Genomic DNA, 144,179 nt, shown 5'->3' on the forward strand with positions numbered 1-144,179 from the left:
TATAATGCCCTTCTCCATGTCAAGGGAAGGATAACTCAAGAATTTCAGCACAAAATCTTCTTCACAAGCATTGTCTGTACTCTACATTTTGTAGAGAGTAATTATAGATATGATGATACTGGAAGGGATAGAGGATAATGAATATAAGATGCAGATTGATGCTACATAATCAACTACCAATCCCTGGAAGTACAAGCGTTACATGACAAAATTTACTGACAAGAGCAATGGGCTACACTTCTACAATGACATTGTCTGTGTATTCAACTTTTTGGTAAGATTAAATATAGATCTGATATTTTTTAGTAAATGGTGGGCGAGGGAGATAAGATGTAGAATGCTACACAATGAACCAATCTCTCTTCCCATAATACAAGAGTGTTTTTAATACTGGTGTACTCTACAAAACATTCTTATATTATGGGACGGAGGGAGTAGCTGTTAATGTAAGTATTACAGTGATCGACGACGTTCAGTCCTTACAAGAGGACTGCAGAGCTAAACCTCTTCAAAAGCATTGGGTTGATTCTAAATTTATGTAAGAGTCCATACGGATCTTATAGTGTCCACCAAATGGATGATAACGAGGCTAACATGCGCAGTGATGGTACATAATCAAACAGCTATTAAAGTAAGTATTGTCATACAGGGAAAGAGGTACTCATAAGAGCAATGCAGTGTGCAGTTAGTTGCGAGATTCTGTGGTCCCTTGAGAATGAATGTTTTTCTACTAACAGTTTTCGTACAAGTGAGACGTTAAGGAAAATGCAGAAATGTAGTTCAAATTGTGATGTGATATCATAGACAGTACCTTACGCTATAGATGAGACCAATGTGTAACAAGATTATTCCAGTCACTTTCTGATAAATGTAGCACCAGAGACTTTACAGAAATTTCGTTTAGAGGCTTGCCATCGAAGTGCGCTTGCCTCGGGTAGGAACGATACTTCATCAACGAGTGCTTGAAAAGTGCAACCAACCCTTGCTTGTATTGACAATACAGTTTGGTCCTCGCCTATTTTAAAGAATGAAATCTTGTATCTTCTGTCAGCAGAAACATATACAGTAATTACCATGAATAACATTAGTGCATTACTTATGCGTAAGTTGTGGACGAAGACTGGAAATTGTTCTATGTCTGCATAATCTTTCCATGAAGGAAAGATGCGCACAAAGTTCCGGACAACAATATAAGCTTCATCTTCTAAAGTGGGAAGAAATGGAATAGGGGTCCTATTTGCTGCAATTGGGGCTCTCTTTGGTTCGAAAAGGGATTTGGCAACTGGATTTGGTGTAACCTTTGCTGGAATGGAGGTTTTGCATCGTAGAGCTGGTGGTATGTCAACTGGCGTCATCATACTATTTGCTGCAGTTGTGGTCTGCTGAGTTGGGGCATCAGAAATGACCAGTGTAGTAGGCTTAGAGTCTGCTAGAGTTGGGGAGTTTTGTGGGTCAGGTGATATTGCAACTACACCTAATGGGCTATTTCATTTATCAGGTGTCACTACCTTTTCCAAATACTTTACTCGTGCTCCTCCGCGATCCAATCACCCTCTTCCTTTTGAACGTCTGATACACAAGAACAACATTTGAATGGATAAATATGGTATGATGACAGATGGAATATGTACTGGAAATGGATAGGCAGGGCGTATTCACATACACGATCTGTAAACTAAGCTAATGGCAGTGCACCAAAGTAGAAACAATGCAAAGCATCAGTTGCAAGATATGTGCAACCAATATAACCTTGGAAAGTTAGAGCAAGCACCTTGATGGGTGAATAAGATAGGGCATCTGCCTCTGACTCCTCCACTAGGGAGCTACATTGACTTAGGTCTCCCTCTAGCTCAGAATCACTGTTAGGATCATATTCTGAGCATGAATCTATAGGTGGAGAGCGTTTGGATTGCATTGCATCCAGACTTGATTTTAGTCCCTTAATGCCAAGTTTGACAGGCATGGCATTGTTCTGCTTTATTGTTTTCATGCACGCAAGCTCATAATCATTATGAAGCTGTTCAGAATCTGATATTCATGAAAACATAAAAGTAGTCAGATTATCTATGGAATGCATTGTGGATTCAACTCGAAGAGTGTCTCCCTATAAACCCCTGCATATGCAAAGTTCACCCCAACCGTGCTGACCAGACCACACACAGAAATACAAACCTCTTATGTCTCTATAACAGGCAGAAACACATTTCAAAACTGAATTAGGAACATTAGAATCATACCAAATTCGTATTTGAACAAATAAACTAAGGAACTATCAGTGGCATAATGTTTAGCTTCAAGGGTGGAGTGCTGGTAGTGCGACATAAAGCAAATAGGCAGATTCTATTCCATGTAAAAGATCATAGTCTATGTAAAAGATGGAAATGACACTTTCTTTCTATACAATGCAGTGCTCGTTGCCCACACATGATGGAAGAGATCACACAGAGAAATACTATTCACTCATGTCTACGGTTCCAGTATTTTGAAACAGGGTGGTCCACCCTAAAAGAATATTGACAACAAATATGACAAGGCAAGCATATATGTAGTGAATCAATCATTTACTTGTGAGCTTACTAGGACAGGTATGCAGAATTGTAACTGCAGTAAGAGACCGTCCAAAATCTGAATGAAGAAGTTTGTCTAGAACTTATTGTTTGCAACTAATCGATGTGAATAATTGGATATCATATCGAATGAGTAAAAAAGACAAGTAAAATTGTCAGCAAACCTGGCCTGAAGTAGTAATCTGGGTCAATGTCACTACGACCAACAATCCAAAATGACTAGTGTCTGTTCCTAGGGCCGAAATTTTGAAACCCGCTGAACTTTACAGGTACTAAAGATTACTGAAATACATCTGAACCATTAAGTGTAGGTAGCACTCAGCACACAACAAACCCTAATGACAGTCCTGCCTAATGAGTAATGAATCAATTAGAAAATGGGTGATGAGGAGTGGCTGCTGAGTGTTGAGGACGTATCTTAGGATAAATCGGGTTGTGTTGGGGATATGACTACCAGGTATGACCCACCCAGGAGGGGCCGGGTTAACCACAATGGCGGGCTACGTAAATGAACCCCAAAGAGTAAACAAGGTGACGGTTTACAATAAGGCTTATAATAGACCCAAGCCCAGAGGCGGCTTATGGCCCGTAATTATAAACCGCCATGTATGAATAGACTTCTAATGCAAGGCATGTAAGAGATGTCACCGAGCCAGACACGTTGTATGAGCCGGCCGGGACTTTGTAGGCCGCACGGCGTCAACCCGTGTATATAAGGGGACGACCCGGTGGCGGCTTAGGGCAAGAAACAACAGATCGAGAGCCAAGCTACTATTCGCTCCTTGGTCATCAAACCCTAGAAATACCACATCAACTGGACTAGGCTTTACCTTCACCGCAAGGGGACAAACTAGTATAAACCTCTCGTGTCCTTTGTCCCGATTAACCCCTTTAAGCTTCCTAGTTGCGATGGCTCCACGACTAAGTCCTTTTACTAGGACATCTGCCGTGACAATTCCACGATAGTTGGCGCCCACCGTGGGGCCAGCACATGGTGGATTTGAGTTCTTGAAGGGCAACTTCGAAGGGCTCAAAGGATACGCTGTAGGTCGGTTGACCAAGAGTCATCGCGGCAAGCTCTACATCGATGACGCAGGCTGGGGCCCCGACGCCGGCTCAATTGAGTACAGGTACCGGGTCCCCTTCGGTGGAATCCACGTCTTGATCGGCCGGATCGGCGAGCCGGGCCCTGAGCCGGACATCTGCACCGACCTCATTGAGACGGCTTAGCGTGCGAGACCCGCCCGGATTCAGCTCGCCGTGAGGCGTGCCTTCGTGGGTTGCATCCATGGAGGGGAGCTTTCTGAAGGATTTGTGGATGGTGGTGAGACGGCCATCTACTCTGACGGTGAGTCGTCCACAGGTAAGACGGATTCATTGTATCAACTACAAGATGGAGGGCTTGGGGGCTGTTCCGATGGCAGCAGTATTCCAGACCCCTTTGAGCCGCCGAACAGAGCAGGGATCATCATGACTGGCACGCAGCCTGCTCAAAAGTCTACGGCTGCGGCAGTAATAACCATCAAGTCAGCAGCGGCCGGGTCAGGATGCCCCGTGCGCCCACCGGCTCAGGTGCTGATGGAGCTCATGGATAGGATGACGGCCCTGTTGACTACTATAGTTGAACCGATGGATCAGGCTCAGCATGATGCAGAGGTGGCACGGTTACGTGAGGAGGTAGCACAAGCTAAGGAAAACTTGGCGGCGGAGGACGTCAGGTTGGCTGCAGAGCGGGCGGCTTTGGATGCTCGGGCTCAACAACTTCAATCAGAGGCTTTTCGGCTCACGATGGATCTGAACGCATCAAACGAGGTCATGAGGAGAAGGCACCGGAAGACTCAATCACGTCTGCCTCTGACTTACGATCCTAGGAACCTCTTCCACACACCCGGTGCCCGTCCTAGTAACCCGCTGGAGGCGAACTGGATTGCAACACCCGGGGCTGGGGCGCCGGTTCAGCCGCGGGCTATGGAACCCCCTCGTGTGAATATTGCTCCGCCTCATTATACACCAACACCACCGGGTCTTTTTCTAACCCTTTGGAGAATTTGATTGCTACATTAGCAGGTTTGGTAGCTCTCCCGATGGAGGGCGACTCTCTGATGACGATCGAAACATGGAGGGTCAGAGAACTTCTTCAGACGGCTCTCGCACAGCAGGAGGCATACTCTTATAGTCGAGACAGGGTTCTTTCAACCCCTCGCCCAAGCCGGAGCCCGAGCTATAGGAGGCATATGGATTAAGCAACCGTGTCAAGCAACGCCCAACGCCATAACCAGCCACGCAGGCATGACCCGACACATGATGGAGCTCTTAACTTGGTTGACGAGGATAGGATCTGCCAAGAGGCTGAGCGGGCGGTTCAACAGGTAGCTGAGCAGGCGGCTCACCAAGCTTTTCCGGTTTATCCGACGACCTGTGTTGAATCAGATGTGGCCACAAGGACAGGAGGTATCCCTTGCTTGGTGCCAGCTCTACGTAATGAGCGTTTGTCAAAGGATTTCAAGGGGCCTCGGAAGGTGCCTAATTACACAGCCGACTTACAGCCCGGGGCATGGATTGAAAGTTATGAGATGGCCATGGAATTGCTGGAGGTCAGTGATGCAGCAATGGCTAAGTACTTCACTATGATGCTGGATGGAACGACCTGCACTTGGTTAAAGGGGCCGCCCCCTAATTCCATCGGTTCCTGGGCCGAGTTAAAGGCCTGGTATGCAAAATTCATGGCACGGGCGTGTTATGTTTATCTACAGCTCAAGCTGCCGGGTTATAAAGGTACTATCACAGTACATGGAAGTCGGAAGATAGCCTTAGAGTGTGAGGAAGGCGATGTTGCTTATGCATAATCTGTTTGCGCAACGGAGGAGTTAAAGTTCTACAAAGACAACGTTGACCCGACAGACATGACATCTTTGAAGAAGCCAACTACGGAACATGAGTTGGCGCTGAAGTTTAAGTCAACTTACGATACCAAGATGATTGATTTTGTGCCTAGCGACTCATCCAAACAATTTATTATCAGTGCTAATTTGGATCCCAAATAGGAAGGCGCGCTCATCGAGTTCATTCGTGAGAATCGGGACATCTTTGCATGGAAGCCGGGTGTACCGAGAGAACTCGCTGAGCACACTCTCAATATTGATCCAAAGTTTAAGCCGGTCAAGAAGATTCTTTGGCAGTTCAACGAGGAAAGGCGCAAGGCTATTGGAGAAGAGGTGGCTCGGCTTATGGCAGCCGGGTTCATTATTGAAGTCTTCCATCCAGAGTGGTTGGCTAACCTGGTGCTCGTGCTTAAAAAGAACGGCACCTGGCATATGTGTGTGGATTACACGGACTTAAACAAAGCTTGCCCGTCGATCCTTTTGCTCTCCCTCGTATTGATCAAATCATTGATGCTACGGCAGGTTGTGAGCGTTTGAGATTTTTGGATGCTTATTCTAGTTACCATCACATCAAGATGGCGGTTAAGGACCAGGAGAAGACAACTTTCATTACTCCATTTGGAGCCTTTTGCTATGTGTCCATGCCTTTTGGGCTTAAGAGTGCCCAGGCGACTTATCAGTGATGTGTGAAGAACTGTCTTCACAATCAGATTGGGCGTAATGTTCATTCTTATGTGGACGATATAATGGTGAGATCCAGAGAGAAGGAAACCTTGATAGATGATCTGAAGGAAACCTTTGATAACCTTTGGGTCTACAAGATGATGCTTAACCCGGCCAAGTGCGTTTTTGGAGTACCGACAGACAAGCTTTTGGGTTTTTTGGTGTCTAACAGAGGCATTGAGGCTAACCCAGAGAAAATCAAGGCGATTACGTCTTTGGCTAAGCCGGCGTGCATCAATGACGTTCAGTGGCTGGCGGGTCGTGTTGCAGCTTTAAGCCGGTCCATAAGCCGGTTAGGTGAGAAGGCTATGCCTTTATATCAAATGATGAAGAAGATGGATGATTTTGTCTGGAGTGATGCTGCTAACTCTGCCTTTGAAGATCTGAAAAGACAGCTCGCTGAGCGCTGGTTCTTGCTGCTCCTGTTGATAAGGAGCCACTATTGTTATATGTGGCTGCTAACACACGTGCTTTCAATGTGGCCATTGTTGTAGAGCGCAAAGAGGCTGGCAAGGAATATCCGGTTCAATGGCCGGTTTACTATGTCAGTGAGGTGCTCATTGAGTCCAAACAGAGATATCCACATTGGCAGGAACTTCTTTATGGGGTGTTCATGGCGAGCCGGAAGCTTAAGCGTTACTTTCAGGGTCATCCTATCACTGTGGTTAGCACTGCTCCTTTAGGAGACATTGTTCAAAATAGAGAAGCCACAGGATGAGTCGCCAAGTGGGCCATTGAACTTGGGTCTCATGGTTTAAAGTATGTGCCATCTACTGCCATCAAATCTCAAGCACTGGTGGACTTCATTAACGATTGGACGGAGTTGCAGATACCTGAAGAGAAGCCAGACAGCACATATTGGACGATTCATTTTGATGGGTCCAGACAGTTGGAAGGCTCGGGGGATGGAGTTGTTTTAACTTCCCCTCGAGGTGACAAATTTTGTTATGTGTTGCAGTTGATGTTTCCTTTTACTAACAACACAGCTAAGTATGAGGCCTTACTCCATGGTCTTCGAATGGCTAAAGAAATGAGTTTAAGCCGGGTAAGGTGCCTTGGTGACTCAGATTTGGTGGCTCAGCAAGTATCAGGCAAGTGGGACTCCAAGGATCCTCTCATGGCGGCCTATCGCCGTGAGGTTGACGTTGTTGCAAGACACTTCAAGGGTTATCATGTGGAGCACATTGACCGCAGAAAGAACGAAGCAGCCGATGCTTTAAGCCGGTTGGGATCTCAGCGTAAGCCGGTGCCTCCTAACACCTTTTTAGATGTTTTGCATAAACCTTCTGTCAAGTTGCCTACAGAGGAAGACTTGGCTGTTCCAGACCCGGAAGCACAATTGGTGGCGGCTCTTCATGTCATTCCAGATAGGACAGTGTCATATTTGGCTTATATGACCCGGGGGGAGTTGCCGGAGGATGAGACCTTCGCTAGACAGATAACCTGGCAGTCTAAGTCAATGACAATTTCCAATGGTGAGTTGTATCATCGCAGTGTCACCGGAGCGTTTCAACGTTGTGTCTCTCCTAAAGAAGGTCAAGAAATTCTCTGTGAGATCCATGAAGGAGATTGTGGACATCATGCCAGTTCAAAGTCTCTTGTGGCCAAAGCTTTCCGTCATGGTTTTTACTGGCTAACGGCTCATGCTGATGCGGAGGATCTGGTCAGTAGGTGCGATGGGTGTCAAAAATACGCACGACTGGCGCACGTGCCGGCTCAGGAAATACGGATGATTCCAATTACTTGGCCGTTTGTAGTCTGGGGGCTTGATATGGTTGGACCTTTCAAAAGATCCAAAGATAAAAAGACGCATCTTTTGGTGGCAGTGGACAAATTCACAAAGTGGGTTGAGGCAGAGCCGGTTAGTAAGTGTGATGCGGCCATGACGGTTCAATTCATGAAGAAAGTGATCTTTCGTTTTGGCTTTCCACACAGCATTATCACCGACAAAGGTACTAACTTGTCTCAAGGAGCTATTGAAGAATTCTGTCAATGGGAACATATCCGGCTTGATGTTTCATCAGTAGCTCACCCCCAATCCAATGGTCAAGCTGAAAGAGCCAATCAGGAAATCTTGAAAGGTCAAAAACCCCGGCTTATGGTCCCTTTACAACGGACGCCGGGTTGTTGGGTGGAAGAGTTACCCTCTGTGATATGGAGCATCAATACTACCCCTAACAGGTCTACGGGTTATACGCCTTTCTTCATGGTCTATGGAGCAAAGGCAGTCCTGCCAAGTGACATCCATCATGACTCGCCCCGAGTGGCGGCTTACGTTGAAGCTGATAATGAACAAGCCCATCAGGATGCGCTTGACTTATTGGATGAAGAGCGTGACTTAGCGGTAGCCCGCTTAGCGATTTACCAACAAGACTTACGTTGTTACCACAGTCGCCGGGTTAGGTCAAGAACCTTTCAAGAAGGTGACCTGGTGCTCCGGCTCATCCAGGATCAGTCTGATGCGCACAAGCTATCCCCACCTTGGGAAGGACCCTTTGTGGTCAGCAAGAACTTGAATAACGGGTCATACTACCTTATCGATGTTCGAGAGCACAAACACTCACGTAAGTCGGAGAAGGAGACCCGCCGACCATAGCATATTTCTCATCTTCGGCCTTACTACACTTGAGCCACCGGCTCTCATAATGTACATACTTTGACGTTGTATATATTATGATAAGTAATAAAGCAGGACCTCTGTCCTTTTCATCCTTAATGATCACATGTGTTTGTTATTTTAAGTATAAAACGACCAATTGGGGCCTGATCGTATTCGAATCTAGCTTAACCCTCTTGGTCCGGCTCATGATCGTATTCGAATCTAGCCGTTAAATCTCATGATCACTAGGGGGCTTCCTATTCAAACATAGGTCGTATTCGAACTAAAGAGAACATAGCTGTCGTTACCCTCTTGATCGGCGCAAAGCCAAACTCACTAGGGGGCTTCTTGATCGTATCCGAATCATAGCTTAACCCCTTTTGGGTCCGACTCGGATCGTATTCGAATCAAGGTCGTTAAAAACCTCTCAAGGTCCTTTGGGGGCTTCCTGTTCAAACATAGGCCATATTCGAACCAAAGAGAACATAGCTGTCGGTACCCTCTTGATCGGTGCAACACCACAACCACTGGGGGTTACATGATCGTATTCGAATCCTAGCTTAACCCCTTTGGTCCAGTTTACTGATTGTATTCGAACTAGAAGCCTCCAAATTTTTCTTGGTATTTAACTTACATTGTTTGAAAGACAATCTTTTGTTCTTTCGGTTTTTTGTTGTCTAAAGCTAACTGTAAGTATGGTTTCAATTTAAACCGGCTTGGTTTTTGACAATGAATTGCCAATTGTATAACAATCATCATACATACGGACGTATTGGCTTATAAAGATTGGGTTATCACCCTTACTGTTCGGGTTACATAAGCCGACAGTCCAGATTCAAGATCACAGGTATGATATTGTCGTTAAAATTCATAACAGCCTTATCCGTGTTTTCTTCAATCAAAGACTTTCTGGCCTTATTTATCCTTTCATCTAGCCTTGATTATACATTTATGTTAATTTCCATATGTATGTACTAGGAGTTTTGACCCGTCGAGTGACAAACCGCCAGGACAGTTTTTCATCTTTTACATACAGGAACAGATTCAAACGCTACAGATATGATAAAGGATGTAAAGCATATATTGACACGACGGATAAAAGTGTCGTACGCAGTACGATATGCACGATGGCATAGGCAGATCATGAAGTTTTAAGCTAGCCTATTACAAGGCGTTTGGAGCCCAAAAGGGTAATACTATGTTTCTCCTGAACAGATGCTAAACTAAAGCCGGTTCATTAAATCTTGGTCGGGTTATTTGGATGGTTACGACTCCTCCCTCACCGGTTCATCTTCCTCTGCCATTTGAAAACTGGGCTTGGAACAATCAAAACCATGAAGAGCAACGAACTCAGCTTGATCATCAATTAGACCAGACGGGTCAATTTCTGGGGCAAAGGTATGCTGACGAACCGGCGGGAGTAGATTAGTCACTTTATACGAAGGAGTCGCCATCTTTTTATTCTCGGCTTCAAAACCTGGCTGATACTTATCAACATTGGTCTCGTCGCCAAGGATGGTAGCATGAGGACGAATTCCCTTCACGCAAGCAGCGAAATCTTCTTGATCAAACGGAGTCCCATCTTCCTTAAAGCTAGGGTACCCCTTGGCTACATCTGCCGGGTCTAGCTCTGGTAACCAGGCTTTGGAGCGGCTTAGAGTAGTTAGGGCTCCGGCTCTTGCACAGGACCGCTTGACTTCTTGGAATCTGGCGGGTAAGATAGATAACTTCTTCAAGACATCACTCAAGAGGTTTGGTCCTTGGTTGGCTGGGGAAATAATGGCAAGCGCCCATTGAGCTCCAATGTGCAGTTGCTCCACCAGGGTGTAAACCGTCTTGAGTTTTATCAAGCTATTTTGGCTCAGATTGCTGCTCCGTTGACCTATGAGTATTCTAAAAAGTTAAGCAGGTGGCTTATATTTATGGCAAAAATAGATTTTAAGTAAATAATACAATGAGTCACCGAAGATTCTAGAGCCATCTGAGACACACGGTTCTTTAAACCGGTGAGTTCAGTGATAATCTCCTTGAGAGCCGCCACAGTTGTCTTAGCATGTTGTATCAGCAAGGTTTTTTCATCGGCCAAGGATTTTTTCTCTACATCAAAACTGGTCTTCAGTTTAAAGATTGGGTTATCACCCTTACTGTTCGGGTTACATAAGCCGACTGTCCAGATTCAAGATCACAGGTATGATATTGTCGTTAAAATTCATAACAGACTTATGTGTGTTTTCTTCAATCGAAGACTTCCCAGCTTTATTTATACTTTCATCTAGCCTTGATTATACATTTATGTTAATTTCCATATGTATGTACTGGGAGTTTTGACCCATCCAGCGACAAACCGCCAGGACAGTTTTTCATCTTTTACATATAGGAACAGATTCAGACGCTACAGATATGATAAAGGATGTAAAGCATATATTGACACGACGGATGAAAGTGTCGTACGCAGTATGATATGCACGATGGCATAGGCAGATCATGAAGTTTTAAGCTAGCCTATTACAAGGCATTTGGAGCCCAAAAGGATAATACTGTTTTTCTCCTGAACAGATGCTAAACTAAAGCCGGTTCATTAAATCTTGGCCGGATTATTTGTGTGACGCCCCCGATTTAATCGTACACTAATCATACACGCAAACGTGTACGATCAAGATCAGGGACTCACGGGAAGATATCACAACACAACTCTACAAATAAAATAAGTCATACAAGCATCATATTACAAGCCAGGGGCCTCGAGGGCTCGAATACAAGAGCTCGATCATAGACGAGTCAGCGGAAGCAACAATATCTGAGTACAGACATAAGTTAAACAAGTTTGCCTTAAGAAGGCTAGCACAAACTGGGATACAGATCGAAAGAGGTGCAGGCCTCCTGTCTGGGATCCTCCTAACTACTCCTGGTCGTCGTCAGCGGGCAGCACGTAGTAGTAGGCACCTCCGGTGTAGTAGGAGTCGTCGTCGATGGTGGCGTCTGGCTCCTGGGATCCAACATCTGGTTGCGACAACCAGGTAGAAGGGATAGGGGAAAAGAGGGAGAAAGCAACCGTGAGTACTCATCCAAAGTACTCGCAAGCAAGGAGCTACACTACATATGCAGGGGTAAATGTGAAAAGGGCCATATCGGTGGACTGAACTGCAGAAAGCCAGAATAAGAGGGGGCATAGCTTGTCCTTTCGAAGACTACGCTTCTAGCAGCCTCCGTCTTGCATCATGAAGAAGAGAGTAAACTGAAGTCCTCCAAGTAACATCGCATAGCATAACCCTAACCGATGATCCTCCCCTTGTCGCCCTGTGAGAGAGCGACCACCGGTTGTATCTGGCACTTGGAAGGGTGTGTTTTATTAAGTATCCGGTTCTAGTTGTCATAAGGTCAAGGTACAACTCCAAGTCGTCCTGTTACCGAAGATCACGGCTATTCGAATAGATTAACTTCCCTGCAGGGGTGCACCACATACCCCAACACGCTTGATCCCATTTGGCCGGACACACTTTCCTGGGTCATGCCCGGCCTCGGAAGATCAACACGTCGCAGCCCCACCTAGACCAACAGAGAGGTCAGCACGCCGGTCTAAACCTAAGCGCCCAGGGGTCTGGGCCCATCGCCCTTAGCACACCTGCACGTTGCGTGGGCGGCCGGAAGCAGACCTAGCCTAGTGGCGTTCCAGTCCAATCCGGCGCGCGCCGCTCCATTGCTGACGTCACGAAGGCTTCAGCTGATACCACGACGCCGGGATACCCATAACTACTCCCACGTAGATGGTTAGTGCGTATAGACCAAATGGCCAGACTCAGATCAAATACCCAGATCTCGTTAAAAGTGTTAAGTATCCGCGAACGCCGACCAGGGCCAGGCCCGCCTCTCTCCTAGGTGGTCTGAACCTGCCCTGTCGCTCCGCCTCAAAGTAACCGTCGGGGGCCGTCGGGAACCCAGGCCCACCTCTACCGGGATGGAGCCACCTGCCCCTTCAGCCCCCATCTCCGAACAGTATCACAGGTAATGTAACTGTGTAAAGTAAATCGTATATGCCCGTGATCACCTCCCGAAGTGATCACGGCCCAGTAGTATAGCATGGCAGACGGACAAGAGTGTAGGGCCACTGATGGAACACTAGCATCCTATACTAAGCAGTAGGATAGCAGGTAATGGTAACAACAGTAATAGCAAGGACAGGCTATGCATCAGGATAGGAATAACGGAAAGCAGTAACATGCTACACTACTCTAATGCAAGCAGTATAGAGAAGAGTAGGCGATATCTGGTGATCAAAGGGGGGGCTTGCCTGGTCGCTCTGGCAAGAGAGAGGGGTCGTCAACACCGTAGTCGTACTGGGTAGCAGCAGCGTCGGTCTCGGTGTCTAGCGAGAGAAGAGGGGGAAGAAACAATAAATATAATGCAAACAGATGCATAATGATGCATGACATGACAAAACGTGACGCTAGGTGTGCCCTAACGCGGTACGAGGTGATACCGGTGAAGGGGGAAAACATCCGGAAAGTATTACCGGTGTTTCGCGTTTTCGGACAGATGAACCGAAGGGGGAAAGTTGCGTGTTCGCTATGCTAGGGATGCGTGGCGGGCGAACGGGGTGCGTATCCGGATTCGTCTCATCGTTCTGAGCAACTTTCATGTTGAAAATAATTTAATCCGAGTTACGGATTAAAAGATATGATTTTCTAAAGATTTTACTAATTTCTGGAATTTAATTAATTATTTAATTTAATTCAAAATTTGGATTTATGACATCAGCATGATGTCATGCTGACGTCACCAGTCAACAGGGGTTGACTGGGTCAACTGATGCGTGGGTCCAGTGGGACCCACCTGTCATACTTTGTTATTTTAAGTAGGGTTTAGTTATCTGCTTTGGCTAATCTAATCAGGATTAATTAGTTTAGTTAATTAATTAGGTTAATTAAGCAAGATTAATTAAGTTAATTAATCCTTTAATTAATTAATTAATTTAATAATTTTATTTATTATTTATTTTTAACTCCTTTTCCTTTTTTTTTGTTCTCAGGGTGGGCCCCGTTCGGTCAGTGGCCTAGGGCCATAGCGGGCGTGCGGTTGCCCGCGATGCGGTTACGGGCGCCCCGTGCGGGGTCGAGCCCGTCCGGGGGGGGCGAGGCAACCAGGGCACGGCGGGGTGTCGCCGGCGAGCGTGGGGTGCCGGGGTTGGCCGCCGGCGCGGCGGTGGCCTGCGGGGCCAGAGGCGGAGTCGGGGCACGGGACGAGCAGAGGCGGTGCGGTTCAGGTGACGGCGCGGGCGACGGAGCAAGGCCGCGGTCGGGGAGGACGGCAGAGCGCGTCAAGTGGGGTGGCCAGAGCGGAGCGGGCACGGTCTCGAGCGAAGGCCTCTGCAGCGAGCGAGGGACGCGGGGGGGAAAGGGGTCGGCAGTGAGCGGTGTGGAGGCGGCGGCGGGGCCGTGCGGGCAGGCGCGGCGCGGCGCATGAGCGAGTGCGTGCACACGCACAGAGGCGGGCGCGGGCACACACGATGACACGCCGGGGGGGGCGGGGCCGCAGTGAGCGCGGTCGGCGCCCGTAAGTGGTGGTGGTCCGGCGCGGTGATGGACAGAGGAAGAGAGAAGGGGAGGAGCTCATGGCAAGGCCGGTCGGCGCGTGTGCGTGCATATGGGGATAGGGGAGAGGAGAGGCCCGGGGCCTCACCGGCGATCGTGGGGTCAAGGGCAGTGGGCTTGGGGAGGAGTTGAGGCCGCGACGGAGAGGACGGCGGGGCAGCTCCGGCGAGGTGGCGGTTCGGGCGGGGAGGCGTGGTCGAGGCGGCGTCGGGCGTCGAGGGCACGGTCGTGGCCGTCGCAGCGAGGGGCGCCGTCGAGGGAGAGGGGACGGGGCGCGAGGACGAGGGCGGGGGCCAGCGACCGAGCCACCGGCGACGAGGGCGGCAGGGTGGTGAGCGGCGCCGGGATCGATCCGGGCGGCGTCGTGGTCGGGGCCCCTCCCCGATCCAGATGGGATCGAGAGGGAGGCGTGGGGAGTGGGATCGGGCTAGGGTTTTGGTGAGGGGGATAAGGGGAGTGGGGTGGGCCGGCGTCTGTGGGCCAGTCGACTGGGCTAAAGCCCAGTTGGGCCAGGGGCTTTTCTTTATTTTTCTTTTGCTTTCTATTTTTATATTTCTTTTCTGTTTTAGCTAATTGTTTGGGCACCAAATAAGTCTTGTAAAATATGAGAGTTGGCCCACAATTCCCAACACAATATATCCTACCACCAAAAACTAGTTTGGGGTAATTATCATTTCATATTTATTTTTTTATTAATAAAAAGGTTAGTAAATAATGTTTTCAGCCACTGTTTGAGGTTGTTTAAGTCACTTATCAAATTTCAATAATGTTGTTTACAATTTTATCATAGCCTCTGATTTATCTACTATTTATTGAACATTTTAGTTTTATTATTTGAAAAACTTTTATTGTTTGCTTGATTTTGATTTTGAATTTGAATCGGTTTCGAACTAACGCGAGATTACTAACAGTAATCAAAGTGACGTGGCATCGTTAACGTGGGATTACTGTAGCCTAATTATCCGGGCGTCACAATTCTCCTCCACTACAAGAAATCTCGTCCCGAGATTTAGGAGCGGGAGTAAGGGGAAAGGGGTTTGGTTACGAAATTCTAACGGGTCTTCTCAGTGTTGGTTGCTCTTCTCGAAGAGGTCAATCCATTACATTGAAGTCTTCATTTGTCTGCTTCAGGTTATCATTGTGATGTCATTCTTTTCTCGGGAACTCCAACGTACTTACGAATAGGTAAGGGGCAGCTCGGCTACGACAGAATGCTTATGAGGGAAACAATCTGGGGGTTAACCCATGAATGAGCATAAGATTATCTCTCGAGTTGAACATATCGAATACATCAAGAGTAAGGTATGAAGGTACAATAAGAGGTTCCAAGTGGATAGATAGTTGCTCGAAGTCTGAACCAGAGTGAGAAAGGGTTTCAAAGCAGCGAGAGTAAGTATTGCGTCTGATACCAGAATAGAGCATTAGGAAGGTGGCCCGTGAATTAAGTACGAAGCCAAGCGCGAGGAATAACTTCGACAACAGGGTGTATAGGAGAGTCAGGTTTCGATCCTGTGGAACTGTGGGTTATGGGCCCACCATGTGGGTTAAAAGTTGGAAGGGTGGAGACGTCTTGCGTGATCATGCAAGCAAGGCAAGTCAGAGGCTAGCCTGTCGATTATGTCGGCAACAACGATGGTACCAAGGGCGAGGGACGAAGAGAACCATTTTCCTGCTCATCGAACGAGGCGGACCAATAGGCAAGGTTCTCGTCCATCGGTAGCTACCAGAATGTCATCAACAATAGTAACATGGTCTTATTGACAGAGTCATACAACCGAGGTGTTTATATAAGCAGCGAATCATTACTTCTTAGATCATATAAATCACAAGAAAGGTTAACCCAAACAATGGAAAGGAAAATATGATTATCAAATTAAACAGAACAAGGGAAAGGAAAATGTGTTTAAACACATATTTCAGGGGTATATCCTTCCCAAGGACAAGCAGAGCACGATATCCATGACAGGATATTATGTCGAAAACTCTTGAGGTAAGGGGAGAGAATATCATGACATTACCCATACAACGGTGTTTGGATAATTTAGTAAGAAACATTTAGCATTGGCTTCAAATGTTCTTGTTGAAATTCGGAGTACCACAGACATGCTTCGAGATAGCATTGACATGGTCTTCAATCAAAGGCCAGACTTTGGATACAAAGGATCCATCGGAAACAACTTATAGAATAAGTCTTACAATTTCCTCATGGAAGAATGGATAACCTTGCTGAAAAGAAATATATAACAATAGGGCCTACGGCCAGGTGGGCTAGGTATGATACCACCTCACCGGGTCATATAAAGACCAACATTATAACTTTTGGAAATATGTTCCAACCACCATATCTGGCCGAGATTCAGAATTGATTGGTGTCAGGATACCTCAGACTCGGGATGCCTGAGAAGAAAAGGTGCAACGCAATTTGACGAGATGACATTGTGAGATTCTCAGAAATGATCTATGTAAGTGAGCTCTGAAACAAGAGTTCACCAGTAAACCAAGGAGAGGACGAGGAGGTGGCTGATAGGCTCAACAACAAATCATCGAGATTTCCAAAGGATTGATTTCCACAATTATGTGAACAAGGAAATATCATTTGTCGGATCAAATGTCATAATGATGTATGCTCGAGGGAAACATACACAACTGAACAATGATAGAAGGGTGCACCCAGGAATCTAGACTAGGTAGCACGATCAATGTTTGAATGATGATTCAATAATCAGTAGACTTAGAATGAAACTGTAGACCAATAACTTCAAAGCAATAGGGTTGCTAGGAGTTTAGAATTTACACATCACAGACCATTTGTCGGTATTCCGGTTAGAAACAACACAGAGACCAAGAAATGATCGCAAAAGGCGAGAGATATTACTATATCAAGAATTCTCAAGAGGTGGTAAAATTACCACGAATTTCTTGACATAAAAGGTGGTAACATTCCAAGGTAAAGAAGAACAAATGCTGGATAGCAAGGATCTCAAGGTATAACACAAAACACGAACGAGTTTGTGTTGAACGGAAGGCAATAAAGTGGTCGATGGTAACACAAATCATCAAGTGTAAGGATGGTATTACTTCATCATGAACTCAATTGATATCTTGGAAGAGCTCGGAATGCTGATGATGATCACAACACATTTGTCGAGAGATTTCATGAAGATGTAATCAATCGGTGATGGCATCTAGTCAAACAAATGATGAAGCGAAAGGTTATTGGAACCATGGGTACGACACAAACTTGAAATCAAGTTTGTTGTTTGAGGTGAAACGATAAGACAAGGAAGATCGGCGTAAGCTTAGCCCATCGTCGAAATTGTGCTCCGGAAAGAAGGACCAGGTAGCACAGTTAAAATTTGGCACGATAATGATATAGCCGAGTAGGCTCGGAATGACGTGATCGAGTTCAGACTCGTAAGTAATGAAGGTTACCAAGAGTTGTTGAATCGTAGTACGGACTCAATTCAGTTGTCGGTGTCCTTGAGGGGTTCTAACAACTGAGAACTCGTTGGAAAAATGGAATTGGCAAGAATATTAGTTGATGCAGAACTCATAAGAAGTTCTGTATTCCGTGGTATCCTCGAGATACCAGGGGGTAATACTCGACGACAGATCAAAGTAGAGGTTGGACTGGGGTATTGCTCTGCAGAAGACAAGTGCTTAAACTTGCACGAGAAACGGTACCTAAAAGAGAACATGGTCGAAACCACGATTGCAAAAAGGCCAGATCCCAGATATAATATGAACTTATACCAAGGGAGTAATTAATTTAAGAGAAGCTTTAATGATAAGATCTACATCGTGTCCATGGGCATGAACACAAAGTTCAAGGTCGACTCCCACTTCTTCAATGCATAACCTTACATTTACCTCCCCTTTTTCGAAGTTGTAGTGTTGAGAAGTTATCAGACGAAGCGTCAGCAGGGTTTAACCCGCATAACTTTCATGGTCACACAAATTAAGGAAGGCATAGGTTCAACCCGTCAGGGTATCGTGGAAACATATACCACAAGCTTTGAGAGTAAATATTACCAGCTCGAAAGCAGAGCATGGTTGGCAAAAGGAGAGGATACAATTTACCAAAGGCATTATGTATCAGAGAAAGAACTCACAAGGTGATTAATTATGAAGGACATTGTCGGATAATAATCCAACAGTGGATATGGTGATCCACAATGGAGCTGATGTGAGTATCAATACCCAATCAGAGGAAGAAAGAATGCAAATGCATCGTTTTATAGAACATCTGAATAATTCAACGTTTAAATAACAAAGGAATTATGATTTTCGAATCAAGGGATCAGGAGCAAACGCTCTGATCAAGTACGGACAAGTTGAATAGACTTAGGGGTACAATCGATGGCAATCTGATTGCCGAGGACCAGCTCGCGTTTTAAATGACATCTGAGCTGGAAGGATGAATTCTATGATCTGAGTGAGGATTGCGAGCATTCGCAACATATTGAGTCAATGGACTCAAAATGATATTGACAAAGGTTGCCAATAAGATTACTATACTTAATTATGGGATTAACCATAATGCAAGCAAGCAAGAATTTCAGGAGCAATAGGTTGCTCAGGATTTTCGGAAGACCGAATGGTATTTCGAAGAATTTTGTGAACTGCATGAATATCTAGGGATGAGCGGATACTCGATGAGTGCGAGAATTATCCGTAGGGGTATTCAGGTGACAAAGAACAGCAAGGCAGTAAGCTCAAAGGATTCTCGAAAATACGACGAGTATTTCGGGGTATCTTGTAATAACAAGACCAACTATGGATGTATGCAAGCATAACAACTGCAAGTATTTATCCATAAGGGTTGACGGTGGAAGGGGAATTGTAAATGCGATGAACACAAGTTCTCGGGTTAACAGCGGTGAGTATCTTCAGGGTCTTCACGTGCAGCAGACGATCATCAGTAATAAGGGGCTCTCCGGGTGAAAGTGATAACGATATCCTAATGTTAGATTTAGCAAAATTCATTTAACCCGAATAGAAGAGAGTTCAGAGTCCCGGAGTAAGCATCGAGGAGTAAAAGATCCTAATACCACCCAGATAGCGACGTGGGCCCGTAAGCCGCACAGCCATGTTAGTAAAAGTTTTTCAATGACTAGACTCGACTTCGACCAAGGAGTTGGAAAGGGGGATTCCTACAGGCAGTCGGCTCTGATACCAACTTGTGACGCCCCCGATTTAATCATACACTAATCATACAGGCAAACGTGTACGATCAAGATCAGGGACTCACGGGAAGATATCACAACACAACTCTACAAATAAAATAAGTCATACAAGCATCATATTACAAGCCAGGGGCCTCGAGGGCTCGAATACAAGAGCTCGATCATAGACGAGTCAGCGGAAGCAACAATATCTGAGTACAGACATAAGTTAAACAAGTTTGCCTTAAGAAGGCTAGCACAAACTGGGATACAGATCGAAAGAGGTGCAGGCCTCCTGTCTGGGATCCTCCTAACTACTCCTGGTCGTCGTCAGCGGGCAGCACGTAGTAGTAGGCACCTCCGGTGTAGTAGGAGTCGTCGTCGATGGTGGCGTCTGGCTCCTGGGCTCCAACATCTGGTTGCGACAACCAGGTAGAAGGGATAGGGGAAAAGAGGGAGAAAGCAACCGTGAGTACTCATCCAAAGTACTCGCAAGCAAGGAGCTACACTACATATGCAGGGGTAAATGTGAAAAGGGCCATATCGGTGGACTGAACTGCAGAAAGCCAGAATAAGAGGGGGGATAGATAGTCCTTTCGAAGACTACGCTTCTAGCAGCCTCCGTCTTGCATCATGAAGAAGAGAGTAAACTGAAGTCCTCCAAGTAACATCGCATAGCATAACCCTAACCGATGATCCTCCCCTCGTCGCCCTGTGAGAGAGCGACCAACGGTTGTATCTGGCACTTGGAAGGGTGTGTTTTATTAAGTATCCGGTTCTAGTTGTCATAAGGTCAAGGTACAACTCCAAGTCGTCCTGTTACCGAAGATCACGGCTATTCGAATAGATTAACTTCCCTGCAGGGGTGCACCACATACCCCAACACGCTTGATCCCATTTGGCCGGACACACTTTCCTAGGTCATGCTCGGCCTCGGAAGATCAACACGTCGCAGCCCCACCTAGACCAACAGAGAGGTCAGCACGCCGGTCTAAACCTAAGCGCCCAGGGGTCTGGGCCCATCGCCCTTAGCACACCTGCACGTTGCGTGGGCGGCCGGAAGCAGACCTAGCCTAGTGGCGTTCCAGTCCAATCCGGCGCGCGCCGCTCCGTTGCTGACGTCACGAAGGCTTCGGCTGATACCACGACGCCGGGATACCCATAACTACTCCCACATAGATGGTTAGTGCGTATAGACCAAATGGCCAGACTCAGATCAAATACCCAGATCTCGTTAAACGTGTTAAGTATCCGCGAACGCCGACCAGGGCCAGGCCCACCTCTCTCCTAGGTGGTCTAAACCTGCCCTGTCACTCCGCCTCAAAGTAACCGTCGGGGGCCGTCGGGAACCCAGGCCCACCTCTACCGGGATGGAGCCACCTGCCCCTTCAGCCCCCATCTCCGAACAGTATCACAGGTAATGTAACTGTGTAAAGTAAATCGTATATGCCCGTGATCACCTCCCGAAGTGATCATGGCCCAGTAGTATAGCATGGCAGACGGACAAGAGTGTAGGGCCACTGATGGAACACTAGCATCCTATACTAAGCAGTAGGATAGCAGGTAATGGTAACAACAGTAATAGCAAGGACAGGCTATGCATCAGGATAGGAATAACGGAAAGCAGTAACATGCTACACTACTCTAATGCAAGCAGTATAGAGAAGAGTAGGCGATATCTGGTGATCAAAGGGGGGGCTTGCCTGGTCGCTCTGGCAAGAGAGAGGGGTCGTCAACACCGTAGTCGTACTGGGTAGCAGCAGCGTCGGTCTCGGTGTCTAGCGAGAGAAGAGGGGGAAGAAACAATAAATATAATGCAAACAGATGCATAATGATGCATGACATGACAAAACGTGACGCTAGGTGTGCCCTAACGCGGTACGAGGTGGTACCGGTGAAGGGGGAAAACATCCGGAAAGTATTCCCGGTGTTTCGCGTTTTCGGACAGATGAACCGAAGGGGGAAAGTTGTGTGTTCGCTATGCTAGGGATGCGTGGCGGGCGAACGGGTTGCGTATCCGGATTCGTCTCGTCGTTCTGAGCAACTTTCATGTTGAAAATAATTTAATCCGAGTTACGGATTAAAAGATATGATTTTCTAAAGATTTTACTAATTTCTGGAATTTAATTAATTATTTAATTTAATTCAAAATTTGGATTTATGACATCAGCATGATGTCATGCTGACGTCACCAGTCAACAGGGGTTGACTGGGTCAACTGATGCGTGGGTCCAGTGGGACCCACCTGTCATACTTTGTTATTTTAAGTAGGGTTTAGTTATCTGCTTTGGCTAATCTAATCAGGATTAATTAGTTTAGTTAATTAATTAGGTTAATTAAGCAAGATTAATTAAGTTAATTAATCCTTTAATTAATTAATTAATTTAATAATTTTATTTATTATTTATTTTTAACTCCTTTTCCTTTTTTTTGTTCTCAGGGTGGGCCCCGTTCGGTCAGTGGCCTAGGGCCATAGCGGGCGTGCGGTTGCCCGCGATGCGGTTACGGGCGCCCCGTGCGGTGTCGAGCCCGTCCGGGGGGGGCGAGGCAACCAGGGCACGGCGGGGTGTCGCCGGCGAGCGTGGGGTGCCGGGGTTGGCCGCCGGCGCGGCGGTGGCCTGCGGGGCCAGAGGCGGAGGCGGGGCACGGGACGAGCAGAGGCGGCGCGGTTCAGGTGACGGCGCAGGCGACGGAGCAAGGCCGCGGTCGGGGAGGACGGCGGAGCACGTCAAGTGGGGTGGCCAGAGCGGAGCGGGCACGGTCTCGAGCGAAGGCCTCGGCAGCGAGCGAGGGACGCGGGGGGGAAAGGGGTCGGCAGTGAGCGGTGTGGAGGCGGCGGCGGGGCCGTGCGGGCAGGCGCGGCGCGGCGCATGAGCGAGTGCGTGCACACGCACGGAGGCGGGCGCGGGCACACACGATGACACGCCGGGGGCGGGGCCGCAGTGAGCGCGGTCGGCGCCCGTAAGTGGTGGTGGTCCGGCGCGGTGACGGACAGAGGAAGAGAGAAGGGGAGGAGCTCATGGCAAGGCCGGTCGGCGCGTGTGCGTGCATACGGGGATAGGGCAGAGGAGAGGCCCGGGGCCTCACCGGCGATCGTGGGGTCAAGGGCAGTGGGCTTGGGGAGGAGTTGAGGCCGCGACGGAGAGGACGGCGGGGCAGCTCCGGCGAGGTGGCGGTTCGGGCGAGGAGGCGTGGTCGAGGCGGCGTCGGGCGTCGAGGGCACGGTCGCGGCCGTCGCAGCGAGGGGCGCCGTCGAGGGAGAGGGGACGGGGCGCGAGGACGAGGGCGGGGGCCAGCGACCGAGCCACCGGCGACGAGGGCGGCAGGGTGGTGAGCGGCGTCGGGATCGATCCGGGCGGCGTCGTGGTCGGGGCCCCTCCCCGATCCAGATGGGATCGAGAGGGAGGCGTGGGGAGTGGGGGGGAGTGGGGAGTGGGATCGGGCTAGGGTTTCGGTGAGGGGGATAAGTGGAGTGGGGTGGGCCGGCGTCTGTGGGCCAGTCGACTGGGCTAAAGCCCAGTTGGGCCAGGGGCTTTTCTTTATTTTTCTTTTGCTTTCTATTTTTATATTTCTTTTCTGTTTTAGCTAATTGTTTGGGCACCAAATAAGTCTTGTAAAATATGAGAGTTGGCCCACAATTCACAACACAATATATCCTACCACCAAAAACTAGTTTGGGGTAATTATCATTTCATATTTATTTTTTTATTAATAAAAAGGTTAGTAAATAATGTTTTCAGCCACTGTTTGAGGTTGTTTAAGTCACTTATCAAATTTCAATAATGTTGTTTACGATTTTATCATAGCCTCTGATTTATCTACTATTTATTGAACATTTTAGTTTTATTATTTGAAAAACTTTTATTGTTTGCTTGATTTTGATTTTGAATTTGAACCGGTTTCGAACTAACGCGAGATTACTAACAGTAATCAAAGTGACGTGGCATCGTTAACGTGGGATTACTGTAGCCTAATTATCCGGGCGTCACAATTTGGATGGTTACGACTCCTCCCTCACCGGTTCATCTTCCTCTACCATTTGAAAACTGGGCTTGGACCAATCAAAACCATGAAGAGCAACGAAGTCAGCTTCATCATCAATTAGACCAAGCGGGTCAATTTCTGGGGCAATTGTATGCTGGCGAACCGGCGGGAGTAGATCAGTCACTTTATACGAAGGAGTCGCCATCTTTTTATTATCAGCGTCAAAACCTAGCTGATACTTATCAATATTGGTCCCGTCGCCAAGGATGGTAGCATGATGACGAATTCCCTTCACGCAAGCAGCAAAATATTCTTGATCAAACGGAGTCCCTTCTTCCTTAAAGCTGGGATACCCCTTGGCTACATCTGCCGGGTCTAGCTCTGGTACCCAGGCTTTGGAGCAGCTTAGAGCAGTTAGGGCTCTGGCTCTTGCACAGGACCGCTTGACTTCTTGGAATCTGGCGGGTAAGATAGATAACTTCTTCAAGACATCACTCAAGAGGTTTGGTCCTTGGTTGGCTGGGCAAATAATGGCAAGCACCCTTGAGCTCCAGTGCACAGTTGCTCCACCAGGGTGTAAACCGCCTTGAGTTTTATCAAGCTGTTTTGGCTCAGATTGCTATTCCGTTGACCTATGAGTATTCTAAAAAGTTAAGCAGGTGGCATATATTTATGCCAACAATAGATTTTATGTAAATTATACAACGAGTCACCGAAGATTGCAAAGACCATCTGAGACACACGGTTCTTTAAACCAGTGAATTCAGTGGTAATCTCCTTGAGAGCCGCCTCAGTTGTCTCAGCATGCTGTATGAGCAAGGTTTTTTCATCGGCCAAGGATTTTTTTCTCTACATCAAAACTGGTCTTCAGTTTAAATATTGAGTTATCACCTTTACTGTTCGGGTTACATAAGCCGACAGTCCAGATTCAAGATTACAGGTATGATATTGTTGTTAAAATTCATAACAGACTTATCTGTGTTTTCTTCAATCAAAGACTTTCCAGCCTTATTTATCCTTACATGTAGCCTTGATTATACATTTATGTTAATTTCCATCTGTATGTACTGGGAGTTTTGACCCGTCCAGCGACAAACCGCCAGGACAGTTTTTCATCTTTTACATACAGGAACAGATTCAAATGCTACAGATATGATAAAGGATGTAAAGCATATATTGACACGACGGATAAAAGTGTCGTATGCACTATGATATGCACGATGGCATAGGTAGATCATGAAGTTTTAAGCTAGCCTATTACAAGGCGTTTGGAGCCCAAAAGGATAATACTGTTTTTCTCCCGAATAGATGCTAAACTAAAGCCGGTTCATTAAATCTTGGCCGGGTTATTTGGATGGTTACGACTCCTCCCTCACCGGTTCATCTTCCTCTACCGTTTGAAAACTGGGCTTGGACCAATCAAAACCATGAAGAGCAACGAAGTTAGCTTCATCATCAATTAGACCAGGCGGGTCAATTTCTGGGGCAAAGGTATGCTGGCAAACCGGCGGGAGTAGATCAGTCACTTTATACGAAGGAGTCGCCATCTTTTTATTATCAGCGTCAAAACCTGGCTGATACTTATCAACATTGCTCTCGTCGCCAAGGATGGTAGCATGAGGACGAATTCCCTTCACGCAAGCAGTGAAATCTTCTTGATCAAACGGAGTCCCGTCTTCCTTAAAGCTGGGATACCCCTTGGCTACATCTGCCAGGTCTAGCTCTGTTACCCAGGCTTGGGAGCGGCTTAGAGCAGTTAGGGCTCCGGCTCTTGCACAGGACCGCTTGACTTCTTGGAATCTGGCGGGTAAGATAGATAACTTCTTCAAGACATCACTCAAGAGGTTTGGTCCTTGGTTGGCTGGGCAAATAATGGCAAGCACCCTTGAGCTCCAGTGCACAGTTGCTCCACCAGGGTGTAAACCGCCTTGAGTTTTATCAAGCTGTTTTGGCTCAGATTGCTACTCCGTTGACCTATGAGTATTCTAAAAAGTTAAGCAGGTGGCTTATACTTATAGCAAAAATAGATTTTAAGTAAATAATACAACAAGTCACCGAAGATTGCAGAGACCATCTAAGACACACGGTTCTTTAAACCAGTGAGTTCAGTGGTAATCTCCTTGAGAGCCGCCTCAGTTGTCTCAGCATGCTGTATCAGCAAGGTTTTTTCATCGGCCAAGGATTTTTTTTCTCTACATCAAAACTGGTCTTCAGTTTAAAGATTGGGTTATCACCTTTACTGTTCGGGTTACATAAGCCGACAGTCCAGATTCAAGATCACAGGTATGATATTGTCGTTAAAATTCATAACAGACTTATCTGTGTTTTCTTCAATCAAAGACTTGCCAGCCTTATTTATCCTTACATCTAGCCTTGATTATACATTTATGTTAATTTCCATATGTATGTACTGGGAGTTTTGACCCGTCCAGCGACAAACTGCCAGGACAGTTTTTCATCTTTTACATACAGGAATAGATTCAAATGCTACAGATATGATAAAGGATGTAAAGCATATATTGACACGACGGATAAAAGTGTCGTATGCACTATGATATGCACGATGGCATAGGCAGATCATGAGGTTTTAAGCTAGCCTATTACAAGGCGTTTGGAGCCCAAAAGGATAATACTATTTTTCTCCTGAACAGATGCTAAACTAAAGCCGGTTCATTAAATCTTGGCCGGGTTATTTGGATGGTTACGACTCCTCCCTCACCGGTTCATCTTCCTCTGCCGTTTGAAAACTGGGCTTGGACCAATCAAAACCATGAAGAACAACGAAGTCATCTTCATCATCAATTAGACCAGACGTGTCAATTTCTGGGGCAAAGGTATGCTGGCGAACCGGCGGGAGTAGATTAGTCACTTTATACGAAGGAGTCGCCATCTTTTTATTCTCAGCGTCAAAACCTGGCTGATACTTATCAACATTGGTCTCGTCGCCAAGGATGGTAGCATGAGGACGAATTCCCTTCATGCAAGCAGTGAAATCTTCTTGATCAAACGGAGTCCCGTCTTCCTTAAAGCTGGGATACCCCTTGGCTACATCTACCGGGTCTAGCTCTGGTACCCAGGCTTTGGAGCGGCTTAGAGCAGTTAGGGCTCCGGCTCTTACACAAGACCGCTTGACTTCTTGGAATCTGGCGGGTAAGATAGATAACTTCTTCAAGACATCACTCAAGAGGTTTGGTCCTTGGTTGGCTGGGGAAATAATGGCAAGCACCCGTTGAGCTCTAGTGCACAGTTGCTCCACCAGGGTGTAAACCGCCTTGAGTTTTATCAAGCTGTTTTGGCTCAGATTGCTGCTCCATTGACCTATGAGTATTCTAAAAAGTTAAGCAGGTGGCTTATATTTATGGCAACAATAGATTTTAAGTAAATAATACAACGAGTCACCGAAGATTGCAGAGACCATCTGAGACACACGGTTCTTTAAACCAGTGAGTTCAGTGGTAATCTCCTTGAGAGCTGCCTTAGTTGTCTCAGCATGCTGTATCAGCAAGGTTTTTTCATCGGCCAAGCATTTTTTCTCTACATCAAAACTGGTCTTCAGTTTAAAGATTGGGTTATCACCTTTACTGTTCGGGTTACATAAGCCGACAGTCCAGATTCAAGATCACAGGTATGATATTGTCGTTAAAATTCATATCAGATTTATCTGTGTTTTCTTCAATCAAAGACTTTCCAGCCTTATTTATCCTTACATCTAGCCTTGATTACACATTTATGTTAATTTCCAAATGTATGTACTGGGAGTTTTGACCCGTCCAGCGACAAACCGCCAGGACAGTTTTTCTTCTTTTACATACAGGAACAGATTCAAATGCTACAGATATGATAAAGGATGTAAAGCATATATTGACACGACGGATAAAAGTGTCGTACGCACTATGATATGCACGATGGCATAGGCAGATCATGAAGTTTTAAGCTAGCCTATTACAAGGCGTTTGGAGCCCAAAAGGATAATACTGTTTTTCTCCTGAACAGATGCTAAACTAAAGCCGGTTCATTAAATCTTGGCCGGGTTATTTGGATTGTTACGACTCCTCCCTCACCGGTTCATCTTCCTCTGCCGTTTGAAAACTGGGCTTGGACCAATCAAAACCATGAAGAGCAACGAACTCAGCTTCATCATCAATTATACCAAACGTGTCAATTTCTGGGGCAAAGGTATGCTGGCGAACTGGCGGGAGTAGATCAGTCACTTTATACGAAGGAGTCGCCATCTTTTTATTCTCAGCGTCAAAACCTGGCTGATACTTATCAACATTGGTCTCGTCGCCAAGGATGGTAGCATGAGGATGAATTCCCTTCATGCAAGCAGCGAAATCTTCTTGATCAAACGGAGTCCCGTCTTCCTTAAAGCTGGGATACCCCTTGGCTACATCTGCCGGGTCTAGCTCTGGTACCCAGGCTTTGGAGCGGCTTAGAGCAGTTAGGGCTCCGGCTCTTGCACAGGACCGCTTGACTTCTTGGAATCTGGCGGGTAAGATAGATAACTTCTTCAAGACATCACTCAAGAGGTTTGGTCCTTGGTTGGCTAGGGAAATAATGGAAAGCGCCTGTTGAGCTCCAGTGTATAGTTGCTCCACCATGGTGTAAACCTCCTTGAGTTTTATCAAGCTGTTTTGGCTCAGATTGCTGCTCCGTTGACCTATGAGTATTCTAAAAAGTTAAGCAGGTGGCTTATACTTATAGCAAAAATAGATTTTAAGTAAATAATACAACGAGTCACCGAAGATTGCAGAGACCATCTAAGACACAAGGTTCTTTAAACCAGTGAGTTCGGTGGTAATCTCCTTGAGAGCCGCCTTAGCTGTCTCAGCATGCTATATCAGCAAGGTTTTTTCATCGGCCAAGGAGTTTTTCTCTACATCAAAACTGGTCTTCAGTTTCTCTGCTTCGGATAGGCTCAACTAGAGTTTGGAGTCAGTATTCTTTATCTCAGTCTCTTGGGCCGCCAACCGGGTTTTCGCATCAATCAGTTGAGAATCCAAGTCATTATGGCAGTCTACAAACAAGCACATGTGCGTCAAAGTTTATTCCAATAAAGGTAATAATGATTAAAGTCCCAAGTGCTTTTCAAAGCAACATCACTCGGCACTTGGGGGCTAATGTCTGCCAAAGCAATTTTTAAATGCAAAACTGACTCTTCTAAAAACAAGTGCCAAGTGTTTTACACGTAACAACGCTTGGCACTTGGGGGCTAATGCATGATATTCAGAAGGTTTTTCCTCTTGAGCCGGATAACAATATTAGTTTGGACTGATTCAAGACAACTATGAAGTTAAGTACCGGTTCATTCATGATGAATTAAGCCGGCCCTTGGGGACTACATGTGAAATTATGCTAATTAGATAAATCCGGTTAAACATTTTAAACCGGACTTGGAAAAATCTAGGTCAGAACGTCAACCTATATCACAAGTATACATATCATTCAAGTTTATCATAATCAGGAGACTTGGGGGGCTGGTAGAGCATATAACCTAATGAAAGCCGGAGATCATACCTCATATTTTAGTTGCAGCTGTTTGACCATCTCAATTTCAGAGTCACAGCTAGAATGCACATGACTAAGGTAGCCAGATAGCACATCACTAATGCCCTTTTAAATTTTCATCAATATGGTAGTAGCCCCCGGGACAGGGTTATCTTTCTCTCGATTGTCCTGAGGATCTTGAATTCACTGAAAAACCGGCAATATTTGCTGAGTCATATCATTGTAGCCCCCCAGTCTTAAGGCGACTCGAGGAGTTGGCTAGAGATTCTCCATATTTGACCGTGATATAAACCAGCATAAGTTGTATATCATTGATATTGATAGCACGATGTGAATCCACAGAAGGTTGGGGTGACTACGGCGGGTTATAAATGTTCCCATATGAGCCGTGTCAGCAACTCGGCCAATGGTTTCTTCCAACTGGCTGTTTGAAGTTAACCAAACTGTAGGGGCAGCGATTTGTGTGCATGTCCATTGAGCCATCCAGCACAGACGGCGGCTGAATGATAATTTGCCTCCAATTTGTTGGAACAAAACCGGGCTACCCAAGCAGTGACTTGCTCATACTCAATAAATAGCTCATGCAGACAGATGCGGCCCGGTGTGACATAGACCGGACCGCAAGGGCGGTAGCATAAGCACTGTCGTTGAGCACGGTAGCACGGATAAATGTTAGTGAAAAATGATGATGCTATGCACTCCAAATCCACAATATAACTCCACTTCGGCGATGAATAATTGCTCTGATGAAAAATATACAAACCAACGTAATTGTTCTTTGATAAAAACAATACGTGTCTAAAATGTATTTAGATAGATTTCACCTGATATGTTAGGCCGGAAATTATCCATCGCAGAATTGATGATCACCTTGGTGACGCTTAAACCAATCACGACCGAGTCGGCCGTGAGAGCAGAAAGATGAGCCGGCCGCGGCATTGTAAGGCGGTGCGGACAGAAGAGTCAACCGCAGGCGTGGTAAGCCGTGCGGGCGGGCGAGTAATCGCAAGCGCGGTAATTTGCTGGGACGGGCGAGTTAATCGTGGGAGCAATAACCCGCGCGAGCGGACGAGTTAATGTAGTGCGGGTCCGCAGAGGCGGCGACTTATGTACGTCCGCATACTTCATAGATACGGTATGACACCATCTTTACAATGAATCATTATCCTGCAAAAAATATATAATCCCGACTAGAGTAATTGTTTCTTTGACAAAAACAATATGCGCCAAAAATAACCTTAGAAGGATACCACCTGACTCGTCTCAACAGTAAATGAGTCGGCTGCGGCGTTGTAAACCGGTGCGGACGGGGAATGTTGACACCGGTGTTGTAAACCGGCACGGACGGGCGAGTCGGCCATATGTTGATGTAGACTAAGCCGGATGTTTGACCCGGCTGCGGGGGGCAGCGGGCGAACGCCATAAAAATGATGCTGGCGTATGCTCCATATCCGCGGTATATCAACACTTTTGTAATGAATAATTTACCTGTATATAACAACACTATAAGGCAAAGTAGTTGTTTCACAAAAAGTTAACAAGTACTGATAAAAAGTAAACTTGGATGGATATCACCTGATTTATTTAAAAGATTTACGATCCGCGTATAATAGCTGTCAGCATGTCCGGTTGATGAGGTAACCAGCAAGATGCTCCTCGTCACATAGGGAATCGAAATTATGCGCCAGTCAGGTAGGTCTCAGAGGTGTCCAGCCGGTGGACCCCGCTCGTATCCGTCAGTCCACTAGAAAACCCAAGCCATGGCCCTCTTGTGTATAGCAACGAATGCTATTTTGATCCCACGCGGGTTGCTTCTCATGCCACTTTAAAACCGGTCAAACCTTGCTTTTGTCTCTGTCTGCACACACACTATTTTTTGAGCAAATCAGCAGCGCATAGTGCTACAGCAGCAGAACTTCCCTCGGTGGCTCGAACGGAAGGCGAGGCGCGATGGCGACTCAGGGGAGGCAGGCCCAACAGTAATTCGTCAGAAGCCGGTCGCTCACAGATGAGGCTGCAATAGCAGAAGAGACCGTGGCGGCTCAAACGGAGCGAGACGAGGCCGGAGCCATGACCAAGTCCTTGTCTGGGTCGTGGTTGTAGCTTTTTACCCCTATAATCATTTATTTTTCCTTTGGCCTTGAAAGCTGGGCGCTCATCATTAGCTTCTGCTGTCTCACGTCAGATGGTAGTACATCCCCACATAACTTTTGGACTCGTACTACTAGTAGCTTGTAGTAGCACTACTCCATTGTTTAATCATATTGAACTAGGCTTTCCTTGAACCAGCACTGCTTTGGGGAGATTAGCAAGGCCAACGTGGAGTATGAAAATTGATTGATACTTCCCCGGTTGAACTGTATCGGGATGCAGTCTTTTCCTTTGCTTCCCACGAGGAAAATCTCAAACCGGTTTACAGGAGATCTTGGGAGCAGACCGTCCAAGGATGCATGTGTAGATGCCGACTGGATCTACTTCGCAGTGGTGTGTGCAACATCGTCAGGAAACTTCCGATCTTGATCTTTAGACAAGACCAACACCGATTTTGATAGAAAAGTAAATCCACCCACGACTGACCACGGTCGAGTAGATTGGACTGGGAAGAACGCCCACGGCGGCGCTTTCGCACCGGATCTTCTTCAGCCGGAAGATTGCAAACTTCTTGATCCCTATAAAAATCCCTCCAAAAACTCAACACCACCGTGCGCCAGCCCCATGGTGGGCGCCAATTGTCGTGAAATTGTCACGGCAGATGTCCTAATTGAAAGGACTTAGTCGTGAGGCCAACGCATCTATGTGGTAGCTTGAGAGGGGTTGAGCGGGATGAGAGATGCAAGGTTTTACCCAGTTTCGGCTCCTCACGGTGGAGGTAAAAGTCGACATCCTGCTTCATTGATATTGATGATGATCATCATCATGATTACAAGGGTGCTCTGTCTCGAGAGCTATAGACTTGTCTGTCTAAACCTAACTTGTGAAACTTGTCCCTCTTGGGATGCCCTGCCCCTCCTTATATAAGTTGAAGGGACGGGTTACATGTGGAGTCCTAGTAGGACTAGGACTACTCTATTACAAGTGGAATGCTAGTCTTGCTTCTTTTGTAAGAGAATATTCCTTATGCCTTAAACCGGCCCAGCATAACATGAACTGGCCTTCTGGGCGTAGGGCCTTGTCATCCGTCTGTCCTGCCCGCCGGGTTACCACTGAATCATAATGTTCAGTCAGGTTGCTTGTAAACCGTATGGTCAGTGCGGGTCACCGGTGAATTGCCAAGTCTGGCCGGGTTATCTTCCGGCCGTGTTACGCCGCGGGGTATATCCCCAACACCAGTCGAGGTTTCTGTCTTGGCAAAGGTTCTGATTCAGAGGAAATAATTACCTCGTCTTCTACCGGCCGGCTGGCCCCCGTGTCATCCTGATAATAGTCAGTGTCAATAAGATTGTTAAAAAGCAGGCCAAGAGAGTCAAGGGCTACCTCCGACTCAGAACCATCATCCAACTTGAACATATCAGAAGTAGTTGTTTTCTTCTTAGATTTCCGGGCTATCTTCTTGGCGTCTATAGCGGCGACTCTAGCTTTCTTGGCAGCTTCATGATCATATTTGGCCTTCCAAAAGTCAGATTTGGCCTGTAGGCAATAATAGGATAAAAATCATGCAAGTACTTAACTACTGAAAAAAAGAGGGGAGTCAAAGGGATTTACCTCTGGTGTCGGGTTAAGTTTACAGAAAGGATTCAATCCTACTTTGCTGCAGCCTTCATATTTACTGTTGACAAGAGTGGTTGACATTTCAAAAATGGCCTCTTCAGTCAGTTGTAGAGAACTATGACGCAGAGGATCATCTGGGCCTCCGGCATAGTTATACATCAAGTCAGATCGGCGGCTCAAAGGGATGACCCACCATGCGATCCAACAGTGGATCAAGTCAACTCCAGTTAAGCCGTTTCCCAACAAGGCTTGAACCCTTTTTATGGTTGGGATGAGCTTCTTACTTTCAGGGGCAGAAAGCTTGTCAGGGAGTGAAAACTTAGCGTCAAGACGCTCCGCGCGATAACTTGGCATTGGTTTTTCATCAGCTGGCGACGTGTCTTTGCAATAAAACCAAGTTTGGTTCCAATCCTTTGGATGGCTTGGTAAGACTACTAAGGTAAAGACATCATCCCGTCTGCGCTGAACCGAAATTCCACTAAGTTCCAAGCTGGGGCCGTTGGTGTATTCATCTTGGCGGTTCAAATAGAAATACTCTCTGAAGAGTTCAACAGTAGGTTCTTCTTGAAGATAAACCTCGCAGAGAACTTGAAAATTGTAGATGTTTGATATGGAGTTGGGTCCAAGATATTGTGGATGAAACTTGAAAAATGCAGAACATCTCTGAAGAATTTTGAGCCGGGTGGTGAAAACCCCCGGTTCATATGATCAGTAAAGACGATGACTTCACCATCCTTGGGCTGAGGTTTTTCTTCGGCCGGGTCAGGGATGCGATAAGACATAATGCTCTTCTCCGGTAAAAACCCAATGATAACAAAATCCTTCAAAGTGGCGTCAGTGACTATGGAAGGGACCCAGTTGCAAACTGTTGTCGTTTTTGACGGCATGGTGAGAGGACAAGCCAAAAAGGAAGTAATTTGCCGGTTTAAGTTAAATGGTGGAATCATAGGTTAATGCCTGCAATACAGATGCGTAATGGCGGCTTAAGTAAGGGCTAATGATATATGAAGGAAAAATGAGTCGGCATGATAAGCCACCATGACTATAGGTATTCAAAAGTTGCCAGCGACAAAAAATTGGCTAAGTACTGAGATAAACAAGTTTCACAAGCTGTTGCTATTATTTTGGATCAAGATTGTTCAAAAAAAGGAAAATAAATATAGACCGAAAAGCCCAGTATAGAGGAGTTCATCAGTTCTAAGGAGGCCTTTGTACAAGAAAAGGGGATCTACTAACATCTAAAATGGATGTGAAACAGCTACCGCATGAGTTCCATACTTCTTTTAGATCAAAAGAGGATGCGTTGGAGAAACTACGAAGAATCTGTGATGAACAGCGAAGAACATAGAAGAACTTGCAAACCCTAATGCGGATCTAAGGTGCGGAAAAGCAAGAACTTACGGACACAGTTCTACTATGGAGGATCGCCGCCGTTCTCGGGACAAGCTTAGGTTGGCGCAGCGGACAAGGTTGAGGACGACGGTGAGCGTTGCGGCGGCGGCGGAGTTCAAGCGATAGAGGGGTTCCGAGAGAAGGAAGAAGAAGAATGAGGAAGACCAGCTGTGCCTATTTATAAGGAGATATATGAATAGGCAGGCGCGAAAAATGAGGAAGGTCAAAATGATGATTATCCAACTAATTAGACGCCTCGATTTTCGGAAGGCATTTAAGATAAGGATACGTTAAGATGACGTCGTGGCGGGTTTCCAAATTTTTTGAAGGTGATGTCATGGCGGGTTACAGAGCTTTTACAAGCAGTGGAAGATGGATTTATTCTAAGTGTTGAAGATTGACATGAACAAAGTTCAAATCAACCTGGGGCCTAATGTTGGGGATATGACTACCAGGTATGACCCGCCAGGAGGGTCCGGGTCAACCACAACGGCGGGCTACGTAAGTGAAGCCCGAAGAGTATACAAGGTGACAGTTTACAATAAGGCTTATAATAGGCCCAAGCCCAGAGGCGGCTTAAGCCCGTAAGTATAAACCGCCATGTATGAATAGACTTGTAATGCAAGGCATGTAAGAGATGTCACTGAGCCAGACACGTTGTATGAGCCGGCCGGGACTCTGTAGGCCGTCGGGTGTCAACCCGTGTATATAAGGGGATGACCCGGCGGCGGCTTAGGGAAAGAAACAACAGATCGAGAGCCAAGCTAGCGTATTCGCTCCTTGGTCATCGAAACCTTGCAATACCACATCAACTGGACTAGGCTTTACCTTCACCGCAAGGGGCCGAACCAGTATAAACCTCTCATGTCCTTTGTCCTGATTAACCCCTTTAAGCTTCCTAGTTGCGATGGCTCCACGACTAAGTCCTTTCACTAGGACATCTGCCGTGACAATTCCACGACAGGTTGGCTTAGTGGGTGCTGCACACCTGAGCCCTGAATAGACTGGGAAGGTAGGCACAGCGGCACGCCCGAGCAGCGGTGATGCTGTTGGGCAAGCGGCTCCTGACCTCCTGTTAGTCCAGCGTCTCCTCCTAGAGTCATGCCATCCGAGGACAGCAAGTCACCGGCGAGGCAGGCGGCTGGGGGCGAGTAGAGATCGGAAGTGCGCAGCAGAACAGAGGGGAATCGGGGCCTGGGCCGACCTAAAATCCCAAGGTGGGCCGTGGCCCGCCGTGGGCACCCTGTAGAGATACACACCCGAGCGGCAAACATGCCTTTTCGAAACTAAACTAGAAACATTTAGCTCACCAATTAAACAACTTTGGTTTAATAATATCAGATTCGTATTTGATCAACTAAGCTTGTTTAGCTTGATGGGTGGAGCAGTGCTATTATGACACGTATATTGATCATAAAAGGGGGAAACCCTAAGCATTTTCTTGAGCAAAAGAGGGTTTCCCCACCGATTTCTATTAAAGAAACCACCACGGAACCAACATGATCAATTAAACCCTAAGCATGATCAATTAAACCCTAGTATGACTGTGCCATGGCAGATTTAAAGCTGCAAACCGGGGAAATGCTATTTAGCATCCATTGTTTTCTTCAAACTGAGAACTAAATTCTAAGAGCTGAAAAGGAAGTACACTAACCAAGTTATGATCTATTTTCTGGTTGATATCATAAAGTTGTGGAGATATGAAGTACCACCTCTTTTGTGCCGCCGTGTAGGCATCGGGGGTGCGATGGCTGTCGGTGGCGTTGAAGCAGATCTACGACGGTAGACGGGTGCATCGGGGGATAAGTCCCATTGCGGTGGAAGAGAAGGTCGTGTGAGCGGCCCCGACAAACAGGACAACAGCACCGATGAAGCGACAGGATGCGATGCAAGGCTCTTGGTCCGTCGCCGTGGATGAGAAACGTCCATCTCTAGCAGTGGACCATGTGGTCTTGGTAGGCGCTCCGTCATGGTGGAGGACGGTGGCGATGGATGGGGTGGAGGCCGGAGGAGGCTGGTGTGGGGATGGTGTTCTAGCGTGGATGGTGTATGAATGGGAAAATAGAGGGAGAGGTACGGGGAACCATGTTTTTGGGACGCGCCTGTCTGAAATATGGGAAAGTTACAAACTTAGCCCCCGTTTAAAATTTGGACGTCTCGTCGGTTGGGGATAGGAGAGTAATCTCGCATCTTGCAAATATTTCCCCAGAGCGATTTCGGGCGAGGAGAGGGTGTTTTGGTGCCCATGGTTGGCGCCCATGGTGTATGAACCGGGCTGACAGGTAGTGCGGTTGTGTCACGTCTGAGTGAAGTTACAAAACTGCCCCTATTGAAAATATTTGCCTACATTGATTTCGGTCGAGTCGAGTTTGTTTTGCCGCCCACCGTGTATGAATGGGGAATTGGAGGGAGAAACAGAGGTCTTTCGCACGAGCTTGAATCAAATGTGTTTGCCGCCCATGTTTGGCGCCCACCATGTCGGAATGGGCTCAGAGGTGGTCGTGTCACGTCTAATTGAAGTTACTAGCCTACCCCTATCGAGAGTAGTGGAAATCGGGCTGATGGATTGTCCATGTAAGGGGTAGACAATAATTTCCATCTCCCAAACACTTGGCTTCGGGCAGCCAACGTGGGAGTGGACATTTTGCTGCTTCTTTCGAATTTTGGGACAATAAGCATCCACGTTTACACTGGCAACTAAATTCGAGTCCATTTTGTATTCCTATACGAATCTTTATAAATCATTCTATGTGTTTTTATATATCTTCAAAAGCACAAAAAGATGTATTCCACTGTCATATATGAATATGATTTACAAATGCTGATACTCGAATTCAGAAGCTAGAATCCAGTTTAAGGTGAATTCGAATATTTGGAACACTTTATGTCCAACTCAAATGTCACACGTAGCATAATGTGTACTCCCATTTAGATATGTACACAAGCAATGTATTAAGATTCAAATACCGAGTCAATCAACCAATAATGTATAAAACTAACATACATATAAACACTTATAGAGTATATGGATCAATAATACAAACTAACATACATAAGCCAGGCCGCTGTACTTTTTTTTGCTACAAGAGCATTCTTTTTAGCGAAGCTAGTACAACATCTTGGCCCTTTCCGATGCGTGCCACTTATGATCCATCTATACTACTATAATTGTCGAATACACATTCAGCCCGATTGGCATATTTGTAGGTCTAGCACAGCAATCAAAATGAAATGTCTCTGAGTCTTATCAATTAATATAGACCTGTGCTCAAATAGAATTACAAACCAAAAAACAAAAAATAATTATTACATGATCTCTAAAACAAATGGTTTGATCGACTACATGAACAAACAACACAAAGGTTATTTGACGATGGAAAGAACATTACACCTATGATTTACCAAGTGGGAATTTAATTTCCTTTTTTCCTTCAGGACCTTAACAATGTGGTCGGTCTCAGCTTGCTTCGTTTTGAAATCCACCAAATATTTAATGGTTGTCTTGAGTACTGCTTGTGATTGTGCTGTTTGCTTTCTCAACATGACAACTTCATCTCTAAGTGCAGAAGCAGAATATCTTTATACCACTAGTTTAGCCTCTAGAGCATGAGCAGTTGGAAATTCATGATGCACGATTCGGCCGGTGCCACTGCTGTGGGATGATACAACGTCCATGGGGACCTCGCTCTTTAATCTTGGGCTATCCTATTTTGCCATTAAAGTTCTGATTGGATTCCGAAAAGTTGAAGTTAGCAAAACATCTAAATTGGGAGTTATAACAGCAAACCAGTTAAACGAACAAGGAAATAAAGAGTTTCAATTAGATGCTGAAAAGTAGTTATTAACATCATTGTAACCGGTTGTTCCAGCAGCAAAGCAGTTAAACAAACAACTTTTTCAAAAGGTACCTGTTGTGGCATTGGAGTTTCTCTTGGATCCTGAAAAGTTGAGTAGCCAGTAACATGATTAGAACAACCGGTTGCAGCAGCAAAGCAGCTAAACAAACAAGTTTTGCAAAAGGAACCTATTGTGGCATTGGAGTTTCTCTTGGATCCTGAAAAGTTGAGTAGTCAGTAACTTCATTAGAGCAACAAGTTACAGCAGCAAACCTGTTACACAAATATATTTTTGAAAATTTACCTGCTGTGCAATTGGACTTCCAATTGGATCCTGAAAACTTGAAGTTGGTAAGATGATTACAGCAACAATTTATAGTAGCAAACCAGGTAAACAAGGAAGTTTCTGAAAACATACCTGTTGTGCCAACGGAGTTTCAGTTGGATCCTGCAAACTGGAATGTTACCAATCGATAAATAAATTTTTGCAAGAGCCATATGAAACTAACATCAAACTAGTAAAACTAACCAGTTTTGGCAACGTATTTAGTTACACATGAACTAGTAAAACTAACATGTTCTTGGCAACGTACTAAAGTAACAAGTCGGTACTGTTTACTAGCAACACATACATCTATAAATTTCTTTGATGTAAGCAAAATGATTCCAAAATAGATATAAGTGATAACAGCAAAACCATTTAACCAAACAAGGTATTAGAACGTAAATTACACGTGAATTCTGCTGCACCCTAGAAGTACATATGGCCAGCTATCTACGTGCTTAAGTAGCTATTTAAGTTTAGGCAAACAGGTAATTCTTAACAGTAAGTATCAAACACATAGATAGGCGTAGTCTATAATAGGATTAACAGGCTATGGCATTATGTAATCAGTAGCAAACTAAATTAAGCCAAGCAACATAATTGAACAATTTTGCAATAAGTGGCTAACTAAAATTCTGAGATGCGGGTAACTGAACTTACGCTAGCTCTTTGTACAAGCACACTGCAACTTCTTTTTCGCTTACAAGGTTCTACGAAGGAGTCCATGGCATCAATTGCTTGGATACACAGTCCCAATACTTCTTTCTTTCCACACAGCATTAGTAAGTCGAATGGTTAATCTGGTAAGATGGTGCGTCCTTGATATGTTATATGAGGACGTGTAGTCAGACTAGTTGTAGCTACACACATCACACTCGCTTTTACTGTATATTTCATGTGATTACATTTGGCATACCGAGATCTAAGCAATCTACAATAGGATGAAAGACTTGCATCCTTCACATTATTGGCGAACTCAGTTCATAGAAACAAGCAATTCAACCATTCTGTGGGCAAATCAAAAGCGCCACTAGAATATTTTTCACTACCCCAATCATACACGCAAAAGGGGTGACGCCACCGTAGGGGCTGGTATGGGAGGCCACCTCGGGTGGCTGGAAAGTGTGCACCTAGTTTGAGTCGTCTAGGTTGGCCTAGGCTAGTTATGTTCGTCCCAACGCACGACCAGGCAATGTAAAAAATGAAGAAAAACATTTCAATTTGGATGGGCCAATAACATAAGTGCAAGGAAGGCCCTATAACATGCTCGTAGCCCAAATGAGCGCCTCCCATATCGATCAACAGCAGGAAAAATCCCAATTCCATCCCTCCAGCCTCTAGTCCGGTTCGCTCCAAACCTAGCCGCCGCTGTACAGACCAACACAACACTTCCTCGCACCCTCATTAGAGGGCGGTCGCCGGGCTTCAAGCGAATGGAAGGACAAGAAGATGACGATCCTGCCCTGGGTGTAGCCTGCGTGGGAGGCAGCGGCGGCAGCACATGCATGGCATCGTGCTTGCGCAAACGGACAGTCGCAGCTTGCAAGAGCACCATGGGCAACGAGCAGGTACATTGATAACCACAATTATAGGGGATCAGTTGTAGCCTCTTTCGATAAGTAAGAGTGTCGAACCCAACGAGGAGCTAAAGGTAGAACAAATATTCCCTCAAGTTCTATCGACCACCGATACAACTCTACGCATGCTTGAAGTTCGCTTTACCTAGAACAAGTATGAAACTAGAAGTACTTTGTAGGTGTTGTGGGATAGGTTTGCAAGAATATAAAGAGCATGTTAATAAAAACTAGGGGCTGTTTTAGGTAAAGAAGCAATAAAGTTAGTATAGCGAGTGTGGAAAAGTGGTTGGTAGGAGTTGCGAAATTGTCCCTAAGCAATTGACTACTTTACTAGACCGATAGCAAGTTTTATGTGGGAGAGGCCACTGCTAGCATGTCATCCCTGACTTCGAATTCTATGCACTTATGATTGGAACTATTAGCAAGCATCCACAACTACTAACGTTCATTAAGGTAAAACCCAACCATAGCATTAAGACATATTGGTCCCCCTTCAATCCTGTATGCATCAATTTCTATACTAGGTTGAATCTTCTGTCGCTGTTGGGGATATGACTACCAGGAATGACCTGCCCAGGAGGGGCTGGGTCAATAGCAATGGCGGGTTAACTAAAGGAAGCCCGAAGAGTACACAAGGTGACGGTTTATGATAAGATTTGTAGTAGGCCGAAGCCCAGAGGCGGCTTAAGACCCATGAGTATAAACCGCCATGTATGATAAGACTTGTAAAGCAAGGCATGTAAAAGACGTCACCGAGCCGGACACGTTGTATGAGCCGGCCGGGACTCTGTAGGCCGTAGGGCGTCTACCCGTGTATATAAGGGGACGACCCGGCGATGGCTTAGGGAAAGAAACAACAGATCAAGAGCCAAGCTAGCGTATTTCGCTCCTTGGTCATCGAAACCTAGCAATACCACAACAACTGGACTATGCTTTACCTTCACCGTAAGGGGCAGAACAAGTATAAACCTCTCGTGTCCTTTGCCCCGATTAACCCCTTTAAGCTTCCTAGTTGCGATGGATTCCCGACTAAGTCCTTTCAATAGGACATCTGCCGTGACAATTCCACGACAGTTGGTGCCCACCGTGGGGCCAGCGCACGGTGGATTTGAGTTCTTGAAGGGAAGCTTCGATGGGCTCAAGGGATACGCTGTGGGCCGGATCACCAAGAGTCGTCGTGGCAAGCTCTACATCGACGACGCAGGCTGGGGCCCTGACGCCGACTCAATTGAGTACGGGTACCGGGTCCCTTCGGCAGAATCCACATCTTCATCAGTCGGATTGGCGAGCCGGGCCCTGAGCCGGACATCTGCACCGATCTCATCGAGACGGCTCAGCGTGCGAGACCCGCCCGGACTCAGCCTGCCGTGAGGCGTGCCTTTGTATGTTGCATCCATGGAGGGGAGTTTTCTGAAGGATCTATGGATGGCGGCGAGATGGCTGTCCACTCTAACGGCGAGGCGTCCACAGGTGAGACGGATTCATTGTATCAACTAAAGGATGGCGGGCTTGGGGGCTATTGCGATGGCAGCAGTATTCCGGACCCCTTTGAGCCGCCGAATAGAGCCGAAATCTTCATGGTTGGTATGTAGCCCGTTCAAAACTCTATGGCTACAGCAGCGATAACCACCGGATCGGCAGCGGCCGGGTCAGGAGACCCCGCGTGCCCGCCGGCTCAGGTGCTGATGGATCTCATGGATAGGATGACGACCCTATTGACCACCGTGGTTGAACCGGCAGACAAAGCTCAACATGATGCGGAGGTGGCACGGTTACGTGGGGAAGTAGCTCAAGCTAAGGAAAACTTGGTGGCAGAGGACGTCCGGATGGCTGCAGAACGGGCGGCTTTAGACGCTCGGGCTCAGCAGCTTCAATCAGAGGCTTTTCAGCTTTCAATGAATCTGAACGCGTCAAACGAGGTCATGAGGAGAAGGCACCAGAAGACTCAATCATGTATGCCCCTTACTTATGATCCTAGGAATCTTTTCCACACACCCGGGGCTAGTCCCAGTAACCCACCGGAGGCAAACCGGGTCACAACACCCGGGGCTGGGGGGCCGGCCCAGCCGCGAGCTATGGAACCCCCGCGGATGAATACGGCTCCGCCTCATTATACACCAACACCGCCGGGTCATTTTTCTAACCCTTTGGAGAATCTGATTGCTGCATCGGCACGCCTGGCGGCTCTCCCAATGGAAGGCGATTCCCCGACGGCGATCGAAACACGAAGGGTTAGAGATCTTCTTCAGACAGCTCTGGCATAGCTGGATTCATACTCTTATAGTCGAGACAGGATTCATTCAACCCCTCGCCCAAGCCGGAGCCCAAGCTATAGCAGGCATCTGGATTCAGCGACCATGTCAAGCAATGCTCAGCGCCATAACCAGCCACACAGGTATGAACCGGCGCATGATGGAGCTCTTAACTTGGTGGACCAGGAGAGAATCCGCCAAGAGGCTCAGCGGGCGGTTCAACAGGCAGCTGAGCAGGTGGCTCACCAGGATTTTCCGGTTTATCCAACGGCCTCTGTTGAAGCAAGTGTGGCCACAAGGACAGGAGGTGTCCCTTGTCTGGTGCCGGCTCTGCGTAATGAACGTTTGCCAAAGGACTTTAAGGGGCCTCGCAAGGTGCCTAATTACACAGCCGACTTACAGCCAGGGGCATGTTTTGAAAGTTATGAGATGGCCATGGAATTGTTGGAGGTCAGTGACGCAACAATGGCCAAGTACTTCACTATGATGTTGGATGGAACAACTCGCACTTGGTTAAGGGGGTTGCCACCCAATTCCATCGGCTCATGGGCAGAGTTAAAATCCCGGTTCATTCAGAACTTTAAAGATACATGCAAGCAGCCCATGTCGATTGTGGATTTGACTAATTGCAAGCAAGAGGAAGGTGAATCGACGACCCATTGGGTGTGCTGGGTTTAGGAAATAATACATTCATCTGATAAGATGGATGCCGGCTCCGTGGTCTTAATGTTGGAGAAAAATTGCCGTTTTGAACCTCTAAAACAGAAGCTTCGGCGGCTCAAGCGTGATTGTAATGACATGGGCTAGCTGATGGCGGCTCTGGTCAAGTACGCCGATTCTGATAGTACCAAGGATCCCACGTCTGACATAGAGAAGACAAGGATGGGAAAGAAGAATGGAAACGGCAAGGGTCACCAGCATAACCCGGCAAATCAAGGAGGAAACAATAAACGTAAGGCTGACGGTAGTCTGGATTTGTGGCTAACACCAACTCATAGGGCAACAATCAACGGCGTAAGGGGAGGCCACCTCCTCGGTCAGGCGGATCAGGTCCCACTCTCGAACAGTTGCTAAATGAACCCTGTCCAAGACACGGCACCAGGGAGAAGCCGGCCACCCATCTATGGAAAGACTGTATGATCATGAAGGCTTTCAAGAATTCTAACATGTTCGACTGTAATCATGGACCTAGCAGTGGCTCAGGCGGTGGCGGTTTCCACTGCCCGGGCGGCGGCTCAAGTGCTGGCGGTTTTCACGGCCCGGGCGGCGGCTCAAGCAATGGAGGTTTTCATGGCTAGGGCCCTCAAGGCAACCAAGGCGGCTATAACTAGCAATCTGGCCAAGGTAGTCAACAGCAGCAGCAATCCAAGTATCAGAGTAACCCAAAGCAGTAAAACAGTGGGCAGTACCACGTGTTCACCACCAGTTTGTGCAAAAGGGGCCAGAAACTTCATAAGAGAGCTGTGAATGCTGTTGAGCTGGTGGTTCCACGTTATTTGAGATGGTCTGAGCAGCCTATTATGTGGAGTAGGGAACATCACCCTCCATAGGTTGATAATCCGGGTCATCTGGCTTTGGTGGTGGCGCCTCAGGTTGGTGGATATAAATTCACTAAAGTAATGATGGATGGAGGCAGTAGCATCAACATCCTCTATTATGAGACGTTCCGTCGCATGGGGTTAACTGACAAAAGTTTTAGGACGTCCAACACTGTTTTACATGGAGTAGTACCTGGCAAGTCGGCATATCCAGTTGGTAAGATTGAGCTGGAAGTAGCCTTTGGCGATGAGCATGATTCTAGGGCGGAGAAGTTAACCTTTGAAGTGGTCAAAATCAAAATCCCATATCACGCTCTGTTTGGACGGCCGGCTTATGCTAAGTTCATGGCGTGGCCGTGTTATGTTTATCTGCAACTTAAAATGCCTAGTTATAAGGGCACCATCACTGTGCATGGGAGCCGGAAGATAGCCTTGGAATGTGAAGAAGGTGATGCTGCTTACGCCGAATCTGTTTGTGCGACAGAGGAATTGAAGTTTTACAAGGATAATGTTGACCCGGCGGACATGACATCTTTGAAGAAGCCAACTATTGAGCATGAGCCGGCGTTGAAATTTAAGTCGGCTGACGATACCAAGATGATTGACTTAGTGCCTAGCGACTCATTCAAACAATTCATTATCAGTGCTAACTTGGATCCCAAATAGGAAAGCGTGCTCATCGAGTTCATCTGTGAGAACCGAGACATATTTTCATGGAAACCTTCTGACATGCCAGGTGTACCGAGGGAACTCGCTGAGCACACTCTCAATATTGATCCAAAGTTGAAGTCGGTCAGGAAGTATCTTCGGCGGTTCAACAAGGAAAGGTGCAAGGCTATTGGAGAAGAGGTGGCCCGGCTCTTGGCGGCTGGTTTATTGTTGAAGTTTTTCACCCAGAGTGGTTGGCTAACCCGGTGCTGGTGCTCAAAAAGAACGGCACTTGGCGTATGTGTGTGGATTACACAGATTTAAACAAGGCTTGTCCGGCCGATCCTTTTGCTCTCCCTCGTATTGATCAAATCATTGATGCTACGGCGGGTTGTGAGCGTTTGAGCTTTTTGGATGCTTATTCCGGCTATCATCAGATCAAAATGGCAGTTAAGGACCAGGAGAAGACGGCTTTCATTACTCCGTTTGGAGCCTTCTGTTATGTGTCTATGCCTTTTGGGCTTAAGAGTGCCCAGGTGACTTATCAGCGGTGTGTGCAGAACTGCCTTCATAATCAGATTGGGCGTAATGTTCATGCTTACGTGGACGATATAGTGGTGAAGTCCACAGAGAAGGAAACCTTGGTAGATGATCTGAAGGAAACCTTTGATAACCTCCGGGTCTACAAGATGATGCTCAACCGACCAAGTGCATTTTTTGGAGTCCCAGCTGGCAAGCTTTTGGGTTTTTTGGTGTCTAACAGATGCATTGAGGCTAATCCGGAGAAAATTAAGGCAATTACAATTTTTGGCTAAGCCGGCATGCATCAATGACGTTCAGTGGCTGGCGGGTCGTGTTGCAGCTTTAAGCCGATTCATAAGCCGGTTGGGTGAGAAGGCTATGTTGTTGTATCAAATGATGAAGAAGATGGATGATTTTGTCTGAAGTGAGGCTGCTAATTCTGCCTTTGAAGATCTGAAAAGACAGCTCGTCGAACCGCCGGTTCTTGCTGCTCCTATTGAGAAGGAGCCACTGTTGTTATATGTGGCTGCTAACACACGTGCTGTCAGTGTGGCCATTGTTGTAGAGCGGAAAGAGGCTGGCAAGGAACATCCGGTTCAACGGCCGGTTTACTATGTCAGTGAGGTGCTCATTGAATTCAAGCAAAGATATCCACATTGGCAGAAGCTTGTTTATGGGGTGTTCATGGCAAGCCAGAAGCTGAAGCATTACTTTCAGGGTCATCCTATCACGGTGGTTAGCTCCGCTCCTTTAGGAGATATTATTCAAAATAGAGAAGCCACAGGACGAGTCGCCAAGTGGGCCATTGAGCTTGGGTCTCATAATTTAAAGTATGTGCAACGTACTGCCATTAAGTCTCAAGCACTGGTGGACTTCATTAATGATTGGACGGAGTTGTAGATACCTGAAGAGAAGCCAGACAACACATATTGGACGATTCATTTCGATGGGTCCAGACAGTTGGAAGGCTCGGGGGCTGGAGTTGTTTTAACTTCTCCTCAAGGTGAAAAGTTTTGTTATGTGTTGCGATTGATGTTTCCTTGTACCAACAACGCAGCAAAGTATGAGGGCTTACTCCATGGTCTTTGAATGGCTAAAGAAATGAGTTTAAGCCGGGTACGGTGCCTTGGCGACTCATATTTGGTGGCTCAGCAGGTATCAGGCAAGTGGGACTCCAAGGACCCTCTCATGGCGGCTTATCGCCGTGAGGTTGACGCAGTTGCTGGACACTTCAAAGGTTATCAAGTGGAGCACATTGACCGTAGAAAAAACAAAGCGGCTGATGCTTTAAGCCGGTTGGGATCTCAGCATAAGCCGGTGCCACCTAACACTTCTTTAGATGTTCTGCATAACCCTTCTGTCAAGTTGCCTATAGAGGAAGATTTGGCCGTTCCAGACCCGGAGGCACAGTTAGTGGCGGCTCTTCATGTCATTCCAGATTGTACAGTACCGTATTTGGCTTATATGACCCAGGGCGAGTTGCCAGAAGATGAGACCTTGGCTAGACAGATAACCCGGCGGTCTAAGTCAATGACGATTTCCAATGGTGAGTTGTATCATCGCAGCGTCACCGGAGCATTTCAATGTTGTGTCTCTCCTGAAGAAGGTCAAGAAATTCTTCGTGAGATCCACGAAGGAGATTGTGGCCATCATGCTGGTACAAAGTCTCTTGTGGCCAAAGCTTTTTGTCATGGTTTTTACTGGCTAACGGCTCACACTGATGTGGAGGATCTGGTCAGTAGGTGCGATGGGTGTCTAAAATTTGCACGATGAGCACACGTGCCAGCTCAAGAATTGCGGATGATTCCAATCACTTGGCCGTTTGCAGTCTGGGGGCTTGACATGGTTGGACCTTTCAAAAGGTCTAAAGATAAGAAGACACACCTTTTAGTAGCAGTGGACCAGTTCACAAAATGGGTTGAGGCAGAGCCGGTCAGTAAGTGTGATGCGGCCACGGCGGTTCAATTCATAGAGAAGGTGATCTTTCATTTTGGCTTTCCACATAGCATTATCACTGACAATGGCACCAACCTGTCCCAAGGAGATATGGAAGAGTTATGTCAACGGGAGCATATCTGGCTTGATGTTTCATCAGTAGCTCACCCCCAATCCAATGGTCAAGCTGAACGAGCCAATCAGGGAATCCTGAAAGGTTTAAACCCCGGCTTATGGTTCCTTTACAACGGACGCTGGGTTGTTGGGTGGAAGAATTACCTTCTGTGATATGGAGCATCAATACTATTCCTAACAGGTCTACGGGTTATACGCCTTTCTTCATGGTTTATGGAGCAGAGGCAGTTTTTCCCAGTGACATTCGTCATGACTCGCCCCGCGTGGCGGCTTACGTTGAAGCTGATAACGAGCAAGCCCGACAGGATGCGCTTGACTTACTAGATGAGGAGCGAGACTTGGCAGCAACCTGATCAGCAATTTACCAACAGGACCTGTGCCGTTATCACAGCTGCTGAGTTAAGTCCAGAACCTTTCAAGAAGGTGACCTGGTGCTCCGGCTCATCCAGGATCAGTCTGATGCGCACAAGCTATCCCCTCCTTGCAAGGACCATTTGTAGTCAGCAAGAACTTAAACAACGGGTCATATTACCTTATCGATGTTCGAGAGCACCAAGACTCACGTAAGTCGGAGGTGGAGACCCGCCGACCATGGAATATTGCTCATCTGTGGCCTTACTACACTTGAGCCACCGGCTCTCATAATATACATACTTTGACGTTGTATATATTATGATAAGTAATAAAGCAGGACCTCTGTCCTTTTTTGATCATATATCTTTATTATTCTAATTATTCAAATGACCAGTTGGGGGCTGATCGTATTCGAATCTAGCTTAACCCTTTTGGTCCGGCTCATGATCATATTCGAATCTAGCCGTTAAACTTCATGGTCACCAGGGGGTTTCCTGTTCAAACATAGGTCGTATTCAAACCAAAGAGATCATAGTTGTCGTAACCCTCTTGATCGGCGCAAAGCCAAACTCATTAGGGGGCTTCTTGATCGTATCCGAATCATAGCATAACCCCTTTTGAGTCTGACTTGGATTGTATTCGAATCAGGGTCGTTAAAAAACTCTCAAGGTCATTTGGGGGCTTCCTGTTCAAACATAGGTCGTATTCGAACCAAAGAGAACATAGCTATCGGTGCCCTTTTGATCGGCGCAACGCCAAAGCCACTGGGGGCTACATGATCGTATCCAAATCCTAGCTTAACCCCTTTGGTCCGGTTTACTGATCGTATTCGAATCAGAAGCCTCCAAGTTTTTCTTAATGCCTGATTTACATTATTTGAAAGATACTCTTTTGTTTCATTGGTTTTTTGTTGTCTCAAATCTAACTATAAGGCTAGCTTCAACTTAAACCGGCTTGGTCCTTTGACAATAAGTTGCCAATGTTAACAGTCATCAAGCATATGGAGTATTGACAACGATTGGGTTATCACCCTTATTGTCCGGGTCATACAAGCCGGCAGTTCAGAATCAAAGAACACAGATACGACATTGTCGTTCATAAACAGACTTGTCTGTGTTTTTTCGTTAATCAAAGGCTTTTTCAGCTTTGTTTATCTTTACATCTGGTCCTGATTATTCTACTATGATAATTTCATAGTTATATATCGGGTGTTTTAACCCGTCTAGCAATAAATCGCCGGGACAGTTTTTTCATCTTTTGCATACAGCAACAGATTTCAACACTACAGATGTGATCAAGGATATAATGCATGACGGTTAAAACAGTCATATGCAACATAATACGCATGATGGCATAGGCAAAACATGCAGTTTTCACGCTAACCTATTACAAGGCATTGAGAGCCCAAAAGGTTAAAATTGTTTTCTCTCCTAAGCAGATGTCAAGCTAAGACTGGTTCATTAAGTCTTGACCAGATTATTCGGACGGTTATGACTCCCCCCTCACCGGTTCACCTCCCTCCACTGGTTGGAAGCTGGGCTTGGACCAATCAAAGCCATCCAGAGCAACGAACTCAGATTCATCGTCAATTAGACCAGCCAGGTCAATTTCTGGGGCAAAGGTGTGTTGGCGAACCGACGGGATAAGATATATCACTTTATACGAGGGAGTCGCCATCTTCTTATTATCAACAACAAAACCCGGCTGATATTTATCAATGTTGGTTTCCTCGCCAAGGATGGTAGCATGAGGACGAACTCCCCTCACACAAGCAACAAAGTCATCTTGATCAAACAAAGTCTCGTCTTCCTTCAAAGGGGGATACCCCTTGGCTACATCAGCCGGGTCTAGTTCAGGCACCCAGGCTTTGGAGAGGCTTAGAGCAGTTAGGGCTCCGGCTTTTGCACAAGACCACTTGACCTCTTGGAATCTGGCGGGTAAAATAGATAGCTTCTTCAAAACATCACTCAAGAGGTTGGGTCCTTGATTGGCTGGGGAGAAAATAGCAAGCGCCCGTTGAGCCCCAGTATACAGTTGCTCCACCAAGGTGTAAACCGCCTTGAGTTTTGTCACGCTGTTTTGACTCAGATTATTGCTCCGTGGACCTTTGAGTATTTTCAAAAAGGTTAAGCAGGTGGCTTATATTTCTCGCAAAAATAGAGTGCAAGTAACTAATGCAAATGACCCACCAAAGATTGCAGAGACCATCTGAGACACACCGTTTTTTAAGCTGGTGAGCTCCGTGGTAACCTCCTTGAGAGCCGCCTCCGCTGTCTCAACATGCTGTATCAGCAAGATTTTCTCATCGGCCCAGGATTTCTTCTCCACATCAAAACTGGTCTTTAGTTTTTCAGCTTCAGAGAGGCTCAACTGGAGTTTGGAGTCAGCGTTCTTTATCTCCGCCTCTTGAGCTCCCAGCCGGGCCTTTGCAGCAGTCAATTGAGAGCCCAATTCAGTTAGGCGGTCTACAAACATGCACAGGTGTGTTAAAATTTATTTCAATAAAGGTTATAATGATTAAAGTCCCAAGTGATTTGCAATGCAACACCACTCGGCCCTTGGGGGCTAATGTTTGCCAAAGCAATTTTTTAAATGCAAAATGGCTCTTCTATGCTTAAAGTCCCAAGTGTTTTACAAGTAACAATGCTTGGCACTTGGGGGCTAATGCATGATATTAAGAAAGTTTTTTCATGTTGAGCCGGATCACACTATTTGTTTGGACTGATTCAAGGCAGTTATGAAGTCAAGTACCAGCTCATTCATGATAAATTGAGCCGGTCCTTGGGGACTACAGGTGAAATTTATGCCAAATTTAAGGAAAACCTATATCACAAGTCTATAGATCATTCAGGTTCAGCATAATCCGGTGACTTGGGGGCTGGCAGAGCATACGTAAGCTAGTGAAAGCCGGAGAACGTACCTCATATTTCAGCTGCAGTTGCTTGACCATCTCAATTTCTGAGTCACGGCTGGAATGCACATGACTGAGGTATCCAGACAGCACATCACTGACTTTCAGGTGAGCGTAGTGAGAGATGTCAAACCACACATTCTGCCTTTCTAAAGCTTCTTGCTTGGTAGAGTGCCGGGCTAGTATGGTTGGGTTGCCCGGCTCAACGAATCGACTACCAGTAATTAAGACATCATTGTCAGAAGTCGTCAGCGGGTTAGCTGAGCTAGATGGCTCAGCGGTAGACGAATTGAGAATGGTCTCATCAACTGACGGCTCAGGAGGGTCTGCTTGAACATGGACAATAGGGTCTTCTGGTGCTTCAGATTGTTCAGGAGGAGTTGGTATTGCCGATTCAGGAGCAGGGTATTTCGGGTCTTCTGCCGGCTTAGCCACCTTGGCTTTCTTGGATTTTGCTTGACCGCTAAGAATGGTTTCATGAGTTAGTATAAATGGTGCAGACTCAAAGATGCAGAAGAAAGATAATTTTCCTTACCCAGGGGCAGTCTTGAAAGCCGGGAATTGCGTTTGTGAAGAATCGCCAGAAGAGCGAGAAACCTCCTGCAAAAGTAAAAATAAAGTTAAGAGAGTAAGGAAATAGATTCATTGATAAAAGCAAGAGACAAAGGTGAAAGAAACTTCATTCTGGCATTTTCGAGTAGTTTTTGGTAAGCCGGAGGGAAGTTCATTATTGTCATTGGTCCGGGCCTGACGGCGGCTTTCATGTTGCTGCTTTTTCAAAAGAAAATGAGGATCCAAATAATCCAAAGGGTGTGAAAACCTTACTTTCCGGGTTACCATTCAAGGTTTCTATCTTGGCAAAGGGGTTGAGTCAGAGGAAATAGTTACCTCTTCTTCTACTGCCTGGCTGGCCCTCGTGTCATCCTGGCAATAGTCAGTGTCAATAAGATTGTTAAAAAGCAGGCCAAGAGAGTCAAGGGCTACCTCCGACGCAGAAACATCATCCATCTTGAACATATCAGAGGCGGTTCTTTTCTTCTTGGACTTTCGGGTCATCTTCTTGGCGGCTATGGCGGCGGCTCTAGCCTTCTTGGCAGCTTCATGATCGTATTTTGCCTTCCAAAAGTCAGACTTGGCATGTAGGCAAATAACAGGTTAAAGGTCATGCAAGTACTTAACTACTGAAAAAAGGGAGTCAAGGGGACTTACCTCTGGTGTTGGGTTAAGCTTGCAGAAAGGATTCAATCCAACTTTACTGCAGTCCTCGTATTTGCTGTTTACGAGGGTTGTTGACATTTCAACAATGGCCTCTTCAGTCAGTTGTATAGAGCTATGACGCAGAGGGTCATCTGGGCCTCGCCATATTTATACATCAAGTTGGACCAGTGGCTCAGAGGAATGACCCGCCATGCGATCCAACAACGGAGCAGATCAACTCCGGTTAGGCCATTTCCCAATAAGGCTTGAATCCTTTTGATGGAGGGGATAAGCTTCTTACGCTCAGCAACAGTCATCTTGTCAGGGAGCACAAACTTAGAGTCAAGACGCTCCATGCGATAACCTGACAATGGTTTTTCGTCAGCTGGCGATGTATCTTTGCAGTAAAACCAAGTTTGGTTCCAATCCTTGGGATGTGTGGGGGATATACCCTGCGGTATGACCTGGCTGGAGTTGTAAACCGGTTGGGACTTGGTAAATCGGTGGATGGTAAACCGGCGGAGAGTTAAGACAGAGAGTCAAGACAGATGGCTAAGGCAGACAATGTTAAACCGGCAGAACAATGTTAAACCGGCAGACAATGTTAAACCGGTAGACAATGTTAAACCGACAGAACAATGTTAAACCGGCAGACGTTAAGAAGCCCAGGAAGGGAAGTCAAAATAGTTTAAGTTAAAGTCCGAGTTGGACTCCACATGTAACCCGCCCCTTCAACATATATAAGGAGGGGCAGGGCTCCTCAAAGGGGGAGAAGCAAGAAACAATCTCTAGGGCTAGACACAACTAGAGGAGAGCCGGTTTACGACGACTCCCTCGTGATGATAATGAGATCTAGCCTCAAACAACATGTAGGGTTGTTACCAGATGATGTTTCTCGGGGCCCGAAGGTGTCTACACCATTGTCTTGTGTTGCGTCTCTCGATTCCGCTCAAACCCTCTCAAGCTACCACATAGATGCGTTGGCCTCGCGACTAAGTCCTCACACTAAGGACATCTGACGTGACAATTCCACGACAGGATGGCTTGGTAAGACTACTAAGGGAAAGACAGCGCCCTGTCGGCGCTGAATCGAAGTTCCACCAAGTTCCAAGCTAGGGCCATTGGTGCATTCATTCTGGCGGTTCAGATAGAAATACTCTCTGAAGAGTTCAACAGTCGGTTCTTCTTGAAGATAAACCTCACAGAGAACTTGAAAATTGCAAATTTTGTATATGGAGTTGGGTCCAAGATCTTGTGGATGAAGCTTGAAAAAATGCAGAACGTCTCTGAAGAACTTTGAGCCAGGTGGTGAAAAACCCCGATTCATGTGATCAGTAAAAATGATGACTTCACCATCTTTGGGCTGAGGCCGTTCTTCGGCCGGGTCAGGAGCACGATAGGACATAATGTTCTTCTCTGGCAAGTATCTGATGGTGACAAAATCCTTCAAAATGGCATCCGTGAATGTGGAAGGGACCTAGTTGCATACTGTTGGCGCTTTTGACGGCATGATGAAAAAAGTGCAAGCTGAAAAGAAAGTAATTTGCCGGTTCAATTTAATTGGTGGAATTACAGGTTAAATGATTGTAGTACAGATGAGTAATGGCGGCTTAAGTAAGGGCTAATGATATATGAAGGAGAAATGAGCCGGTATGATAAGCCCCCATGACTAAAGATATTTGAAGGTTGTCTGAGACAAAATTGACTAAGTACTAAGATAAACAAGTTTCACAAGCTATTGCTATTATTTTGGATCAAGATAGTTCAAAAAAGAAAAATAAATCTAGACCTAAAAACCAGCACAGAGGAGTTCATCAGTTCTAAGGGGACCTTTGTACAAGAGAAAGGGATCTCCTAGCATCTGAAACGGATGCAAAACAACTACCACATAGGTTATATACTTCTTTTAGATCAAAGGAGGGTGTGGTTGATAAACTGAAAGGAATCTGCGATGAACAACGAAGAACTCAAGAAATAAACTCGCGAACCCTAATGCAGATCTAAGGTGTGAGACAACAAGAGCTTACGGATGCAGATCTACTGCGGAGGGTCGCCGCCATTCTCTAGACGAGCTCAGGGTGATGCAGTGGCCACAGTTGAGGACGACGGTGAGCGCTGCGGCGGTGGCGGAGCTCGAGCGGCAGAGAGGTGGAGAGAGAAGGAAGAAGAAGAAAGAGGAAGGACTGGCCGTGCCTATTTATAAGGAGATAGGTGAACAGGCAGGCGCAAAAATCGAGGAAGGTTAAAAGTAATGATTATCGAACTAAATGGATGCCTCGATTCTCGGAAACCATTTAAGATAAGGATTCGTTACAGATGACATTGTGGCGGGTTTCCAAATTTTTTGAAGATGACATCATGGCGGGTTCCAAAGCTTTTATAAAACACCAGAAGATGGATTTCGTCTAAGTGTTGGAGATTGACAAGAACAAAGTTCAAATCAACTCGGGGCCTAATGTTGGGGATATGACTACCAGGAATGACCCGCTCAAGAGGGGCCGGGTCAATAGCAATGGCGGGTTAACTAAAGGAAGCCCGAAGAGTACACAAGGTGACGGTTTATGATAAGATTTGTAGTAGGCCGAAGCCCAGAGGCGGCTTAAGGCCCATGAGTATAAACCACCATGTATGATAAGACTTGTAAGGCAAGGCATGTAAAAGATGTTACCGAGTCGGACATGTTGTATGAGCCGGCCGGGACTCTCTAGGCCGTAGGGCGTCAACCGTGTATATAAGGGGACGACCCGGCGGCGGCTTAGGGCAAGAAACAACAGATCGAGAGCCAAGCTAGCGTATTTTGCTCCTTGGTCATCAAAACCTAGCAATACCACAACAACTGGACTAGGATTTACCTTCAGCACAAGGGGCCGAACCAGTATAAACCTCTCGTGTCCTTTGTCCCGATTAACCCCTTTAAGCTTCCTAGGTGCGATGGCTCCATGACTAAGTCCTTTCAATAGGACATCTGCCATGACAATTCCACGATAGTCACTCTTGCCCTCCAATACATAGTCCTACCAACATACAACTAACCCTATGGTGTGATCCACGTGCGCGCTCATATGATGGGCACCAAAGGACAACAATATAACCACAAGCAAAGTAAACCAATCATAGCAATTCACCAATTACCGATAGGTCAACGGAAATCTACTCAGACATCATAGGATGGCAACACATCATTGGATAATAATATGAAGCATAAAGCACCATGTTCAAGTAAAGGGTACAGCGGGTTGGGGGAGAGTGGATTGCTGTAGATAGATGGGGGAAGGTTATAAAGATCTTGGTAAACATGACGGAGGTGTTGGTGTAGATCGCCGTCACACGATGATGGCCCCGGCGGCGTTCCGGCGCAACCGGGAGAGAGGGGGGGAGAGCCCCCCTTCTTCTTATTCTTCTTCTTCTTCCTTAACCTTCTCCCTAGATGGGAGAAGGGTTCCCCTCTGGTCCATGGCCTCCATGGCGGCGGAGGGCGAGAGCCCCTCTGAGATTGGATCTGTCTCTCTGTCTCTCTCTGTTTCTGCGTTATAGATTGTGGCCTTTCACCGTTTCTTATATACCCGGAGATCGGTAACTCCGATTGGGCTGAAATTTTAACACGATTTGTATCCAGATATTGGCTTTCTTTCGGTGAAAGAAGGGCACCAACCGCCTTATGGGGTGTCCATGAGGGTCAGGGGTGCGCTCCCTACCTCGTGGCCCCCTCGTGCATCGTCTCACGTTGATTCTTCTTCCGAAAATTCACATATATTACAAAAAAAATCTCAGTATGTTTTTATCTCGTTTGGACTCCGTTTGATATGGATTTTCTGTGAAACAAAAAACATGCAACAAACAGGAACTGCCACTAGGCATTGGATCAATATGTTAGTCCCAAAAATAGTATAAAAAGTTGCCAAAAGTATATGAAAGTTGTAGAATATTGGCATGGAACAAACAAAAATTATAGATACGACAGAGACATATCAGCATCCCCAAGCTTAATTCCTGCTCTTCCTCGAGTAGGTAAATGATAAAAAAGATAATTTTTGATGTGGAATGCTACCTAGCATAATCTTGATCTTGTAATCTAATCATGGCATGAATATTAAGACACGAGTGATTCACGGCAATAGTCTATCATTTGACATTAAGACAATAATACTTCAAGCATACCAACTAAGCAATTATGTCTTCTCAAAATAACATAGCCAAAGAAAGCTCATCCCAAAAAAATCATATAGTTTGGCTATGCTTCATCTTCGTCACACAAAATGCTCCCATCATGCACAACCCCGATGACAAGCCAAGCAATTGTTTCATACTTTAGTATTTTCAAACTTTTTTAACCTTCACGCAATATATGAGCGCGAGCCATGGACATAGCACTATATGTGGATAGAATATGATGATGGAGGTTGTGTGGAGAAGGCAAAAAAGGAGAAAGTCTCACATCGTCGTGACTAATCAACGGGCTATGGAGATGCCCATCAATTGATGTCAATGCGAGGAGTAGGGATTGCCATGCAACGGTTGCACTAAGAGCTCTAAGTGTATGGAAGCTCAAACTGTAAACTAAGTGGGTGTGCATCCAACTTGCTTGCTCATGAAGACCTTGGGCATTTGAGGAAGCCCATCATCGGAATATACAAGCCAAGTTCTATAATGAAAATTCCCACTGGTATATGAAAGTGAGAACTCAAGAGACTATCTATATGAAGAACATGGTGCTACTCTGAAGCACAAGTGTGGTAAAAGGATAGTAACATTGCCCCTTCTCTCTTTTTCTCTCAATTTTATTTTGTTTTGGTGGGCTTCTTTGGCCTTTTTTTATTTGGGCTTCTTTGGCCTCTTTTAATTTTTTTAAAGTCCGGAGTCTCATACCGACTTGTGGGGGAATCATAGTCTCCGTCATCCTTTCCTCGCTGGGGCAATGCTCTAATAATGATGATAATCACACTTTTATTTACTTACAACTCAATATTACAACTCGATGTCTAGAACAAAGTATGACTATATGAATACCTCCGGCGGTGTACCAGGATGTGCACTGATCTAGCGTAGCAATGACATCAAAAAATGGACAAGACAAGAAAACATCATGATAGCTATCTTACAATCATGCAAAGCAATATGACAATGAATGCTCAAGTCATGTATATGATTATGATGGAAGTTGCATGGCAATATATCTCGGAATGGCTATGGAAATGCCATAATAGGTAGGTATGGTGGCTGTTTTGAGGAAGATAGAAGGAGGCTTATGTGTGATAGAGCGTATCATATCACGGGGTTTGGATGCACCGGCGAAGTTTGCACCGACTCTCAAGGTGAGAAAGGGCAATGCATGGTACCGAAGAGGCTAGCAATGATGGAAGGGTGAGAGTGCGTATAATCCATGGAGTCAATATTAGTCATAAAGAACTCACATACTTATTGCAAAAATCTAAAAGTCATCAAAACCAAGCACTACACGCATGCTCCTAGGGGGATAGATTGATAGGAAAAGACCATCGCTCGTCCCCGACCGCCACTCATAAGGAAGGTAATCAAAGAAACACCTCATGCTTCAAATTTGTCACACAACAGTTACCATACGTGCATGCTATGGGACTTGCAAACCTCAACACAATTATTTCTCAGTTTCACAATTACTCAACTAGCACGACTCTAATATCACCACCTTTATATCGCAAAACTATTGCAAGGAATCAAACATATCATATTCAGTGATCTACAAATTTTATGTAGGATTTTATGACTAACCATGTGAATGACCAATTCCTGTCATCTCTCTAAATAGATATAAGTGAAGCAAGAGAGTTTAATTCTTTCTACAAAGTATATGCCCATGTTCTAACAAATATAATTGAAGCAAAAGAGCATTCTACAAATGGCAGTTTTCTATGTGTAGGGAAACAGGCAATCCAAACTTCAAATGATATAAGTGAAGCACATGAAGCATTCTATAAAGCCGTACTCAAAAAATATAAGTGAAGTGCAAAGAGCATTTTATAAATCAACCATGTACTATCTCATACCAGCATGGTGCATCAAAGAAATGTGAAAACTAAATGAAAAAGACGCTCCAAGAGTTGCACATATCACATGAACGAAATGAAACCGAAAACATACCGATACTTGTTGAAGAAACATGGGATGCCTTCAGGGGCATCCCCAAGATTAGACGCTTGAGTTCCCTTGAATATTTACTTGGGGTTCCTTGGCAATCAGAAAGCTTGAGCTCTTTCCTCTCCTCCTTCTCCTCATATCGGGGCCTCCTCGATCTTTGATCACTTCATCCACACAAAACTCAACAGAAAGCTCGGTAAGATCCGTTAGTATAATAAAGGAAATCACTACTCTAAGTACTGTTGCAAACCAATTCATATTTTGTTTTTGCATTGTAGGTACTATAATATAACTTTTCCATGGCTTAATCCACTGATAGAATTCGATAGTTTCATCAAAACAAGCCAACTATGCATCAAAAACAGAATCTGTCTTAAACAGGACAGTCTGTAGTAATCTGAACATTCACCATACTTCTCGTACTCCAAAAATTCTGAAACAATTAGGAAAAATAAACAATTTGTGTAGAAAGACAGTCAAAATGTTTTAGAACCGTTTGACGAACCAGTAAAAATGTAAAATCGCGCACTACAACCAAAGTTTCTGTTTTGCACCGCACAAACCAACAAGCAATGTAAACATCCAAAAGGCAAATCTTGGCACATTATTTTTATGATACAAAGGATTTGTACTTTATAAAATCACACAACAGAAATAAATGACTCTCTAAAACTTCTGGGTTGTCTCCCTGGTAGAGCTTTCTTTAAAGCCATTAAGCTAGGCATATAGTGCTCAAGTAATGGATACACCCGGATCCCAAGGTATTGTTGGAAATATGCCCTAGAGGCAATAATAAAATGATTATTATTATATTTCCTTATTCATGATAATTTTCTATTATTCATGCTATAACTGTGTTATCCGGAAATCATAATACATGTGTGAATACATAGACCATAACATGTCCCTAGTGAGCCTCTAGTTAACTAGCTCGTTGATCAACAGGTAGTCATGGTTTCCTGACTATGGACACTGGATGTCACTGATAATGGGATCACATCATTAGGAGAATGATATGATGGACAAGACCCAATCCTAAGCATAGCACAAGATCGTGTAGTTCGTTTGCTAGAGCTTTTCCAATGTCAAGTATCATTTCCTTAGACCATGAGATCGTGTAACCCCCGGATGCCGTAGGAGTGCTTTGGGTGTACCAAACGTCACAATGTAACTGGGTGACTATAAAGGTATACTACAGGTATCCCCGAAAGTATCTGTTGGGTTGACACGGATCGAGACTGGAATTTGTCACTCCGTATGACGGAGAGGTATCTCTGGGCCCACTCAGTAATGCATCATCATAATGAGCTCAATGTGACCAAGTGTTTGGTCACGGGATCATGCATTACGGTACGAGTAAAGTGACTTGCCGGTAATGAGATTGAACGAGGTATTGGGATACCGACGATCGAATCTCGGGTAAGTAACGTACCGATTGATAAAGGGAATGGAATACGGGATTGATTGAATCCTCGACATCGTGGTTCATCCGATGAGATCATCGTGGAACATGTGGGAGCCAACATGGATATCCAGATCCCGGTGGTGGTTATTGACCGGAGAGTTGTCTTGGTCATGTCTGCCTGTCTCCCGAACCCGTAGGGTCTACACACTTAAGGTTCGGTGACGCTAGGATTGTAGAGATATTAGTATGCGGTAACCCGAAAGTTGTTCGGAGTCCCAGATGAGATCCCGGACGTCACGAGGAGTTCCGGAATGGTCTGGAGGTGTAGATTTATATATAGGAAGTCTAGTTAGGGCCATCGCGAAAGTTTCAGGGGTAATCGATATTGTACCGGGACCACCGGAAGGGTCCCGGGGGGTCCACCGGGTGGGGCCACCTATCCCGGAGGGCCCCATGGGCTGAAGTGGGAGGGGAACCAGCCCTTGGTGGGCTGGTGCGCCCCCCCATGGGCCTCCCCCTGTGCCTAGTGTTGGAAACCCTAGGGGTGGGGGACGCCCCACCTGACTTGGGGGGCAAGTCCCCCCTTGGCCGCCGCCCCCCTTGGAGATGGGATCTCCTAGGGACGGCGCCCCACCTAGGAGCCCTATATATAGTGGGGGGGAAGGAGGGCAGCCGCACCAAAGTCCCTGGTGCCTTCCTCTCCCCTCGTAACACCTCTCCCTCTCGTTGGAGCTTGGCGAAGCCCTGCCGAGATCACCGCTGCTTCCACCACCACACTGTCGTGCTGCTGGATCTCCATCAACCTCTCCTTCCCCTTGCTGGATCAAGAAGGAGGAGACGTCTTCCCCAACTATACGTGTGTTGAACGCGGAGGTGCCGTCCATTCGGCGCTCGGTCATCGGTGATTTGGATCATGACGAGTACGACTCCATCAACCCAGTTCTCTTGAACGCTTCCGCTCGTGATCTACAAGGGTATGTAGATGCACTCCCCTCTCCCTCGTTGCTAGATGACTCCATAGATTGATCTTGGTGATGCGTAGAAAATTTTAAAATTCTGCTACGTTCCCCAATAGTGGCATCATGAGCTAGGTCTATGCGTAGTTTGTATGCACGAGTAGAACACAAGATGTTGTGGGCATCGATTTTATCAATTTACTTACCGTTACTAGTCTTATCTTGATTCGGTGGCATCGTGGGATGAAGCGGCCTGGACCGACCTTACACGTATGCTTACGTGAGACTGGTTCCACCGACTGACATGCACTAGTTGCATAAGGTGGCTAGCGGGTGTCTGTCTGTTCCACTTTAGTCAGATCGGATTCGATGAAACGGGTCCTTATGAAGGGTAAATAGATATTGGCATATCACGTTGTGGTTTTGGCGTAGGTAAGAAATGTTCTTGCTAGAAACCTATAGCAACCACGTAAAAAAAACTTGCAACAACAATTAGAGGACGTCTAACTTGTTTTTGCAGCATGTGCCATGTGATGTGATATGGCTAAAAGGATGTGATGAATGATATATGTGATGTATGAGATTGATCATGTTCTTTTAATAGGAATCACGACTTGCATGTCGATAAGTATGACAACTGGCGGGAGCCATAGGAGTTGTCTTAATTTATTTATGACCTGCGTGTCAACATAAACGTCATGTAATTACTTTGCTTTATCGCTAACCGTTAGCCATAGTAGTAGAAGTAATAGTTGACGAGACAACTTCATGAAGACACGATGATGGAGATCATGATGATGGAGATCATGGTGTCATGCCGTTGACGACGATGATCATGGCGCCCCGAAGATGGAGATCAAAAGGAGCAAAATGATATTGGCCATATCATGTCACTATTTGATTGCATGTGATGTTTATCATGTTTTACATCTTATTTGCTTAGAACGACGGTAGCATAAATAAGATGATCCCTCACAATAATTTCAAGAAAGTGTTCCCCCTAACTGTGCACCGTTGCTAAGGTCCGTTGTTCCGAAGCACCACATGATGATCGGGTGTGATAGGTGCTAACGTTCGCATACAATGGGTGTAAGCCAGATTTACACACACAATACACTTAGGTTGACTTGACGAGCCTAGCATGTACAGACATGGCCTCGGAACACGGAAGACCGAAAGGTCGAACATGAGTCGTATAGAAGATACGATCAACATGAAAATGTTCACTGATGATGACTAGTCCATCTCACATGATGATCGAACATGGCCTAGTTGACTCGGATCATGTATCACTTAGATGACTAGAGGGATGTCAATCTAAGTGGGAGTTCATTAAATAATTTGAATAGATGAACTTAATTATCATGAACTTAGTCTAAAAACCTTTGCAAAATGTCTTGTAGATCAAATGGCCAACGCTCATGCCAACCTCAACTTCAACGCGTTCCTAGAGAAAACCAAGCTGAAAGATGATGGCAGCAACTATACGGACTGGGTCCGGAACCTGAGGATCATCCTCATAGCTGCCAAGAAAGCATATGTCCTAGAAGCACCTCTAGGTGAAGCACCCATCCCAGAGAACCAAGACGTTATGAACGCTTGGCAGTCGCGTGCTGATGATTACTCCCTCGTTCAGTGCGGCATGCTTTATAGCTTAGAACCGGGGCTCCAAAAGCGTTTTGAGCAACACGGAGCATATGAGATGTTCGAAGAGCTGAAAATGGTTTTCCAAGCTCATGCTCGGGTCGAGAGATATGAAGTCTCCGACAAGTTCTACAGTTGTAAGATGGAGGAAAATAGTTCTGTCAGTGAGCACATACTCAAAATGTCCGGGTTGCACAACCGCTTGTCCCAGCTGGACATTAACCTCCCGGACGAGGCGGTCATTGACAGAATCCTTCAGTCGCTCCCACCTAGCTACAAGAGCTTTGTGATGAACTACAATATGCAGGGGATGGTGAAAACTATTCCTGAAGTATTTTCAATGCTGAAATCAGCTGAGGTGGAAATCAAAAAGGAACATCAAGTGTTGATCGACAATAAAACCACTAGTTTCAAGAAAGGCAAGGGTAAGAAGAACTTCAAGAAGGACGGCAAGGGAGTTGTCGCGGCCGGTAAATCAGTTGCCGGGAAGAAGCCAAAGAATGGACCCAAACCTGAGACTGAGTGCTTTTATTGCAAGGGAAAGGGACACTGGAAGCAGAACTGCCCCCAAATACTTAGCGGACAAGAAGGCCGGCAACACTAAAGGTATATGTGATATACATGTAATTGATGTGTACCTTACCAGTACTCGTAGTAGCTCCTGGGTATTTGATACCGGTGCAGTTGCTCATATTTGTAACTCAACACAGGAGCTGCGGAATAAGAGGAGACTGGCGAAGGACGAGGTGACGATGCGCGTCGGGAATGGTTCCAAGGTCGATGTGATCGCCGTCGGCATGCTACCTCTACATTTACCTACGGAATTAGTTTTAAACCTCAATAATTGTTATTTAGTGCCAGCTTTGAGCATGAACATTGTATCTGGATCTCGTTTAATACGAGATGGCTACTCATTTAAATCCGAGAATAATGGTTGTTCTATTTATATGAGAGATATGTTTTATGGTCATGCCCCGCTGGTCAATGGTTTATTCTTAATGAATCTTGAACATGATGTTACACATATTCATAGTGTGAATACCAAAAGATGTAAGATTGATAATGATAGTCCCACATATCTGTGGCACTGCCGCCTTGGTCACATCGGTGTCAAACGCATGAAGAAGCTCTATACAGATGGACTTTTGGAGTCTCTTGATTTCGAATCATTTGACACGTGCAAACCATGCCTCATGGGCAAGATGACCAAGACTCCGTTCTACGGAACAATGGAGCGAGCAACCAACTTATTGGAAATCATACATACTGATGTGTGCGGTCCAATGAGTGTTGAGGCTCGCGGTGGCTATCGTTATGTTCTCACCCTCACTGATGACTTAAGTAGATATGGGTATGTCTACTTAATGAAACACAAGTCTGAGACCTTTGAAAAGTTCAAGGAATTTCAGAGTGAGGTTGAGAATCAACGTGACAGGAAAATCAAGTTCTTGCGATCAGATCATGGTGGAGAATATTTGAGTCACGAATATGGCACGCACTTAAGGAAATGTGGAATCATTTCACAACTCACGCCGCCTGGAACACCTCAGCGTAACGGTGTGTCCGAACGTCGTAATCGCACTCTATTGGATATGGTGCAATCTATGATGTCACTCACTGATTTACCGCTATCATTTTGGGGATACGCTCTAGAGACAGCTACATTCACTTTAAATAGGGCACCGTCTAAATCCGTTGAGACGATACCGTATGAATTATGGTTTGGGAAGAAACCTAAGCTGCCGTTTCTTAAAGTTTGGGGATGCGATGCTTATGTCAAGAAACTTCAACCTGAAAAGCTTGAACCCAAGTCGGAAAAATGCGTCTTCATAGGATACCCTAAGGAAACCATTGGTATACCTTCTAGCTCAGATCCGAAGGCAAGATCTTTGTTCCCAAGAATGGATCCTTTCTGGAGAAAGAGTTTCTCTCGAGAGAAGTAAGTGGGAGGAAAGTAGAACTCGATGAAGTACTGCCTCTTGAACCAGAAAGTAGCGCAGCTCAGGAAGATGTTCCTGTGGTGCCTGCTCCGACTAGACAGGAAGTTAATGATGATGATCAAGGTACTTCGGATCAAGTTGCTACTGAACTTCGAAGGTCCATAAGGACACGTTCCACACCAAAATGGTATGGCAACCCTGTCCTGGAAATCATGTTGTTAGACAACGGTGAACCTTCGAGCTATGAAGAAGCAATGGCGGGCCCAGATTCCAACAAATGGCTTGAAGCCATGCAATCCGAGATAGGATCCATGTATCAAAACAAAGTATGGACTTTGAAAAACTTTCCCAATGATCGGCGAGCGATAGAGAATAAATGGATCTTTAAGAAGAAGACGGACGCGGATGGTAATGTTACCATCTATAAGGCTCTACTTGTCGCTAAGGGTTATCGACAAGTTCAAGGGGTTGACTACGATGAGACCTTCTCACCCGTAGCGAAGATGAAGTCCGTCTGAATCATCTTAGCAATTGCCGCATACTATGATTATGAGATATGGCAAATGGACGTCAAAACGGTATTCCGTAACGGCTTTCTTAAGGAAGAATGGTATATGATGCAGCCGGAAGGTTTTGTCGATCCTAAGAATGCTAACAAGGTATGCAAGCTCCAGCGCTCCATCTATGGGTTGGTGCAAGCATCTCGGAGTTGGAACATTCGCTTTCATGAAATGATCAATGCGTTTGGGTTTATGCAGACTTATGGAGAAGCCTGCGTTTACAAGAAAGTGAGTGGGAGCTCTGTAGCATTTCTCATATTATATGTGGATGACATACTTTTGATGGGAAATGATATAGAAATTTTGGACAGTATTAAGGCCTATTGAATAAGTGTTTTTCAATGAAGGACCTTGGAGAAGCTGCTTACATATTAGGCATCCAGATCTATAGAGAAAGATCGAGACGCCTCATAGGTCTTTCACAAAGCACATACCTTGATAAGATATTGAAGAAGTTCAATACGGATCAGTCCAAGAAGGGGTTCTTGCCTGTGTTGCAAGGTGTGAAATTGAGCTTAGCTCAATGTCCGACCACGGCAGAAGATAGAGAAAAGATGAGTGTCGTCCCCTATGCCTCAGCCATAGGGTCTATCATGTATGCCATGCTGTGTACCAGACCTGATGTAAACCTTGCCGTGAGTTTGGTAGGACGGTACCAAAGTAATCCTAGCATGGAACACTGGACAGCGGTCAAGAACATCCTGAAGTACCTGAAAAGGACTAAGGATATGTTTCTCATATATGGAGGTGACGAGGAGCTCGTCGTAAAGGGTTACATTGACGCTAGCTTCGACACAGATCTGGATGACTCTAGGTCACAAACCGGATACGTGTATATTTTGAATGGTGGGGCAGTAAGCTGGTGCAGTTGCAAGCAATGCATTGTGGCGGGATCTACATGTGAAGCAGAGTACATGGCAGCCTCAGAGGCAGCGCATGAAGCAATCTGGATGAATGAGTTCATCACCGACCTAGGAGTCATACCCAATGCGTCGGGGCCGATCACTCTCTTCTGTGACAACACTGGAGCTATTGCCCTTGCCAAGGAGCCCAAGTTTCACAAGAAGACCAGGCACATCAAGCGTCGCTTCAACTCCATTCGTGAAAATGTTCAAGATGGAGACATAGATATTTGCAAAGTACATACGGATCTGAATGTCGCTGATCTGTTGACTAAATCTCTTCCGCGAGCAAAACATGATCAACACCAGAACTCTATGGGTGTTCGATTCATCACAATGTAACTAGATTATTGACTCTAGTGCTAGTGGGAAACTGTTGGGAATATGCCCTAGAGGCAATAATAAAATGATTATTATTATATTTCCTTATTCATGATAATTGTCTATTATTCATGCTATAATTGTGTTATCCGGAAATCATAATACATGTGTGAATACATAGACAACACCATGTCCCTAGTAAGCCTCTAGTTGACTAGCTCGTTGATCAATAGATGGTTACGGTTTCCTGACCATGGACATTGGATGTCGTTGATAACGGGATCACATCATTAGGAGAATGATATGATGGACAAGACCCAATCCTAAGCATAGCACAAGATCGTGTAGTTCGTTTGCTAGAGCTTTTCCAATGTCAAGTATCATTTCCTTAGACCATGAGATCGTGTAACTCCCGGATGCCGTAGGAGTGCTCTGGGTGTACCAAACGTCACAACGTAACTGGGTGACTATAAAGGTATACTACAGGTATCCCCGAAAGTATCTGTTGGGTTGACACGGATCGAGACTGGAATTTGTCATTCCGTATGACGGAGAGGTATCTCTAGGCCCACTCAGTAATGCATCATCATAATGAGCTCAATGTGACCAAGTGTTTGGTCAGGGGATCATGCATTACGGTACGAGTAAAGTGACTTGCCGGTAACGAGATTGAACGAGTTATTGGGATACCGACGATCGAATCTCGGCCAAGTAACGTACCGATTGACAAAGGGAATTAAATACGGGATTGATTGAATCCTCGACATCGTGGTTCATCCGATGAGATCATCGTGGAATATGTGGGAGCCAACATGGATATCCAGATCCCGGTGTTGGTTATTGAACGGAGAGTTGTCCCGGTCATGTCTGCGTGTCTCCCGAACCCGTAGGGTCTACACACTTAAGGTTCGATGACGCTAGGGTTGTAGAGATATTAGTATGCAGTAACCCGAAAGTTGTTCGGAGTCCCGGATGAGATCCTGGACGTCACGAGGAGTTCCGGAATGGTCCGGAGGTGAAGATTTATATATAGGAAGTCTAGTTTCGGCCATCGCGAAAGTTTCAAGGGTAATCGATATTGTACCGGGACCACCGGAAGGGTCCCGAGGGGTCCACCGGGTGGGGCCACCTATCCCGGAGGGCCCCATGGGCAGAAGTGGGAGGTGAACCAGCCCCTGCTGGGCTGGTACGCCCCCCATGGGCCTCCCCCTGCGCCTAGGGTTGGAAACCCTAGGGGTGGGGGACGCCCCACCTGACTTGGGGGGCAAGTCCCCCCTTGGCCGCCACCCCCCCTTGGAGATGGGATCTCCTAGGGCCGGCGCCCCCCTAGGGGCCCTATATATAGTGGGGGGAGGGAGGGAAGCTGCACCAAAGTCCCTGGCGCCTCCCTCTCCCCTCGTAGCACCTCTCCCTCTCGTTGGAGCTTGGCGAAGCCCTGCCGAGATCACCGCTGCTTCCACCACCACGCCGTCGTGCTGCTGGATCTCCATCAACCTCTCCTTCCCCTTGCTGGATCAAGAAGGAGGAGACGTCTTCCCCAACCGTACGTGAGTTGAACGCGGAGGTGCCGTCCATTCGGCACTCGGTCATCGGTGGTTTGGATCACGACGAGTACGACTCCATCAACCCCGTTCTCTTGAACGCTTCCACTCGCGATCTACAAGGGTATGTAGATGCTCTCCCCTCTCCCTCATTTCTAGATGACTCCATAGATTGATCTTGGTGATGCGTAGAAAATTTTAAAATTCTACTACGTTCCCCAACAGGTATATCGAAGCCCATTTTAATTAACAATAATTTGTGATTTAGTAGTGAGCACAAAGTAACATATATCATGCAACAATGAAGGCTAACTCTCTTCCTATGAATCGGCATGTCATAAAAGAACAATTCATGCACACATAGTAAAGCCCAATGCATAGTATAAACAGTTTCTTGCAATTTTATCATATTGGAAACATGGAGAGGCAGAGATGTAGTTCCTCTGTCATAATAATTGCAAGTAGGAGCAGCAAGCACATGCTTATTATATCTATCAAAATCATCATGTGTAGTAGTAAAACACAACCCATCAATATAATCCTTAATAAGGGCAAACTTCTCCGATATGGTGTAGTCGGGAGAATTCAAAAAGATAATAGGATTATCATGCGTGGGTGCAATAGCAACAACTTCATGTTTAACATAAGGAACTATAGCAAGTTCATCTTCATAAGGATAATTCATATTGGCATCTTGGCCACAAGCATAGCAAGCATCATCAAAAAGGGATATTTCAAAAGAATCAACGAGATCATAACAATCGTCACAGCATTGATCCTTCGGTAAATTCAAAGGGAAATTAAACAATGTATGAGTTGAAGAGTTACTATCATTAGAAGGTGGGCACGGGTAGCTAATCTGCTCTTCCTCCTTTTGTTCTTTGCTCTGCCCATCATCTTTTCATTCAATGAGCCCATAGTTTCATCAATTCCTTCTTCCACAGACTCCTGGAAAATATTAGTCTCTTGTTGGACAGCGGAGGAGTCCTCAATATATGGTTTAACATAGGCATTATAAGCATAATTATCATAACAATATTTAAGTATGGCAAAATTTTCAGACTTGTAAAGAGTAGCATCATACTTTCCAATCAAAGAAACAATTTCATAAGCACCCTTAAAAGCAACAAATTCTTCAATTTGTTGGACATAATAGTAATTATAAACACCCTTAGCATATGAAGATACGATTCCATTATCACTAAACTCACATTGGTAGGAAGGTGTTTCTTAGGGTCTTCAGAACAACAAGTAAAATCATATATTTCACATAAATTGCAAGCATAGCATTGCAAACGATGAATTTTATCCAGTAAAAGTTTCCCTTTTGGAGATAAGCGGTGTCGCACATAACAAGCATGCTCATCTAAATATTTTCCCTCAACTAAGCTAGTTGGGGTTTCAGCACGAGCACATAGGGATCAAAGATGATCCAAGTAAAAAGCTTCAGGAGTGTGATAAAATTTGATTTGTTCTTCAACCATTGGTGTAGTATTTACAACTAATTTTTTTTGGTATTTTGCGTTTCCTACCCATAACTAAAGATAGAAAATAAGAGCACAAAATAAAAACTACTTAGTGATAAAGCAAACAAGCACACATGAGAATATTCACCCCACGCTATAACTCCCCGGCAACGGCGCCAGAAAAAGGTCTTGATAACCCACAACTATAGGGGATCAGTTGTTGCCTCTTTCGATAAGTAAGAGTGTCGAACCCAACGAGGAGAAAAAGGTAGGACAAATATTCCCTCAAGTTCTATCGACCACCGATACAACTCTACGCATGCTTGACGTTCGCTTTACCTAGAACAAGTATGAAACTAGAAGTACTTTGTAGGTGTTGTGGGATAGGTTTGCAAGAATATAAAGAACATGTTAATAAAAACTAGGGTCTGTTTTAGGTAAAGAAGCAATAAAGTTAGTATAGAGAGTGTGGAAAAGTGGTGGTAGGAGTTGCCAAATTGTCCCTAAGCAATTGACTACTTTACTAGACCGATAGCAAGTTTTATGTGGGAGAGGCCACTACTAGCAAGTGCATAAAATACCAAGTTAGGGATGACTTGGAATTTTATGCACTTATGATTGGAACTATTAGCAAGCATCCGCAACTAATAATGTTCATTAAGGTAAAACCCAACCATAGCATTAAGAAATATTGGCCCCCCTTCAATCCCGTATGCATCAATTTCTATGCTAGGTTGAAGCTTCTGTCACTCTTGGCCTCCAATACATAGTCCTATTGACATACAACTAACACTATGGTGTGATCTACGTGCGCTCTCATATGATGGGCACCAAAGGATAACAACATAACCACAAGCAAATTAAACCAATCATAGCAATTCACCAATTACCGATAGGACAACGAAAATCTACTCAGACATCATAGGATGACAACACATCATTGGATAATAATATGAAGCATAAAGCACCATGTTCAAGTAGAGGGTACAACGGGCTGCGGGGGAGTGGGCCACTGTAGATAGATGGGGGAAGGTGATGAATATGTTGGTGAAGATGACGGAGGTGTTGGTGTAGATCGCCGTCACACGATGATGGCCTCGGCAGCGTTCTGGCGCCACGGGGAGAGAGGGGGAGAGAGCCCCCTTCTTCTTCCTTGACCTTCTCCCTAGATGGGAGAAGGGTTTCCCCTCTAGTCCATGGCCCCTCCGAGATTGGATCTGTCTCTCTCTGTGTCTGCGTTACAGATTCTAGCCTTTCACCGTTTCTTATATTCCTGGAGATCCGTAAGTCTAATTAGGCTGAAATTTTAACATGATTTGTATTCGGATATTAGCTTTCTTGCGGCAAAAGAAGGGCACCAACTGCCTTACAGGGTGTCCACGAGGGTCAGGGGCGCACCCACCCCCCTAGGGCGCGCCTCCTGCCTCGTGCCCCCCTCGGGCATCGTCTCGCGTTGATTCTTCTTCCCAACATTCACATATATTCCAAAAAAATCTCCGTAAGTTTTTATCCCATTTGGACTCCGTTTGATATGTATTTTCTGCGAAAAAAAACATGCAACAAACAGGAACTGGCACTGGGCACTGGATCAATATGTTAGTCCCAAAAATAGTATAAAAAGTTGCCAAAAGTATATGAAAGTTGTAGAATATTGGCATAGAACAATCAAAAATTATAGATACGATGAAGACGTATCATACATCACATCCCTAATTATATCTAATTCAACTATTTGATTTCTGGCCAATAGGTAAATCTGTCGGTGTTGTGAAACTGCTTGTATGTAGGGAATCTATGAGAAAATTAAAGGAATTTCTGCTTATTTTATAACTCCCCCAACCAATACTGAACTGACTGAATCTGATGTATCTAATCAAGTTTCCGATGCAAACATACAAGCTCATGTTGTTCTTGAGCCTGAAGTGTCTAATGAACAGACTGCTAATGAAGGATTTGATGCAAACATTTTACATGCTCCTGGTGATGAACATACAGTGTGTAATGAGGGGTCAAATGCAAGCATTTTGCAAGCTCTCATTGAAGGATTTAGTGTCTAATGATGATCTGCTATGTTGAGAGAGACATAGAGATTTGCAGGCATTCATGACAAGCAAATTATAGTACATTTTCATGGCTTCAGGAAACATCGAGGCCATCTACCAGAAAGTCCCCGTATTATGACAACGTAGCATAAATACTTTTCTAATATGTTGTTTGAAACTATTGGCATACTTTTGTGGGATATATATTGATATGCAGTTCGCGCACTGGTTATAGGTGCAATTACACTTTGATATTTTCAGCCAGAGAACGAATAATTCAAGCAGGTACATACCATGTTAGTAATCCTTGTACACCATGTTGTATTTTGTTTTTTTGGTGCTTGCATCATTTAGTGTTTTATAATCTGAACTACTTTGGATCATTAGCTGGTTTTCAAAGTGCATGTAGCTTCACATTTCTCAAGTTATGTTGATTTCCGGAGTGCAAGTGCCTTCATATTTTTTAAGTTAAATGTTCGCCCCTAGTAACTTGAATTCGTGGATCCGCCACTACACACAAATCATACATGCAGTATAGTACGAATTAAATGAAATGCAGGGACTTACGCTAGCTCGTTGTACAGGCTCACTCCAGCTCTGCTTGAGCTTGGGATGTTCCATGTACAAGTCCATGTTACCACTTGCTTAGATGTGCATGCCTTGTGCTCCTTGCATCCCCCTCTGCATTTTTGACACGGCGAATGGTTGATCAAATAAGAGGAATTGACCTTTCTCGTTGTACCGGAGGACAAATACTTACAAGGTTATACGGGTGTGCAGGATGTGTACCAGATCAGTAGCGCCGTCATGCTTTGCTAAAAAATGGTTTTGCTTGTTTCATATGATATCTCTAGAAGAAACAAGAGTTAAAGTTTGAGTTGCATAGGCGTGTAAGCTAAGAGAGTAGTGAAAGGATATCCAAACATCGTCGGAACAGTGCACAAGGGAGTGATGTGTGGATACCTAGTTCAGGCCGGCGTTTGGGCATGCTCGCCTAGCTAGAGTGCGGGTCACTTCAGAGCCGTTGAGGGTGATGTGCTGGCATTGGCTGGCCGCGCACGGATGCAGATCTAGAGTGGCAGCGGAGCGCTACGATGTGGTGGACGAGGCCGTTGGTGAAGCCCCAATGACCTCGGGGGGCGGAGGTGCGAGGATGTGCTCGGTGAAGTAGCCCCGATGAGGTGGCAGACGGCATCGGTGAAGCGCACCTGATGCGGTAGAAATCGGTGTCTGTGAGGCACATCGGTTGCGGCGGCCCACGTTGTTGGTGGACCACCTGGTGCGGTGGACGAGGGCGTAGATGAGGTAGCTCCAACGCAGAGGTGGGGAAAGAGACGAGACGAGGGGCAATTCGAGCTTTGCTTGGGTTGGCGGCGAATTAGGGATTTGAGCAATCTGGGCACGGAAGGGGACGGCGGAGAAGGGATATTTTGCAGGGCCGGAATTGGGGCCGCCAGATATTTCAATCCGAAACGTGGAAGCGCAAACTTATTTTGTCGTCGTTCTTTTTTTTTGGGGGGGGGGGGGTGGGTGGCTGGGTGGGTGCTAAGCGTCCGTACAGCACACGCGACCACCATGACACGACCCTGGTCTGCCTGGTGCCCCTACATTTGTGAATGCAAACGAATCTTCTTTCATTTCCAAACGAATTTGTATGTATTACCATGCCCGTGTTTTCCTTGCAAATAATTAGTCATTCGAAACGAGATACTATAAATTAATTAATGAGGAGTTATTTGAAAAAAAATTGAAACGGTATCCACGCTAACGTGGATTAGAGTGTGTGTCACATAATTAGTTATTTGAATTAGAGTGTGTGTCACATAGCAGTCTCCAATTCTAATGTGGATTTCGCATTTCACGGTATCCACACTACTTTTTAATGCATATTCATATGTATATGATGGACACCATGGTAGTGAGAAAACTTTGGGTGGATTCAAACATATGACCTACAAAATAGCACAACAATCGAGTCAATGTCAACTTTTCCAAACCTAATATGGCACGAATTCGAAATAATTACCCATATGCATGGTCCTTAGTTCAAATCTTACAATGTACATGGAATTGAAACATCAATATTAAGTCTCGTACTATCTACATTCAAATGTTGTTTTCAGTGCCCCCCTCGGCACACACGCTACATACTTCCTGTATCAGTCAATCTTCATCTCCTAACCACCTTAGGAAGTTATCGGTTTCTGACACACGTTCATTCTTTCTCTCCATGTTTCGATCTCTAACTCTCTCAACTACACAACCCTCTTTTTTCCACTCTGTTACCAAATGTATTTACCTCACACACCCGCCATTGCACCCCATGCCGAGCTCTCCCTCTCTCTCTCTCTCTTTCCCTCCCACCCTCTCTCGCTAGATACATGCATTGCCTATCTAGCCCCCCAACCTCTCATGCGCACGCACGCATGTTGTCTATCTAGGTCACTACCTCGAGACTGTCTCACTCTTTCTTCCACATGGCGGGACACACTCTCTCAATCTCGCTCTCTTTATCTCAGTCTCGATTAACCTCGTTTTCTTTCACACACAAATGATATATCTCCCTGTTCAGGCCTCGATCGACACACTCTATACTCTCTCATGCAGATTGTCTATCTAGGTCAGTCCATCCAAGTCGCCCCCACTCTTTCGACCTCATGGCGGGCTACGCTTGCTCAATCTCTCTCGCTCCCTCCCTCTCTCCCTCTCTCTCTCTGCATGTCTCGATTAACCTCGCTCTTTCTTGGACACAAACGATATATCTCCATGTTTGAGCCCAAATCGACATATTCATATTGTATACTTTCACATGCACATTGTCTATCTAGGTCACTCTCTCCAACCCGTCTCACTCTTTCGGTCGCACAACGACCCACACTCACTACAAAAAATACACTTTAATGATGATACATGTTTGTCATAGTAGGTCACGTTTTCTGTCATGCATGTACATCCATGACAAATTTATGACAGAATCAAGATTGTCATACCTGTGTTGTCGTAGAAGTGTTCCATGACATTACCAAAATTATCATCACGGAAGTGTCCACTTCCATGACGATAAATGGCGCATCATGAAAGTGCTTTCGTCAAGGGTGACCGACACGTGGCATCCACCGTAACGGGTCGCCGTTAAGCTATCGGGTCTGGTTTCGGATCTGATAACCCGTTAATAGCCCGGACAAATGGGGATTTTCCATGTGTAAAATTCTCATTGGCCGGAGGAAACACGTGTTGGCTCACTGTTGGGACAGATGTCATCCACTCATTGGACAGGAGGCACCTATGATAGGTCGACACGTGGCATGACCCAACAGTGGCCCATTCCGGGGAAAACAGCCGCCCCAGTAAAAATTAGCAGGCCGGCCCATATAAGGCCTACTTGTGTCAGGTCCATTTAAGCCCATGGCCCATACGAGATGTGCCAATTCGGCCGGTCAACGGCGTGTTAAAGATTTGACACCATTGCGACCCATCATCAGTTCGAGCCCGTTAACAACCCGCTATAAATTTGGGCTCAATATCGGCCCGATGTGATTTTGGACTATTAATGGCCCATTCAATGGATCGTCTAATTTTCAAGATGTACATCTTTCGGCATTTTAGCGACCCATTTAAGTGTTGGGCCAATTTACGGCCCTTTGTGTCTTTCAGCCTATTGACGGTCCATAAATGAGTTGGGCCATTTGTAGTCCGAACTTAGTTTGGGCCTTTTAGCGACCCATTTAAGTGTTGGGCCAATTCCTGGCCCAGTGTGTCTTTCAGCCTGTTGACGGCCCATAAATGAGTTGGGCGATTTGTAGTCGGACCTGAGTTTTGGCCTGTTAACGGCCCATGCTCTTCATGGTTCAATACCAGCGCGGTCTCTCTTTCGGCCTGCTAAAGGCCCACATCACAGTTAGCCATTTACTGTATGACCTGACTTTCGGCCTCTTAGCGACCCATGCTCTTCATGGTCAAGTACAAGCCCGCTGTCTCTTTCGGCCTGCTAAACGCCCACAGTATAGTTGGGCCATATGTAGCCTGACCTTAGTAACGACCTTTTATCGCCCCGTGAAATCAAATGGGCCCACCTGTCGCCTGCTTCGATGTTGGCCCATTAACGAACCAGGAGGTAAGAGGGTCGACCATTAACTTTCGGCCTGGTAACGGCCCATTAACTTAATGGGCCCACTAAATTTCGTACATGTCTTTAGGCCCAATTAGATAATTTGATCCAATTACGACAAGCAATTATGCACAGGACCAAAACCGATCAAGCAAAGGTACGATATACAGGAAAAAATGTTGCACATCCAGCATATATTACAGGAAATTACATCCACTGGATAATAAAAGATTGATGCCAGTGCAAATAAATGAACAGAACCTAACGATCAACAACGTCACAATCTGTAACTCAGCGCGGATGGCGCCCATAAGCATGTGGGCAAGTTCTTGCTGCTTTGCTACACTGTCACTGAAAACATTGATCAGTTGTTGTTGCGCACGAATGTGCACCTTTGATTCCTCCACCATTTCCATCATTGCTTCAGCCATTAATTGGTTCACAAACATAAATTTTTTCCATTGCATTCGAGAAAAAGGAAACTGAACAGATTCAGTTGGCGATTTTGGCAGGCTTGTATTATTGATAGTGGAGAGTGTCTCGACCACTACATCATAACATAAATTAGGAGGGGAACCAAACAGATTAATCACGATTTATTGCCATATTACCTGGCCTAGATTTATTGGAAAGAAACAATGGGGTTGCCTTGCTGTTTTCAGAGTTTTTCTTCTTATCTTCGGCAGCCTGCACCAAATTAACACACTAGCATTGCTATCATTGGCCAGGTCAAATAGTAGGAAAGCAACATTGACACAACGAACACTTGGGCAACTAGCCTACACCAAATTAACACAATATGGCACAACTATCATCAACCAGGTAAGGTAATACAAAAGAAACATTGACAAAATGAATGACTGGGCAACCAGAGCAGCACTACAATTCAGTAATATGCATGATATGAGATAGTACACTCATGCAGCTTAGTATGCAAAACTACCACACAGTTTTCCTTACAAAAATCAACATTGGCGCCTTTAACATTTTGCTACAACTAATTTTAGATCAGATAAAGGTTGGATTCATGCAGATTAACAAAATACATGTTGATGTAAAAAATATAGTGATATACAACCGGTACTTACATCAGCATTGGAGCACAGAGAAGTCCCGCAAGATATTTTCCTCGAATACGATCCCAATGGAGGAAGTCTTCTATTGTTTAACCTTATTTTCTAAAAGAGAGATGTGTAAGAAACATGTAGAAAATATAATCAAAATTCTATAAAATTTCATGATGCAAGGATACACACACGCTTCTTAGAATGGAGTTGACATATTTTTGCTAGACTCGAGTGGACTAGTTCTTTGGCCACTGGAATCTGCTTATTATCAGTGGGAGTTGGGTTTCTCTATGCTGGAGCAGTATCTATGAAAACTGGAGTTGGTTTATTATCTCCTGGCGTTTGGATCTTTTGCAAAGACCTAGTTTGTAACCCTTCATATTCTAACATAGATGTCTTCCCCTTGCATGTCTTATTATAACGCCCTCGATGCGGCTATATCTCCCACGTGTCGAAGCACGACTTAGAGGCATAACCGCATTGAAAGCAATGTCGCAAGTGAGGTAATCTTCACACAACCCATGTAATACATAAGGGAAAGAGATACATAGTTGGCTTACAATCGCCACTTCACACAATTACATGAATAAAGCATTACATCATCCAGATACAATCAAGGTCCATCTACGGAACCAAAATAAAAGAAGACTACCCCAAATGCTACACAGATCCCCGATTGAGGGAGTCCTGGATTAGGGGGTGTTCGGGTAGCCGGACTATACCTTCAGCCGGACTCCTGGACTATGAAGATACAAGATTGAAGACTTCGTCCCGTGTCCGGATGGGACTTTCCTTGGCGTGGAAGGCAAGCTTGGCGATGCGGATATTCAAGATCTCCTACCATTGTAACCGACTTTATGTAACCCTAACCCTATCCGGTGTCTATATAAACCGGAGGGTTGTAGTCCGTAGGCAATCAACTCCATACACAACAATCATACCATAGGCTAGCTTCTAGGGTTTAGCCTCCTTGATCTCGTGGTAGATCTACTCTTGTACTACCCATATCATCAATATTAATCAAGCAGGATTAGGGTATTACCTCCATCAAGAGGGCCCGAACCTGGGTAAAACAAAGTGTTCCCTGCCTCCTGTTACCATCCGGCCTAGACGCACAGTTCGGGACCCCCTACCCGAGATCCGCCGGTTTTGACACCGACATTGGTGCTTTCATTGAGAGTTCCTCTGTGTCGTCGCCTTTAGGCCCGATGGCTCCTTTGATCATCAACAATGATACGGTCCAGGGTGAGATTTCTCTCCCTGGACAAATCTTCGTCTTCGGCGGCTTCGCTCTGCGGGCCAATTCGCTCGGCCACCTGGAGCAGATCGAAAGCTACGCCCCTGGCCATCAAGTCAGGTTTGGAAGCTTAAACTACACGACCGACATCCGCGGAGACTTGATCTTCGACGGGCTCGAGCCACGGCCAAGCGCGCCACACTATCTCGAGGGGCATGATCCGGCTCTGCCCCCGGACAGTGTCCTGGAGGCCGCACACGCATCGGTTCCGACCCCTAACTCGGAGCCTATTGCGCCAATCGAGGATGAACGGTTGGACGTCACCTCAGGGGCTGCGATCCCAAAAACTATCGAGCCGAACGCTAGCCCCGCACTCTGCACGACCCGTGACTCTGAGGATCCGGACTCCTCCCCGGACTCCGAACCCCCCGCGACCCTGCCAATTGAATCCGATTGGGCGCCGACAATGGAGTTCACCGCCGCAGACATCTTTCAGCACTCGCCCTGTGGCGATATCCTGAACTCTCTCAAGTCTCTCTCCTTATCAGAAGAGCCCTGGCCGAACTACGGTCAGCGAGGATGGGATACGGACGATGGAGAAATTCAAAGCCCACCAACCACCCACTTGGTAGCCACTGTCGACAATTTAAACGACGTGCTCAACTTCGACTCTGGAGACATCGACAGCATGGATGACGATGCAGGAGATACCGACGAACCAACGCCCATATGGCATTGGACAGCCACCTCATCTCACGATGTATACATCATGGATATCCCTAAAGGAAGCGACAACGAGGAAAAATGGGATGGGACTGTTGGGGAACGTAGCAATAATTCAAAATTTTCCTACGTGTCACCAAGATCAATCTATGGAGTCATCTAGCAACGAGGGAGGAGTGGATCTACATACCCTTGTAGATCGCGCGCGGAAGCATTCAAGAGAACGGGGTTGATGGAGTCGTACTCGTCGTCATCCAAATCACCGATGATCCTAGCGCTGAACGGACGGCACCTCCGCGTTCAACACACGTACGGAGCAGCGACGTCTCCTCCTTCTTGACCCAGCAAGGGGGAAGGAGAGGTTGATGGAGATCCAACAACACGACGGCGTGGTGGTGGAAGTAGCGGGATTCCAACAGGGCTTCGCCAAGCACTGTGGGAGGAGGGAGATGTGTCATGGGAGGGCGAGGGAGGCGCCAGGGCTTGGGTATGGTTGCCCTCTCTTCCCCCCACTATATATAGGGCCAAGGGAGAGGAGGAGGGTGCAGCCTTGCCCCTTCCTCCAAGGAAGGGTGCGGCCAAGGGGGGAGGAGTCCATCCTCCCCAAGGCACCTCGGAGGTGCCTTCCCCCTTTAGGACTCTCCCCTCCTCTTGTCCCTTTGGCACATGGGCCTCTAGGGGCTGGTTCCCTTGGCCCATATAGGCCAAGGCACACCCCCTACAGCCCATGTGGCCCTCCGGGGTAGGTGGCCCCACCCGGTGGACCCCCGGGACCCTTCTGGTGGTCCCGGTACAATACCGGTGACCCCGAAACTTGTCCCGATAGCCGAAATAGCACTTCCTATATATAATTCTTTTACCTCCGGACCATTCCAGAACTCCTCATGACGTTCGGGATCTCATCCGGGACTCCGAACAACTTTCGGGTTACCGCATACTAATATCTCTATAACCCTAGCATCACCGAACCTTAAGTGTGTAGACCCTACGGGTTCGGGAACCATGCAGACATGACCAAGACGTTCTCCAGTCAATAACCAATAGCGGGATCTGGATACCCATGTTGGCTCCCACATGTTCCACGATGATCTCATCGGATGAACCACGATGTCAAGGACTTAATCAATCCCGTATACAATTCCCTTTGTCTATCGGTACAATACTTGCCCGAGATTCGATCGTCGGTATCCCGATACCTTGTTCAATCTCGTTACTGCCAAGTCTCTTTACTCGTTCCGTAACACATCATCCCATGATCAACTCCTTGATCACATTGTGCACATTATGATGATGTCCTACCAAGTGGGCCCAGAGATACCTCTCCGTCACACGGAGTGACAAATCCCAGTCTCGATTTGTGCCAACCCAATAGACACTTTTGGAGATACCTGTAGTGTACCTTTATAGCCACCCAGTTACGTTGTGACGTTTGGCACACCCAAAGCACTCCTACAGTATCCGGGAGTTGCACAATCTCATGGTCTAAGGAAATGATACTTGACATTAAAAAGCTTTAGCATACGAACTACACGATCTAGTGCTATGCTTAGGATTGGGTCTTGTCCATCACATCATTCTCCTAATGATGTGATCCCGTTATCAACGACATCCAATGTCCATGGTCAGGAAACCGTAACCATCTATTGATCAACGAGCTAGTCAACTAGAGGCTTACTAGGGACATGGTGTTGTCTATGTATCCACACATGTATCTGAGTTTCCTATCAATACAATTCTAGCATGGATAATAAACGATTATCATGAACAAGGAAATATAATAATAACCAATTTATTATTGCCTCTAGGGCATATTTCCAACAGTCTCCCACTTGCACTAGAGTCAATAATCTAGTTCACATCGCCATGTGATCAATACTCACAGGTCACATCGCCATGTAACCAACATCCAAAGAGTTTACTAGAGTCAATAATCTAGTTCACATCACTATGTGATTAACACTCAATGAGTTCTGGGTTTGATCATGTTGCTTGTGAGAGAGGTTTTAGTCAATGGGTCTGCTACATTCAGATCCGTATGTACTTCGCAAATCTCTATGTCATCTTGTAGATGCAACTACTATGCTACATTTGGAGCTATTCCAAATAACTGTTCTACTATACGAATCCAGTTTACTACTCAGAATAATCTGGATTAGTGTCAAAGTTTGCATCGGCGTAACCCTTTACGACAAACTCTTTTACCACCTCCATAATCGAGAAAATTCCTTAGTCCACTAGTTACTAAGGATAACTTTGACCGTTGTCTTGTGATCCATTCTTGGATCACTCTTGTACCCCTTGACTGACTCATGGCAAGGCACACTTCAGGTGCGGTACACAGCATAGCATACTGTAGAGCTTATGACAAAAGCATAGGGGACGACCTTCGTCCTTCCTCTTTCTTCTGCCGTGGTCGAGCTTTAAGTCTTAACTTCATACCTTACAACTCAGGCAAGAACTCCTTTGACTGATCCATCTTGAACACCTTCAAGACCATGTCAAGGTATGTGCTCATTTGAAAGTACCATTAAGCGTTTTGATCTATCCTTATAGATCTTGATGCTCAATGTTCAAGTAGCTTAATCCAGGCTTTCCATTGAAAAACACTTTTCAAATAACTCTGCATGCTTTCTAGAAATTCTACATCATTTCCGATCAACAACATGTTAACAACACATACTCATCGGAAATTTTATAGTGCTCCCACTCACTTCTTTGGAAATACAAGTTTCTCATAAACTTTGTATACACCCAAAATCTTTGATCATCTCATCAAAGCATACATTCCAACTCCGAGATGCTTACTCCAGTCCTTAGAAGGATTGCTGGAGCTTTGCATACTTATTAGCATCTTTCAGGATTGAAAAAACCTTCCGGTTGTATCACATACAACCTTTCCTCAAGAAAATCATTGAGAAAACAATGTTTTGACATCCTATCTGCAAGATTTCATAAATAATGCAGTAATCGCTAATATAATTCCAACAGACTTTTAGCATCGCTACGTGTGAGAAAGTCTCATCGTAGTCAACTCCTTGAACTTGTCGGGAAACATCTTAACGACAAGTCGAGCTTTCTTAATGGTGATACATACCATCATTGTCCGTCTTCCTTCTAAAATCCATATGTACTCAACAGCCTCACGACCATCGAGCTGTTCTGTCAAAGTCTACACTTTGTTTCCATACATGGATCCTCTCTCGGATTTTATGGCCTCGAGCCATTTATCGGAATCCGGGCCCACCATCGCTTCTCCATAGCTCGTAGGTTCATTGTTGTCTAGCAACATGACTTCCAAGACAGGATTACGTACCACTATGAAGTAGTACGCATCCTTGTCATCCCACGAGGTTTGGGAGTGACTTGATTCGAAGTCTCATGATCAATATCATAAGCTTCCACTTCAATTGGTGTAGGTGCCACAGGAACAACTCTTTGTGCCCTGCTATACACTAGTTGAAGTGACGGTTCAATAACCTCATCAAGTCTCCACCATCCTCCCACTCAATTCTTTCGAGAGAAACTTTTCCTCGAGAAAGGACCCGATTCTAGAAACAATCCCTTATTGCTTTCGAATCTGAGACAGGAGGTATACCCAACTGTTTTGGGTGTCCTATGAAGATGTATTTATCCGCTTTGGGTTCGAGCTTATCGACCTAAAACTTTTTCACATAAGCGTCGCAGCCCCAAACTTTTAAAAAATGACAGCTTAGGTTTCTCTAAACCATAGTTCATACGGTGCCATCTCATCGGAATTACGTGGTGCCCTATTTAAAGTGAATGTGGTTGTCTCTAATGCCTAACCCATAAACTATCGTGGTAATTCGATAAGAGACATCATGGTATGCATCATATCCAATAGGGTGTAGTTATGATGTTTGGACACACCATCACACTATGGTGTTCCAGGCTGTATTAGTTGTGAAACAATTTCCACAATGTCTTAATTCTGTGCCAAACTCGTAATTAAGATATTCATCTCTATGATCATATCATAGATATTTTATCCTCTTGTCACGACGATCTTTCAACTTCACCCTGAAATTACTTGAACCTTTCAATAATTCAGACTCGTGATTTATCAAGTAAATATACTCAACATTTATTCAAATCATCTGTGAAGTAAGAACATAACGATATCCACTACATGCCTCAGCACTCATTGGACTGCACACATCAAAATGTATTACTTCCAACAAGTTGCTTTCTAGTTCCATTTTACTGAAACCGAGGATTTCAGTCATCTTGCCCATGTGGTATGATTTGCATGTCTCAAGTGATTCAAAATCAAGTGAGTCCAAATGCTCCATTTGCATGGAGTTTCTTCATGCATATACACCAATAGACATGGTTCGCATGCCTCAAACTTTTCAAAAACGAGTGAGCCCAAAGATCCCTCAACATGGAGCTTCTTCATGCGTTTTATACCGATATGACTTACGTGGCAGTGCCACAAGTAGGTGGTACTATCATTACTATCTTATATCTTTTGGCATGAACATGTGTATCACTATGATCGAGATTCAATGAACCATTCATTTTAGGTGCAAGACCATTGAAGGTATTATTCAAATAAACAGAGTAACCATTATTCTCCTTAAATGAATAACCGTATTGCGATAGACATAATCCAGTCATGTCTATGCTCAACGCAAACACCAAATAACAATTATTTAGGTTTTAATACCAATCTCGATGGTAGAGGGAGCGTACGATATTTGATCAACCTTGGGAATACTTCCAACACATATCGTCATCTCACCTTTAGCTAGTCTCCGTTTATTCCGTAGCTTTTATTTCGATTTACTAACACTTAGCAACCGAACCGGTATCTAATACCCTGGTGCTACTAGGAGTACTAGTAAAGTACACATCAACACAATGTATATCCAATATACTTCTATCGACCTTGCCAGCCTTCTAATCTACCAAGTATCTAGGGTAATTCTGCTCCAGTGGCTGTTCCCCTTATTACAGAAGCACTTAGTCTCGGGTTTGGGTTCAACCTTGGGTTTCTTCACTAGAGCAGCAGCCGAATTGCCGTTTCATGAAGTATCCCTTCTTGCCCTTACCCTTCTTGAAACTATTGGTTTCACCAACCATCAACAATTGATGCTCCTTCTTGATTTCTACTTTGGTGTCAAACATCGCGAATATCTCAAGGATCATCATATATGTCCTTGATATATTATAGTTCATCACGAAGCTCTAGCAGCTTGGTGGTAATGACTTCGGAAAAACATCACTATCTTATCTGGAAGATCAACTCCCACTCGATTCAAATGATTGTTGTACTCAGACAATCTGAGCACAAGCTCAACAATTGAGCTTTTCTCCCTTAGTTTGCAGGCTAAGAAAATCGTCGGAGGTCTTATACCTCTTGACGTGGGCATGAGCCTGAAATCCCAATTTCAGTCCTCGAAACATCTCATATGTTTCGTGACGTTTTAAAACCGTCTTTGGTGCCTCAATTCTAAACCGTTTAACTGAACTATCACGTAGTTATCAAAATGTGTATGTCAGATGTTCGCAACATCCATAGACAACGTTCGAGGTTCAGCACACTGAGTGGTGCATTAAGGACATAAGCCTTCTATGAAGCAATGAGGACAATCCTCAGTTTACAGACCTAGTCCGCATAATTGCTACTATCAACTTTCAACTAAATTTTCTCTAGGAACATAACTAAACAGTAGAACTGAAGCGCGAGCTACGACATAATTTGCGAAGACCTTTTGACTATGTTCAGGATAATTAAGTTCATCTTATGAACTCCCACTCAGATAGACATCCCTCTAGTCATCTAAGTGATTACATGATCCGAGTCAACTAGGCCGTGTCCGATCATCACGTGAGACGGACAAGTCAACATCGGTGAACATCTTCATGTTGATCGTATCTACCATACGACTCATGCTCGACCTTTCGGTCTTCTGTGTTCCGAGGCCATGTCTGTACACATGCTAGGCTCGTCAAGTCAACCTAAGTGTTTCGCGTGTGTAAATCTGTCTTACACCCGTTGTATGTGAACGTTAGAATCTAACACCCGATCATCACGTGGTGCTTCGAAACACGAACTGTCGCAACGGTGCACAGTTAGGGGGAACACTTTCTTGAAATTTTAACGAGGGATAATCTTATTTACTACCGTCGTTCTAAGCAAATAAGATGTATAAATATGATAAACATCACATGCAATCAAATAGTGACATGATATGGCCAATATCATATTGCTCCTTTTGATCTCCATCTTCGGGGCTCCATGATCATCATCGTCACCGGCATGACACCATGATCTCCATCATCATGATCTCCATCATTGTGTCTCCATGAAGTTGTCTCGCCAACTATTACTTCTACTACTACAGCTAACGGTTAGCAATAAAGTAAAGTAATTACATGACATTTATGTTGACACGCAGGTCATAAATAAATTAAGACAACTCCTATGGCTCCTGCCGGTTGTCATACTCATCGACATGCAAGTCGTGATTCCTATTACAAGAACATGATCAATCTCATACATCACATATATCATTCATCACATCCTTTTGGCCATATCACATCACATAGCATACCCTGCAAAAACAAGTTAGACGTCCTCTAATTGTTGTTTGCATGTTTTACGTGGCTGCTATGGGTTTCTAGCAAGAACGTTTCTTACCTACGCAAAACCACAACGTGATATGCCAATTGCTCTTTACCCTTCATAAGGACCCTTTTCATCGAATCCGTTCCGACTAAAGTGGGAGAGACAGACACCCGCCAGCCACCTTATGCAACTAGTGCATGTCAGTCGGTGGAACCGGTCTCACGTAAGCGTACGTGTAAGGTTGGTCCGGGCCGCTTCATCCCATGATGCCGTCGAAAACAAGATTGGACTAGTAACGGTAAGCATATTGAACAATATCAACACCCACAACTACTTTGTGTTCTACTCGTGCATAGAATCTACGCAATAGACCTAGCTCTGATACCACTGTTGGGGAACATAGCAATAATTCAAAATTTTCCTACGTGTCACCAAGATCAATCTATGGAGTCATCTAGCAACGAGGGAGGAGTGGATCTACATACCCTTGTAGATCGCGCGCGGAAGCATTCAAGAGAACGGGGTTGATGGAGTCGTACTCGTCGTGATCCAAATCACCGATGATCCTAGCGCCGAACGGACGGCACCTCCGCGTTCAACACACGTACGGAGCAGCGACGTCTCCTCCTTCTTGATCCAGCAAGGGGGAAGGAGAGGTTGATGGAGATCCAACAACATGACGGCGTGGTGGTGGAAGTAGCGGGATTCCAACAGGGCTTCGCCAAGCGCTGTGGGAGGAGGGAGATGTGTCATGGGAGGGAGAGGGAGGCGCCAGGACTTGGGTATGGTTGCCCTCCCTTCCCCCCACTATATATAGGGCCAAGGGAGAGGAGGAGGGCGCAGCCTTGCCCCTTCCTCCAAGGAAGGGTGCGGCCAAGGGGGGGAGGAGTCCATCCTCCCCAAGGCACCTCGGAGGTGCCTTCCCCCTTTAGGACTCTCCCCTCCTCTTGTCCCTTTGGCGCATGGGCCTCTAGGGGCTGGTTCCCTTGGCCCATATAGGCCAAGGCGCACCCCCTACAGCCCATGTGGCCCTCCGGGGCAGGTGGCCCCACCCGGTGGACCCCCGGGACCCTTCCGGTGGTCCCAGTACAATACCGGTGACCCCGAAACTTGTCCCGATAGCCGAAATAGCACTTCCTACATATAATTCTTTTACCTCCGGACCATTCCGGAACTCCTCGTGACGTCCGGGATCTCATCCGGGACTCCGAACAACTTTCGGGTTACCGCATACTAATATCTCTATAACCCTAGCGTCACCGAACCTTAAGTGTGTAGACCCTACGGGTTCGGGAACCATGCAGACATGACCGAGACGTTCTCCGGTCAATAACCAACAGCGGGATCTGGATACCCATGTTGGCTCCCACATGTTCCACGATGATCTCATCGGATGAACCACGATGTCAAGGACTTAATCAATCCCGTATACAATTCCCTTTGTCTATCGGTACAATACTTGCCCGAGATTCGATCGTCGGTATCCCGATACCTTGTTCAATCTCGTTACCGGCAAGTCTCTTTACTCGTTCCGTAACACATCATCCCGTGATCAACTCCTTGATCACATTGTGCACATTATGATGATGTCCTACCGAGTGGGCCCAGAGATACCTCTCCGTCACACGGAGTGACAAATCCCAGTCTCGATTCGTGCCAACCCAACAGACACTTTCGGAGATACCTGTAGTGTACCTTTATAGCCACCCAGTTACGTTGTGACGTTTGGCACACCCAAAGCACTCCTACGGTATCCGGGAGTTGCACAATCTCATGGTCTAAGGAAATGATACTTGACATTAAAAAGCTTTAGCATACGAACTACACGATCTAGTGCTATGCTTAGGATTGGGTCTTGTCCATCACATCATTCTCCTAATGATGTGATCCCGTTATCAACGACATCCAATGTCCATGGTCAGGAAACCGTAACCATCTATTGATCAACAAGCTAGTCAACTAGAGGCTTACTAGGGACATGGTGTTGTCTATGTATCCACACATGTATCTGAGTTTCCTATCAATACAATTCTAGCATGGATAATAAACGATTATCATGAACAAGGAAATATAATAATAACCAATTTATTATTACCTCTAGGGCATATTTCCAACAGGGATGGGAGTTCGACCCCCCGAAAAGCAATCAAAGCGTCGGCGTAAACGCCGACCCAAGCCCCGCCTCAACAAAAACCCAGCCATAGAGCAGGACGAGCCGGCAGATGACGAGCAGGCCTCAAAGCAACCGTCCGAACAGGGCAACACGGATAGAGAAACCGAACATCCCTCCTCCGGTGAAAACGGCGACCTCACGCCGAATAAACCTATAGAGCAGAAGAATCTCCACGAGAGGCTCATCGCAACTGCACGAAGCCTAAAGAAGCAGAAGCGGAAGCTAAAAACAGCGGAAGACGCACTCCCGATCAGATGGAGTAAAGTAATCGATACCACAGATAAGTACGGCGACAGTCGCCGCACTAAAAGCTATCCGAAAAGAAAGCTACTGCCTGAATTCGACGATGAGGCCCCAGAGCCCTCGCATTCAAAAAATGAAAAAGCCACACGGTCGGATAGACGACCCCATAAAGCGGCAAGCGGCGCCGCACCGAAATCGGCATGCGACCCACTTAAGGATTCGCATCACGGCCCAGTCAGGTCCATTTATGGGCCAAGAAAGCAAGCTCTCGTAAGCAACGCTATGAAGCCATCATCAGAATCCGGCACACCCAAATACAGGGGCGCCGCACACCCCCTATGTTTCACCGATGAGGTCCTGGACTATGAATTTCCAGAAGGATTCAAACCCGTAAACATAGAGGCATATGATGGAACAACAGACCCTGGAGTCTGGATCGAGGATTATATCCTCCACATACACATGGCTAGAGGAGATGATCTCCACGCCATAAAATATCTACCCATTAAGCTTAAAGGGCCAGCCCGGCATTGGCTTAAAAGCCTTCCCGAAAACACAATTGGAAGCTGGGAAGAGCTCGAGGATGCTTTCCGAGCAAACTTTCAAGGGACCTATGTCCGCCCTCCGGATGCAGGCGATCTTAGTCACATAACTCAACAACCCGGAGAATCAGCTCGGCAGTTCTGGAATAGATTCCTCACTAAAAAGAATCAGATAGTCGACTGTCCGGACGCTGAAGCCTTAGCAGCTTTCAGGCATAACGTCCGAGACGAATGGCTCGCCAGACACCTCGGCCAAGAAAAGCCAAGAACAATGGCCGCACTAACAAGCCTCATGACCCACTTTTGTGCAGGGGAGGACAGCTGGTTGGCAAGGTGCAGCCCCAGCAACCCAAGTACATCCAAAACTAGGGATGGAAACGGAAAACCGCGACGCAACAAGGACCGTCGCTGGACTAAGGACAAAAGTCCGAAGAGCACGGCAGTCAATGCCGGATTCAAAGGCTCATGACAAAATCAGGAAAAATCGCCCCCCAAGATAACAGGGACGATCCATCCAACCTGAATAAAATCCTGGACAGGATATGTCAGATACACAGTACTCCCGGGAAGCCTGCTAACCATACCCACAGAGACTGTTGGGTTTTCAAACAATTCGGCAGACTCAATGCCGAACACAAGGGGCTCGACACACCAAGCGAAGACGAGGACGAACCCCAAAAGCAGAGCACTAGGAAACAAAAGAACTTCCCACAAGAAGTAAAAACAGTGAACTCACTTCACATAACAAAACGTGCGGCGCCCGTAAAGGTACGCACCACACGGCCCAAAGGGTCCTGCCACTGGTTGTCAAAACCGATCATCTTCGATCAGCTAGATTATTCTAGGAATATCAAAAATGTAGGCTGGACTGCCTTGATACTCGATCCAATAATTGGCGGACTCCAGTTTTCAAACGTCCTTATGGACGGCGGCAGCGGACTAAACCTGATATATCAGGACACAATCCAGCACATGGGGATAAACCCAGCAAGAATCCACCGCAGCAAAACCTCCTTTCAAGGGGTAATACCTGGTCCGGACACCCATTGTATGGGTTTTCTCCGGCTCACAGTCACATTCGGCTCTGCCGATAACCTCCGCCGTGAAAAGCTGACCTTCCATATCGTCCCATTTTCAAGTCGCTATCAAGCACTACTGGGACGCGAAGCTTTCGCTCGCTTTAGCGCAATACCGCATTATGCATATCTTACGCTTAAGATGCCCGGTCCACGAGGCATCATCTCCTTGAAGGGGAAGCACTAAAGTGCGCCTCCCCAAGCGGAGGGCTGTGCGGCCGCTTTGACAACCCGCAGCAAAAATGGCCTCACCGGCCAAAAAACTTCGAAATAGGTCATTCAAGACCATGAACGCGGATAGACGAGTTCGGTGCAAAATCATCATTGATGCAGGCCTAGAAGCCATATACCGCCGCACTAGGGGCTCCACGCATATACAATAAGAGACAATAAAGCTCAAACTTATATATCTTACTTTATACTTTGCTTATTTTAAACTTTTTCGGCATGACCCGTTTTTAACTCAGTTCCTCCCTTTTACAGATGAACGTCGTGCGGCGCCCGTCCAGGATACGGCACAACGGAGACACAGGCGCAGACGTGCAGTAGGGACCCGTCCTAAAGGATTCTTTTTAGATTAAGACCCTACGTAAACCTTTTTTACTGTCTCTTATTGCTACACATCCCCTGGTTCTTTTCTTTCTGATATAACCAAGGAGGAGGCTGGCGTCTTGGCATGTGGCCACGTCAGAATTTTTGCACGTACCTGGACACTAGGGGCTTTTTTAATAAAGAGTGTCGTTTCGCCCGCACTCATAAAGACCGAACACCTTAGGGAGTGTTTGGCGTCGCGAGTTTTGGCATTATATGCATCAGCTCCGAATCATGTCTTTGGTCAAATGTTGGGTTGCCCGGCTCCTGAGTTCGGCTACCTTATGTTTCGCTCTATCGGCTAAGGTAGCACCAGGAGAACTACTGTGATTGTGCCCCCGGTTCGGCCGGGCGAGCACCTCAGTAGAGAATGCCGAAAACTGACCGTCATGATGTAGCGTGAGACTAGTCAGCCACTCGATGACCTATCGGAATCTATCGGATTCCTTCGCTTTAATGAAGGGCCGCTTCCCGGTCAGGCACACACGCGCCCCGAATTCGGATGAGCGCAGTTGCCACCAAGGAGCTACCTAAAGAGTCTCATTGTCAAACACCTATGGCTAAGTGAAAGTGTTAAAGCATTATAGTCCGGTTGCCTAGCCCGCTGCGCTATCACCTCCTTTGTAGGACCAAGACGTTGGGTTAAGTGTGAAAATGCGTCTTCTGCGAGCACCCCTGCACTATGTGTGTGGGGGCTGAAGCCAACGACTGCCATCTTTCAGATTCTATATATATCTTAAAACGGCCGCATAGGAGGTGTTCCCAATACTTGGAGGCACAAGTATAAAAAAGGCCACTACAGTTTATCAAAATATTACTTTATAATTACATATGCTATCATAACATAGCATCTTTCAGGCACTGCGTCTCTATTATACGAGCGCCTTCAAGAACTTCCTGAAAATAGTGCTCGGAGGGTACTCGGCTTTTGTCCGAATCTCGGGACGCAACAATGGTGGTCTCCATCTCTGCCCAGTATGTCTTAACACGGGCAAGAGCCATCCTAGCGCCCTCTATGCATGCTGACCTCTTCATCGCATTTATACGCAGCACCGCGTCAAGGAATTGCTGCACCAAGCTGAAATAACTCTTCGGCTCCGATCTCCCCGGCCACAGGTGACCCATGATGTACTTCATGATGAGTCCAGACAACCTACTCAGTTCGGCCCATTGAGCCAAACGATCATCCACTGACAGTGGACGCTCTGGATTGTGAAACTGCGACCAGAAAAGTTTTTCCACCTCGCAATCTTTCTGATCTCGAAAGTGTTCGGTCGCATCAGCAGCACTCGCTGCCAAGTCCAGACAGGTATCCTCCACACTCCACATCCGGTCCAACGGAGCAAACTTCGGATCACAAAACTTCCTCCGCAGCATAAAGGGCTTTCCGGCCACTATCTGTTCGGCCTGATGCAGCTCCTCCTTCGCCGCTCTCATCACAGAGCGAGCATCCTTGGCATCGGCAACGGCCTTCTCTAAGTCCATCTGTCTCGACCGGTCTTCTTTCTCAAGAAGTTTGCAACGGTCTGCGGCGCTCTTTAACTTCTCGGTCATCTCGGCCATTTCTTCTTTGCTTCGGCAGTGAGCAGCCTGTTCGGCTTTCAGCTCTTCAAGGGCCTTCTCGGCAGCCGGATCGCTTTTTCTGGCTTGCTCCTTAGCTCGGGCAAGTTCTGCCCTAAGATTCTCCACGGCGGCCGTACCATCTGCGTCAAGCACACACATTGTAAGAAACTGGCATGAAGCCCCTCTTACTTGATGCCGCCCGAAGAATTACATACCTTGAGCCTCATCAAGACGCTTGTTGACAAGCGCGATGTCGGCATCTGCCACGTCCAGTTGCCGCTTTAGTTCGGCCACATCATCAGTTCGGCTTGATTCCGGACACCTCGCCACCTACATTCAAAGGCGACATCTTAGACCTGGGATTATGATCCTCTGCGTGCCGTCATTTCTTGACAATGCGCAGAGTCTTAGGGGCTACTATCTATACAGGGCGCATCTTACTTATGCGCACCTGACAAAAGTGTACATTATTTAACGTACCTCAAAACCCGTCAGTAAACTTTTGACGGCCGCATGCAATCCGCTTTCTGCGGATGAAATCCTTTCAATCACCGTGCCCATCAATGCACGGTGCTCCTCTGAGATAGAAGCTCACCCCAGCAGAATCTTTAGCTCCTCCGGATGAGCACCAGACGGTGCCGGACTTGTCCTATGGCCTCGTTCGAAGGCCGGATGTGGAGAACCTCGGGGGGCCGCACAGCCACCCTCCGCCCCTGCCAGATTTGGAGAAACCCTCGGCGACGACATCTCAGGGTCGCCTGCCTCGCTAGGCGGCACGGCAGGGGGAGGCGTCCCGCTCTCCATCATCTCCGGAAGAAGATCCCCCGAAGACGAGCTCTGCTGAGAAGGGCTGAGGTCTGAGCTACAAGGTAAAATTTCGGTTAATCTTCTCAGATATAAATCAAGGATTTCTCTCATCCCTCAAAAGGAAAACCTCTCTCTACTTACGGCTCGCTGGAGGGCTGATCCCCTTGAGGGCGTAGTCCGGCCGAGGGACTCCCCGGCGTCGGACCCTCTGACGAGGATTTTCTCCCCCGTTTCAAGGCCATGGTTTCCGGGTCGTCAGAGGCGGCCCTCTTCTTCCCCTTAGGAGAGGAATTGTCGGTTCCTCCCTTCGGAGCGGCCTCCTTCGAGGAGGCCATAGCTTCCTTGTCCTCCCCCTCCAAAGGCATTATCTCCAGCATCCTGACCAGCACAGGATCCAGCCTGGTTTCAGGAAGGGGATCCGGACACCTAATCAGCTTTGACTTTGCTATCCACTCCTGTTTAAAAGGACGGCTCTTTTAGGGGCAAGTTTATGAAAATTATACGGATAGAAGGTCCGAGCATGAGGTTGCTTACTTGAGTATCCGGGTGATTGCAGCTTAGGCCTGCGTCCTCGGCTAAATCCGGACACATCTCTTGTGATCCGAAGAACAGTCTATACATCTCCGCGGGCGTCGCACCCATAATGTTCTGGAGAGCTCGCGGTCCCTCTGGACTAAACTCCCACAGGCGAAGGGGGCGACGTTTGCCGGGCAGTATTCGGCGAATCAGCATGACCTGCGTCACCTTGGCCAAGCTGAGGCCTCCTTCCAAGAGATCCTTAATTCGGCCCTATAACAGGGGCACGTCTTTGGGCAAACCCCAATCTAATCCCTTGTTGACCCATGACGCCAGTCGTGATGGGGGACCCGAGCAAAAGGCAGGAGGCGCCGCCCACTTGGCGCTCCTGGGAGCGGTGATATAGAACCATTCTCGTTGCCACAAGCCGAGCTCCTCTTGAAAGGAGCCCTCGGGCCATGGAGCATCAGCGTTCTTACTTATGACAGCGCCTCCGCACTCTGCGTGCCGTCCCTCGATCATCTTCGGCTCCACTCCAAAGGTCTTGAGCCATAATCCGAAGTGAGGAGTAACACGGAGGAACGCTTCGCACACAACGATGAATGAGGAAATATGGAGGATGGACTCCGGAGCTAAGTCATGAAATTCCAGCCCGTAATAAAACAGCAGCCCCCTCACGAAGGGATCCATCGGGAAGCCTAACCCCCGAAAGAAGTGGGACATGAACACTATGCTCTCACCGGGCTGGGGACTGGGAATAGCCTGCCTTTGAGCAGGCAACCTATGCGGAATTTCGGCGGTCAAGAACTTAGCCTCTCTCAACTTTAGCACGTCCTCCTCCGTGACGGAGGAGGGCATCCATCGGCCTTGAAGGTCGGAACCGGACATTGTCGAAGGTCCGAAGCGCTCGGAATCTAGAGCCTAGGGTGTTGGAACTCGAGGCGACGGGCGAACTCGTTTGAGATTGGAAAAAGGAATAAGGCCTTGGTCTCTTTATAAGAGGTTGAATACCAGGAGCCCTCCCCGTAACCGTTTGGGACTCGCCTTTAATCGAGAAAACATGCTAACGGGCACGATTGGGTTACCCATGTCCGTACTGATGAGAATCCCGTAAATAGGGGTACACGATCTCTGCTTTGACAAGACATGCCAAGGAAACCGCCTCGCAAAACATGCTGAGGTGGAAAAGTAAAAATGATTCGAGTAAAGGACTTGGCTGTAGTGGGATGACGCACTGCGGAATACGCCAGCAGATTTGATTTGTGTCAATATTATTCTCTCTATGGCAAATATGTGGAAACTCATTCTGCAGAGCCGGACACTACTATTGGTGTTTACAATCTTCTATGAAGGACTTGGAGGAGGAACCCGCCTTGCAATGTCGAAGACAATTTGCGCGCCAGACTCGTCGTCATTGAAGCCTGGTTCAGGGGCTACTGAGGGAGTCCTAGATTAGGGGGTGTTCGGGTAGCCGGACTATACCTTTAGACGGACTCCTGGACTATGAAGATACAGGATTGAAGACTTCGTCCCGTGTCCGGATGGGACTTTCCTTGGCGTGGAAGGCAAGCTTGGCGATGCGGATATTCAAGATCTCCTACCATTGTAACCGACTTTATGTAACCCTAACCCTATCCGGTGTCTATATAAACCGGAGGGTTGTAGTCCGTAGGCAATCAACTCCATACACAACAATCATACCATATGCTAGCTTCTAGGGTTTAGCCTCCTTGATCTCGTGGTATATCTACTCTTGTACTACCCATATCATCAATATTAATCAAGCAGGAGTAGGGTATTACCTCCATCGAGAGGGCCCGAACCTAGGTAAAAGAAAGTGTTCCCTGCCTCCTGTTACCATCCGGCCTAGACGCACAGTTCGAGACCCCCTACCCGAGATCCGCCGGTTTTGACACCGACACCGATCGACCCCAACTGGGCTCCACTACTGCTCAACTGGAAAGAAACAACACAAAGGACAAGAACTTCATCGAGCTCCTCCTTGAGCTCGGTCGCGTCACCTGCACGGTATCATCGGCACCTGCAAACTGGTTTTGGAAGTATCTGTGAGTCATGGGGACTCAGCAATCTCACACCCTCATGATCAAGACTATTTAAGCTTAGGGGTAAGGTAAAAGGTATGAGGTGGAGCTGCAAGAAGCACTAGCATATATGGTGGCTAACTTACGCAAATGAGAGCGAGAAGAGAAGGCAAAGCACGATCGAGAAACTATGATCAAGAAGTGATCCTAGAACAACCTACGTCAAGCATAACTCCAACACCGTGTTCACTTCCCGGACTCGCCAGAAAGAGACCATCACGGTTACACACGCGGTTGATGCATTTTAATTAAGATAAGTTTCAGGTTTTCTACAACCGGACATTAACAAATTCCCATCTGCCCATAACTGCGGGCACGACTTTCGAAAGTTCAAATACCTGCAGGGGAGTCCCAACTTAGCCCATCACAAGCTCTCACAGTCAACGAAGGATATTCCTTCTCCCAAGACATTCCGATCAGACTCGGCATCCCGGTTACAAGACATCCTCGACAATGGTAAAACAAGTCCAGCAAAGCCGCCCGAATGTGCCGACAAATCCCGATAGGAGCTGCACATATCTCATTCTCAGGGCAGACTCAGATGAGACTAGCTACGAGTAAAACCAACCCTCAAGTTTCCCTGAGGTGGCCCCGCAGGCAGCTCAGTTCGGACCAACACTTAGAGAAGCACTGACCCGGGGGGGTTAAAATAAAGATGACCCTTGAGTCTGCAGAACCCAAGGGAAGGTGGTAGGTTGTTAGTGCAAATGGTAAAACCAAGGTTGGGCCTTGTTGGAGGAGTTTTATTCAAAGCGAACTGTCAAGGGGTTCCCATTATAACCCAACCGTGTAAGGAACGCAAAATCCGGGAACATAACACCGATATGATGGAAACTAGGGCGGCAAGAGTGGAACAAAACACCAGGCATAAGGCCGAGCCTTCCACCCTTTACCAAGTGTATAGATGCATTAATTAAATAAGAGATATTGTGATATCCCAACAAAAACCATGTCCCAACAAGGAACGAACTCCAATCTTCACTTGCAACTAGCAACTCTATAAGAGGGGCTGAGCAAAGCGGTAACATAGCCAAACAACGGTTTGCTAGGACAAGGTGGCTTAGAGGCTTGGTTCAACAATATGGGAGGCATGATAAGCAAGTGGTAGGTATCGCAGCATGGGCATAGCAAAAGAGCGAGCAACTAGCAAGCAAAGATAGAAGTGATTTCGAGGTATGGTCATCTTGCCTGAAATCCCGCAAGGAAGAAGAACGAGTCCATGAAGAAGACAAACGGACGTAGTCGAACAGGTCCTCACAAACGCGACGTTATCGGAACCAACCCGAAGAAGCAACACAGGAAAGGAGCAAACAACATAGTAAACAACCCACATGAACATGGCATGATGCACAATCACGTATGATGCATGTCCGGTTTAATGAAGCATGGCATGGCAAAGTGCAAAAACAACCCTACAAATTAAGTGGAGCTCAAAGTGCAACCCCATTGCATATTGACGAAACACCACGTGACTTTTTTAGTTCGATCTTGTTTAAGTACCCAACAGAATTAAATGTTTATTAACATGGCAAGAGGTGAAGCATAGCAAAACTATACCATCTAAACAATTTAAATGGGGCCGGAAACATCAACCAACAATTCCGGTAAAACCCCATATGCATTAGCAATTTAATGCAACAACAATTTTTAAACATATTAAATGTTGTTATCATGATGCGGATGTCATGTTCAAGTTTATGCAATTTTTTTTAAAAGTTGACAAGAGCATTAAGAAGCATTTGTCACCGTGGTGGAAAGGAAAGGGGTGCCACGACAACGATAACGAAACGGTGCCATGGCAACGTTCCGGTTCTGGTAACTCGATTGAGATACCGATGCAAAGGAGAAGTGTGCGGATGCATGCAAAAGATGGTGGGGCGCTCCCGGATACCGGGTGTCCCATGAATCGATGACGGTGTCAAACGAGGGAACAACTAACGTTCACGGGGGGATTACAACAACCAACATGCATTCGTTCCACGGATCATCGTCTCGGCGGTTATACCTTTCGGAGCATGCGTTATCGGAGAGGTTCGGGTCGAGCGGTGTAGTAGTTCACGATCGTCGTGGGAAGTAGTGGTACTCGGCGATGGAAGCGGAAGTAGTTGTTCACGGTTCGTTGTGGGAAGTAGTCGTTCTTGTGGCGACGGTAGTCGTTCATGTTCTTTGTCTCACAAGTTTCCGTAGATGTTCAGGGGCACGGCGAGAAACTCGGCATTTCGGTGCGATGTAGGGGTACATGTCGAAGGTCGTCGTGGTACTTGGTGTAACATAGGTCTTCGGGGTCATCGGGCACACGTTCACATTGTGGTTGTACATGTCGACGGTCTTATCGGAACCTCGTCAACGTTCGAGATCCACCTTGGTGATCCGAAGGGGTACTTGGCGTCATGGTACTTGGGTCTTCGGACTTGCCGGTCTCGGTTCTTGCGACGGTAGTGGTACAAGGTCGTCGTGGGACTTGATGGTCTTGACAAAACGAAGGGGTACTCGGCAAAACCATGTTCTTCAGAGGTCGACGGTAGTGGTTCCCGTATCAACATGGTGTGCTTGTACTTGACGGGTCCGGTCTTGGCGTGCGAACGAAGACGGCACGATGTACAGGTGTAGTGGTGGCCCTGGCATCTCGCAATAGTAGTACAGGAAGGCAAGGACGTGGCCGTTGGTGAGGTTGTAGCGGCCTTGGGCGTGAACTCCGGCGACGTGACGAGGGGAACGGCGAGTCCCCAGATGGAGGAGGACGGGGCCAACTGGATCTGGCCGGAGTAGAACGGAGGCGGCGGGGCAAGCTCGACGGAGGCGAAGCCACATACGCAGGGGCCGTGCGTGCAGAGCAGAGGCGGGTAGCAGGAGCGGCAGGAGGATGGCCGGCGCTGGTCGTGGTCGCCGGCAGCGACCGGACACGACGTCGGGGCTTGGTGGAGCTCGGCGGCCTGGTTCCACGGACGAGGACAAGGACGGCGGCGGGCGGCCGTGAGGGACCTCCTGTCCAAGGCGCAACAGTGGGAGCTCTGGCCTGGGTAGTCGGGGACAAGGCCAAGGCCCGGGAGGGAGCGGCCGGCAGAGGCCGGAGCCAGAAGTCGAGGCGGCGGCTTCCATGGACGAGGCAGGAGGAGGCGTGAGCGAGAGGAGGAGCAAGGCCCCATGTCGAGGCAGGCGAACGGGAAGGGGAAGGAGGGTGCTCGCGAGGGAGAGGCTGCAATTGGGATCGGGCTCCTCCTTTGGCGGCGCTAGGAGGAAAGAAAGGGAGAGATCGAGGGGAGAGGAGATGGATTGGGCGAGAGAAGGACTGAGAGGGAGATCGAGAGAAGGAGGGGTCGAGCGAGGCCACAGCGCTCGCTGACTCTGGCGGCGCGAGGGAGAGGGTCCAGATGCGCCTAGGGTTAGGAGGCATACGGGCCTTGGGCCAAAAGGTTAAGTGGTTGGCCTTGTTGGGCTGGGCTAAAGGAAGACTAGGAAGAGAGAAGGAGAGGGCCAGCCTGGAAAGCTAAATTGGGCTCCCAATAAAAAGATAAAAATAAAGAGAACTTTGGAGAACAGAAAGAGAGAATTAGAAAAGGAATTAGACCAACAGGGATATTTTCCTTGGACCAAGAAATATGAAGGATTTAACAAAAATGGTTGGAAGAGGTTTGGGGAAACTAGGTCCACACTCATTTGAATTTAATTCAAATGGGTTCTAATAGAAAGTGGGTGCTAGGACGGTCCAGAAATGATTGAGAATCTCGGTGGAGCTCTGGAAAAATAGAGAAGGGATATATAGCAAAGTTAGAGGCCAAGAGTTGTGATAACAAAGGCATTGGGATTTTGCAAGTGTGTTAAGGTGAATTCCAAAATAGTGGAATATTTATAATAGCTCCCTAAATATTAGGAGGATATGTTATAAAGAGAAGTCACTCTTCCCTCGATTTAAATGGATAAAAAATCCACACAATTTATTTAGTTGAGATGCAAAAGATTTCTGAGATGATGGCATGATGACATGATGCAATGCAAAAATAAAAGGGCAAGCACAAATGAAACACACGGCGAAACCCGAAATATATGGAAGTCTTCTTGAGCATCGGTCTCGGGGCGTCACAACACTCCACCACTACGAGAGGATCTCATCCCGAGATCTAGGATGACACCGGATAGAAAACTGAAGAGGAACAGGTAAAACAAAGTTGCTTATTTGACAAATGAGTGAAACCACGAACCTTGAAAGGTTAAGCCATTTCGAGAAAAGAATGCAGCAGAGATGAACGAAGTCGAAAGCACTCCGTTAAGAAAGAGGAAAAAAAGAACCGATTCGGGTAGCACTTCGGTTGAAAAGAGATGAAAGACTTGATAAAATGAAAGAGCTTGAGCAAAAGGACACAACACTCCGGTTAAATGGATAAACCAAGAAAAGAACACGATCCTGAAAAAAACGAAGAGATGGGTTGAAGAGAGCAACATCACAAAGCCTCCGGAACAAAAGTAAGAATAGAATGGGATGAACGAAGGGAAACAAGATCTCGAGGGAGCACGCTTACAACAAATGCTAGAACGGAGTTGTTGGAAAACCAACAACGAAAAGAATAAGCTTGATATGGCCTTATGGAATACATCTCAAATTATGAGGTGACAACCTGCCACTCATGGGAAAAAGAATTGGATCGATAAGAACAAGGAGACGAGAAACTTATTTCGCCGGGAGGATAAATGAAGAACTTGGATCATTTATAAGCACCATAAATAGCAACAATCCTTAGGGAAAGCTTTAGGTGAAAATATAACCCAAGATAACTCCAACGAAGAGGTAGATCGATTTAAAATACCTCATGCTTAACAACATTTGATTCATGAAACATGAACTCAAATTATCAAGAATGACATAATACCACCTCCAATGATACGGAAGAAAGAATTGCACTCCGGATTGCAAGAAGAAGAATGATTGAGCTCCTTAAAAGAATCTCGATGAAAACTTGGTGAAGGAATTAAATCCTTGATGAAACATCATGTAGAACCTTCGTGAAGAACTCCGGTAAACAAAATAATGATCAAACGAAAGGAAAGAGAAGTTGAAAAACACAAGGTGAATCCTTGTAACGATTTAGATGAATCTCTATGGTGATATAATTGAAAGAGGTTGGATCTCTGGGAAAAAGAGAAGATGAAACAAATGGAACCAAGAATTTGAAGAGCCTCCAGAATAAGGAATTAATCACTTGGATGAAGCAAGAATAAGAATTACGTTATGTGTATCCTTCACCAATTTAAATTGATGACAAGCAGCGGATTTGGTATACTACTTATTCTCGTAGAAAGGATTAAGATAGATATAGCGCAAACTTGAGAAGGTCTTCAACGAACCACCGGTAGGGTTGGAAAGAAGGTGTCAATTGATATTATAACGAAGGAAGAAGAATCTTAGAAGAGACACCGGTAGAATTCAAAATGAACGAAGAAAAAATATAAAGAAACACCAGGAAGAATTAGAAAACGAATGAAAATGCTTGAGGGAATTTAGATACATGAGAACGAAGAGATCATGAACTGATTAGAGGATATTTGAACGATGCACCAGTAAGATTCGGAGAAAGAGAGCTGAAAGCTGAAATGATTAATTCTTCTGAAATGATGGGCTCCGGGGAAAAGAAAAGAGAAAACAACTCATGAAATGCTCCAGATGGATGAAAAGAATTCTCATAATCAAAACAATTATGAGAGGATGGCAACAAGCTAGCACCATGAATCTTTGAGAGAACAGATAAGATATGGAGGGGAAACTCTTCTTCGGTCTTCAAAATCTGAGAATGATGACGTGAAACACCAACAATACTTGTAGAGGCACTCCGGAATGAAGAATGGAAAGGTTGATCCAACGATGAAAAGAATTTAAAAGATCTTAGAGAAAGGCATGTGACTGATGATAACTCATTCTTAAATCAAACTTTGAAAAGGATTTGATAGATAGCTCCGGGAAGGGAAAAGAGTCAGGTAAGATCCTGGGAAAAGACATGTGGGTTAGGGCCCACTAAAAAGATACACCATTGAACAATTGCTTGAAAAGAAAGATTCCACCGGTGGGATTAAATGGCTTGAATAAGATAATAATCTTGAAAGAGCTTGAAGGAACACAAGTGGAAACACTCTTCGAGATGTCTTGAACACTCTGGAACAATTTAATAGAGAGAAGTGGATGATAATAAGGTGCACTGACATGAGAAGGTATTTGAAACAAGGAAAAGGGATATGATCAACACCAAAGCTTGAATTAGATCCATCGGAGAAGATAAAAGAGACGAAGAATGATGCACTTGAAGCTCCATTAGAATATTCATGGGAATCGCCGGATAAGAATATTGACGGAAAATAATGGAGAGACTTCACATCAATAAGATGGATATTTGATTAAGAAATCTGAGTCCTTGGAGAAAACAAGGGTGGGAGGGCGGGAAAACAAAGGCAACTTGGAGACGGATTATATTTTCGTAGCATTCAGCCCACAACTACTCCGAACACCGTTGCAACCCCCGCACCTCTCCCAATTGATTTCCCTTTGGCTCGGTCATCGCTCTCTCGCACGTCCTTTCTCGCCTTCAACGTCGCACCATGGTATTATTGCAAAAAACTCTGTTGTTCTCTTTAATTATTACAAATAAGCTACAAAACTACACATCGATAGTCCACCACTCTACCTCCACCTGGAATGGAACAAATTTCGACCCACAAATTAAAGTGCTACAAACTACACATCGAGGGGCCCACCTGTCATGAAACAAATTTGGAACCATATACTAATTAAAAATAAAGGACGAGGATCGAACATGCGACCAGGGCCTTCAAGCCACACGTCAATAGGCAACATATGTACAACAACAATGTTTGTTGTACCCCCCTTTGTTCATATAATGTTTTTATATTACCACATCCTATTTAATGGATAACATGTAATATTATTTTTAGTACATTAGTGGGACCGGCTGGTTAGCACGTAGTACTATCCGCCTTCACTTACTGGTAGGTTCCATGTGTGCTCTCTCTCTCTCTCCTCCCCTTCTGCGTTTAGACGCACGGGCAAACACAAAGAACTCGCGGGCGATGTGGCCGTTGACCATATCTGGACGCATTCACAAGTTACGGCACCAGTTTCATGTACTAGTAGTACTAGTCAATGTGTACGTGCAATGCACGTTAATTTGGAAGTATATTAAGTGCATGCGGATATTAAGTAGGATATTATTTGCGTGTTATTATATGATTAACACTATTTTTGGCATGAAATTAACTGCACGCTAAACGTGTTGAGCGCTCGACATTGAAGCGGTCTAGGTCGTTGGATGAGAAGGAATACATGTGGCTTCATGACGTTTTATATTTAATTTGATACGGCTCTAGCAGAACATTCAATCGATCAAACCATAGATTTCATTCAGTCTGACTCCGACTTTACATTCATATGATGATCAATCTAAAATAAACGGAAATGATAAACGTTCGCATTTTAAGCATGGTAATCCGAACATTTTTCATGGCAAATTTAGACTACGCGGTGGCATCGGGGGCGTCTTGCAGTGGGCAGAAGCTCCTCTGCCATGCTCTGTGTGTCATCAGGCCACTGACCGACGCCGACAGCGGCGTCTTGCGCCGTTGTTGGTGTACTCCTAGATGTTGGCCCTAGCTTCAAGCAAGGCCACATTGTTCTGGACTTCGGTCTCCAGGAGCGAGTCAACTGGCAGGAGAAGGCGACTGGCGTTGGTGCAAGGAAGTGGTCAACGACGGCCATCCATACCACCGAGGGGGGAACTAGCACCCGCGTGGGGACAGGCGCTGGCAACGGCGTGGTGGAGACATTCGGGTGCACGGGCACCGGCACGATCACAACGTCAGTGCACACGCAGGCGCATGCGCTGGCAAGTGCACGGGCCCATGAAAGTCGGCGGGACCTCATGGAGCCCACGGCATCAAGCTCGGCGACAATGTGCGGCAACTAGCCCATCAATTCCACGGGGATGGCCACTGGCTGCTACCCTTTGAGCATGCGTTGGTTTTCCCTTGAAGAGGAAAGGGTGATGCAGCAAAGTAGCGTAAGTATTTTCCTCAGTTTTTGAGAACCAAGGTATCAATCTAGTAGGAGGTAACACACAAGTCCCTAGTACCCGCACAAACAAACAAGAACCTCGCAACCAACGCGATAAAGGGGTTGTCAATCCCTTCATGGTCACTTACGAAAGTGAGATCTGATAGAGATAATAAGATAAATATTTTTGGTATTTTTATTGTAGAGATTGGAAAATAAATATTGCAAAATAAACAATGAGAGAAATAGCAAGTTGATAGAAAAATAATATAATGGAAAATAGACCCGGGGGGCATAGGTTTGACTAGTGGCTTCTCTCAAGCTAGCAAATTCTATGGTGGGTGAACAAATTACTGTCGAGCAATTGATAGCAAAGCGCATAGTTATGAGAATATCTAGGCATGATCATGTATATAGGCATCATGTCCGCGACAAGTAGACTGAAACGATCCTACATCAACTACTATTACTCCACACATCGACCACTATCCAGCATGCATCTAGAGTATTAAGTTCATAAGAATAGAGTAACGCATTAGGCAAGATGACATGATGTAGAGGGATAAACTCAAGCAATATGATATAAACCCCATCTTTTTATCCTCTATGGCAACAATACAATATGTGCCTTGCTGCCCCTGCTGTCACTGGGAAAGGACACTGCAAGATTGAACCCAAAGCTAAGCACTTCTCCCATTGCAAGAAAGATCAATCTAGTAGGCCAAACCAAACTGATAATTCGAAGAGACATGCAAAGATATTAAATCATGCATAAAAGAATTTAGAGAAGAATCAAATATTTTTCATAGATAATCTTGATCATAAGCCCACAATTCATCGGATCTCAACAAACTCACCGCAAAAAGAATTACATCGAATAGATCTCCAAGAGAATCAAGGAGAACTTTGTATTGAGATCCAAAGAGAGAGAAGAAGCCATCTAGATAATAACTATGGACCCGAAGGTCTGAGGTAAACTAATCACACATCATCGGAGAGGCTATGGTGTTGACGTAGAAGCCCTCCGTGATCGATTCCCCCTCCAAGATGAGATCTCAAGGGTACAGAAGGTTGCGGTGGTGGAAATAGGTTTTTGTGGTGCTCTCGAATGTTTTCGGGGTATATGAGTATATATAGGCGAAAGAAGTAGGTCGGTGGAGCCACGAGGGGCCCACGAGGGTGGGGGCGTGCCTACCCCCCTGGGCGCGCCCTCCTACCTCGTGGCCGCCTCATTTCTTTCTCGACGTCCACTCCAAGTCTCCTGGATTGCGTTTTTTCCAAAAATAAATCTCCCGAGGGTTTCATTCCGTTTGGATTCCGTTTGATATTCCTTTTCTGCGAAACACTGAAATAGGAAAAAAATCAGCAATTTGCACTAGGCATTTGGTTAGTAGGTTAGTCCCAAAAATAATATAAAAATGTATATTAAAGCCCATTAAACATCCAAAATAGATAATATAATAGCATGGAACAATCAAAAATTATAGATACATTGGAGACGTATCACTAGCGCAGTCGGGGCGACGGTAGCCGGAATAGGAGCGGGGATAGGCGCGGCGTCTTCCCGCAAGGCATGTTCAAGCTCGTCCCAAAGCGCCTTATGTTCTTGAGACTCCGGCTGGGTGTCTTCCTCGGGAAACTGGAAGACTAAGGGCAGACCATCGTGATGCAGCATGGCGTACGGTTAGGCCAGGCTGGTTGGAGGTAGACGACGGGAGAATCGGAGAGGAAGAGAGAAGATTGTAGCGACACTGGGTTGTGCAGGGTTGATTTTAAACTGCGGCGCCGGTGACATTAAAAGTGGGAGCAGTTGGGATGAAGGTAGGCGGCGGAGCCTAGTCAAAGGGCTCGCCTCCCGGCGAGCCTGAGGAGTGGTCTGCTCACACGCCTCCTGTCAGCCGGCGCAGCGGTCTGCTCGCACACCTCCCGTCGACTCACACACCTGCTCGGATGGCACCTGCCGATGAGAAGCGGAACTCGTGGCGGCACATAAACTCCCAAGGTTTCAATAAATAACTTAGCTCTTCATTTGTGCAACTTCGCATAAGTAGCCTATCTCAAATTGAAGAAAAAAATTACGTAGGAATATTTGTGTCATATCACGTGACCATGCTCAGTTTCATGAATTTCTGGTCACTTTTGGATTTTTTGAAATTTAAAATCTAGGATTCGAAACAATATCATAACCTGCATCATGCAATAAATTTTCAAGCGATACATCTTTCATGTTGTATTTCTTAAGAAAGGATTTGGTCAAACATTTTGCTTAGTTAGACTTCAGACAAGTTATATATGCATAGTAAAAGGATAATCCCTCCATACCAGTGCATTGCCTGATATATTAAGTCAAGTACTAGGCACGAACAAACGGGCTCAATTCTGTGTTCATCCTGGTGTAGTACTACTATTAGTAGTACTAGGCAATGCAGTTGACGGGTGACCTTGGGTAGCGGCGACCGAGGGAATTGAACCGTACTCCGCATGGTTCGTAACGTTGCCTAGTTACTAAAGCATCCCTCCATTGTTCATCACTAGTCACTATGGACCGGGGACATGAGGGGAATGTCCTAGGGCTGGAATTCTGGCCGCCAGATATTTCGAATCGAAACGGGGAGGCTCGACTAATTGGGGTTGGCTAATGTCTGTACCATGCATGCCACCAGAAGGACACGAGCCCACTTTTTTTAGGATCAACATCAGCCCGATTTTTTTCTTTGTTTTGAGAATCAACATGAGCCAAGGTCTGGCTAGTACGTCGTTTGGTCCTACCATTCGAGTATATGAAATGAATCTTTCAAATTGCCGAACTAATGTATGTGTATTACAATGCTCGTATTTTCGTTGCAAATAGTAATCTCAATGTGGTAATTGATTTATGACGAGTTCTTGAATTAGAGTGAGTTTGTGATATAGTGATCTCAACGTGGATTTCACATTTCATGGTATCCCTAGTAAGTTTTTCATTGCAAATTCAAATTTAAAAGATAAACGGTATGGTGGTGAGAAAACTTTGTATGTATCAAGCATATGACCACACACACACACACGAACACAACAACAATCCAATAAGTATAGTGCATCTATTTTTCCAAACCATGCATGTATGACACGAATTCAAAAATACTCTTTCTGTTCCAAAATATTAGTCTTTAAGAGATTTCAACAAGTGACTACATACAGAGCAAAATCTAAAATATGTCTATATACATCCGTATGTGGCAGTCCATTTGAAATCTCTAAAAAGACTAATATTTATGAACGAAGGGAGTAAAATGTAAGACATGCATGGTCCTTAATTTAGTATTCAAAATGAACAGGAAACTGAAACAGGAATATTAAGTCTAGTGCAATAGTACATGCAAATGTTGTGTTTACCGGAGCTATGTAGATTGTCGGGGGTTAACCCCTCGACCTTAGATAAAATTGTGAAGTTGTGTTTAGGATTGTTTAGATTATATTTGTCCCCACCCTCCCAAACACCGATTGGTTCTGCACCCCCTCCTCCCCAGGAGAATATCATGTGCCCCCACACCTTAGATGCTATATACTGATACGAGTTCCTTGGAGCTTGTAGATCTGAGATATAGGAGCTCACATGATGTCTTAATATTTTTACAGGAAACCTTGATGAGTTTGAGAATTGCACACAATTTGTACAAAAACTACTCAGATGCCCTTGGATCCCATACCCAATGAACTCGAAGCTTGTATCACCGTAGCATCTAAGATGAAGGAGGACATCATATTCTCGTGTATGTAAGAATATCATGTGCTACCACACCTTAGAAGCTTTGGTGATACAAGCTCTTCGGAGCCGTTGGATTTGTGATGCAACAACTCCTCGGTGGTTTGAATATTTTTTCGCAGAAAAGCCCCCAAAGAGTTAGACCACTGCTTACAAGCACAAAGACTGCTCAGATGCCATTGGATCTCAGATCAAACGACCTCAAATCTCGTATCACCGTAGAGTCCAAGCTACGAGAGCACCTGATGTTTTCTCGCATGGGAGAATATGAGGTGCCCCCGCACCATCGATTCTATGGTGATACGAGTTCATGGAGATCTAACGGCTCACAGTAGGAGGTTTGAATGTTTTTGCAATATACGCCTGAGAGAGTTTGGGAATTGCGCAGAAAGTACAAGTACTACGCATGTGGCATCTGATCACAGATCATACGACCTAGATGCTCGTATCACCATATCTACTAATTAAGCTACGGGGAGCACCTAATATGAGCAACGGGGATCCGTTGGATCCAAGGTGCAGTGGCACACACGAGGCACAAAGACTACTCCCAAGTCATTGAATCTCTATTCCAACAATGTAAAAACTCGTATCACCATAGCATCTAAGCTGCGGGGTGGATGTGATATTCTATGCCGCTGTCATTTTTGTTCGTAAACTTGCAAAATATGTGTAACTCGTGCCGTTACTTGTCTAACCGCGCAAAATGTTTGTTCAAAAAAACCATCCTACACTGAAATATCGGAACAACACACGGGGGTCACACTTGTCAGTGATCACATTTGGATGTAAAACTAACAAATCTGAAAGATGAGATTAGAACTGGCAACCTGGACTACAAAGCGTAAGTTTATAGCCTGAAACAATAACGGTTGTTGGCTTTGTCCCATAACTTGATTTTATACAGTATTACATTGAGTAGAGTAGAGGGAGTGCCCCGTCAACACATGCATGACCATTGACTCACTTACTGGTGGGTCCCAGGTCTGTGATCTCTCTCTTCTATCCATCGTCTAACCTTTAGACGCATGGGCACACACGAAGAGCGACGCTAGCTTTCAGTGGTGTTATTATAACTAAAAAAGCTTGGAAAATAGAAGAACCGCCTAGAACAAGAGACGTTGTGGCTGGTCGAGATGGAGCTAACCACACCTATCCACTGTGCCACATTAGCATGATGAAGGTGTGTGGCTAGTGGGGTGTTTTCGACCGACTGGCTGGGTCCCGAGGTCGAACCATAGGTACTACTACGTCTGATACAGTATGTTTTTACACGCACATTTTTCCTCCGTGATGAGATATGGCACACCCTACCACACGGTTTCGGGGTCCTCCCAAGTGGTGCACGCATATATTCTTCCTTGCTGAGACATGGGACGCCCTACCGCATGTTTTCTGGGTCCTCCTCGGTCATAGCGCCGAAGCAAGTAAATGAGTCGTGAAATCATGAAAGACCACAGTGAGGCACAGTGGCTAGCTAGTTGGGCTAGTGGGACCAATTAGCTAGGCTACCGCCACATTTGTTTTTTCACACTTTTTTTATCTCCTTGCCGGCAGGTAAATTTAAGTATCCACCGTGGCGTGCTCTAGTCTTTGGGTGCGGGAGGCATGGCAGGAGTTTTAATTTTTTGATTGACGAGAGCAGGCGCGGTAGGATTTTTCATTTTTTTTCTTCCTCTCCCCATTGCTTCAACCTAGTGCCATGGCGGCGCAGCAGATCACGGAGTCTGAGGTGAGGCGCCTGACACAGGAGCTCGAGGCCAAGGATGCGGAGCTCAGGGCCAAGGACGTGGAGCTCCGTGAGCTCAATGAGGAGAGGACTGCCATGCTCCTCTGTTATGTGTGGGAGTTCACGGAGCTTCAAAAGCGGCAGGCGTCCACCACAAAATGCTCGAGGTGTCGGCGGCGTTGCTACAAAAAGCGGGAGATACGATAGGTTGTCAGGGGAGCCGGCTGGAGCACGAGCGGGCTGACCGTGACGAGGTCGAGGATCGCCTCAGCCACTTGGTGGGCCAAGTTGCCACGCACGTGTTGCGGCTGCGTGATGCCTACCGTCATGTCAGCACGACCATGCCGGCCGTCGGGCTAAACCCGTTCGACCAACCCGTCGACTTCAATGAGCTGTGGTTTCCTGACCTAGTCTCCTTCTTCACCTATATCTCCGAGGAGCTGAGGCGTCTTTGCGCGATGGTGAGGGCGGAGCTAGACAAGTAGGGGTTGCGGTCTGCCGTCGCCTTTGCCAGGAGAATCCTCTCAGAGCTCCGTCACCAGAATCCATTCGTGCCATTGGACGCCGTCTTTGACGAGCGGGCTCCCGTCGACCGGGAGCGGGCTCTGCGGGCCGTTGCACCCTACATCACCAACGTCATGCGCCTCGAGAAACAAAGGGACTTTGGTGGTGTTTAGGCGTCCTCTGCATGGGCATGCCCATGTCTTGGCGCAACATGACCGTTCGATCAAACTCAGACGGTGCAGATCAGTCACTGTAGCACAAAGCGTGTGGGTGTGTTTGGTTGCATTCTCATCTCAATATATTTGTTCCCTCTTTGTGTATTTGTGTTAACCTACTAGTGTGGACTCATGCACCCTTCATGCACTCTACCAAACACCCAAAAGTGGGTCGAGAAGGGAACCTTTTCTCCCATCCCGTGCACCCTTCATACACCCTGCCTAACACTGAGTCGTCATGCTTCATATGGTTCATGTTTTGTGGAGTACTGTAGCATCGTACTCTCCGTGCGCTGTAGACCTAGTTCTGTTGACATTGATCTCACCATTCATTCTCAACCGGGCAGTTAAAAATGCGTTACTATGTTACATTACTGTTCATATAGTTTACATGCGCACACCATCATTTGTTATCATCATATCTTACTACACTAGCAACAAGATTATGTAGTACTGACGTATGAACCACTGCACATGCCTAGTAGTAGGAGCACTGTGTATGTTCAAGTGACTACCATGTTTCGCACTCCTCCGTTGTAAGAGTGGAAATGCTTGTTGCAATCAATTTTTTCTTCAAAAAAATAGTGGACTCGCTCTACCGTGCGGATCCTCCTCGACGGTCGTCGGTAAACTTTGCTACTCACTTTCGCCGACGTGTGGGACAAGCATCATCAGGGTCCACCAGCCATGCACTAAATTACTGCATAGTAAAGTGCCCAACTGCACGGTAGACTACCCCGATCGAAGCGCCGCAGTAATGCCCAATGAGCCGTCAAATCACAAAACCCCCTCCTTTCCAGCAGTAAGTTGGACAGACGAAGCAACCATCATTTCACTCTTCTCTCTCATCCTCCTCTCTACCCAACCCTCACTTCTCCCTCATCTTGTTCCTCATTTCTTCAAGGAAACCCCGAACTAATTTTGCCATTGTTCTTCTCTCCCAAAGAAGGAAAGCTGAGCGCATCAATGGTGTTGATTCTGGCCAAGGCCCGGTCTTGCAACCCTGACACTGATCCTATAACTCCCTCTTTGTTCTTCTTTTGGGTTTGTGATTATGGTTTCTTTTCTTTTATTTCTATTTGACAGTTTCTTGATGGACGCTGGACCACCGGCCGAAGTGATGTCTATGGCTCTGGCAAACACCATCGAGGCTCATGGTACGAAGAAGCGCAAGCACCCCATCGAGACTACCGTAGACAAGATCAAAGCCATCGCCCTATCCAAGCCCCCCTCACCGGGATCCCTCATTAAGCAAGTCCAGGTAATATCTCTTCTTGACGATCTTTTTCTCGATCTTGATCGTGTTTTTTCATCTAACACGTAGTGCTAGTACTAGTAGTACAACTTTCTGGGTGATCTTGCATGTGATTTTTGTGTGCCAAATGGCGGTTCTAAATTCCTCTTTTGACCAAAACATGCGAGAGGTTGACACTAATTTCTTATAGATTACTTTCAACTACTTTATGAACATCAATGCTACCTTTGAAGAGGGTATATTTGCATCAGTAACTTGTGTTATGGATATTGCAAGTAATCCCTCTGTTTTCATGCCTTTGAAGACATGTTCTAGTGTCTTTGTTCACTCATTTCTGTGCGTATCTGTAGTCATATATGGAGTAAAATATCAAAAATCATCTTATATTTCTGAATGGAGGTAGTAATAAAATATTTGGTTTCTGTTTTAATTAGAACCAGGTCCGCGGTGGAGACGAAGTTCTCAAAGTCATGCCGTGTGAACTGGAAGACCTGAGGATGAGTTCTACCGCTAAACTATCGAGCTGTTGTGTCCTTGTTGCCACATGTCCTGAACTAGTGTTTTCCTATAGCATTGTTGTCAGGCGTGTTCTCGAGGCTGTACTTGACCACAACAATTTCCTGGTTGTGCCTTCGATTACGAAGGGTGTGGTTCTTATAAAGCTTCCCCACAAATCTGATGTGGCCTGTCTTCATCGTCATGTTTATGAGTGGAAAGACCACTTTGTTAGGTTCTCCAAGGTTGAGGAGATGGTGATGGTGCCGGTAGACATCTCTCACGAAGTCCATGGCCTAGTCAGTTATGCGGGGTTCATCCGGTAGGTCGGTGGCAAGAAATAGTCTGTAGAGTTTAATTACTGCAAGTTTGATTGTCTGTAGTAAGTACTATTGTTCAATACTTACTGTCGCTTTTGGTGTGTGGTGGGTCTAGAGAACAGTCTATGTTAATGTATGTCCACTCAATTTAGTCTGTATATTTTGAAGTATCCAGATCATCTTTTTTGTGAGGACGGTTTATCAATTGTGGTTACACCCCAATATCTGTATGCATTGTAGGGTTTATCGCACCCACCAGGATTTCCAGTCCCATGGATGTTCGGTCCATACGATTTGTCACGACCTTTGGACTTTCATGCTTGTGGGAGTAGGCGGGGGCCCTGCATGCCACGCGTAGTTGGACGACCAATCTTCAGTTTAGTACTTCAACATAGTGATTTCCTAGTAAGGATTCACTCATGTCACATCAAGTAAATCTTATTGATTTACTGTCTAAATCTTATTGATTTAATGTCATGCTTTCTTTCTTTTGCTACAATTTTATGATGCAGGTTTTGCCATGTGACATCCATCACAGAATAAACCATTTGGTTTGCTCTATGATGGATATTTTTGCAGGTTTCACTTCTTATGTCGTGTCAGTAACGAAGGCACTGTCCATCACTTATATTATTGGAAATAATTGGATCAGTCTGTTGTCTGAGTACAAGCTGAATCCCTATGATGAACTGCAGTTTGATTTAACAAACACGCCACAATTAGCCCTTCTCGCGTTTAAAAGAAATGAAGAAAAAGACTGGATCACAGCCACGGAGCCTAGTCAAGTTAGAAAGCTGATCATAGTAGATTAGACATGATCGCCGCTGTCTCGCACATCGGTACCACCTTCAGCAACGGATCGAGCACCGGCAGTTGCTCTTGCACTGACAGCGGCAGAAGCTCAGCCTGATCCAACTGAGGATTGGGCACCAACCGCGTCAGTTGATCAGGCTGATCTACCGGAGGATTGGGCATCGACACCGGCACCAGCTCTACAAGGAGCACCATCTTCGGCAGCAATAGCGGCACTACCAGTCGCACCGGCAACGGCTTCGGCACATGCACCAACACTTGCACTTGCATCTGCTCCGGCCCGCACAGTGGCAACGGAACCAGCAGATGCAACTGCAACAGACTGGGATGCAGTTCGCACTTCATATACCATAGTCCTTACAAAACCGGCATGTCCACCTTCTTGGTAAGCATTGGTCGCCTAAGTGTTTCATTCTTTTTTCTTTCCATGTTGTTTCACATGATTCATTGTGTTGATCTACCTATTTGTGTATGTCTTCTTGTTTGCAAACAGAGAATTCCTAGAGCACCAAGGGAGTCGTTCAACAATCCGGGCGACCGTGGCCAAGTTTCTCTTACGATGCACAACCTTGGTGTGAATGAACCTGCTGAATATACCGTAACTACAAAGTATGGTCGTATGATGATTGATGCTAAAGGATGGTCAAGGTTCAAATCTAAATCATATCTTGCGGAAGGGGATGATGTCAAAATCGAACTTTGTCGGCAAGGAGAGCTGGTCCAAATCAACTTTGAAATTCTTCAGTAGCAGCACACAACTGCCGAACTGATCTGTCCTCCGACAAATTTTGATGTAATACTCTGGCATGGTGAAACAAGTGTCCTATGTGTATAAGTAGTACGACAAAATCGTTGATAGAATTGCAACTCTGATTGCTTGTTAGGAACTGTCGTTTGATTTCATTCCAACAGTTGCCGTGCTTTATTCAATTTTGTGTATTCGCCTTGCGACAGCATCTAAAACCAGCATTGTACCGACCGCTTGCAATATTAAAAGCGCTGAGGTAGAACACATGTGCCCCCAAATATGCAGGCCCATTGGCCTGTGGCCCAAAGTCCAGAACCGTGAGCCTGTTTGAGTATTTCTCAGTTGAACCCCCATAATGCCCGTGCATTGCACGTAACATCAAGATGCATTTGTATGAGTATTTTATCTTGTGAGAGAAAAGGATGAATGAGGGAAGTTCTTATTTGCAAATGTGGAGAGGTGTGTGGGTACCTTTTTGCAAAATTGCTATAATTTCCTTCCTATCCGTCATATATAAATCGGACGGCCTATATTGCAGGATGGCAGGCACACCATCATCACCAACTCGTCTATTTTGTGTTAAGAAAAACTCTATTTTTTATAATTATATATGTTATATATATTCCCCTTGATTTTTCTTATGTATAAAGTTGTGATATAAAAGATATTTATATTTCTTTACAGAGGGAGTATCTCTGTCAAAAATATATTTATGCGTAACTAGTTACTCCTGTCTTTCTACTTCCTTTCGCTGATATGTGGGGCATCCGACAACAGGGTTCACGTGCCATATGCACCAAATTAGAGTGCACAACTACACGGTAGACACACCCCAGTCGTAGCGCCGCAGTAATGCCCAATGAGCCATCCATCACAAAAAACCCACCTTTCTAGCTTTAGCAGTAAGCTGGACGGACGAAGCGGCAATATTTCACTGGGCCTGAATCCCCTTCTCCCTCGTCCGCTTGTTCAGAGAAAACCCATGCTCGGTGATTGCATAGGGTTTTCTCATGGAGAACCTGGTACGAATTCTTCATCCATCCCCGATAAATCCAAGTCCCTTGGTCGCGGGTACTCCTAGGATGGCAGCCACCGCCGTTGATGCATTTTTCTTCCTACCGAATCTAGTGTGTTTCATTTGTAGTGCCCAAAGTGCGAGGACCCTACAGGTTTCTGCACCCTCGGCGAGATGCCACACTTGTTCCTTCTCATCCTAACATAGGATTTTAAAACATGCAGAATATGTTCCTAGAATCCTCTTTTCTATCCGGGAGAGTGGGGTTTTTTGAACATGATGTCAATTAATTTGGAAATTTGGATTGCTATATTTGGATAAAAGGTACTAGTACCATGGTCAACACTGATGTGAAGGAGGAAATTATTTCTAGATTTGGATATGGGGAATACATTGTGTTCTCGTATTTTTTTTCCTGTAGTGCATTCCTTGCTCTGCCAGAACACATGAACTCAAGATGCTCGGCCTTGCAATAATTGAATACACTAGTTTAATGGTCACAGTGAAGACAAGCCATGGATATAAGTTTCAAGTTGTGTTCGTGAACCTAGAAGATCGCTGCTTTTTTATGGCCGAACATGCATAAACTTCCTCAAGTGTTACAGACTGAAAGTTGGCGCACGAATGTTGATGGAAATAGCAGAACCTGATCTCATCTTCACTGTGATCTTCCACCCCCTATGTCGTTCCAATTGTTCATCCATGTTAGTTTTGTATCTAGTTCTTGCTTCTTGCCTCAATTACTTCTTAATCCACCTATTCTGTCTAACTAATCACAATTTAACTTTAGAAGTAGCAACGAATCTCTCAGGAAGATGCTACTTCTAACTAATATTTTCTTATAATTGGTGGCACGTGTAGGTTTTTTCAGAGTTAAGTAGGCTACTCGTTTGTTATTTTATAAGAACTTGGCTATTACTCATGGCACTAAAGTTGACTTGGACGACATCCACAAGTTCATGCACTTTATTGATCGTCTTGAGGTCCTTGTGGGGCGTTTCAATGGTGGAAGGCCACGTGGGATATGTGTGCCACTGCTGCACTCATTGAACAGGTCCAACTGTGTTGAGAAACTTATGGTACAAGCTATTTTCTGTTATATATGTTGTTCATAATCTCTTGCTTATGCAAAGTTTTACAGCTGTGATCTTCTTGAAACAGGAACTTCCCAGGTCTATTGTTCCTATACAGATGTCTGACCATGGTCGGGTTAGACTTGCGCTTGGTCACAACATGATATTTATGTCGACCTACTCCATTCCCCTTGGAGGTGAAAAGATACTTATTCATGGGTGGTCTCAAATAATGAAGGCCTGTCCATCTTGGAGAATAGGACAGAAGATTATGTTCCTGCTTTCCCATGGCTCTAAAGCCAATATCCTGTTTATTGACCACATTGCGAGATGAAGCCGCTTTCAGTAGGTTGTGGATGCGCGGGGTGGCGCCTGGGCCCTGTCCTGGGGCTTGGCGGCCTCACCCTTTGGTTAACTTTAGGAAAATTAGCACTGTTCGAGGCGTTCTTTGTACGATTGAACCTGTATAAGTACTCATACTACTTTCAACTATGGTTGTCAAGTGCCCCTGCTGGTTTCAGTTATGGTTGTTAAGTACTCCTGCTACTTTTACAGTCTGTCATGTTTCTTCAGTCCTGTCTTCCTCCAGCCGCCAAAACCAAACCAGCACCGGCAGGGCCACCTACTTCTGCCCCACCGTCTCCTAAATCATTAATGCCTACCTCCGAGGCCTCCTCGTCGTCCTCCGCGCACTTTGCTACGCTCTCCGCGGCGCCGCCCTCTCGCGTTGTCAACATGGTCAACAAACAAGAGGAATTGGCAGAGGACTATATGTGGAGTGGATGGCAGTAGGGGCCCACCATGTCCATGGCCGGATGCCAGGAAGTTCCTCATTTTTTGTTATATATATATATTGCATTGAGAGCGTATGGAAAAAATGCTTCCTGCGAGTGGTTTCCTGACATCTGGGACCCACGACATTGAGCGTATATAGTCAATACACAAGAGAACAACACAAGATCAGCTGGCACCTAGGACGTAGCTACTTGAGCAGTATTTTTTTTGTTATTGTTAAGACGGAGCAGGGTTTCAACTGGGCTATGGCCCATCTAGCCCAGGCTTATATTTTATGTTCACCACATGACCAGCCCATCTATCTTTTGTTTGTGAAAATGAGCCCAGTTTATTTTTTCTGAAGAATACCCAATCCAGGCCTACTTATTTTTCTACGCCATGATGGGCTGCAAATCTTTAAAGATGCCTGCAAATCTTGAAAGTAATATGAAATGGGCTGTAAATATAAAAATAGATGAGAAATTGGCAATTACTTTATAATTTCTGAATTTTTTCGCATTTTTAGATTCCATTTCACTGCGCTTTAACCTAATTCAAATATATATTCAAAATAATTTAGATCTGGCTCGACGTTTCGGTATTAAAAATAGTTTGGAACCCATAGAAATATGCGAAATTTTGTTTAAATTTTTAACCCTAGCCCTGGCCAACAAAAAAATGGACTGCAATAAATTGCATAAGAAGTTGCAATGAGCTATATATAAATTATTAAAAAAAATAGGGAATGGTCTGACTTGTGGGCCTATTAAGTTGATGCGTATGCAAGATTTTTTTACTTATTATATACGACAAAAAACGATTCTAGCAGACGTAACCATTGGATGTCAATCCAATGACCGTCGTGTTTCTTCAATCTCTGATCTTCTTGCTCCAGCCGCCAAATCCAACACCGGCGGGACCGCCTGCTCCCGCCTCCCGTGGCTGGCTACGCTGCTGCGCAGACCTCACCGCCCCTACTACTCCCACCGCTGGCTAGGCCATCCGTCTACTCACCCACATCCCTCCACTGTTGTGGCTTGCCGCCTCCGGGTCATTCCCTTCTTGGGTCTCGCCATCGTCCATCGCGCTAGTGTTCTCGGCACGGCGTGGTCAACAGTGTCAACAAACGATAACATCGGAAGAGGGGCGTACATGGAGAGGCTGACAGTTGGGACCCAGATGGTCCATGGCCGCTCGCAAGAAAGTACCTCCTTATTACGCCAAAAAGAATGAATACTCTTGTTGACAGCTCGGACCCACCAGCTATATCTTCGCACGCAAGGAAGTGCCTCCTTATTACGCACAAAAAAATGAATACTCCCCCTACTAGCTGGGACCCACCATAGTGGGAGGATGACTTGTGGGCCTACTAAGTTGACGCGGATGGACGGCTTTCTCAACTCAACAAACGATTCTATCACCAGTGACCATTGGATTGTTAACATCCAATGGTCGTCCTGCTTCTTCAACCTCTGATTTTCTTGCTCCAGCCATCCGAACCACCACGTGCTTTTGCCTCCCGTGGCCGGCTGTGCTGCCGTGGAGGCCTCACCGCCCCCTACTACTCCCACCGCTGGTCAGGCCCTGCGGCGACGGCAGCCTCACACCGCAGCGAAACCAGTGAACCCTCGTACTCCTCTCCTCGTGGGCATCCACTGCCGCGTCTTCCTCGGCTCCGTGTCATTCCCTTCCTAGGCCTTGCCATCGTCCACCACCTTGGTGCTCTCGGCGCGGCGTGGTCAATGTGGTCAACAAACGACTTCCATCGAAAGAGTACTGGACGTTGAGAGGCTGACAGCTGGGTCCATGGCCGCAGTAAGGAAGTGCCTCCTTATTATGCGCAAAACAATTATTCCTCCACCTAATAGCAGGGACCCATCAGACATGCCACCATATTTCACAAAAAAAACATTTCCCCCCTGACTACTAGGACCCACCAGCTCCATCTTCGCACGAAAGGAAGTGCGTCCATATTACGGGCAATAAAAATGATTCGCCCCACTGACTGCTGGGACCCACCAGCTACATCTTCGCACACAAGGAGTTCCTGACAGTCGGGACCCACCCGGTCGAAGCGTACGTGGCGTTGTCATTTTGGTCGCGAACATGTATGTACATACTGGTCGATGTAGAGGTGCGCACGTGTGGTAGTAGAGGCGTGCACGTGTAGAGGCACGCACGTGGCATGTACACGTACGTACAGTGGCTAGGGTGCAAGAAAGTAAATACGGCCACGTACGTACATACGGGCGGAGTCTCGAATGACTACTCGCGCATACGTACGGCTAGGGCTCGTGTACATGGCTGTGCCTGGGTCGAAACGGAGAAACTGCGTCGTCGTCGTGTTCATGGGGAGGCAACGGAATGCTCGTGTTCATCAGGAGGCAACAGAACGCATGTTGTTCATCGGGAGCCAATCGTCTTGGATGGAACAACAGATGGAAACGAGGCCTGGCATACCGCAGAATGGAGGAAACGACCTTGTGTTCAACCGGTCACGATGGAAACGGGATCCTGTTCATCGGGAGGGGTCTGGCGTACCGCAAAACGGAGGAAACGGACCTCCTACGGTGGAAACGGAGTCTTGTTGATCGGGAGGGGTGTGGCGTACCGCAAAATGGAGGAAACGGACTTGTGTTGGAGTGCTACGGTCAAAACAGGGATCCTGTTCATCGGGAGGGGTGTGGCGTACCGCAAAACGGGACTCCACGGGATACTGTTCATCTCCACCGTTGACCTCATCCAGCCTCCACCTGCGACTGTTCATCCACGACTCCTGTTCGTCCAGCCTCCACCGCGCACTCCTCCACCGGCTACTGTTCAACCAGCCCTCTCCACGGGATCCTGTTCAACCCCCCCTCCACTGGCTACTGTTCAACCATCCCTCCATTGGCTATTGTTCATCCAGCCCTCCACGGGGTCCTATCCGTCCACCAGATCGATCGATCAGGGTCCTGTTCATCCAGCGGCAATGGCCTTTACTACCACGGGGTCCTATTCATCCAACCCCCCACCGGGAACTGTTCATCCAAACCCCCCAACAACGCTCACTATTCATCAAGAGGCAGGATCGATCGGCTTCAGTTAGCAGCATTAGCGAAGGAATCACTCGGGTTCAGTTAACAGCAAGGGATCGATCGATCGCTCGAGTTCAATAACACGTAGCCTACAGTGCAATCGCTCGGGTTCAGTTAGAGTGCAATGCCTCGCACACACGCGCGTACGTATGAGAGAAACGTGCATCACTCAGCCCCTGACCTCCCATCGTAACCGGGAACTCCCCGATATTTTCCTCTCCCTTGCTTCTACCACGGTTTTCTCCATCATGGACGGCCCAAAGAATGTCATGCACATGCGTCTCCGGCCCGCCCAGGACGAAAAGCCCAATTATTGTCATGATTTTTTGTCATAGAAGTAGGACCCCAGCACATCTATGATGATACCGGGTTTTGTCACAATTATCGTCATAGAAGTGTCATAAGCATGACAGAAAAAATCATTCGGCCGAAAATGTCACGGATGTGTAATTTTTTTGTAGTGTAATTGTCAGCGCTGTGTACAGAATTGAATTCGCCGTGAGATTAGGCACAATGTTCATACTTATGTTAATGATATTGTGGTCAAGTGCCAGAAGAAGTAAACATTGCTAGATGACCTCAAGGAAACCTTTGACAATCTTCGGGTTTACAAGATGATGCTTAACCCGGCCAAAGTGTGTTTTTGGCATTCCTGCATGCAAATTGATAGGTTTTTTTGGTATCTGAATGAGGTATTTGATGTCTGCTAGTACTACGTCGGTATTTCCTCAAAGAGGAAGGGATGATGCAGCACATCAACGGTAGGTATTTCCCTCAGTGAGGAGACCAATGTTATCGAACGAGTAGGAGAACCAAGCAACACTAAGTAAACATCACATGCACACAAATAACAAAAACTCGCAACCTGACGTATTAAAGGGGTTGTCAATCCATTTTGGGTAACGGTGCCACAAATTGGCAAACGGACATGAGAGACTTGTAAATATTGATAGATCGAACGACAAATAAAATAAATTGCAGCAAGGTATTTTTGGGTTTAATAGATATGAAAATAAAAGGCAAATAAAATAGATCGCAAAGGCAAATAACATGAGAAAGAGACCCGTGGGCTGTATGTTTCACTAGTGGCTTCTCTCGAGAAAAATAGCAGACGGTGGGTAAACGAATTACTGTTGGGCAATTGATATAAATTCAAATAATCATGACGATATCCAGGCAATGATCATTATATAGGCATCACGTCCAAGATTAGTAGACCAACTCCTGCATGCATCTACTACTATTACTCCACACATCGACCGCTATCGAGCATGAATCTAGTGTATTAAGTTCACGGAGAAACGGAGTAATGCAATAAGAACGATGACATGATGTAGACAAGATCTATTTATGTAGAAATAGACCCCATCGTTTTATCCTTAGTAGCAGTGATACATACGTGTCGGTTCCCCTTCTGTCACTGGGATCAAGCATCGTAAGATCGAACCCACTACAAAGCACCTCTTCCCATTGCAAGATAAATATATCAAGTTGGCCACACAAAATCCAAATATCGGAGAAGAAATACGAGGCTATAAGCAATCATGCATATAAGAGATCAAAGAAACTCAAATAACTTTCATGGATAAAAATAGATAGATCTGATCAGAAACTCAAAGTTCATCGGATCCCAACAAACACACCGCAAAAAGAGTTACATCACATGGATCTCCAAGAGACCATTGTATTGAGAATCAAACAAGAGAGAGAGAGAGAGAGAGGGAGAGAGAGAGGAAGCCTTCTAGCTTCTAACTACAGACCCGAAGGTCTACAAAGAACTACTCACGCATCATCGTAGAGGCACCAATGGAAGTGGTGAAACCCCTCCTCGATGGTGTCTAGATTGGATCTGGTGGTTCTGGACTCTGCGGCGGCTTGATTTTCGTCGACTCCCATAGGGTTTATGGAATATTGGGGTATTTATAGAGCAAAGAGGAGGTCCAAGGGGCACCTGAGGTGGGCACAACCGACCAGGGCGCGCCTGGGCCTCCAGGCGCGCCCTGGTGGGTTGTGCTCCCCTCGGAGCACCCCCAGGCGCTTCTTCGGCCCATTAGATGTCTTCTGGTCCAAAAAATCCACAAAACATTTGACTGCATTTGGACTCCGTTTGATATTGTTTATCTGTGATGTAAAAAACATGCAAAAATGCAGCAACTGGCACTTGGCACTATGTCAATAACTTACTACCAAAAAATGATATAAAATGATTATAAAACATCCAACAATGATAATATAACAGCATGGGACAATCAAAAATTATAGATACGTTGGAGACATATTAGCATCCCCAAGCTTAATTCCTGGTCGTCCTCGAGTAGGTAAATGATAAAAACAGATTTTTTTGATGTGGAATGGTGCCTAACATGTCATCTCATATTCTTTTCTTAATAGCATGGACATTTGGACTTTTATATTGTTCAAAGCAATAGTCTAGTTTTGACATGATAGTTTAGATACTCAAGCATACCAACAAGCAACCATGTCTTTTAAAATATCAATGCTAAAATAAGTTATCCCTAGCCCATCATGCCCAATCATTGATCCATTCAAGAAACACACTCGCATATTAACTACACCCAATGCTCAAGTATGATCATAGTGCCCTCTAGTTGGTGCTTTATAAGAGAAGATGGAGACTCAAATTAAAAATGAAAATTGCATAAAGTAAAAGAAAGGCCCTTCGCAGAGGGAAGTAGGAATTTGTAGAGGTGCCAGAGCTCAAAACGAAAATTGAGAGATAAAAACATTTTGAGAGGCATACTTTTCCCACCAATGAAAACGACTTAGAGTTCCCAACACTCTACATGCTAGATATATCATAGGCAGTTCCCAAACAGAAAATAAATTTTATTCCTTTTTCCACCATACTTTCACTTTCCAACACTTCCCAAGGAATTTATTATTTGACAACATAAAGTAAATTCATTTTTCATTTTGGGATTGGGCATCCCTAATACCTTTTCCATACTCTCGTGCAATGATAACTGAATAAACACTAGCATGGAAAATATTAGCCACCCCTCACCGCCTCGCGAGCGGTACGAGCACACAAAAGAGAAATTTATTTTGAATATTAGAGATGGCACATACAAATTTGCTTAGAACGGCAAAATAATACCGCAGATAGGTAGGTATAGTGAACTCATGTGGCAAAACTGGTTTAAAGGATTTTGGTTACACAAGTAGTGATCATACTTAGTGCAAAATGAAGGCTAGCAAAAGATTGAGAAGCGACCAACCAAGAGACGAGTAATCTCATAAGCGAGCATTAAGCATAATTAACACCGAATAATGCACTACAAGTAGGATGTAATTTCATTGCACAACTATTGACTTTCGTGCTTGCATAGGGAATCACAAACCTTAACACCAATATTCTTACTAAAGCATAATTACTCATCAACATGACTCACATATCACATCATTATATCTCAAAACTATTACAAGGAATGAAGTTTATTTTTTCCACTAATCTTCATGAATTTTTTTATTATATCCTTCTTGGATAGCTATCACTTTGGGACTATTTTTCATGTGTTGCTTTGATAAGCTCAAACAAATATAAGTGAAGAGCATGAGCATAATATTTCTTTCTCTCAAATTAATTTAAGTGAAGCAAGAGAGAATTTCTTGAAAATTTTACTATGCCTCAAATATATCTAAGTGAATCAAGAGAGAATTTCTTCAAAAATACTAAAGCACACCATGCTAAAAAAGATATAAGTGAAGCACTAGAGCAAATCCATAGCTCATTAAAATTTATGTGAAGCATAGAGAGCAATTCTAACTAGTAATGACATAATTTTGGCTCTCTCAAACAAGTGTGTCCAGAAAGGGATCAAGACCAAAAACACAAAGCAAAACAAGCAAAGACTCATATCATACAAGACGCTCCAAGCAAAACACATAGTATGTGATGAATAAAAATATAGCTTCGAGTAAAATACCGATGGTCGTTAGAAGAAAGAGGGGATGCCACTCGGGGCATCCCCAAGATTAGTTGCTTCTCTTTGGATAATAGCTTGGGGCACCATGGGCACCCCCAAGCTTAGGCTATTCTTACTCCTTATTCCTTCATCCATCGTAAGATAACCCAAAATATGAAAACTTCAATCACACAAAACTCAACAAAACCTTCATGAGATCTGTTAGTATAAGAAAACAAATCACTACTATAGGTGATGTTGAAAACCAATTCATATTTTATTCTTGCATTATATCTACTATATTCCAACTTTTCTATGGCAAAAACTCATCAAAGAAAACCATAGAATCATCAAAAGAAGCACACAACGCAAAGAAAATAGAATCTGTCAAAAACAGAACAGTCTCTAGAAATCTGGATATTTAGAATACTTCTATAACTCCAAAAACTCTAAAAAATTAAGAAGACCTGAGAAATTTCTATATTAATCTTCTGAAAAAAGAATTGGTATTTTATTGCTCTCTGGTTAGAAATGAGAATTATTTTTGTGAGCGTTAAAGTTTGTATTTTTCAGCAAGATCAAACAACTATCACCCAAGAAGATCCTAAAGGCTTTACTTGGCACAAACACTAACTAAAACATATAAACACAATCATAACAATAGGATAATTGTGCTAACACTCAAGAACATAAAGCAAAAAGCAAAAATAAATTTTATTCATTGGGTTGCCTCCCAACAAGTGCTATTGTTTCACGCCCTTAGCTAGGCATAAGGCAAGGATCTAAGTTTTGTCATCTTTGCTCCTAGATCCATAAGATGTCGTCATGATTGATTCATATGGTGGCCTAATTCTTGTTCTAGGGAAATGTTCCATACCCTTCCTTAGTGGTAATTGGAACTTAATATTGCCTTCTTTCATATCAATGACGGCACAGATAATGCGTAAAAACGGTCTACCAAGAATAATTGGACAAGACGGATTGCAATCAATATCAAGAACAATAAAATATACGGGCACATAATTATTATTTAAAGAATAAGAACATCATTAATTCTTCCCATAGGATTTTTAATAGTAGAATCTGCCAAGTGCAAATTTAAAGAACATTCTTCAATATCGGTAAGACCAAGCACATCACATAAAGATTTCAGAATTGTATAAACACTAGCACCCAAGTCACACAAAGCAAAACACTCATAATTTTTTATCTTGACTTTTATAGTAGGTTCCCATTCATTATGCAATTTTCTAGGAATTGAAACTTCTAATTCCAACTTTTCTTCTAAAGCTTTCACCATAGCATCAACAATATGTTTAGTAAAAGCTTTATTTCGTTCACAAGCATGGGGTGAATTTATCATGGATTGCAAAAAAGAAATACAATCAATCAAAGAGCAACTATCATAATTAAAGTCTTTGTAATACAAAAGAGTGGGTACATCACTAGTTAAAGTTTTGACCTCTTCAAACCCACTCTTATCAATTTTCTCAACAAGATTTCCACCCTTCGAATTAGCGGGACGCCTTCTAGCTAAAGTTGACTCTTATCCAGTCCCTTTTTCATCAATCTTAACTTTACAAAACAAGGAATCAATAGAAGAAACATCAATCATTTTAAGATCTTCATCACTTTTATGAAAGTAATCACTAGAAAATGTTTTTTTCTAAAAATTCTCTTCTAGCTCTAAGCATAGCGGTTCTTTTCTTACTTTCATCCATAGAAACATAAAGAGATTTAATTGATTCCTAAACCTTAGGCACAAAAAAATTCATCTTGACATTTTCCACATCATGAGAAATTCTATCAACACTTCTAGACAAATCATCAATCTTATTCAACTCTTCTTCTATGGTAGTGTTGAAAACTTTTTGCGTGTTGATAAATTCTTTAATATTATTATCAAGATCAGAGGTGTTCCTATTATTATTATTATAAGAAGGATTTCCATATGAATTACCATAATTATTAAGGAATTACTAGGAAAAGGCCTAGGATTAATATTACCTCTATAAGCATTGTTATTGAAATTATTTCGCGAGATAAAATTCACATCTACGGCATCACTATTTTCCTCAATCAAAGTAAACAAAGGCATATCATTGAAATCAATAGGAGCACTTTTGCTAGCAACCAATTTCATAAGAGCATCAACTTTTTCACTCAAAGAAGAAATTTCTTCAACCGAATTAACTTGTTTGCTAGTAGGAGCTCTTTCGGTATGCCATTGTGAATAATTTGCCATAATATCATCAAGCAATTTGGTGGCTTCACCCAAAGTAATTTCCTTAAATGTACCACCCGCGGCGGAGTCTAAAAGATTACGAGAAACAAAATTGAACCCCCCACAAATTTTTTGTATGATCATCCAAAGATTTAACCCACGAGTTGGGAAATTCCTTAACATCATTTTCATTCTTTCCCAAGATTGTGCAACATGCTCATGTTCAAGTTTCTTGAAATTCATGATATGGGTTCTAAGGGAAATAATTTTTACGGGCATAAAATACTTAGTGATAAAAGCATCTATGCACTTATTCCAATAATCGATACTATTACGAGGCAAAGAAGAAAACCAAATTTTTGCAGAATCATGCAAAGAAAACGGAAACCATTTCATCTTCACAACATCATTGTCCACATCTTTTTTCTTTTGCGTACCGCATAATTCCACGAAGGTATTAAGATGGGATGCGGAATCCTCATTAGGAGTACCGGAAAATTGATCTTTCATAAAAAGATTCAGCAAAACAATATTAATATCACAAGACTCCGCACTAGTGGCGGGAGGAGCAAGCGGGGGAGAGGAAAATGAGAGGCAAATGGCAAATAATGTAAATTGCGAGGAGATGAGATTTGTGATTAGGAACCTGGTAGATGTAGATGATCCTCCCTGGCAACGGTGCCAGAAATTCCTTTGGATGTCTGCTAGAACTACGTCGGTATTTCCCCAAAGAGGAAGGGATGATGCAGCACAACAACGGTAGGTATTTCCCTCAGTGATGAGACCAAGGTTATCGAACCAGTAGGAGAACCAAGCAACACTACATAAACAACACCTACACATAAATAACAAATACTCTCAACCCGCCGTATTAAAGGGGTGGTCAATCCCTTTCGGGTAATGGTGCCACAAATTGGCCAACGTACATGAGAGATTTGTAAATATTGATAGATTGAACGCTAAATAAAATAAACTGCAACAAGGTATTTTTGTATTTTTGGGTTTAATAGATCCGAAAATAGAAGGCAAATAAAATAGATCGCAAAGGCAAATAATATGAGAAAGAGACTCGGGGGCCGTAGGTTTCACTAGTGGCTTCTCTCAAGAAAAATAGCAAACGGTGGGTAAACAAATTACTATTGGGAAATTGATAGAACTTCAAATAATCATGATAATATCCAGGCAATGATCATTATATAGGCATCACATCCAATATTAGTAGAACAACTCCTACCTACATCTAGTACTATTACTCCACACATTGACCCCTATCCAGCATGCATCTAGTGTATTAAGTTCATGGAGAAACGGAGTAATGCAATAAGAATGATGACATGATGTAGACAAGATCTATTTATGTAGAAATAGATCGCATCATTTTATCCTTAGTAGCATACATACGTGTCGGTTCCCCTTCCATCACTAGGATCAAGCATCGTAAGATCAAACCCACTACAAAGCACCTCTTCCCATTGCAAGATAAATAGGTCAAGTTGGCAAACAAAACCCAAATATCAGAGAGGAAATACAAGGCTATAAGTAACCATGCATATAAGAGATCAAAGAAACTCAAATAACTTTCATGGATAAAAAGAGATAGATCTGATCATAAACTCAAAGTTCATCCGATCCAAACAAACACACCGCAAAAAGTGTTACATCATATGGCTCTCCAAGAGACCATTGTATTGAGAATCAAACGAGAGAGAGGAAGCCGTCTAGGTACTAACTACGGACCCGAAGGTCTACAAAGAACTACTCACGCATCATCGGAGAGGCACCAATGGAAGTGGTGAACCCCTCCGTGATGGTGTCTATATTGGATCTGGTGGTTATGGACTCTAGGTGACTGGAATTGATTTTCGTCAACTCCCCTAGGGTTTCTGGAATATTGGGGTATTTATAGAGCAAAGATGCGGCCTGGGGGCACCCGAGGTGGGCACGACCCACCAGGGCGCGCCTGGGCCTCCAGGCGTGCCCTGGTGGGTTGTGCTCCCCTCAGAACACCCCCAGGCGCTTTTCCGGCCTATTGGATGTCTTCTAGTCCAAAAATATCCACAAAATATTTCGCTATGTTTGGACTCTGTTTGATATTGATTATCTGCGATGTAAAAAACATGCAAAAAACAACAACTGGCACTTGGCACTATGTCAATAGGTTAGTACCAAAAAATGATATAAAATGATTATAAAACATCCAAGAATGATAATATAAAAACATGGAACAATCAAAAATTATAGATACGTTGGAGACATATCATTATTGAAGCTAATCCAAAGAAAATGAGGACGGTGAACTCCCTTGCTATGCCAGCGAACATCAACGATGTCCAATGCATGGCGGGTCACATTGCTGCTTTAAGCCGGTTCATAAGCCGCCTCGGTGAGAAGGCAATTCCTTTGTATCAGATGCTGAAAAAGACTGATCACTTCGTCTAGAGTGATGCTGCAGACAAGGCCTTTGAAACCCTTAAGAAGCAGCTGGCTGGGCCACCTATCCTGGCTGCTCCCATTGACAAAGAGCTTATACTCCTGTACAATGCTGCTAATAATAAAGTGGTAAGTGTTGCAATTGTCGCTGAGCGTAAGGAGGCTGGGAAGGAATATCCAGTCCAGCAGCCCGTATACCATGTCAGTGAAGTTCTGACCGAGTCCAAGCAATGGTATCCACATTGGCAGAAGCTGGTGTTCTGGGTCTTCATGGTGAGTCGCAAGCTGAAGCATTATTTTTTGGAACATCCTATCATTGTGGCCAGCTCATCCCTGTTAGGAGATATCATCCAAAACAGGGAGGCCACAGGTCGGGTTGCTAAGTGGGCAATTCAGCTTGGGCCGCATCATCTGAAATACGTGCCCTGGACAACTATTAAGTCTCAAGCATTGGTGGATTTCTTCAACTATTGGGCTAGACTTCAAGTTCAGAAGCCAGACAACACATATTGGACTAATCACCTTGATGGTTCCAAGCACTTGGAGGGCTCGGGGGCTGGAGTCATTTTGTCTTCCCCACGAGGTGATAAATTTTGTTATGTTCCGCTGATCATGTTTCCCTGTACTAACAATGCAACCGAGTATGAATCCCTCCTCAATGGTCTCTGTATGGCTAAGGAAATGAATCTTAGCCGGGTTAGGTGCCTGGGCGACTCTGATCTTGTGGCTCAGCAAGTTTCTGGCAAGTGGGATTCCAAGGAACCCCTCATGGTGGCTTATCGGCAAGTAGTGACCAATATCGTAGCACATGTTAAAGGTTATCAGGTTGATCACATTGATAGGAGGCTCAACGAGGTGGCTGATGCATTATCACGTCTTGGCTCCCAACATAAGCTGGTACCCCCTAATGTGTTCCTTGATGTGCTCCACAATACTTTTGTCAAATTGCCATCAGTGGAATATCTGGCTATACCTTACCTAGAGGTGCAATTGGTGGCGGCTCTTCATGCTACCCCAGAGTGGACGATTCCTTATCTGGCATATCTAACTCGAGGCGAGTTCCCTGAGGATGAATTTATTGGTCGTCAAATCGTTTGACGCTCCAAATCTATGACTATTGTCCATGGCGAGTTGCACATAATAAGCATCACCGGTGTTTTCAACTTTATGTTTCCCCTGATGAGGGCTGAGAAATCCTCGGTGAGATTCACTCTGGTGATTGTGTTCATCATGCTGGATCAAGATCCCTTATTGCAAAGGCTTTTTGACGTGGTTTCTATTGGCTCACAGGTCATGCATATGCTTACTATATCGTGCGCAAGTGTGATGGATGTTAGAAGTTTGCACGTCAGGCTCATGTACCAGCTCAAGAACTCTGGATGATTCCAATCACTTGGCCTTTTGCAGTGTGGGGACTTGATATGGTTGGTCCATTCAAACGGTCCAAGGACAGGAAAACCCACCTTTTGGCTGCTCTTGATAAATTCACCAAGTGGGTTGAAGTAGAGCCGATCAGCAATTGCGATGCGGAAACAATAGTCAAATTCCTGAAAAAGTTGATTTTTCACTTTGGGTATCCACACAACATCATCATTGATAATGGAACTAACTTGTCCAAAGGATCTATGAAGAAATTTTGTCAGCAAGAACACATCTGTCTTGATGTAGCATCAGTAGCAGACCCTCTGTCCAATGGGCAAGTAGAACGTGCCAACCAGGAGATTTTATGAGGTATCAAGCCAAGGTTCATGGTTCCTCTAGAGTGTACTTCGGTTTGTTGGATAGAGGATCTTTTGGAGTATACGGACTACCCCCAACAGATCCACCTGATACACGCCTTTCTTTATGGTTTATGGTGTAGAAGCAGTACTACCAAGCGATATTCGACATGATTCCCCCAGAGTTGCGGCTTATGTTGAAGCAGATAATGAGCAGGCTCAACAAGACTCTCTAGATGCTTTAGAGGAGGTGTGTGACTTTGCAACAGCAAGATCAACAATATATCAGCAAGACCTATGTCACTATCATATCCGTAGAGTTCCCAGCCGTACTTTCTAGGAGGGCAACTTAGTGCTTCGACTAATATAAGATCAAATCGGTATGCATAAGCTTTCACCTCCATGGGAAGGGCCTTTTGTTAACAGCAACAACCTCAACAACAGGTCATATTACCTGATTAACATACGTGAACATGAGAAGTCATGTACATCTGAGGAGGAGACCAACATGCCTTGGAATATTGCTCCTGTCCTTATTACACTTAAAGCCACTGGCTCCAGCTTTTGTACATACCTTTGTGTATATATCTTTTATGATCAATGTTAGTAAATCCGGCATCCTTGGAACTTAGGGCCTCTGTCGTTTCATGCCGTATATTGTGCATGAGTCTTTATTTTCTGATCATAGGTCATTTGGGGGCTTCCAACTCATCGAGTTTAGCTATTAACATCCCCTTGATCCGCCATATGCCATTATAAATCATGGTTAAACCTGCCTATTTGTTTAATGCTACTCTGGCAAAATGAGCCGGCGTACTCTTTACAGCCAATCTATCATGACCCTAAACTTTTCAAGGTTAAAATGCTAGCTTATGTCATGAGAGAGCTGTCTTACAGAAAGCAAGGATAAACCATGAGCTATGAAGCCAACTTCATTGAAGTAAGCCTTGAAAGCCGGTCTATTTGTCGCGCCTCAAAAGTCGGCTTAACATTTATTTCTATCTATGTTTTAATTTCTGTTTTATAGCATTACTTGCTCCTTGATCAATCATTATATCTACCATAAGTCGTCGGGTCAACAAAACACCAGATTATTTTGATCAAGATTGAGCTGACAGCGATCATGAGTTGCCGGACTCAAACAGCAAACCGGATTATCATCTATTATCACTACTACATGGCCAAGTGTCAAAGTAATGACTAGATGTCCCGGATTATGACCTATTGCTCATCAATGGAAGCAGAAACATCATACAACCATAAGGAAATTGGGTGGGTTAACAAAACACCGCACCGTCTCAAATATATTCTACAAAAAGTATCAAGTAGTTGGCATCACAGGAAGAAAATTTTGTCACTACCCTATTTCAAAGCCACAAATGGGCTCAAAATCAGGCAAAGTTTTTTATGTGACGACTCTCTTAAGAAGACTCTGGGTCAACATCTTCTTGATGACCCTCGACCTTAGTCGCCAGATCAGCCTGCGCCTGCAAACTTTGCTTGATCTATTGGTGGCCCCTTGGTACCCACTGTATACCATATAATTTCTGGAATACTGGGTCATTGGTGATGATACCGGATGGTTCAACATCAGGAGAAAAATATGTCTTACTGCATGGTGGGGTAAGATCAAACGGCTGGTAGTCTGGTGGGTTGATGTGCTTATTATCTTCATCTTATCCGGTTGATACTTGGCCAGGTCGAGTTCATCTACCATTTGAGTCGCCGCCACCCGCATGTCTTTCACACATCGTGCAAAGTCATCTTGCAAGAAGTCGCTGCCATCAAGTTTTGTTTGAGCAAAGCCACCAACCATCTCGCACGGATCCATCTCAGGAAGGAAGGCTTTTGCTCGCGCAAGCACCATGACAGTCCCAGAATGAGCACTCAATTTAACCTGCTCTACAATCCGCTGAGAGACAGTCGACAAGTCCTTAAGCATATCATTGATCCTCTAGGGATATGAATCATTGTCTTTCACTCCCATGATGGCGTACATGCCACCCATGTACAACTCCTCCACATAAGTATATATTTCCTTCAATTTTATTACAGGCAATTGGACACCTCTGCCATCTCTTTTTCCTGCAAAAAGATGCATATGAGTACGTCACCAGATGAGTCAGTTAAACATAAACTTATCAAGACAGTTCTACTTACCAAAGATAGCCACAGTCATGTTGGTGATGTGGCGTTTTAACACATTTAGCTCTTCTGTGACCGGCTCAATCCGGCCCACTACTTACTCAGCACATTTCAACAATGATGTTTTTCCTCCTCATACGAGGCCTTCAAAGTGCTCGAATTATCAAAGGCAATCAATAATGATTTCTGCAATGCAGAAGAGGATGATTCTGCCTTTTCATGCATTTTTTCTCTCCTTTCCACTGCTCTTGAAAACTGGCGGCTTTTGATTCAGCCTCATTGACCATACCCTGACATACACAGCACATGCTCAGTCTGAACATTTTGGAATTTCGAACCGGCATAATCGCATGACCCGATACTTAAGGGTTATAAGAGGCCAACACTTATTCTACATTTGAAGTCCCAAGCAGTTGCTAGCAGTCTACATGGCACTTGGGGGCTACGTACTGTGTGACATTTTTCAACACAGACTATAAAGACAAGATCTGGCTCATCTCCTGGAGATGAGCCGGCCCTTGGGGGCTACATGTCACTTCAATGTACATGGGGACATAGTTTGAAAGAATCGGCTTCTTATTTTCATAACAACCCGGCCCTTGGGGGCTACAACAGGCTTGTCAACATTATTTGCAAGTCTCACACATACTCATACTCTCCTATGTCTAAGACTTGGGGGCTAAATAAATATATATATATATATATATATATATATATAGTATTGAACAGAGGAAGCTCTCCATACCTCATATTTTCTTTTTAGCATGTTAACCATGCTCGCCTCCATATCTCGGCTCGTAGATAGACGGGTCAAGTAACCTTGATGAAGCTCGTCCGCGCTAAGATCTTCAAGGTTTGGCAAATCTAGTTTCATCTTCCCTTTCTCAGATGTGACTCACTCATCTTGGTCATGAACTTTCCCAACACATTCAATGTCTCCAGAGCTTTATGTGCCACCCTAGTAATGGTGACCTCGTCATTAGTCACTGTGTGATGAAAGATCTTCAGTCGCCTTTACTGGACTGGAGGCGTGAGCAGGGCATGGCTGGTTAATATTCATTGGTTGCATCATCTGAGCCGACTTGGTTGTCGATTTGAATTGGTTCGACTGTTGTTGTTTCTTCAATGGTAGCCGGCTCATTCTACTGAGGCGGCTCAATCCTTTGATCCAGATTGGCTTCACTTGTATTGATATCCTAGATCTCTGGAGCTGCCAAAGGCGGGTTTTGAGACTCGGGGATGGTTGCAGAAGAAGAATACTCACCCACTTTCCTTTTCTTAATGGCTTTCGCCCTACAATTATATGAATGTTCAAGATAACGAAGCAACTGTTATGATGAAGCACAAAAATACTAAGTACTTCCCCAGGCTTAATGACCAATGGGGGGAGATGTGAGATGGATGAACCGCCAGACAACGGTGACGACTCTTGATAATTCGAATCATAAGGTTTAAGGGGTTGTCTAAAAAGGTCGACTCGTGGAAGATATGAGGCACCTCATTTAGTCGTTTGCGGATGACTAGTTCATGTGACAAGCCGGCAGATAGCTCGACAAAATCATTTTGGAGGTACCTACTTGTTACGTTTTCTTAAAAGAAATTTTGGATCTAGTTGAGCATATGGATCTAAAAAGGGAACCTTTCTGACGGCTAGTCTCGTTTTCTCTGGGATAAAAATATCCGAGCCGGATGAGATGGAAATTACCTCAACAGGGCCGGCTCGACTATTCTTCGTGGGATCCTGAGAAGAAGGGGCATCAACCAGTTGCATAAATAAACAACCAAGCGAGTCAAGCTCTACCTCCGACTCATTTCCAGCAGCCGACTTGTCATCACCAATTGGTGCATTCACTTGTTCAGTTGGCACCGGAGCAGGCTTGTGGGCCATTTTTCCTTTTCTACAATGGGGAGTCAGCCTATACCTTTTGACAAGATTAAGAAGTGAGCTGAGTCAAGCAAAGATTAATAAGTAGGATAAATGAATACAAACATACTTACTGGAGGTTCTGGGTTTTCAATACAGAAAGGAGCAAGCCCCATCTTCTTGCATGCATCTTGGGGCTCTACTAGTAGTCTATTCACGGCCTTGTTTAAGTCATCAAATAACAAGTCAACTTGGCTAAAGCGTTGAACGCCAGCTAAGTCGCCGATATAATTGCTCATTAAGTCGCCCCTCTGACTTAATGGCTGAATTATCCAGCTGATCCAACACCGGGCTAGATCGATCCCAGTGAGGCCGTTGACAAGGCCCTAAATTTAGAGTATATATGGGCGAATTGTTATCGCTCTTCTTTAGAAGGCCAACTAGGAAAAGCTTCGGTTGCGTTAACTCGCTCCAATATGTAACCCGGCAATGGGTTTTTGCTGGTAGGAGCAGTATTCTTGCAGTAGAACCAGGTTCTATTCCATCCTTTTGGATGGCTCGCCAGTTTAGCTTCTGGAAAAGGATAGTTCTTCCGCCCCTGCATGAAAACCCCACCAAGCTCTATGCTAGGACCGTCTGCAAACTCGGTCTAGTTGCTAATATAGAAAAACTTCCTAAAGAGAGGGACAGTTGCCTCTATCTGAAGATAAACCTCACAGAAGACTTGGAATTTGCACATATTGGTCATAGAGTTGGGACCAATATCTTGAGGATGGAGATTGAATAAATTAAGGAAATACCGAAAGAATTTTGACCCGGGTGGTGAGAAGCCCCTATGAAGATGATTAGTGAACACAATGACTTCTCCGTCACCGGGTTGGGGGGTGCTCTCTCCATCAGGCGCCTGCCACCCAACTACTGATTGAGCTGGAAGAAGACCCTGCCCCACAAGGTCATCAAGTACCGGAGTGGAAACTTGAGATTGGACCCAGTTGCAGGCCTTATCGGTCTTAGCCTTATTGATCTTGGCCATGATGAGTTGCTCAAAGAGTTAAACCCGCGGGCAAAATGTGAGTGGTGGGTCGTTTTCTATGAGCGATAAGTCTTCAATTGGTTTATATGATGACTTGGGAGAATAATGATGTTGCTACGATTTCGGGGCGAGTCAACATGGTCATTCTATTACTAATGAGTCCCAAAATTAGCCAAAATATTGAGCTAGTTGGATAAAGGATAGCTATGACTATTGAGTTATACAAGTTACAACATGCAACAATAAGCCGACAACGTGTTAAGCGACTCATTCTATTTGGAGATTTTATGATTTTCTACTAAGTTTTGGAAGAAACAAGTTTCTGGTGAAAACTGCTGCCACTACGGATCTACAAAATGGTTCAAAAAGAAAAATATTTTATAAACCTAAAGTATACAATGGTAGCATCAGCTGACCTGTTGATGGGGTCTAACAAGGATATGAAGTTTCCAGATGCAAAAATGGTGTTGCTATCACCAATGAAGTATTTCTATGGAAGTTTCATTTGAATCTAGATCTAAATAGTAGGCAATGGTGGTATGAACTGAAGAACATTGATGAACTACGAAGGACGTTGGGGCTTTGCTATGGATCTAAAGGAGGAGATGAAGCGTACCTGGGCACGGCGAATGACTCCGAGATGTTCTTGAGCAGCCTCGACGGTGATGCACGCGATGTGAAGCATGCAGTTGACGTTTCCGGGGAACCCTCGGCTGCACGATGGTAGAGCTCGGGTCGCAAGAGGGCTTTGGCAAGAGGAAGAAGAAGAGGAGGGGCGAAGTAGTAGAGTAAAAAAACCGAACCCCTTTGGGTATATTTATAAGGATAAGAGGAGGAAAGGAAGCTGCGAAAATAGAGGAGGCACAATAACATTTTAGTAAGGGACGCCTTGATTTTCAGGCCTCATAGATATACGCAAAAGCTCCATTGTGATGTCATACTTGGGCTCCAGAAATTCAGGGAGATGACATCACATTTTTTAAGGAGGTAGAAAATGTCAAGTGCGGAAGTATCATAAGCCAGAATATATGACCTGTCCACGATGTAGATTCAAGAAAGGGAGATGACCTGGAATTATTATCAATATGAAGATTTAACATCGATGAAACCAAGTCAATCTGGGTGCTAATGTTGGGCATATAACCCCATGGTATGACCCGCCCATTTAGGGTCGGGTTATCAAGTGGTGGCCTAAACAGAAAGACGACATGGGCTGTGGTGACCAAGACCTCAAGACCCACGAGGTGACTCATTATGTGGGTCGGCTCATGGCCCGACTCCTGAGGCAGCGGCTCACTGAAGGGTGCCGTAGTTCTCTTACTTAGGAAATAAGACATAGAAAACTTATTAAAGCACGAATTCTAGTACGACCGGACTCTGTTGTAAGCCCATGGCCTCGACCGGTATATAAAGGGGATCCCCTGAGGCATAAAGTCAAGTTACAAGATCTCAAGTACTAGGATAGCCAAGTCGCACCCTTGTAATCGAGATCATCATCACCAATATTAATCAAGCAGGAAGTACACTATTACCTCCATCGAGAGGGGCCGAACCTGGGCAAACCCTTGTCTCTCGGTTCCGATCAACCCCGTTCAAGCTACTACCTTGCGGCGATGACCTCACAATTAAGTCCACTCACGAGGACATCTGCCGTGACAAAACCACGACAGTATGCACTCTTACATTGAATCGCACAGTCAAGGAAAATTAAATGTGTGTGATTGTCTGCTTATCATACACATTCTATAATCGTTAACAATTTGTGATGTGGCGTGCATCGTAAACATAGCACCACAGAATACCGAATGCGATGGTAGTGCAAGCACATATGAGTAGCAAGGATGGAGTGTTTAGGATATTCGAGATATCATAGAAAGTTGTCTAAAGACTCATGTTTGGAATAGATGTTGGCATCGCATACACTTAGTTATGCAAAACGTATGCATTGCAACTCCTTTTCCCCGATGTTTTCTAGTCGTCCGGGAAGGACCCCCTATCGCCCACACTAGCAAGGCGATGGTTTAAAATGTCATCGCGGAAAGCGGTTAAAACCATATGTATAGTAGCTTGATGTACCAGTGATTGCTTTATTTAATTTTTATGAAAATAATTATATTCATTTTATTTGGGAAAATTATTTGCATAAAAACTGAATAAAACAACACTCAATTAAATCCAAGATGGCTATTTAAATTGGATTCAAATATTTTTCAAACCATTTTGGATTGGGTCCATAATTAATTTTGCATATTTATTTCCAATATTTGAAGGAGTGCTTTTCCTTCTCTCTTTATTTAGTTAGAAATATAATTGGAAAAGATTTTGAAACCCATACAGAGTATTTCCAAAAGTATATCTAATGCCATTTTGAAATTGATTTCCTTACGTCCCACTCTATTCTGTTTATGAAGAAGTCACATTATCATTCCTCATGGAAATCCTTGAGTGGCATAAATTTCTGGTTTGAAAATATTACAAATGGAGTTCAAATCATTTTCATATCCATTTTCATTTCTCTTTTGGAAGAAGTCATATTATCTTCACTCTTGGGTTTTGGGATGAAATGATTTTGAACTCAAGGATATCAAATGCAAGAATGAAAGTTTGGTAAAGTCCTTTTACTCCCTCTCATTCAACTTTCAAAAAGTTTCAAATTTCACTCAATTTCATACAATCAATCACACAACAATCAAACAAACAATTAAAAATTATTTATTTAATTTAACATTCCAAAAGTTAGAATTTTGGGATGTTACATAACATCTAGTTAGCCTCATGTGGATACTAGTAGTACTTCAAGACAAAATGCTATCTTGCCATGTGCTAGTCCTCATAATTCATCTACTCATAATGTTGCTACGTCTTGTGATGAATTACTTTCCTTCCTTGTTTCTCTAATGATGAGGCTTATACTTCCTCGAGTACTTGCGTTGAGACTAACCATGTAGAGGAAATAAAGAGCTCAAGGCCCAAGTCACTTCTTTGAAGATTGACTTGCAAAAGTGTCATGAAGGCAAGTCCATACTCAACAATATCTTGAGTATGCAAAAATCCCCCAATGAAAAAGGTGGACTTGGATTCAACTCGAATAAGAAGAAGAAGTCCAAGAGCAACAAGAAGAAGGGCCAAAAACAAGTCAAGAAACTGGCCAAGATTATTTGCTTCAAGTGCAAAATTGAAGGGCATCATGTTAGATCTTGCCCATTGAACAAGAAGCGCGTTAGTGACAAGCAACAAGGGAAGAGGCCTCAAGTACAAAATCAAGTTGAAGAACGGCCACTTCCCAAGATGACTCAAGTTAATGCTTCTCAAATTGAGAAATCAAGCAAGAAGAAAGTGAAGAGTAGATGTTGCTACTTATGTCATGAGAAGAGTGATCTTGCTTCTTCATGCACTAATTGTACCATATCCAAACCCATTATGATTGATGATATTTATTCTCTTAGGAAGGATATGGTTGGCAATGTGTTTTCCAAGTTTGTTGGTACTCAAAGTGGTTTCAAGAAAAGAACCATTTGGGTAGCCAAGCCTATTGTAACTAACCTCTTAGGAGCCAACTTGGTTGGGGACTAACAAGCTCAAACTTGATTAATAGGTGTTGTTGGAGGACAATGGAGACTTGGCTACATCATGAAGAATTAAGGGATCTTCATCATTCATATTATGTCAAGCCAAGTCATTTGGATCATCAAGTTTATATATTATATCCAATGTGCCTCTTTGCAGTAACTTGTACTTAATTTTTTTACATTGGAAGTTACTTGCCCCTCTGCATGTTTTGTTTTTGTACCTTGCATGTTTTTCTATATGTTGTGCTTCCAATTTGCTTATCTTGAGTAATCAAGTATGTGTATGTTGGTTTGCACATCATGTACATGTGAGTCTTGTGTTGAGCCTTTTTTACATATTGTTTCTATCTTAGGTAGCTCTTGTGAGAGATTAATGGAACATCCCATTTTGGGGGAGTGATGTGCTTTGTGCACTTCACGATACTATAAATGTGTGTACATGAGTAATATGACCTAGTATTGATATTACAAGATTATCTAGTCTCTATGTGGTATGTCTTCTCATGGGAAATTCAAATTCTAAATGGTCCATTAATTATCTCTTGTTGCTTTTTATCTTCCTCTTGTTAAGATTTCTTTCATATCACGTTATGGGGAGTAATATGCTATGTGTATATTACAAGCCTCGGAAATGTGTACATTTCAGGTATTGCCACTTATAGTTGATATTGTAAATTATCTTGTTTCTAGGTGGCATGTTAGCTCTACAAGTTGCAATTTGCTTATGTGCTTTGTGTGAAGATGATGTTGGATATGTCTACAATCTACCATCAGGAATTATTTCCAAATACTTCTTGTCTCTTGACAATTGGTAATCATTTATGTCATAGAAATTGTTGATCATCTTTACGTTGGCTTTTGTTTTTATTTCCTTATCTCTTGCCAAAGAGTGTGTCAACTCCCGTTGCCTTTCGTGCCACTTGTGGATCTTGTTGATTTCTTGATCTTGTCTAGTGTATTTCTAAGACATAATGAAAGTGGTGATCCTATCTTGTGCATTTTGTATTCAAATGCAAATTCTCTATAATGCACGACTCTTGGGGAAGCTATCCTATTTTCTTTAGAACACTCATCTTGGAAGAAAGCCGTTTCTTTTTGGTACTTTGTGCCATCATGAAACTTTGTAGAGGGTTTGGTTTGTTTGTAACCTTCCTCTCTTTTGGGAGTTTGATATGTTTTATTTAGTGTACCCCCATTCCTTGATGTATCTTTTATTTGGTATCCTCCAAGTGATGATTTATTCATTACGTATCTTATTTTCACTTGGTAACTCCTCAATTGGTATCTTATCAATCATGTTTTGATTTGGCTCTTGGAAGTCTTTAGCATGCATATTTACTAGATGTACATTTTTGGCATCCTTTCTTTCTTTGACCCAATTAAAGTGGAAACTACACCAAGTCTCTAATTGACTAAGATGTGCATGAAATTCAATTTCATATGAATTTTCACATATATATGTGGAGTTTGTTCTATGTATTGTTGGTTTTCTAACTCTTTGGTCCCAATGAGTTTGTGTACCATTTTATTTGTGTTGTTGCTCTAGTAACAATTGGAGATGCATTGGATGCTCGGCACACTCACAAGGAAGGTGTTGTCACCATGTACTTATTGGATCCAAGCTAGGATGATCAATGAACCATTATCTAGTAGATCACTCCAATGATAACTTGCTAACAAGTACCATTACCTACTTCATGCGTACTTTTCTTGCACTCAACCTTGTGTAGGTTGCTTCATGATATGAAATTCGTTCCTTCTCGTGATACTAATTTCCTTTCTAAAAGCATCCCAACAATGATCTCTTGTTTCTAGTTGTGATGTCTTTGATGTTTGTGCGTTTGGAGTTCATTCATATACAATAAGATAATATTAGGCCATGTTCTATGCGTCAAGCAAAGATCTTATGGGTATATTTATGACTTATGTTTGGATATCTCGTTCTTTCTTGTTGTAAATATTTCATCTATACATCCTTATTTGTATGGGAAGGACTTCAACTATACGCTATCATTCTCTATATTCACCATGGGTTGTCACAAGCTTTGTTGTTAATTCACATATTAGTGAGCTTGTGAACCCATTTGCATGTTCAATGTGTGTGGGAAGGACTTGTCTTGCACCTTGTACCTCATTCTTTCAAGACTATGTTGATGCTTAATGCTCATCCTTATTTTTAGTCTTCTCAAGTGCTTTTCCGTGACTCACACACATAATTTTGGTTGAGCCTATTATTAAGTTGCCTCTTTTACATGTTTCTCAACCATGTGCTTGTTGCAAGTGTTATGCCTGAAGGAAATATGCCCTAGAGGCAATAATAAAGTTCTTATTTATATTTCCTTATAACATGACAAATGTTTATTATTTATGCTAGAATTTTATTAACCGGAAACTTGATACATGTGTGGATACATAGACAAAACACAGTGTCCCTAGTAAGCCTCTACTAGACTATCTCATTAATCAAAGATGGTTAAGTTTCCTGACCATAGACATGTGTTGTCATTTGATGAATGGGATCACATCATTAGAGAATGATGTGATGGACAAGACCCATCCTTTAGCTTAGCATTATGATTGTTAAGTTTTATTGCTATTGCTTTCTTCATGACTTATACATATTCCTTTCACTATGAGATTATGCAACTCCCGAATACCGGAAGAACACTTTGTGTGCTATCAAATGTCACAACGTAATTGGGTGATTATAAATATGCTCTACAGGTGTCTCCGGAGGTGTTTGTTGGGTTGGCATAGATCAAGATTAGGATTTGTCACTCCGAGTATTGGAGAGGTATCTCTGGGACCCCTCGGTAATGCAACATCACGATAATCCTTGCAAGAAATGTGACTAATGAGTTAGTTGTGGGATGATGCATTACAGAATGAGTAAAGATACTTGTCGGTAACGAGATTGAACTAGGTATGATGATACCAACGATCGAATCTCGGGCAAGTAACATACCGATGACAAAGGGAATGATGTATGTCGTTATGCGGTTTGACCAATACAGATCTTCATAGAATATGTAGGAGCCAATATGAGCATCCAAGTTACGCTATTGGTTATTGACCGGAGATGTGTCTCGGTCATGTCTACATAGTTCTCGAACCCGTAGCGTCCGCACGCTTAACGTTCGATGACGATTTGTATTATGGGTTATGTGATTTGATGACCGAATTTTGTTTGGAGCCTGGATGAGATCACGGACATGACGAGGAGTCTTGAAATGGTCGAGAAGTAAAGATTCATATATTGGAAGGATATATTCGGACATCGGAATGGTTCCGAGTGATTCAGATATTTTACCGGAGTACCGAGGGGTTACCGGAACCCCCGGGGGGAATAATGGGCCTTAGTGGGCCTTAGTGGAGACAGAGGAGGGCCGCATGGGAGGGGGCGCGCGCCCCCCTTGCCCAATCCGAATTGGACAAGGGGAGGGGGCGCAACCCCTCTTTCCCTTTTCCTCTCCCTCTCCTTCCTATTCCCTCCGGTGGAAGAAAGGAAAAGGGGGGGTGAGGGAGTCCTGGATTAGGGGGTGTTCGGGTAGCCGGACTATACCTTTAGCCGGACTCCTGGACTATGAAGATACAAGATTGAAGACTTTGTCCCGTATCCGGATGGGACTTTCCTTGGCATGGAAGGCAAGCTTGGCGATGCGATATTCAAGATCTCCTACCATTGTAACCGACTCTGTGTAACCCTAACCCTATCCGGTGTCTATATAAACTGGACGGTTGTAGTCCGTAGGCAATCAACTCCATACACAACAATCATACCATAGGCTAGCTTCTAGGGTTTAGCCTCCTTGATCTCGTGGTAGATCTACTCTTGTACTACCCATATCATCAATATTAATCAAGCAGGAGTAGGGTATTACCTCTATCGAGAGGGCCCGAACCTGGGTAAAACAAAGTGTCCCCTGTCTCCTGTTACCATCTGGCCTAGACGCACAGTTCGGGACCCCCTACCCAAGATCCGCCGGTTTTGACACCGACATTGGTGCTTTCATTGAGAGTTTCTCTGTGTCGTCGCCTTTAGGCCCGATGGCTCCTTCGATCATCAACAACGATGCAGTCCAGGGTGAGACTTTTCTCCCCGGACAGATCTTCGTCTTCGGTGGCTTCGCACTGCGGGCCAATTCACTTGGCCACCTCGAGCAGATCGAAAGCTACGCCCCTGGCCATCAAGTCAGGTTTGGAAGCCTAAACTATACGGCTGACATCCGTGGAGACTTGATCTTCGACGGATTCGAGCCACAGCCAAGCGCGCCGCACTGTCTCGAGGGGCATGATATAGCTCTGCCACCGAACAGCGCCTTGGAGGCCGCACACGCATCGGTCCCGACCATTGATTCGGAGCCTACTGCACCGATCGAGGATCAGCGGTTAGACGCTGCCTCAGGGGCTGCGATCTCAGAGGCAATTGAGCCGAACTCTAGCCCCGCACTCCGCATGGCCCGTGACTCCAAGAAGACAGATTCCTCTCCGAACTCCGAACCCCTCGCGTCCCTGCCGATCGAATCCGATTGGGCACCAATAATGGAGTTCACCGCCGCGGACATCTTTCAGCACTCGCCCTTCGGCGACATCCCGAATTCTCTAAAGTCTCTCTCTTTATCAGGAGAGCCCTGGACGAATTACGGTCAGCAAGGATGGGATACGGACGATGAAGAAATTCAAACCCCACCCACCACCCACTTGGTAGCCACTGTTGACAATTTAAATGACGTGCTCAACTGCGACTCTGGAGACATCAACAGCATGGATGACGATGCAGGAGATACCGACGAACCGACGCCCATAGGGCATTGGACAGCCACCTCATCCCACGATGTGTACATGGTGGATACCCCTAAAGGAAGCGACAACGGGGAAAAAGGGGATGGGACGGGAGATCGACCCCTCGAAAAGCAATCAAAGCGTCGGCGTAAACGCCGACCCAAGCGCCGCCTCGACAAAAACCCAGCCATAGAGCAGGACGAGCCGTTAGACGACGAGCAGGCCTTAGAGGAACCGTCCGAACAGGGAAACACGGATAGAAAACCGAACATCCCTCCTTCGGCGAAAACGACATTCCAGACAACCTCACGCCGAATAAACCTACGGAGCAGAAGAATCTCCACGAGAGGCTCGTTGTAACTGCACGTAGCCTAAAAAAGCAGAAGCAGAAGCTGAAAACAGCGGAAGACGCACTCCGGATTAGATGGAGCAAAGTAATCAATACCACAGATAAGTACGGCGACAGTCGCCGCACTAAAAGCTATCCGAAAAGAAAGCTACTGCCTGAATTCGACGAAGAGGCCCTAGAGCCCTCGCATTCAAAAAATGAAAAAGCCACACGGTCGGATAGAAGACCCCATAAAGCGGCAAGCGGCGCCGCACCTAAATCGGCATGCGACCCTCTTAAGGATTCGCATCATGGCCCAGTCAGGTCCATTTACGGGCCAAGAAAGCAAGCTCTCGTAAGCAACGCTATGAAGCCATCATCAGAATCCGGCACACCCAAATACAGGGGCACCGCACACCCTCTATGCTTCACCGATGAGGTCCTGGACTATGAATTCCTAGAGGGATTCAAACCCGTAAACATAGAGGCATATGATGGAACAATAGACCCTGGAGTCTGGATCGAGGATTATATCCTCCACACACACATGGCTAGAGGAGATGATCTCCACGCCATAAAATATCTATCCCTTAAGCTTAAAGGGCCAGCTCGGCATTGGCTTAAAAGCCTTCCAGAAAACACAATCGGAAGCTGGGAAGAGCTCGAGGATGCTTTCCGAGCAAACTTTCAAGGGACCTATGTCCGTCCCCCGGATGCAGACGATCTTAGTCACATAACTCAACAACCCGGGGAATCAGCTCGGCAGTTCTGGAATAGATTCCTCACTAAAAAGAATCAGATAGTCGACTGTCCCGACGCTGAAGCCTTAGCAGCTTTCAGGCATAATGTCCGAGACGAATGGCTCGCCAGACACCTTGGGCAAGAAAAGCCAAGGACAATGGCCGCACTAACAAGCCTCGTGACCCGCTTTTGTGCAGGGGAGGACAGCTGGTTGGCAAGGTGCAGCCGCAGCAACCCAAGTACATCCGAAACTAGGGGTGGAAACGGAAAACCGCGACGCAACAAGGACCATCGCTGGACTAAGGACAAAAATTCGAAGAGCACGTCAGTCAATGCCGGATTCAAAGGCTCACGACAAAATCAGGAAAAATCGCCCCCCAGGATAACAGGGACGATCCATCCAACATAAATAAAATCCTGGATAGGATATGTCAAATACACAGTACTCCCTGGAAGCCTGCTAACCATACCATAGAGACTGTTGGGTTTTCAAACAATCCGACAGACTCAATGCCGAACACAAGGGGCTCGACACACCAAGCGAAGACAAGGACGAACCCCAAAAGCAGAGCACCAGGAAACAAAAGAACTTCCCACAAGAAGTAAAAACAGTGAACTCACTTCACATAACAAAACGTGCGGCGCCCGTAAAGGTACGCACCACACGGCCCATCCCCAAAGGGTCCCGCCACTGGTTGTCAAAACCGATCATCTTCGATCAGCTAGATTATTCTAGGAATATCAAGAATGTAGGCTGGACTGCCTTGATACTCGATCCAATAATTGGCGGACTCCAGTTTTCAAATGTCCTTATGGACGGCGGCAGTGGACTAAACCTGATATATCAGGATACAATCCAGCACATGGGGATAAACCCAGCAAGAATCCACCGCAGCAGAACCTCCTTTCAAGGGGTAATACCTGGTCCGGACACCCATTGTACGGGTTTTCTCCGGCTCACAGTCACATTCGGCTCTGCCGATAACCTCCGCCGTGAAAAGCTGACCTTCCATATCGTCCCGTTCTCAAGTCGCTATCAAGCACTACTGGGACGCGAAGCTTTCGCTCGCTTTAACGCAATACCGCATTATGCATCTCTTACGCTCAAGATGCCCGGCCCACGAGGCATCATCTCTTTGAAGGGGAAGCACTAAAGTGCGCCTCCCCAAGCGGAGGACTGTGCGGCCGCTTTAACAGCCCCACAGCAAAATGGCCTCACCGGCCAATAAACTTCAAAATAGGTCATTCAAGACCACGAACGCGGATAGACGAGTTCGGTGCAAAATCATCATTGATGTAGGCCTAGAAGCCATATACCCCCACACTAGGGGCTCCACGCATATACAATAAGAGACAATAAAGCTCAATCTCATATATCTTACTTTATACTTGCTTATTCTAAACTTTGTCGGCATGACCCGTTTTCAACTCAGTTCCTCTCTTTTACAGATGAACGTCGTGCGGCGCCCGTCCAGGATACGGCACAACGGAGACACAGGCGCAGACGTGCAGTAGGGACCCGTCCTAAAGGATTCTTTTTAGATTAAGACCCTGCATAAACCTTTTTTACTATCTCTTGTTGCTACACATCCCCTGGTTTTTTCTTTCTAATATAGCCAAGGAGGAGGCTGGCGTCTTGGCATGTGGCCACATCAGAATTTTTGCGCGTACCTGGACACTAGGGGCTTTTTTAATAAAGAGTGTTGTTTCGCCCGCACTCATAAAGACCGAACACCTTAGGGAGTGTTCGGCGTCGCGAGTTTTGGCATTATATGCATCAGCTCCGAATCATGTCTTTGGTCAAATGTTGGGTTGCCCGGCTCCTGAGTTCGGCTACCTTATGTTTCGCTCTATCGGCTAAGGTAGCACCAGGAGAACTACTGCGATTGTGCCCCCGGTTCGGCCAGGGCGAGCACCTCAGTAGAGAAAGCCGAAAACTGACTGTCATGATGTAGCGTGAACTGGTCAGCCACTCGATGACCTATCGGAATCTATCAGATTCCTCCGCTTTAACGAAGGGCCGCTTTCC

This window comes from Triticum urartu, chromosome 6A (assembly GCF_056163025.1).
Source record: "Triticum urartu cultivar PI428250 chromosome 6A, HENAU_Tu73, whole genome shotgun sequence".
NCBI classification, from domain to species: Eukaryota; Viridiplantae; Streptophyta; class Magnoliopsida; order Poales; family Poaceae; genus Triticum; species Triticum urartu.